Consider the following 144,179-nt stretch of genomic DNA (forward strand, 5'->3'; position numbering starts at 1 on the left):
AGGCAGGCGTCTATAAACGTCCGGCGGAAGGTCGGCGAGGCCCGTCGTTAAAGATCGAGAGCGCGCCGATCGGCTATAAATATCCGGCCGTCGAGCTCCGGCGTTAAAGATCGAGGGAGCCGGCGTCTATAAACTTCTGAGCGGAAGGTCGACGAGCCCGTCGTTAAAGATCGAGACGGCGATCGGCTATAAATATCCGGTCGAGCTCGGCGTTAAAGATCGAGGCAGGCGGTGTCTATAAGCGTCGGCGGAAGGTCGGCGAGCCCGTCGTTAAAGATCGAGGCCCCGATCGGCTATAAATATCCGCGTCGAGCTCGGCGTTAAAGATCGAGGCGAGCGGCGTCATAAACGTCCGGCGGAAGGTCAGAGCCCGTCGTTAAATATCGACAGCGCGATCGTCTATAAATATCCGGTCGAGCTCGGCGTTAAAGATCGAGGCAGGCGGCGATATAAACATCCGGCGGAAGGTCACGAGCCCGTCGTTAAATATCGACGTAGCGCCGATCGGCTATAAATATCTGTGCCGTCGAGCTCGACGTTAAAGATCGAGAGGCGAGGCGGCGTCTATAAACGTCCGGCCGGACGACGAGCCCCGTCGTTAAGATCGAGAGCCGCGCCGATCGATAAATATCCGCGCCGTCGAGCTCCGGCGTTAAAGATCGAGGGCCGCGTCTATAAACGTCCGGGCGGAAGGTCGACGAGCCCGTCATTAAAGATCGAGAGCAGCGTCGCATATCCGAGCGACCGCCGAGCTCCGATGTTAAAGATCGAGAGCGAGCCGGCGTCTATAAACTTCCGGGCGGAAGGTCGACGAGCCCGTCGTTAAAGATCGAGAGCCGCGCCGATCGGCTATAAATATCCGCGCCGTCGAGCTCCGGCGTTAAAGATCGAGGGCCGGCCGGCGTCTATAAACGTCCGGCGGAAGGTCGACGAGGCCCGTCGTTAAAGATCGAGAGCCGCGATCGGCTATAAATATCCGCGCCATCGAGCTCCGACGTTAAAGATCGAGAGACGAGCCGGCGTCTATAAACTCGGCGGAAGGTTGACGAGCCCGTCGTTAAAGATCGAGAGCCGCGCCGATAAATATCCGGCGTCGAGCTCCGGCGTTAAAGATCGAGGCAGAGCGGTGTCTATAAACGTCCGGCGGAAGGTCGGCGGGCCCGTCGTTAAGATCGAGCCGCGATCGGCTATAAATATCACGCCGTCGAGCTCCGGCGTTAAAGATCGAGGGCCGCGCCGATCGGCTCCGAGCGGAAGGTCGACGAGCCCGTCGTTAAAGATCGAGAGCCGGATCGGCTATAAATATCCGGCCGTCGAGCTCGGCGTTAAAGAGACGAGGCGGCATCTATAAACTTCCGGGCGGAAGGTCGACGAGCCCGTCTTTAAAGATCGAGAGCCGCCGATCGGCTATAAATATCAGCGCCGAGATCGCTCGCAAGTAAGATCGAGAAGGCCGATCGGCCGCGCCGTCGAGCCCCGTCGTTAAAGATCGAGAGCCGCGCCGATCGGCTATAAATATCCGCGCCGTCGAGCTCCGACGTTAAAGATCGAGAGACGAGCCGGCGTCTATAAACGTCCGAGCGGAAGGTCGACGAGCCCCGTCGTTAAAGATCGAGAGCCGCGCCGATCGGCTATAAATATCCGCGCCGTCGAGCTCCGACGTTAAAGATCGAGAGATGAGCCGACTTCATCTGACATTTTGTCAGAACTGACTGGATATCCTAGGACATGTAGATTGTACATTTTCTTTGATATATATAATTTACCCTTCATCAAAAAAAAAAAAAAAAGAGAGATGAGCCGGCTTCTATAAACGTCCGAGCGGAAGGTCGACGAGCCCCGTCGTTAAAGATCGAGAGCTGCGCCGAACGGCTATAAATATCCGCGCCGTCGAGCTCCGACGTTAAAGATCAAGAGACGAGCCGGCGTCTATAAACTTCCGAGCGGAAGGTCGACGAGCCCCGTCGTTAAAGATCGAGAGCCGCGCCGATCGGCTATAAATATCCGCGCCGTCGAGCTCCGATCAAGAGACGAGCGGGCGTCTATAAACGTCCGGGCGGAAGGTCGACGAGCCCGTCGTTAAAGATCGAGAGCGCGATTGGCTATAAATATCCGCGCCGTCGAGCTCAGGCGTTAAAGATCGATGGGCAGGCGGCGTCTATAAGCGTCCGGCGGAAGGTCGACGAGCTCCGTCGTTAAAGATCGAGAGCCGCGCCGATCGGCTATAAATATCCGCGCCGTCGAGCTCCGACGTTAAAGATCGAGAGACGAGCCGGCGTCTATAAACTTCCGAGCGGAAGGTCGACGAGCCCCGTCGTTAAAGATCGAGAGCCGCGCCGATCGGCTATAAATATCCGCGCCGTCGAGCTCCGACGTTAAAGATCGAGAGACGAGCCAGCGTCCGAGCGGAAGGTCGACGAGCCCGTCGTTAAAGATCGAGCCGCGCCGATCGGCTATAAATATCCGCGCCGTAGCGCCGACGTTAAAGATCGAGAGCGAGCCATCGTCTATAAACTTCGGCGGAAGGTCGGAGGCCCGTCGTTAAGATCGAAGCCGCCCGATCGGCTATAAATATCCGCGTCGAGCTCAGGCGTTAAAGATCGAGACGAGCGGCGTCTATAAACGTCCGGCGGAAGGTCGACGAGCCCGTCGTTAAGATCGAGAGCTGCGCCGATCGGCTATAAATATCCGCGCCATCGAGCTCCGACGTTAAAGATCGAGAGCGGCAGGCGTCTATAAATGTCCGAGCGGAAGGTCGGAGCCCGTCGTTAAAGATCGAGAGCCGCGCCGATCGGCTATAAATATCCGCGCCGTCGAGCTCCGATGTTAAAGATCAAGAGATGAGCCGGCGTCTATAAACGTCCGAGCGGAAGGTCGACGAGCCCCGTCATTAATGATCGAGAGCCGCGCCGATCGACTATAAATATCCGCGCCGTCGAGCTCCGACGTTAAAGATCGAGGGCCGCGCCGATGGAACGTCCGAGCGGAAGGTCGACGAGCCCCGTCGTTAAAGATCGAGAGCCGCGCCGATCGGCTATAAATATCCGCGCCGTCGAGCTCCGACGTTAAAGATCGAGAGACGAGCCGGCGTCTATAAACGTCCGAGCGGAAGGTCGACGAGCCCCGTCGTTAAAGATCGAGAGCCGCGCCGATCGGCTATAAATATCCGCGCCGACGAGCTCTGTAGTTAAAGATCGAGTGCCGAACCCGCGACTGTGAACTTGGACGGAACTAAGGACGCCAAATAACGAGCGTTCGCAAGTACTAAATTAATTAAGTCCGATCGGCCATCGGTTTGCCAATACTTCGCATTCACTGAATGCATACAGTACAGCCAATCGCTAAACGATTTTGAGGAAAACGAGCCAATCGATTAACCTGATCGGTCGTCTAGTGAGAAACACGTGGAGCCTAATTGATTCTACGAATGAGCATCAAACAGAATAAAAAGGGGCAATGAAGGGAAAACAAAAATACAATTAAAGGAACACAATTATGCCGAACGACACGTACAAAAGTTTTACATTCGCAAAGCGGATGAAATACAGAAAGTACTTAGAAGAGCTCGCCTCACTCCGGGTCCCCAAAATTAAAAAAGGCGTCCGGGATATCATCTATCATGGCAGCCAGGTCGGAAGCGGGAATGTGCATCCCCGCGGGAAGGTGGCCACCCTTCTTCAAGTATGCCATGGTGACCTCGACCGCCTCGGCGAAAGTTGAGGAAACGTTGCCGCCGAATTTTGCGCCGAACCGTTCCGAGCGGAGGTATTCTTGGCGTGCTACTGCTAGGCGACTCGACTCTCCCTCCTTATATTGTCTGAGCGCCGCCCGGCAGGCAATCAGTGAATCTTGAAGAACTTTCTGGTCCATCTCCGCTTTGGTGCGTTCAGCAGAGCGCTCATCCCATTCGGCAGCCAGTTGGGACTCCAGCTTTTTAGATTGCTGATCTAGGGCTCGGACTTCAACTTTCATCTTATCCAGATCAGCAATCGCCCGCCTCTTCCGGCTACTGGCACGCTTCACGTCCCCGTCGCGCTTCTTCACCAAGTCTTCGAGTCGAGCCACCTCTGTAGCCAGGTCGGCGGCCTTCTTCTGTTCGGCCTCGAGGGCTTGTTTCTCCCGCTCGGCTGATGGACCTCCCGACACTTGGAGTTTTCCCAGGAGATCCTCTAGCTCGGCTAGCCGATGGCTAGTGGCGATTTGCTCAGCCCAACGCTATAAAGGAAATAATAAAATCAGGAGCCAAACGGTAGCATGGCACGGGAAGAAAAATGAACGTACCTGAGTGGCCTGCTGCATGTTGTTATCGCCGAACTGCTTGGGCGTCATGAGGGCCACCTGAATCTGGGCGTCCTCGAAGAGCTTGGTGAGCGGACCCGTCAGGGTTATTTCATGAACGGGGCTTGATGGCCGATCGGCAGACAGTAAATATTCCTCCGATGGGAATCAGAGGGTAGTCTTGATGGTCGGGTGGCCGGCCGGCACTTCCTCAGCCTCAGTCGCCTGGCCCGAGGACTCCCCAATGGTTGAAGTTTCGCCCAACCGTCGTAAGCGACGACGAGTCCGTGGAGGGGAGCCAGAGGGCTGTGCGGTGGGCGAGATCACTGAGGTCCCGATCTGCGACGGCTGGGGCAGAGGAAACAGGATCCGCCTCAACCTCCGTTGAAGAGGATGGAGTAACTTCTGTTTCAGGGGCGGACTGCGTCCCCCCCTCTCCTGTAGCTGCCGGGCGGCTGGGGATTAGACCCCGCTCGGCGAGTTCTTTTTTGGTGGCCGCCTCAATCTCCACGGCCTTCAATTTCAGATGGTCGGTAGCCTTAGAGCGCCACATGACTTCAACTGCAGCAGAAGAAATTAAAATCAGTTAGACAAAAAAGGTGAGAAAAGTAAAGAGTCCTTACCCATGCGGTAGGGGAGGTTGGCCCGAACGGGAGATAATCCAAAAATGTACAACACCCCCTTGAGAAGCAACTGGTCGATTTTGTACCGTTGACCAGACAACCAGTTCACCGCATGAAGGTAGGCTGGACTGCTTCTGAATTTGCCGAGCTCTGGCTGGGTCGGCACAGCGGTCTGCCATTTGGTTCTAAAGGCTGGCCGCCCGGGAAGTCGTATATAGAAGAAGAACTCCTTCAAGTGCTTGTTGGAGGTCGGCATATTATCAAAAAATTTGAAGCCTATTCTACTTTGGAAAATAAAAGTGCCCAACTCGGATTGTTTGGTGTAGAAGAAATAGTGGAATATCTTGGGGTCGAGTGGGATACTGTGCAGCTTAAAAAGGACGACCACCCCGCTCAGCAGCCTAAAGGAATTCGGCACAAGTTGGCCGAGCGGGATGCGGAAATAATTACAAACCTCTAAAATAAAGGGATGAGTAGGAAATCTAAGGCTGCCCTGGAATTGGTCTAGAAAAAAACAAACGGTGCCGATCGGAGGGTCATGGGGCCGGTCGGTCGGGTCGGCTATAACTATTTCATGGTCATCAGGAATCCCGTACGTCCGAACAAGGCGCCGAGCGCCCTCTTCATCCAATCGACTCTCCATGGTCAGATACCAAGGGCCATGAACATCAACAGCGGGTTCGGAGGAGCTTGCCATCTCGGAGAAGCAAAAAGATAGCAAGAAACCGAAGGAATGGGAACAAAAGAGGCAAAACGAGTTGGGAAGACCTTGTAAACGAAGGGAGAAGACTCACTGAGAAGGAAACGGGCGGAAAGGATCACCGGTGGGATGGTAGCCGCCGAAAAACAGGAACTGGATCGTCGGAGGTCGCAGCAGAAGAAGAGGCAGAAGGACAACGCACAAGCAAGCATGCGGCGAAGGAAGGCGACGAAGGCTTTATACGGCCGAGGCCGGTCGGCCTCCGCCGTCGGATGCAGGTCACGAGAGACGAGGTCATCATCTAACCGTCCATTTCAAAGTAATCGACGTCCCATCGTACGGATCATCACCGCCACGCAAGAAGAGCCACCAGGCGCAATTAAGGCGCCCATACCGCGCATGCTTCGGCTTAATGAAGAGGATTTACGTGATTTTTGAGAAGATTTAGACAAGCAAACATCCACGTTGAGCGACAAGACAACCAAAACGAAGAGCCGAGCGGCTGAATTTGGCATAAGGGCCGAACGGCTCAAGGGATATTATAAGCGACGGTAAGGCGGTGACCGCCCGCTCGGACACATAGTCCAGTCAGTCGGACTCACTGCCTCCTTCGACTAGACTTGAAGGGAAGGCAAGTGATCCGGCGGTAAGAATGGGGGATCCACTTCCTGAAGGGTCTCAGCTTGAGGACAGATGGAGGGCTGACTAAGCGGTTAATGGCCGCGCCGAGCAGCTGAGTAGGTCCGAGCGGAACCAAAGATAACCCAGTCATGGGCTGGGGTTTCCGACGCCAAGGCGGGAGAACCGAATGGCCGAGCGGGGCGTCTGCCCGGCTGGGACCGAAGGTCCGAGCGGGTGGTCCGTTCGGCCAGGATAAGGGCGAGGGTACGAAGGTTAGCCGAGCGGCCTATTCGTTCGGCTCAGGATAGGGGATGTCAGCAAATGCATGTCTGATGAGTACGCCGTACACAAGAGTGCACGATGGAGGATCTCGCCGTCACATCATGAAGAGATTGATATAGTAGCGGTATGGCCTTATGGACGTCTTTCTGACAGACCCATACCTGGGCATGGTCCTTCTGACAGACCCATACCTGGGCATGGTCGAAAGCAGGTGATTGCTTTGATTGGCGCGCCCAGGCTCCTTCAAGAGGTCTATATAAGGTCTCCATTTCTTCACCGGAGGTACGCGAGTCTTCATCCTGAGGCCACCTTTTTGTTATTCCTCGCCTGACTTGAGCGTCGGAGGGTCATCGCCAGGACACCCCTCCCGGCTCGGTTTTGCTGCAGGTTCGCCGGAGTACTCGAGGATCCAGCAGGGAGCGCCACGTGCCCAGTGTCCGTTGACTCCTGGTTCGGACAGGATCAATATCTTTGGCATCTAAGGCTTGGTCATATTAACTTGAGTAGGATTCAGAGGCTTATAGCCGATGGACTTTTGAGTTCATTAGAGTTGGAAAATTTTCCAACTTGTGAATCTTGCTTGGAAGGTAAAATGACCAAGAGGTCGTTTAAGGCCAAGGGGTATAGAGCCAAAGAAGTGTTAGAGTTGGTTCATTCTGATTTGTGTGGTCCTATGTCTGTCCAGGCAAGAGGTAGTTTTGAATATTTTGTCTATTTTATAGATGATTATTCAAGATATGGATACATTTACCTAATGCGCCGCAAGTCCGAGTGCTTTGATAAGTTCAAAGAATACAAGGCTGATGTGGAGAAACGATTAGGTAAAAGTATCAAGACACTACGATCTGATCGTGGTGGCGAATACCTCTTAGGAGAGTTTAGGAATTACTTATCAGATGCCGGGATTCAATCCCAATTGTCTGCACCTGGAACACCCCAACAGAATGGTGTAGCAGAACGAAGGAATAGGACTCTTATGTAGACCTGACCACGGTTCGGAACCGACGGTTCGACGGTTCAGAACCGACGGTTCGACGGTTCGGAACCGCCGGTTCGACGATTCCAGGCAGGTCGACCCTTAACCTTAACCGCCCAAGACGGTTACGGTTCACGGTTCAGAACCGCCGGTTCACGGTTCGGTTCACGGTTCGTCACGGTTCGTCACGGTTCAAGATTAATATGTTAAAAAAATTAAAAATTAAAAATTAAACATTAAACATTAAACATTAAACATTAAACATTAGAAATTAAAATTTATTAAACAAAGGGCTTGCACTTATTTAAGTTGCCTACGTATCCCTTTAGGGGAATCAAAGCCCACGTAGTTCTTTTACATTTTTTATCCTTTTACATTTTCATTCACTTCCATTTCCTGTTCCTGTCGTATTTGTTCCTTCAGTATCAAAATCTTCAACTTCGTCATCTGAAAGTTACATTCCTTGGATTCTTTTCTCCGCTCTGGTCCAATCATCCAGTAATGCTTGGGCTTCCAAGGAGTCGGGAGACAAAGTTGATCGTCGTTCATCTAATATGTTGCTGTCGGCACTGAACGCTCCACAGCAACAGTTGACACTGGACAAGCTAAAATTTCTTTTGCGATCACGGAGAGAACGGGAAAGCTTTGAGCCTTCTGTGACCACCACTTTAAGATATCGAAGTTTTCGCTATCTGCTTCATTAAAATCAAAAGAAGTCGTAAAATAATTCTCAAGTTCCTGTGTGGAATTTGAGGATCCTCGTGGACGTTTTGCCCGTTCTTTTAATAAGAGTTGTGCTTTTGTAAGTTTTAAATTACTACTAGTAGTTTGTTGAATTTCAGAAATATTAATTTGTGTTCCATATTTTGCATAATATTGATTATAAATATCATATAAATAAATTCTAACATTATATATAATATTAACTAGATCAGGAGAAGAAGAATCTTTAATTAGAATTAAAGCGTCATAATATAAAGTTAACATTTCTTGTAAAACTTCTAATTTAAATCTAGGATCTAAAGCAAATGCAATTAAATAAATTTCAAGAATTAAATAAAAATATTTTTCCCATTTAGTTTTCATAGCTAAGATGCAAGGAGATAAAGATTCATTATTAATATTTCATTTAAAACTAATACTATATTAGAAAAATTTTCTAAAACTAATTGAGCAGTGGGATAATAAACACCGGAAAGTTGTTCGGTTGCATCATTAAATACTTTTAAAATTTCACAAATACTACTACAAATATTCCATCGTTGTGAAAATAAATATATATTAGTATTAGTGTTTTGTGCAAAAAATGAACATAATAATTCTTTATATTGAAATGAATCTTGTAATAATTGGTATGTTGAATTCCAACGTGTTGGTACATCACGTGAAAATTTTTTAGGTCTCATTCCATTAATTTTACAAAACCTACCCCATTGTTTCATTATAGATGGATGAGACCATAAATAAGAAATTGCAATTCTAATTGGTTTAATATAACTTTCTAAAATTTTTAAACCATCTTGAACACATAAATTTAAAACATGGCATACACAACGAATATGAAAAAATAAACCTCCAATAATAGGTTGTCAAACAAATTTTAGATCATCTATACAAGCGGTATTAGAACTAGCATTATCTAATGATATTGAAAATATTTTATGAGTTAAACCATATTCTTCTAAAATTAGACATAATAATTGTGCGATATTATGAGCATTATGTGATTCATCAAAAACTCTATAAGCTAATAATCTTTTTTGGAGGTTCCAAGAGTTATCGATCCAATGGCAAGTCACACCCATATACAAATGTGTTTGCCAATGATCACTCCAAATATCGGAACATAAAGAAACTTTATTATCTAATTTACTAAATTCATCAATTAAATTCTTTTTTCCTTGTTTTACTAATTTTTTAATTGTACGAGTAAGTGTAGTCCTAGGAACACGTTTAGCACATGGATTAAGAGATTCTTTACAAAAATCTTCAAATGTGCATTTAGATCCAAAACTAAAAAAAAGATGTTCTACGGAAACAAATTTAGCTAATGATTCTATTAATTTATTATCCGAATATAAAAAAAAACAGGAATCAGTACTACCGCTAGTTGAAGAAAATCTTGATAATTGTGTTTGAGAACGGTCGAGTCCATATTCCGTCCATAGCCGCCGCCGGCTTGGAATTTGTAGGAAGCATTGCAGTGCTTACATTTTGCACACATTTCTCCTGACGGAAGAGTGACCTTCTCAAAATGTTTAGTAAAAATAGAAGACTTTAGAGGAGGAAGTTCCCGAACCTTAGAAGTAATTGCATCGGTACTTCCTTGTGTTTCGGGTGTCGGATTCGGAAGATGCTCGATCTCATCATCGGTAGATTGAATGTTGGGGTCCTCCTCCCGCGGATTCATTATTTGCTTTCCCTTCCGAGCTCGAGATGATGCACCTCCGCGGCCTCCTTCCATTGTAATTGAAAATTGAAAATGAAAGCATGTAGAGATTAGAGAATACGAAAATGAGATTAAGAGTAGAGAAGATGTGTGTGAAAAATGATGAAATGAGCTCTCTATTTATAGAGTTTTGATGGTAACGGACACTAAATCATAGCCATTGATCAAAAAACGGTCAAATGATCCTAACCGTTGAAAAAAAATACCTAAAAAACCCTCCCAACGGCTACGAACCGCCGGTTAACCGGCGGTTCAAGCCGTTTAAAAAAAAAAAAAAAATTACAGCTGAACCGCCGGTTCAACCCGCCGGTTTTTACATCTAATGAACCGGAACCGGCCCGGCAACTTGCCGGGCCGGTTCCGATTCGGCCCGGCGAACCGGGTCAACGGGCAATCGGCCCGTTGACCCGGTTACGGGCCCGGGCCGGGTCCGGGCCAGACCCGGCCCGGGGTCGGGTCTACTCTTATGGAGATGGTTAGATCGATGATGAGTTATTCAGAATTACCAAATTCATTTTGGGGATATGCTCTGGAAACAGCAGTATACGTTCTGAACTTAGTACCTTCTAAATCAGTTTCTTCTACTCCCATAGAATTGTGGAATGAGCGAAAGCCCAGTCTAAGACATATTCGGATTTGGGGTAGTCCAGCACATGTGCTGAAACCAGATGCTGATAAGTTAGAATCCCGTACAGAAGTTCGCGTGTTTGTAGGATATCCCAAAGGAACGAAAGGTGGTTTATTTTATAGTCCTAAAGACCAGAAGGTCATTGTTAGCACCAATGCCCAGTTTTTAGAAGAAGACTATATAATGGATCACAAGCCCAGTAGTAAAGTTGTTTTAGAAGAACTAAGAGAGGACACGTCTACTTTAGTACCAACAGTACAAGATGAAGTACCACAAGAGACTGCAACACGTGATACACAACCACAGACAGTGTCTCGTCGTAGTGGGAGGGTTGTAAGGCAGCCTGAGAGATTCATATTTTTGGGAGAGTCTTCGGATTTGATCCCGGGTAAACATGAACCTGATCCCCGAACATATGACGAAGCACTCCAAGATATAGATGCAGCATCTTGGCAAAAGGCGATGAATTCTGAAATAGAGTCTATGTACTCTAATAAAGTCTGGGAGCTTGTAGAACCACCTGATGGTGTAAAAGTCGTTGGATGCAAGTGGATCTACAAAAGGAAAAGAGGGATAGACGGGAAGGTAGAAACCTTCAAAGCTAGGCTTGTAGTGAAAGGGTACACTCAGAAAGAGGGAATCGATTATGAGGAGACCTTTTCACCGGTGGTCATGCTTAAGTCTATCCGGATACTCTTATCCATTGCTGCTCATATGGATTATGAGATTTGGCAAATGGATGTCAAGACAGCTTTCCTTAATGGAAGTCTTGAAGAGAACATCCATATGAAGCAACCAGAAGGGTTCATTGAAAAAGGCAAAGAGCATCTAGTGTGCAAGCTCAATCGGTCCATTTATGGACTAAAGCAAGCTTCAAGATCTTGGAACATCCGGTTTAATGAAGTAATCCAGTCATATGGATTTATTCAAAGTCTGGATGAGTCTTGTGTATATAAGAAGTGTAACGGAAACGTGGTGGTATTTCTTGTACTATACGTAGATGATATTTTGTTAATTGACAACAATGTCAAGGTATTATCAGACGTAAGGGTATGGTTGTCCAAACAATTTGATATGAAGGACTTAGGAGAGTGTGCACACATTCTTGGGATCAAAGTAATAAGGGATCGCAAGAAAACAATGTTGTGTCTGTCCCAAGCTTCATATACAGATACAATCCTTGCTCGTTTTAGCATGCAAGATTCCAAGAAAGGTTTCTTACCTTTTAGGCATGGAATAGCTCTATCTAAAGAGATGTCTCCAAAGACATCAAAGGAGATAGAAGACATGAAAGCAGTTCCTTATGCTTCGGCTGTAGGAAGCCTTATGTATGCAATGCTATGTACGAGACCTGATATTTATTTTGCCGTGGGCATGGTCAGCAGATATCAGAGTAACCCTGGACAAGGACATTGGACTGCGGTAAAGCATATATTAAAGTACCTGAGAAGGACTAGAGATTATATGCTAGTTTACCAAGCAGACGATTTACTCCCTGTGGGTTACACGGATTCAGATTTCCAATCAGATAGGGACAATAGTAAGTCTACATCAGGCTATGTGTTTACTTTAGGAGGTGGAGCCATTTCATGGAGGAGTGTTAAGCAGAAATGCGTATCGGACTCAACCATGGAAGCTGAGTATGTAGCAGCCTCTGAGGCAGCTAAAGAAGCAGTATGACTCAGGAACTTTCTAATGGACTTAGATGTGATTCCTGGTTTGCCCAAAATCATCACAATTTATTGTGATAATAGCGGTGCAGTTGCAAACTCGAAGGAACCACGAGCTCATAAGGCAAGTAAACATATAGAGCGCAAGTACCACCTGATACGAGATATCGTGAAGCGAGGAGAAGTTGTCATCGCCAAGATTGCATCAGCGGATAACCTGGCAGATCCTTTCACTAAGGCCCTTCCGGCGAAAGCTTTCGATCGGCAAGTGGAGGGAATGGGAATCAGATGTATGGTAGAAGATATAGCAGCTTAGTCATTAGTATAAGTGGGAGATTGTTGGAGTGTATACTGAAAGCCTAAGCTTTGTAAACATTCATTATGAATAAAGAATCACATTTGGTCAGATTATCTACATTTGTTTGTAGTTGTTCATTTAATTTATATTATAGATAACATAGTATGTGGTGTCACATGCAGAAGATGATGTTATCAGTACCTTATAAATTATAAACAGTAGCTCACGACCAAAATGGAAAGGAACAAACCATTAGAAGGTCGTAGTGTAATTAGGTATTAGTTTATCTTGACTATATAATTACACTAGTACACTTAGAGTGTATTGAGTAGGACCATTTGAGGTCGTTTCTTTTATACTGACTTTATAAAGGAACAAAGACCTCGGTTATTATGGAAGTGTGTGCTCTTAATCCTAATATAATAACAAGCACATATATTTGATATTTATTTCTTTAATCTATCAATGGGTGAGATTTAGTTCGATGAATCAATAAGCCCGATAAGTTGGGAAATGGTATCACTTATAGTGTGTGTTGTTGATTATAGAAGGAAACTATGTCCTAGAGATACTAGGTTGATAATGTCCTCAAGAGGAGCTCATAAGGATTGTCATGTTAAACCCTGCAGGTGGACTTAGTCCGACATGATGATAAGGTTGAGTGGTACTACTCTTGGACTAAGATATTAATTAAATGAGTTGTCAGTAACTCACTTAATTAGTGGACATTCGATATCTTAAACATAGGGAGACTAACACACTCATAATAAGAAGGAGCCCAAAAATGTAATTTGGGATTGGTGCGGTAGTTCAATAATAGTTCTCTAGTGGAATGAATTATTATTGATAAAATTAAGTTGTGTGTTCGGGGCGAACACGGGATGCTTAATTTTATCGGGAGACCAAAACCAATTCCTCCTCTCGGTCCCTATCGTAGCCTCTTATTTATAGAGTACTATACCCACCTTCTATACCCACCAATAGGGGGCCGGCCAAGCTAGCTTGGGAACCAAGCTAGGGTCGGCCTAGGTATAAGATTGGGTGGCCGGCCCTAGCTTGAACCCAAGCTAGTGGGGTCGGCCAAAATAAATTAAAAAAGAATTTTAATTTTAATTTTTATTATGTGGAAGAAATAATTTATTAAAGAGAATTAAATTAAATTATCTCTCTTGTAAAATTTACAAAAGATTAAAGGAAGAGATTAGATATCTTTCCTTATTTGTAGATTGGTGAGATATTTTATTTTCTCTTTAAAAATTATTCACATATTGTAAAATTAAAATTATGAAAATTTCTTTTTATTAACCATGAAGAGATTTTTGAAGAGAAATTTTAATTTTAAAATTTCCGGAAACAAATTAGGAAGTTTTAATTGTTGATTGAAACTTGTCCAATTTGTTCTTCATTGATGTGGCCGGCCAATATAGATTTAATTGGGAAATTTTATTTTATTTTTCTCAATTAAATCATGTCAAGGAAATTGAGGAAATTTTATTATAATTAAATTTCCTAATTTACCTAGGCCAAGGAATATAAAAGAAGGGGTGAGGGTGCCTTCATGAGATACAACCTCTATTATTTTCTCTCCCTCTTTTGTTCCTTGGTGTGGCCGGCCATCCTCTCCCTCTCTTCCTCTTGTGGTGGCCGAATCTCCCTTTTCCATTGGAGCTCTTGTGGTGGCCGGATACTACTCGGAGAAGAAGAAGAAGAAGGAGAGAAAGCTAGCATCTCTTGGAGCTTGGTTAGTGTTTTAATTTTCTTCCTTGGTGAAGCTTTTTCTTTGTGGCCGAACCTAGCAAGGAGGAGAAGGTGGTTGGTGGTTTCTCATCTCGGAAGATCATTGCCCACACAACGTCCGAGGTTAGAAGAGGAATACGGTAGAAGATCAAGAGGTTATTTTTCTACAAGATATAACTAGTAATTTTTCTTTCCGCATCATACTAGTTATTTATGGAAATAATACCAAATACAAGAGGCTTACGTTCTAGAATTTCGAATATGTTTTTCGATGTTGTGTTCTTTTGTTTTTTCTTTTCCTTGTGATTTGATTGTTCTTTTCGGTTAACCTAAAGTTATTTTAGGAAATTAAATATTAGATTTCTATAAAAGGTTTTGTCTAGTCGGTGGTGGTTGCTCCCATATCCAAGAAGGCCATGTGCCTCGCCACGTCAGTACTGGGAACCAATTATGGAAATTAATATTTAATGGAATTAATAACTTAAGGCGATTTGGGTCGAACGTGTTAAGTTCCGCAGGAGACCCAAGTCAAAACCTAAAAGAATGAATAGATTAAGTTTTGGATCAAACGTGCTAAGTTCCGCAGGCGATCCAAAATTTAATTTAAAAGAACACATGGTAGCTAGGAAAAGGTTCAGACCTTTGTACAAATTTTTGTACAGTGGAACCTCTAGGTTTTCCGAGTAGCAACCAACATGTAAAGCATATATTAAAGTACTTGAGAAGGACTAGAGATTATATGCTAGTCTACCAAGCAGACGATTTGCTCCCTGTGGGTAACACGGATTCGGATTTCCAATCAGATAGGGATAATAGTAAGACTACGTCAGGCTGTGTTTACTCTAGGAGGTGGAGTCATTGCATGGAGGAGTGTTAAGCAGAAATGCGTCTCGGACTCGACCATGGAAGCTGAGTATGTGGCAGCCTCTGAGGCAGCCAAAGAAGCTGTATGGCTCAAGAACTTTCTAATGGATTTAGATGTGATTCCTGGTTTGCCCAATATCATCACAATTTATTGTGATAATAGCGGTGCAGTTGCAAACTCGAAGGAACCACGAGCTCATAAGGCAAGTAAACATATAGAGCGCAAGTACCACCTGATACGAGACATCGTCAAGCGAGGAGAAGTTGTCGTCGCCAAGATTGCATCAGAAGATAACCTAGCAGATCCTTTCACAAAGCCCCTTCCGGCGAAAGCTTTTGATCGACATGTGGAAGGGATGGGAATCAGATGTAAGGCAACAGATATGGCAGCTTAGTCTTTTAGTATAAGTGGGAGATTGTTAGAGTGTATACTAAAAGCCTAGCTTTTGTAAACATTTATTTGTTGAAATAAAAGAATCACATTGGTCAATATCTGCATTTATTTATTAAATGTAATTGTTCAATTAATTTATATAGTAGACAACATGGAGTGTGGTGTCACACTCAGAAGATCATGTTGTCGGTTCTCTATAAATTATAAACAGTTGCTCGCAACTAAGATAGAAAGGAACAAACTATCAGTATAGTCGTAGTGTAATTAAGTATTAGTTTATCTTAACTAATAAATTACACTGATATACTTTAAGTGTATTGAGTAAGATCATTTAGGTAAGTTCTTTTTGTACTGACTTAGTAAAAGAACTAAACCTTAGTTATTATGAAAGTGTGTACTCTTAATCCTAATATAATAACAAGCACATATATTTAATATTTATTTCTTTGATTTATCAAAGGGTGAGGTTTAGCTCGATAAATTAATATGCCCGATAAGTTGGGAAATGATATTACTTATAGTGTGTGTTGTTGATTATAGAAGGAATCTGTGTCGTAGTTATCTAGGTTGAGAATGTCCCCAAGAGGAACTCATAAGGATTGTCATGTTAAACCCTGCAGGTGGACCTAGTCCGACATGACAATAAAGTTGAGTGGTACTACTCTTGGAGCTAGATATTAATTAAGTGAGTTGTCAGTAATTTACTTAATTAGTGGACACTCGTAATCTTAAACACAGGGAGACTAATACACTCATGATAAGAAGGAGCCCATAATGTAATTTGGGATTGGTGCGGTAGTGCGGTAATAACTCTTTAGTGGAATGAGTTGTTATCGATGTACTTGAGTTGTGTGTTTGGGGCGAACACGGGATACTCAAGCTCATCGGAAGGCCAAAACCAATTTCTCCTCTAGGTCCCTGTCGTAGCGTCATTATAGCCTCAAGTCCATCTAAATGTAAGGCTCTTCTTGGTGTCCAAGAAAGGGGTCGGACCATTGCTTGGTGACCAAGCAATGGCCGGCCACATCCTCTTATAGGGGTCGACCCTATAGCTTGGTGACCAAGCTTATAGGGGCCGACCACAATAATTCAAAAGGGGAGGTTTGTTTTGAATTTTTAAAATATTCTCTTTGTAGAAAACTATAAGTTTTAAAAGAGAGATTTTAATTTTTAAAACTTTCCTTATTTGAATTAGGCCACATGTTTAAATAGAGAGTTTAAAAGATTTTAAAACTTTTTTTTTTTAACCATCCTCATGGTTTAAGAAAAAAGGAAAAGAAGTTTTAAAATTTAAATTTTCTATCACAATGTTAAAAAAAGGAAATTTTATAAGAAAGTTTTTAAATTTAAAACATGGTTTTAATTTTTAGAAACTTTCCTTTTTTTAACTCCTACTTTAGGAAAGAGAGCTTGTAAAATTTTATAAGAATTTTTCTTGTAAAATTTTATTAAAAATATAATTCCTTTTTCTCTTAATGAGGTGGCCGGCCACCTTGCTTGGTGCCCAAGCAAGGGGTTGGCCAAATACAAATCCTAAACCAAATAGGATTGATCACAACTATTGATTTGGTGATTAATTCAATCAAGAGGAAAGAAAAGGAAAATAAAAAGGGAAAAGGAAAATTATAAAAATCTTTCCTTATTTGCCTTGGGCAAGTAATATAAAAGAAGGGGTAAGGGGGCTTCATGAGACACAACTCTTATTCTTGTGCTTGGAGATCTCTTGGTGGCCGGCCCTCTCCCTTCTCTTCTCTCCCTTTGCTCTCTTTTCTATTGAGGTGGTGGTGGCCGAATATTGCAAGGAGGAGAAGTTATCTTTTGGGTGGTGTTCATCTTGGAGGATCGTCGCCCACACGATGTCCAAGGCGAGGCGAGGAATACGGCAGAAGATCTCGAGGTCATTAGCATACAAAGAGAAGGTATAATTAACAATTATTTTCTGCATCATGCTAATTTTTCTCTTTGTAAGAATTCTAAATACAAGAGGCAATTAGATCTAGTTTTTCGAAATAGTTTTTCGAGTTTATGTTTTCTTCTTTTTCGAACTTGTGTTTCGATTGTTCCTTTTGGTTAACCTAGAGTTATTTAAGGAAATAAATATTAGCTTTCCTTAAAAGGCTTTGCCTAGGCGGTGGTGGTTGCTCCCATATCCAAGAAGGCCATGTGCCTCGCCATGCAGTCCTGGAAGCCAATTTTAGAAATTAATATTTATGGAATTAATAATTTAGGTAGATTTGAATCAATAGTGTTAAGTTCTGCTACGATTCAAATCTAAACCATTAAGAACAGATAAGTTAAATTTAGAATCAATGATATTAAGTTCCATCTGCGATTCCTAATTTAACTTTTAAAGAACACAATAGGTTATTTAAGGAAAGGTTTGACACTTGTACAAAAAAGTTTTTTATAGTAGAACCGGTACGTTTTCCTAGGACTAACCAACAACAACTACATTTAACATAAATATAGATATTTGACCAATGTGATTCTTATTTCAAAATAAATGTTCATACAAAAAATTAGGCTTTTAGTATATATCCTAACAACATGATCTATTTAATAATCCCTTATATTTTATTGTGCTAACTCTATTTTGCAAGGTATAGTTTGTTACTTGGACTAACACTTTTTATAGGGGTGAAAATACAAAAGTACTATTGGCTGAACAGTGTCTAAGGCGCCTCTGAACTCTGGGGAGGTGACTCAGAGTGGCGCGAAGGCGCCCTGGATCTAGCAAAAGTGCCCTCGCACGGATTAACTTTGAGGATAAAGTTCTTGCGGCGGGGAGGTGTCTTGGAGTTGCACAGAGGTGCCTCAAAGCTCATGTAAGGTGCCCTTGAGTGGATAGAAGTTGCAGTTTGTGTGACTTATCACGGCTGAAGCTTAAGGGATAATTTTTTCTACTGAAGGCACCTTAGACAAGGCTGGAGGTGCCCTTAACTCTCTATAAAAGAGTTGTTCGACCAACATTGAATACACAACTCATTTCCGAGCTACTACGACTCTTCTGCTTCTTCAAACTATTAGTACCTCAGGATAGTTTTGATGTAGTCAACTAAGTTTAGTTAGATCCTATTGTGTTTGATCCTCGTGTCTAAGTGTGTAGCTAGCGAGAATGATGACACGGGAAGGGAGTCGACGGGCTCAGTGCATCCGAAGGACAAGATGCTGCGAAAAAGTACACTGGCGAACGAAAAGGATGTGTGTGATGGTTTAAGGGACAAGAAGTTGGGGAGGAAGACTGCTCGAGAAGAAGGTCAGAGTTGGGTTTGGGTAAGCTCAACTCCAGTTAGCCACAGAATTATCTATGCGAAGAACTACGCGAAGAGATCAGTGTTGAGCTGAGTTGCCTGATGGAAGGCACCTTCCATGGCTGGAAGGTGCCTTTGATGAATAGTATGTGTTAGTATCCCAAGATAGTTTTGATGTGATTAACCAAGTCAAGTTAGGTCCTATTGGTATTTAACCTATGTGTCTAAGTGTGCAGGAACTTAGGAGCACAGGAAGTCGATCGAAAGACGCAGCTAGCGAGAAGGACGACATGGAAGAGAGTCGATGGGCTTGGTGCGTCTGAGGGACTAGGTACTATAGAAGAGTACGCGGGCGAACGAGAAGGAGACGCATGACATTTCTGAGGGACAAGAAGTCGGAGCGGAAGATTGCTCGAAGGTCAGAAGTTGGGTTCGGGTGAGTCTTATTCCAGATGGCCAAAATCACTCATGCAAGCGGAATCGGAGTGGAAGACCCGGACCAAGGCGAGCAGAACCGGAGCGGAAGACCGAGACCAAAGGTCAACAGGATGTTGAGTTTCTTGGTCCGAGCATTCGGACTAGGACTTTTATCCAAACTTGACGTGTTGCAAGCCGTCGTGACGGGGATAAAATTTTATCCCCCTCCAGGCGTCTGGAACCCTTCCAAGCACCCCGAACAGGGCTATAAATATAGCCTTGATCCTAGTAGTCTAGAACAACTTGTATATGAGTTTTTTAAGTGTTCTATAACTTTGTGCGCTTCCAATGCTTGTAAGAGGCTTCTCTATCTATGACGAAAGGAGAATTTGAGTAGTGCTTCAGAGTCTTGGATTAACAACCTTTACAGTTGTAACCAAGTAAAAAATCGGTAATCTCTTTCTTTTTGGTTTATCAATTTTTTTTATACAAGTATATAATTATTTCAAAAGATCAAGAAAGGTTTGTTTGTTATTATTGTGTAGGCAATTTACCCCCTCTTGTCGGCCATACTGATCCTAACAATTGGTATCAGAGCCAAGCCCGCTTCAGAAGGACTAACCGTCATTCGAAGCAAAAGAAATTGTCGGATCTAGCATCTACCCGTCGAAATTGGAGGGAGACTTCGCAACTTGGAAGAAGCGCATGGAGGTATTTTTCAAAACTGATTTCAAAATTCTCTTAAGTATAAAATACGGTTTTGTAGCACCTACGGATCAGACAGAGCCGAGAAAGAAGAATACACATGGATGAAGAAAGAGCAAGCCGACTTCGTGGCTAATGGAAAAGCAGAGTTCCATCTACTCAGCGTTCTTCCACCCCAGGAGGTAAGCCGGATCGGAAGCTACAACTTTGCCAAAGATCTCTAGGAGAAATTCCTGGAGCTTCACGAAGGTACCTCGGAATCCAAACTTGGTAAGCGAGATATCCTCTGAAGCCAATTGACGAACCTCCAGATGAAAAAGGGAGAGAAGGTAGCCCAACTCCATGCAAGAATCAAAGACCCGATCACCCAGCTCAACAACCTCAGAGAAAAGGTAACAAATCGTGACTCCTTAAGGTACGCACTTAACTCCTTTTCGAGAACTCAAGAATGGTCAGCCTTAGTAGATACTTACTACATCTCTAAGGACCTTGAGGCATGTACTCTTGAAAGCCTATTTTCAACTTTCGAACTTCACGAGTCTCGCTGTATATATTCTCAAGAAATAGAAAAATAAAATAACATTGATCTAAAAGCCAAGAGGGATGAATCATACGTCTGCAAGTCCTTAGACGATAATGAAACAACATACATGGTAAGGAAATTCAAGAAAATTTTTAAAACTAATAAGTTTAATCAAATGCAGGCAAAGAAAAGAAGAGCAAGGAAGGTAAGATGCTATCACATCAATAAAGAGGGGCACATTAAAGATGACTACCTAAAGCTGAAGAAGGAAAACAAAAAGGGACCAATCGCAACAAAGCACAAAACCCTGAAAACAACGTGAGACGAGTCATCATCAGAGTCAGATCTGGAGGAGTACACTAGAGTTGCATTGATGGCAAACCACCAGGACGAGAGCATAGATGAAGGGGGAGACTCCTCAGAGGAAAGTAGAAGTGAGGAGGAAGAAACAAACTTCAAAACAGATCTGATAAGTGAGGTATGTTTACTACCCTTTAACCGGTTATATTTAAGTATTAAATCCATGACGAGATCCCTATATAAACCTAAAATGAAAAGTATTAATTTGAAAAAGGAAGTTTTGGAATTAAGAACAATCCTAGCAAAAACATGTCCCCTAGAAATATATGATAAATTAAAAGATGAAAATAAAAAATTAAAGAACCAAATTGAAAAATCAAGAAACTTTGCATATGATAATCAAAATACTTGGAAAAATTATAGAAACCTAAATTGGTATCTTAAATATCATAAGGGCTAAATTAGAAAAATATCACAAAAATACGTTCCTAGAATGTTTTTGATAAATTCGGTAGGAAAGAATTTGTTTTGAGTTACAAAATCATGCTTAAATTAAAATTATATTTTGATGTATGACCTGTTAGACCTAGGGCTTTCAGAAAGAAAATTAAATATTTAAATTCTTTAAGAGGCTTTGTTTAGAAGTGGTTGATGCTCCAATAACCAAGAAAACCTAGTGTCTCGCCACGACTTGAAAGTCAATTACTGAATTGAATATTTAATTTACTTACTATGAAGCATTTAACTAATGCTTTACATTGTTTATCAAAATTTATGTTAAAAAATTTTCTATGAATTAGTTATTAAAATACAAGTTTGTTTTGTGTGATTTTTTTTTTTTCTAAAATTCAAATTTTTACCCTTATTAAATCTTTTTAACATTTAAAGTTTTTATTAAAACTTGTTAATAAAACTAGAGTTTTTGAAGCTTAACCTTTCATTTTTTTCCCTTAGACTCTATATTTACCTTTCCAAAGTCATTTTACAAGTACTTCATTTTTTTAATGTGATCAAAAGAGAGAGTAGTGAAGATTAAGTCTAGGGAGAGGGTAGTTAATACATATTTTTATTTTTTTTACTTGCAATATTTTTTTTAAAAAAAATATAATTGTTATTTTTTAGGTTTACCCTAACTTCACTTGGGTTTACTCACATCAAAAAGGGGGAGATTATTAATATCCCAAGGTAGTTTTAATGTGATCAACCAAGTCAGGTTGAGTTCTATTGGTATTTAACTCCTGTGTTTAAGTATGCAGGAACTTAGGAGTATAGGAAGTCGAGCGAAAGGCGTAGCTAGTAAGAAGGACGACACGGAAGAGAGCCGACGGGCTCGATGCGTCTGAGGGACGAGGTGCTACGGAAGAGTATACAGGCGGATGAGAAGTAGGCACGCGGCGTTTCTGAGGGACCAGAAGTCGGAGCGGAAGATTGCTCGAAGGTCCGAAGTTGGGTTCCGGTGAGCCTTATTCCGGATGGCTGAAATCACCCAAGCGAGCGAAACGAGAGTGAAAGACCCGGACCAAGGCAAGCGGAACCGAAGTGGAAGACTGGGAGCACAATCAACAGGATGTTGACTTTCTTGGTCCAGGCGCTTGGATCAGGACTTTATCCAAACTTGACGTGGCACGAGTCGTCGCGATGGGGATAAAATTTTATCCCCTTTTAGGCGCTTAGAACCCTTCTAGGCACCCCGAACATGACTATAAATATAGCCCTAATCCTAGTAGTCTAGAACAACTTGTATGTAAGTTTTTTTTAAGTGTTCTATGATTTTGTGTGCTTTCAACGCTTGTAAGAGGCTTCTTCGCCTATGACGAAAGGAGAATTTGAGTAGTGCTTTAGAGTCTTGGATTAACAACCTTACCAGTTGTAACCAAGTAAAAACTCGGTAGCCTCTTTCTTTTCAGTTTATCAATTCTTTTTATACAAGTATATTATTATTTCAGAAGATCGAGAAAGGTTTGTTTATTATTATTGTGTAGGCAATTCACCCCTCTTGTCACCCACACCGATCCTAACAGTATGAAGGTGCCTTCCGATAGTCGTTAGCCGCGGATAGAGTTTTATCCACAATGGATAAAATTTATCCGATGGAAGGCTTTTTCGACCTCGTTGGAGGTACCTTCAAACTACGGATATAGTTTTTCAGGGGCTATAAAATGACCCCTGTACCTTGGAAATAATCAACAACTCCTGTATTCATTTCCTAACTTATTTCTGAGCATTCAAAGAGTGTAAGAGACTTCTCCACCTTCAATGAAGGAGACTTTTTTAGTGCTTTCATTTACCTTGGATTAACAACTACCTAAGTTGTAACCAAGTAATTTCTTAGTCTCTTTTATTTTTAGTTGTTCAATTTCTTTTATTATAATTGTGCTACTAATCCAAGTTGGAAGATCGGGAAAGGTTAATTTTTGTTATATATGCAATTCACCCCCTCTTGCCGACACCGCTACGTCAACAAGTGGTATTAGAGTTCAACCACTTTAGAAGGATTAACCGCCGATTAAAGTAGAAAGATGATGGCCGGACCGAGCATTTATCCACCGAAGTTTGAGGGAGACTTCTCGCAATGGAAACGTCGGATGAAAGTAATTTTTAAAACGAATTTTGAAATTCTCTTAATTATGACATATGGTTTTATAGCCCTCACGGACTAATAAGGAGCTGAGAAAGAGGAGTATTCATAGACAAAGAAACAACAAGCGGACTTCATAGCTAACGGGCGAGCCGAATTCCATCTGCTGAGCGTGGTACCTCGGCAGGAAGTCAGCAAAATCAGCGCCTACAAATCAGCAAAAGATCTTTGGGAGAAATTCCTGGAGCTACACGAAAGAATGCCCGAAGCAAAGCTCATGAGACGAGACCTGCTCCGGAACCAAATCAGCAACCTTCGGATGGTAGAAGGCGAATCAGTTGCTAATCTATATGGAAGAATCAAGGAGTTAATCATCGGACTAACAAACCTCCGAAAAATGATAACTAATCGAGATGCGCAAAGGTATGCTTTAAATGTGTTCCCAAGTACACCAGAATGAACATCTATAGTAGACTCCTACTATATCTCCAAAGATCTCGAGGTAAGTACATTAGAAATTTTTTTTACACTTTCGCATTACACGACTCTTAGTGTGTAAGACAAAGAAAAGGACCAAGTCAAAACCTAGCACTGCAAGCCCAGAAGGGCATACCAGATTCAGGCTTCAGAGCATCCATCAACGCAGATGAAGCAGTATTATTGGTAAGAAAATTTAATAGATTTATTAAATCTAATAAATTCAAGTCGCAAACGAAAAAGAACTTTTGGAGGAAAAAAGAAAATTTGATGCTACAATTGCCAAGAAGAAGGGCACATTAAAGACGACTACTCCAAACTAAAAAAGGAGAAAGAGAAGGGGAAAAAACCAACAAGATCAAAGCTCAAGAATTTAAAGGCAACATGAGATGAATCTTCGTCCTCTGAGTCCGAGATTGAGGTCTGCACTAGACTAGCCCTACCAGCTGACCACCAAGAAGAAGTTGAAAGCAATTCAGAGATGAACATTAATGAAGGGGAGGATCTTCAGAAAAAAAAAAACTGCAATGAAGGGGGAGCATCAGAACATGAGATAAGTAAGGTATGTGTCTTACCTCCTGAAAAGTCATTTCAATTTATTAAGTTACTCTCTAAGTATTTAGTAAAACTAAAAAGAGAAAATGATAAGATAAAACTAACCTTAGCTAATTCATGCCCCATAATAATGTATGATAATCTAAGAATAGAAAATGATAAATTGGAAACACAAATAGAAAAACTAGAAAATGACTATGTATGTTTGAATAGTTGTCAAAAATCAAAATTTAGAAATTATGGTAGAACCAACTGATACATTAGAAATCACCAGGGACAGATAAGAAAAATCTCTAGAAATTATGTACCACTAAATTTTTTAATAAATCTAGTAGGTAGGAGCCTATATAGGGTTCTAAAATCTTTTTTAGATTAAATTTCATTTTAGAAATTATCTCAATTAGAAAAATATATATTTATTTTTTTTCATATTTCGAATTAAAATTTTTTCTATTTGATGATTTAATCTACAAACAGAAAATTTTTTTATAAAAAATTTTGACTATTGAGTAATTTTTTCATATAAAATTATTAACGAAAACATACTTTGAAATTAATGTTATTTTACAGATTGAAAATTCTATTTTGCTGTGATAAAATATAATATTATCTGCTAAAAGAAAAATATTTGAATTTTTTTTACTGTTTAAGTTATTTTGTATGAATTTATTAACGAAAATGGTATATTAAAAATTAACAATAATTTTAGATTTATTTATGAAAAAGGTTTCTCTTCTGTGATGAAATATGATATTTTCTATCCTTACCATTTTTTTTTATAAAATTTTATGAATATTATCAAAATTATTACGAATTACTTTGCGAAGATCATATTTTTAAATTAAAAAATCAAAGTAAATAGAAATTTAAAAACTTAGAAAACTAGTATGACAATTATTTTTGAAAAATATCAACTTATTGAAAATTCTTGTTATATACCCCTAGAAATAGGTTTATATTATTTTTTTTTATGTGATCAAAGGGGGGAAATAAGTATAAGCTAAGGGGGAGTAAGGACATTCTTTTGTTGTTTACTAAGTTTGCAATTTTTTTAACTCGCTTAATTCCTAGAATTTTTATCCTTGTATTTATTTTTTCAATTAACTTGTTTAATTCATTGGTTTACTATATTATTACATTTTTAACCCTAACTTGAACTTGGGTTGATGCACATCAAAAAGGAGGAGATTGTTAGTACCCGAGGTAGTTTTGATGTAGTCAGCTAAGTTCAGTTAGGTCCTGTTGTGTTTTATCCTTATTTTTAAGTGTGCAGGAGTTTAGGCACACAAGAAGTTGAGCAGAATACGTAGCTAGCAAGAAGGATGACACGGGAAGAGAGTCAACAGGATTGGTGCATCCGAAGGATTAGATGCTGCGAAAAAGTACGCCGGCGGATGAGAAGAACACACGCGGTGGTCCAACGGATGAGAAGCTGGTGAGGAAGGCTGCTTGAAGAGATGGTCAGGGTTGGGTTTGGGTGAGCTTAACTCCAGTTCGCCGAAGAATCAGTGTTGAGCTGAGTTGTCCTGTGGAAAGCGCCTTCCATGGCTGGAAGGCGCCTTCGATGAACAGTATGAAGACGCCTTCCAGCATTTAAAGGTGTCTTCCGATAGTCGTTAGTTGCAGATAGAGTTTTATTAACAACGAATAAAACTTATCTGATAGAAAGCGCTTTGGACCTCATTGGAGGCGTTTTCAAGCTGCGGATAGAGTTTTCCAGGGGCTATAAAAAGACCCCTGGACCTAGGAAATAATCAACAACTCCTGTATTCATTTCCTAGCTTATTTCTTAGTGTTCAAAGAGTATAAGAGGCTTCTCCGCCTTCAACAAAGGAGACTTTTTTAGTGCTTTCATTTACATTGGATTAACAACCACCTAGGTTGTAACCAAGTAATTTCTTAGTCTCTTTTATTTTTATTTGTTCAATTTCTTTTATTGTAATTGTGCTACTAATCCAAGTTGGAAGATCAGAAAAGTTTAATTTTTGTTATATAGGCAATTCACCCCCCCCTCTTGCCAGCACCGCTATGTTAACACAAACACATCGTACTATTGCTGCGTTATTGCTCTAAGACATCTATCCACTACCGGCAGACCTGTTGGAATGTATACTAAAAGCCAAGCTTTTTGTATACACATTTATTTAGAAATAAGAATCGCATTGGTCGAATGTTTACATTTATATGCTAAGTGTAGTTGTTCAATTAATTTATATTGTAGATAACATGATGTGTGGTGTCATACACAGAAAATTATGTTATCAGTTCCTTATAAATTATAAATAGTAGCTCACGACTAAGATGGATGGGAACAAACTATTAGAATAGTTGTAGTGTAATTTGGTATTAGTTTATCTTAACTATAAAATTATACTAGTACACTCTGAGTGTATTGAGCAGGACCATTTGAGGTAGTTTCTTTTTATACTGACTATATAAAAGAACAATACCTCTATTATTATGGAAGTGTGCACTCTTAATCATGATATAATAACAAGCACATATACTTAATATTTATTTCTTTAATTTATCAAAGGGTATGATTTACCTCGTTAAATTAATAGGCACGATAAGTTGGGAAATGATATTATTTATATGGTGTATCGTTGATTATAGAATGAAACTGTATCCTAGTAATTTAGGTTGATGATGTCCCCTTGAGAAGCTCATAAGGATTGTCATGTAAACCCTGCAGGTGGACCTAGTTTGGCATGACAATGAAGTTGAGTGGTATTACTCTTGGAGCTAGATATTAATTGAGTGAGTTGTCAATAACTCATTTAATTAGTGGACATTCTATATCTTAAACACAGGGAGACTAACACACTCATGATAAGAAGGAGCCCATATAGTAATATGGGATTGGTGTGGTAGTGCAATAATAACTCTTTAGTGGAATGAGATATTATTGATGAACTTGAGTTGAGTGTTCGGGGTGAACACGGGAAGCTCAAGCTCATCAGGAGACCAAAACTAATTCCTCCTCTCGGTCCTTATTGTAGCCTCTTATTTATAAAGTCTTATATCCACCAAACCTAACTTCTTACCCGCCTTAAGGTAGCCGGCCAAGCCAAGCTTGGAAGCCCAAGCTAGGGCTGGCCAAACCAAGGTTAGATGGGTCCAAGTTGTGGCCATCCCTAGATTGGAGCCCAAGCAATGGTGGCCAGCCACATTCACATTGAAAGAGAGTTTTAAAATTATAAATCTTTCCTTTTATAGCTTTCTACAAAGGATTAGGAGAAAGGTTTGATATCTTTCCTTATTTGTAGTTAAAAGGAAGATTTTCATTTTTTAATAAATTTTAAATCCTTCCTTATGTGGAAGTCATAGTTTTAAAATTATAAATCTTTCCTTTTATAGCTTTCTATGAAGGATTAAGAGAAATGTTTGATATCTTTCCTTATTTGTAGTTTAAAGGAAGATTTTAATTTTTATAAAACTTTCCTTTTGTAACCATCCACATATTTTAAAAGAGAGATTTTAATTTATAAAATTTTCCTTTTATAACCAACCACGAAGGAATTTAAAGAAAGAAATGTTTTAATTAAAATTTCTTACCGGAAACAATTAAGGAAGTTTTAATTTTTAAAACTTTCCTTGTTTGGAGGACAAGGTAGGGGTCGACCATTAAAGGTTCATAAGAAAGTTTTTAATTAAATTTTCCTTCTTAGACATTGGCAAGGAATATAAGGAAGTTTTAATTATGTTTAAAACTTTCCTTATTTGCTAAGACCAAGGAATATAAAAGAGAGGGTAGAGGTGCCTCATGAGACAACACATCTATTATTCCTCTCATCTCTTCCTTGGTGGTGGTCGGCCCTCTTCTTCCTCCTATTCTTCTTCCTTGGTCGTCGGCGGCATCTCATCTCAAGGAGTTCAAGGTGGTCGGATCTTGTTAGAGGAAGAAGGAGAGATAGGAGACATTGTTTCTAAGCATTCCTTGGAGCTTGGTTGGTGGTCGAAGTTCTTCATCTCTAGGAGATTGTTGGTAGTTGAAACTTGGTAGGAAGAAGAAGGTTTTGGTGGATGCTCCCATAACCAAGAAGGCCCAGTGCTTCGTCATGTTTAACCTGGAAGCCGATCTTGGAAATAAATATTTAATCAAATTTGTAACATGGGTGGATTTGGATTAATAATGTTAAGCATCGTTTGCGATCCAAGTCTAAACCTCTAAGAATAGATAAGTTGAATTTGGAATCAATAATGTTAAGTTCTGTTTGCGATTCCAAATTTAATTTCTAAAGAACACAATAGGTTATTAGGGAAGGTTCGAGACTTGTACAAAATTTTTGTACAGGGGAACCAGTACGATATTCCAAGTAGCAACCAACAAAATCGACATCAACACACGAGCTCTAAACTTCAACAATCCAGTGTTGCTAAATTTTAATTAGTCATTTACATTGTTATTATTCAAAAGACGGCGTAGGTTGTTACACTGTTCTTTATTTTTGTACTCGATTCACTCTTTTGGCAATTTTAGAAGAGTTTTTTAGTCGATTGTCCATCAATATAATTTGAGGGATCGTTGGTCTTGGAGTAAAAGTCAATAAAGACTCCGAACCAAGTAAACCACTTGTGTTTATTTTTTTTTTTTTGTGCATTCATTATTACTTCTAATTTCGCCGCACATTCACCTTCTTTTTAGTTTAAAAAAAGACAAATATTTTTAAAATACACGTGATTCAACCCTTCCCCCCACCCAAATGCCTCAATCCTACAACTAATCCAAGGTAGAAGTAAAGTACTAACAAGAATCTCTTTCTTCGACAAGGTTGGAGGCGAAGAAGACTCATACAACAGTTTATAGTTCATAAAATAGTAAAACGGACTTGGAAATTGAATACCAGTGTTGTGTCTGAGTTAGAGGACATCCCCTCTTTTTATAGTGCTTAGAACATTTTTTATTGTTGGTTGATGTGGTACTTGAGGCACCTCAGTTGAGCTCGAGGCGTCTCCAGATCAACAAAACTTATCTGATCATACATGATCTGTCCAATGGCTCTGAATGCATGGAGCCGCCTCTGTTCCATCTGAGGCGCCTCCAATGAGTAGCCATTACTTTGGTTGAGTTTTGCGTGGAGGTGCCTCAGTTCAACTGAGGTGTCTCTAGTGAGTAGCCATTACTTTGGTTGAGTTTTGCTCAGAGGTGCCTCAGTTCAACTGAGGCGCCTCCTCGCCTTTTCAGCTGAGGTGCCTCTACACCTTTCTGCGGCAGAGGCAAACCATATCACCTGAGGCGCCTCCAGTTCACCGAGGTGCCTTGGGTCTTCAAGGCATAACCCTTCATTCCAAGGTTAACCTTCGAGTTGAACTTTTCTGGCTTTTGCTCCTGTGGATGATACTTTCGACTGTCTGGAGTTGAGTTCACCCGAACCCAACTCCGATCTTCTCTTTGAGCAGACTTCCTCTCTAGCTTCTTGTCCCTCGGACTGCTTTGCGCATCTTTCTCGCTCCACCGGTATATTCTTCTGCAGCTTCTCGTCCTTCGGATACATCAAGTCCATCGACTCGTTTCCTGTGCTATCCTTCTCATCAGCTGTGTTTTTCACTCGACTTCTTGTGTTTCTAAGCTCTTGCACACTTAGACATAAGACATCAAAAGCAGATAGGACCCAACTTAGTTGATTACGTTAAAATCAATCCGAGGTACTTTCTAGATGTGTGTTATTCTTCACAGAGTTAACTACATCACAAGGAGAAAGCTTTGACATCATTGCTCTACGATGCGGGGTAGGTTTCTACCACATCAACAAGCATTTGGATCGATAGCTACGACATTTTGAAAAGTAAAAATGTTTCTTGAATATAAGTTAGAGAAAAACCTCTCTTAAGTTTCCAATGAATTCCCAAACAAGACTCCCAAACAATAATTTATGAGGCCTATGTGAGTCACGCCCTCCTGCAGCTTCGTCATGAGTTATAGTTGCGAATTGCAGTCATGAGCTCGTAGCTGCAAGATTGTAGATCATGACCGTGAATTCTAGCCTAGAAAAGAATTGTGGTCGCAATGACCCCGGTCGACCGGATAGTCTAGTTGTGTTATCGTAAATCAATCACGTTTTGGCCGTGATTCATGGCTTGGTTGCCAATCGCGGCCACGAGCTCTTGCCTAGCCCTGAATCACAACCACAATTTTGCTACAAGATTGCTCCTCTACAATCTGACCTCTTTTTTCCTCCTCCTTTCTGTTTAGGTCTTAGGGGGTGTATTCAATGGTAAATTTTTTAATTACTTTGAATGATTTTTATGGATTTTAAAAATCTAGGTGTATTCAATCTAGACTTTTATAAACTTTATAGAAATCTAATGAGATTAAAATTAGATTTTTATAGAGTTTTAAAATGTCATGCGGTATTCAAACCTGACTTTTTAAAACTCTTTGAAAATCATTTGGTACCCAAAGTTTCAATAGATTTTCATGGATTCTTTTAGAATTTCTTGGATATAAATTTTAACCAATAAGAGCTCTCCAAAACACTTGATACAACTTTAAAAATAAAATAAAAAGTCTTCTCCCCACTCTTGAGATTTCTATCAACTTTAATTTTTTACGAATAAGTCATTTATCTTCCTACTCCTCAATTTTGATTATTTCTTTGATCTAAAAGGTCGTGTCCTTGTTCAACCTGTCGGCGGCTTGCATCAACATCTCAACATGCATTTCATGTAAAGCTGAGAGTCCTCTGAAACATCATTCTTCAACGTTATAATAGCAAAATAATGGATCGAAACTGTCGAAACGGAACGGTAGCCGCTTGCAGCCTTTTCTTCGATGGTAGCTCACGGCGGCAAGCTACAGGCGAAGAATTTTCTCTGGTTGCTCGTGATGGGAAACAATGAGGAGTGTCATCAGTTGAAGCTTGCGGTGCGTCGGAAAGGAGGAAAATAAATAGAAAAATTGTTTGAGACGGTTGGTGATGCTTCCGTTGGCTACTTGTGAGCAAGTCGAAGTCAAAGTCGATTTGGATGGTAGCGCTGTGCTTACAGGAAAGAGAAACTTTAAACATTAGGTTTTAATATAAAATAGACCCTAAAAATCAAATTAATTCTCAACTTAATTAATAGATAATTTAATAAAGTCTAATGAAATTAGACCCTAAAAATAATCTATAAAATTTATTTAAATATTAAAAATTCCTAAATAAATTTTATATATTTATATTTATTTATTTTAATAATATTGTTACTAATCAAATAATAATAATATTATTAATTTTATTACTAATCAAATTTATTAATTCAACACTTTATTTAAAATTTGACTAAATTAAAGGGTTGACCAACATTTCATTATAATTTAGATCAAATTTGTAAATAAAAATATTTAAAATTATTATAATATTATTAGATTTAAAATTATATTCTTAATTTTTTAAAAAAAATATAAATTGAGACATTATCTTTTTTTTTTTGTTTTTAGCAAAAACAAGATAAAAGTATAAAAAGTTGAAGAAAAAAAAATTATGGACAAGTATGCTATTTATTCTTTTATAAAAAAATAAATTTAATTAGATATTTTAGGTTTTGTTCGAAAATAAATATCGTATGAGACCATGACCACATACGTTTTTCCAAGATTGAATACACCCCCTTAAATCTACAAGTTTTCATAAAATTTATAGATGTTTGTAAAAGTCTTATAAAAAAAGTATATAGAACTCCATCAAATTATTTTCATAACTATATGAAATTCTATAAAAGTCAATAAAAATCTATCAACTCCATAAAAATCAATCAATAAAAATCACTCAATCTCTTGATTGAATACACCCTTCTTAATTTCTTTCCCTTTTCCGTCCATTCCTTGCGAAAATCAGATCCTAAGAAGTTGATGCCTGCACTCTGAATATCTTCATCTATTCTAATTTATTTTTTATTTAATTTTTGTAATTATATATTTAACAAGTAACTACTAAAAGAATACACAAGCCATTAAAGGATCCGATATGATTATTTATGTTATTATTTATCACCATACCGAGTACACTTAGCCAGTTGCACTTAAACATCTATGTGTATAAACACAATCCATCATCTAATCATCTTTCACCTGCATTAATCATTCCTTACAGTAGCTAAACAAGTAATAATCATGCACAACCATAACCTTGATCATATATTATGATCGAGGAGAATGAGATTCATATAATTAGTTACGGATGATCTAATGACTATGTCAGTATAGCCCGTACGATCTAATGCACGCGACCCTTGTTGGGGTAGGAGACTCGCGGCAGCCTCCCTTAACATTGAGGGGGATATTTGCAAGGCGGCGGCGTTGGTGGGCTATGCACTGGAGGCCGCACTACACAATTATAGCCGGGAGGTATGCAAGTCACCCTTCCTCGGTAAAACCTAGTCACTGGGTATGCGATCGGCGGTGGCAACACAGACGACTTGGATGGGGTTGGAACAAAGAAGAGGAAGAGTACTAGCAACCAAAAAAGCAGCCGCGGAAAGCAGCCAGAGTTTAGATAAAAGTAGTAGTGTATCTTCATTTGGAGAGGATTTTGATTTGGTTGTGATGCGAATTGGATTGAAGAAGAGGGTGGACACATATAGAGAGATCTATGTAGAAAGTGGGGTCAGAACTTGTGGACTAAGTGTGCCCCTTCTTTCTAGTTCTAATAAGGGAGTGCTTTTACTTTTCAAAATTATCCTAGCGCTTCTCGTTCACATGCTATTGATTAGAAAAAGAGTCACAGCAGACATTTGGATGGCAAGAACATTTTGTAAGGTTAGAAAAAGAATACTCAATTCAATCACTAACTTTGACTTAAGTGAAAATGACTTAAGTCTGCAAAAGACTTGACTTCATCCCAAAGTGTTCCTCACGGCATGAGACGTGGGACACTCTCCGTCTTAAATTTTCCATATCGACTAATTTTCATAATTGAATTTTGAACTCTAGATTAATTATTTGAAGATTTAACCATTGCACAATATCTCTAGAGCTCAAAAAAAAAAAAAAAAATTATTTTAGAATAATAAAATAAAATCTTACGATCAATATGAAAATATATCATCCATTGTATCATAGTTTATCAACCATTATGATATGATGTGATCATCTCCAATCAAACCTAACTCAAAGTGGGTTACAAATTAGATGAATTAACTCATTAAAAATTTTAAAATAAAATAATATAAAAATCTCTATAATTCATTAAATTTGATTATTTCATAAATAAATATTTCTAGAGAAATTCTATGTAAAATTTTTAATTTTTGATTTCACACTTAGAATAATTGCATTGGAGTATTATTCAAGTGTTATAACATTCTATGAACATTAAAATCAATGTAAGAATAGTTATAATATATATGAGATTCACACAAATATTGAACGCGTTCAATGAATTAAACGTGTTCAATGTATATTTTACCATTTTTAATTTCTGTGTGGCCCATCACAAACATTCAAGTTTGTGACCCACCATAAATTTTATATATATTCTATTAAAAAAATTTTAAAAAATCATTTAAATAGTAATCAATGGATTATTTTTTAATATTTTTTTAACTAATAGTTTTAAGAAAAAATTCTTAGTTTTTAATTTTTCAACGCAATGAATATTAATCAATACAACGGATCATTTTAATTTTTCAACAACTATTTCAAAATTCAACGGATAGTTTTTTTAAAAAATATAAAATTTCATCTATAAATACTCATCACCTTATTTCAATCTTTAACACCTAAATTCCTCTAAAATTCTTCTCTTATTTTCCTCCGAAATGGATGAAAATAACCGAGAAGTATTGTATTTTAAGTTTATACAAGTGTAATTTTTTATATGTTGTACTACTTCATTTCAAATTTATAATAATATTTTAATTTTAAATAAAATTGTTAATATTATTATTTATTTTACGTTTAAATAAATATATTTTATTTTTACGTAAATAATATATTTAAAATAATATTATTAATTATTTTAAATAATAATTATTTAAATTATGTAAATACAATTAAAATTGTAAAAAAAATAAAGATGAATGGACAGCGGACCCCACAAATAATGAAGGTTAATGTTAAAACGAATTTGAGAGAATGAATATGTTATTATAATATGTATGTGACATGTGGATCTCATACTTTTTTGATGAGATGGTGGGTATTATAATACCCATCAATGTGAATGCCTTTATACATATTAGTCAAAATAATTGATATAAAAAATTCACAACTTTTAATCCTGACGATCTATTTCGATTTCTGAAGTTTTTATTTTAATTTTAAATTTTGAGGAAAAAAAGTTCCTTCTCAGCTGGGCCATCTTAGTTCACTCCGTCCTGGACCTACATTTCGTGTGCATTATATAATTTAAGTTCATTATTAAATTAATTGATAAAATTTTAACTCAGCCTATTTAAATTATTTGGAGCATGTCAATCCAATTCGATGCCCAATCTAAATTGGGCTCTAGGGATAAGTTGTCTTTCCATTTCAATTGCTCGTCATTCGAAGATTAGGTTGGGTGCCATTAGCCCAACCCGACCCAATGCTCATCGACTAAAGCATGGACCGACCCATCCAAGCAGACCAGCCACGTCACACCCTTCTGCAATTTCAGCTCCTGTTCGAACGCTTATATAAACTGACTCGTAGCGTCTCTCATTCCTTTATTCACTTAAAAAAATTCTATCAACTTTTTTTGGAACTTCTTTTCCCCGTAAAGATATTGAATGAAACGAGCTATTATTGGTATTACTGTAATTTCTACCATTTATGCGCAAATGCCCATCAAAAGTAAGTAAATACACGCGAAACATATAAAATACAGTTAATCCTGCTATGAAACAAACTATTTTTGCAAAAAATGGTGAATACAACCAACTCTCATTAAGAATATCATCTTTGGACCAAAAACAAGCAAGAGGTGGAATACCACAAATAGAAAGTGTATCTAATAAAAAAAAGTAGTTCTTGTAATTGGAACATATCTTTTTAAACCGCCCATCATAATCATAATAAAGCTTTAGAATAGGCCTGAGTAAGCAAACGGAATAAAGCAGCTCGATAAGAACCTAGAACTAGAGCTAACATAATATAACCCAATTGAGACATTGTAGAATAAGCTAAACTTCTTTTTATATCTGTTTGAGCAAGAGCCAAGGTAGCTGCTAATAGTACTGTTATTACATCTATTAAAGAAGTAATATTCATTATGTAAGGTATGGATATGATGTAGGAAATGGGAAAGTGGGAAACGTGAAAACATGGCCCACGTTTCCCACTACTCATAATGGAAAAATCCATTATGCCCTTGAGTTATTTTCCTATATAAAGGGGAGCGTCCAAGGATCATTTAAGAAAGAAAGAAAAAAAAACAACGAAGAAGAAAACGAAAGCAACGAGAGCTAGAGAAGGACATCTGAGGCGGTGAGATTTGGTTCGTGGAATCGTGGAGGGCTTTCCGATCCTGTGATTACTCTTCCGACAGCGAGTTTCGCCATTGCCGATTGCAGATCTACGGGAGATCGTTGTAAGTTTTTACTGCTTTAATTTGTCGTCTTTCATGCATTTAGAATAATCAATATTGGTATCAGAGCTGTGTTATTTCTAAATGCTTAAGACGAATTATGAAATTGCTGTACGAATGTTTTCTTGCTTTGCCATTTCTTGTGGTTGTTTTGCACGACTAATGTGTCGTAGCAAACAAGCGTCGGCGACTACATAACGGCAGAGAGATCGGCGACAGAGTCGCTGGTAAGAGTCACCGCCGACATTAGCATTGCTGCTCGACAACGCTGTGCTAAATTTGTAAAATCACGGCGCTGCAGGGATTTGCCGACGACAGCAGTCCGTGGTCGTCGATGGCATCCTGGCTGACCGACTATGTGTTGGTGGCTAGGACGGGCAGAGCCACCGTCGACGATCTTATCGGGCCTATAGATGACTGGTTTTTTGGTGCCGGAAAGGACCGGCTGTTGGTTGCTACTCGGAAAACCTAATGGTTCCACTGTACAAAAATTTTGTACAAAGGTCTGAACCTTTTTCTAGCTACCATGTGTTCTTTTAAATTAAACTTGGATCGCCTGCGGAACTTAACACGTTTGATCCAAAGTTTAATCTATTTGTTTTTTTAGGTTTTGACTTGAATCTCCTGCGGAACTTAACACGTTCATTAATTTCATTAAATATTAACGTTAGTTTCCAGTACTAACGTGGCGAGGCACATGACCTTCTTGGATATGGGAACAACCACCACCGACTAGACAAAGCTTTTTAAGGAAAGTTAATATTTAATTTCCTTAAATAACTTTAGGTCAACCGAAAAGAACAATCAAATCACAAGGAAAAGAAAAAAAACAAAAGAACACAACATCGAAAACAAATTCGAAATACTAGAATCGCATGCCTATTGTATTTGGTATTATTTCCAAAAATAACTAGTATGATGCGGAAAGGAAAAATACTAGTTATACCTTTTAGAAAGACCTCTTGATCTTCTATCGTATTCCTCTTCTAATCCCGGACGTTGTGTGGGCAACGATCTTCCGAGACGAGAACCACGAAACACCTTCTTCTTCCTTGCAAGTTCCGGCCATCAAAACTTCTCCTAGGATGAAGAGGTTCGACCACCACCACCATGCTCCAAGGGATGTTAGAAACAAAGCTTTCTTTCTCTCCTTCTTCTTCTTCTTCTCTAAACTTGATCCGGCCACCATATGAGTCTCCACAAGAAGGATGAGGTTCGGCCATCAAAGAGAAGAGAGGAGGAGAAGATGGTCGGCCACACCAAAGAAGAAAAAGAGGGAGAAAATAGAATAGAGTTTTTCGCTATGAAGCTTTCTCTACCCCTCTTTTATAATCCTTGGTCTTGCCAAATAAGGAAAATTTAATAAAAACTTCCTTAATTCTTTTGCCATTGAAAAGGAAAATTTATTTAATTAAAAATAATTTTTCTTTTCAATTTACAATGGCCGCCCACACCATAAAATTTCCAAGCAAATAAAATTTTAAACACAAATTAAAACTTCCTTATTTGCTTCCGGAAATTTATAAAAAATTTCTCCAATAATTTTTCCCTTCATGATTGGTTAATAAAAAGGAAATTTTATAAATTAAAATCTTTCTTTTAACATGTGGATAAAAAGAAAGTTATCTCTAAAAATTAAAATCTCTTTTAATCTACAAATAATGAAAGATATTAAATCTTTTCTTAATCTTTTGTAGAAACTAATAAAAGAGAATTTTTAATTTTTAAACTTTCTTTTAAATAATAAACATGATTAATAGGAAAGTTTTTACCAAAATTAAAATCAACCTTTTAATCTACAAATAAGGAAAGAGTTTTAGCTCTTCTCTTAATCTTTTGTAGAATCTTATAAAAGGAAATATTTAAATTTTTAAACTCTCTTTTAAATCATGTTATCCACATAAGAAAAAAATTTTAAAATTAAAATTCCTTTTTATTTTAATAGGGTCGGCCACCTAAGCTTGAGTTCAAGCTAGGACCGGCCACATGAATTCACCCATGAACCAAACCATGGTCGGCCCTAGCTTGGTCTCCAAGCTAGCTTGGCCGGCCCTTATAGGATGGGTAAGAAGGTGGGTATGTGGTGGCTATAAATCTCTATATACAAGAAGCTACGATAGGGACCGAGAGGAGGAATTTGTTTTGGTCTCCAGATGAAATTAAGCATCCCGTGTTCGCCCCGAACACACAATTTAACTTCATCAATAATAATTCATTCCACTAAAGAATTATTATTGAACTACCGCACTAATCCCAAATTACATTTTTTGGGCTCCTTCTTATTATGAGTGTGTTAGTCTCCCTGTGTTTAAGATAACAAATGTCCACTAATTAAGTAAGTTAATGACAACTCACTTAATTAATATCTAGCTCAAAGAGTAGTACCACTCAACCTTATCGTCATGTCGGACTAAGTCTATCTGCAGGGTTTAACATGACAATCATTATGAGCTTCTCTTGAGGACATTCTCAACCTAGATTACTAGGACACAGTTTCCTTCTATAATCAACAACACATACTATAAGTGATATTATTTCCCAACTTATCAGGCTTATTGATTTATCGAACTAAATCTCACCCATTGATAAATTAAAGAAATAAATATCAAATATATGTGCTTGTTATTATATTAGGATTAAGAGCACACACTTCCATAATAACTAAGGTCTTTGTTCTTTTATAAAGTCAGTATAAAAGAAACGACCTCTAATGGTCCTACTCAATACACTCTAAGTGTACTAGTGTAATTATATAGTTAAGATAAATTAATACCTAATTACACTACGACCTTCTAATGGTCTGTTTCTTTCCATCTTGGTCGTGAGCTACTATTTATAACTTATAAGGTACTGATAACATGATCTTCTGTGTGTGACACCACACACCATGTTATCTACAATATAAATTAATTGAACAACTACATTTATCATAAATGTAGACATTTGACCAATATAATTCTTATTTCTAGATAAATGTTTATACCAAAAGTTAAGCTTTTAGTATACATTCTAACACCGGCCACCACCGGCTGAGGCTGGCAAGGCCAACGACTGAATTTGTCGTGGTTGTTCGGCGTGCGGCGTGCGGCGTGCGGCGTGCAACGCGTAGTGTGCGCAGCGTAGGCATCATGCGCGGCGAAGAAAATGGTTGAAGACGTAACAACAGTGCTTCGTGGGTTTACGTGCTTCATGTTTTTTTTTGGATAAAGTTTCATTTAAAAAACAAAATTTTTGATTTGGAATATGCACTGAAGATAACCCATGCATGCTTACTGTAAAATTTGAAAATTTCAAATTGATGCTTGCCCGTATAAATTTTCCAAATACATGCTTACCTGTATATTTTTTTTAATGCATGCGGTAATTGCATGTGATAAACATTGTAATATGTATACGGTAATTAATTGAATATAGGGTTCAATGAATTTTCCATTTATGATAAATAATTGGTCCAATTAGACCTAATTTAGATTAAATCATTAGTTAATTTAATCAAATCAATTTGATATAAACCTGAATCAATTTGGGTTAATTAATTGGGCATGGACCAAATATGATCAAATGACCAGATTTGTTCTATTGGGTCAGATTTGATCAAAATGATTAGATTTGTTCTAAATAGTCTGACTTAAACCAATGGACATTGGTTTGATCAAACGGACCTGAGTTTGATCAATAAACTCTAAAATTGGTAGAAATGGACTTAGATCAAACAGTAACAGAACATAGGTACAAAAATTTCTGTCCAATTAAATTAGTTCTAATTAAGGACAATGGACCAAGTTTAGGATCTGGATTCCTATTCAATCTATCCGATGGGTCAGTCGACTGAGACTCTTGAAAATCGAGAAGATTTATTTTTCTTGATTTATTATGTTGGTATTATGCCTATATAAATTGAAATAAGTTGGTTTTGTACTGGTTAGTATGTTTTGTACTGACTTATTTAATTTCAATTTTTCAAATGGCTAGTCACGATTTATGACAACATAAGCTTTGGGAGGAGATTAAGGAGCTTGATTTCGACCCGGTTCTAGGACTCGGATGGCTTATTGGTCTGCTCGATCGGTTGTTTTGGAAACTCGAACGAGAAGAGTTTCCAATCCAAGACACACACAGAAGATGGGCTCTGGTCTATTCACTGCCGAAAAATCTCAGACAGATAGCATTCCAACTATGAGATCATTATGATGGGAACATCTCGTATTTAGAGATGTGCAAACAATTACTTCATTTTTATTAGGGTTCTGAAGATCAAGAGGAGGATCCAAATGAATCTGAGGAGGATTCAAAAGATTCTGAAGATCCAGATGAATCTAAGGAGGATTCAGAAGATCCTGAACAATCAGTACAGGATATGGAAGAGTGTGTGGAGGATCCAATAGAGAATCCTGAAGCTGTCCTGCCTGAGATTATCCTAAATGAGTCCAAGCTAAAAGGGATAATATTGGCCAATGCATTAGTGTCTGTCCTAGTGGGGGTGGTAGTAGCCTATCTAGTTTACAAGAGTTCTATTATTGTTATTGTCGTTATGTATGAACAATATTTAGTCCATTTTCATTCATGTCAGTTAGTTATATATTAACATTATGTAGCATAATTTTATGTTAATGATATATTCATTTATTTATGTTGTTTACTTGACATAATGCATGATTAGTTCATGATGTATTAAATGATTAGTTCATTTAATTAAAGAATTCATGATATTAAAAATGATCAGTTCATTTGTTGGGATGTATGTAATAGAAATGACTAATATTAATTTGATTGGTCATACGAATGATGAGTGAAAATATAGTTGTCACTTAATTTTGTAAATCAACTCAAAGTAATATTGAGTCAATCATAAATTGCATGCATATGATTTACACTGAATATTAAATGATGTATTTATTTATGATAGATTATGACAACCAAAAACATAATAGCTGAACTCAACAAAGGTGAAAAACTAAATGGGGATAACTATAAGATCTGGCACCTCAGGATACAGTATGTACTTGAGGAACAAGAAGTTCTAGAGATTGTAAATTAGGTTATGGAAGAACCTGTAGATGGTCCTACTGCACAACACAGATGAGATCTTGATGTCTATAAGGCATGGAAGAAAAAGGACTCCACTGTAAAGGGCATATTGATTAGTTCAATGGTAGACGACCTAACTTTTGAGTATGAGTCATATCTTACGGCTCATGCAGTCTGGGCAACCCTTAAAGAAAAATACAGTGGAGTAAGTCTAAGCAAGCTTCGACAGTTGACAATCAAGTTTGACAGCTACAAAAAGCGTCTGAATGTATCAATGGTTCAACACCTCAGGGAGATGTCAAATATGATTCGGAAGTTTAAAACTACTGATCATGAGTTGACTAATGAACAACAGGTTCAAGTAGTTATTCGTTCACTTCCAAATTCTTGGGAGACCATGAAGCAAACCCTAACTCACAGTGAGAGTATCAAAACTTTCATTGACGTTTCACGCCATGTAGAATTGGAGGCGGAGAGAGTTGAATCCGCAAGGATTTTTGGACAAGCCTATGTGGCTATAGGTTCCAGATCATCTGGATCCAAGAAAAAGAAGTGGTTCAAGAAAGGGAAGGGAAAGAAGAGGGAAGCTGCTGCTGTGGGACAGGGATCAATTAACAAGATAGTAAAGAAGACTGGAAAGAAACCTAAAAATAAGTTGACTTGTTTTAACTGCGGCAAGAAGGGTCACTTCACTCGGGAGTGCACTGAGCCGAAAAAGGTAAATTCAAGTGTGTCTTCTTTTCAAGAGCATTTTGTTGCTAGTTCAGTATTGTTAACTGATTCTTATCCTTTGTGGATTATAGATTCGGAAGCAACCAACCATGTAGCTCGGGAACGAGTTACATTTGTTGAGTACCGTCGGGTACCAGCTAGCAACAAGTGGATCTATGTGGGAAACAATGCAAGAGTTGAAGTCAAAGGAGTCGGCACTTGCAAACTCAACCTCTGTAGTGGTAGAATTTTGTTTCTACATGATATACTATATGCTCCTGAAATTCGACGGAATCTTGTTTCCGTTACATGTATTCTTGATTTGGGGTATTGTATTAATTTTTTCAATCGATCTGTTAAACTTAAGATTGACTCAGTGTCAATCAGACATGATTTTTTAACAAATGGTTTTATGGTTCTTGATGTAGAACCAGATGTCAATTATGTTATTGATGGTTGTTTTTCAAACATTATTCTAACTAGTGATGCAGATATATCTAATGAGGTTTGACAAGCTAGATTAGGACACATAGGACAAGAACGTATGAATCGATTGGCTAGAGAGAGTCTATTGAGCACTCGGGCTAAGATTCAATTGTCTATATGTGAGCATTGTCTTGCTAGAAAAGTAACTAGGAAATCATTTGGTAAGGCTATTAGATCTGAATCAACATTGCAGTTAATTCATTCGGATATTTATGGTCCAATGAATGTGAAGGCTAGACATGGAGCTTCCTATTTCATTACATTTATTGATGATTTCTCTAGGTTCGGTCATATGTATTTAATTTCTCACAAATCTGAAGCATTAGATTGCTTCATTCGTTATATGAACGAAGTTAAGAATCAAACGGAACGTAAAGTTAAGACTTTACGCACTGAACGTGGAGGGGAGCATTTGTTTGATATGTTCAAGACAATATGTAATGATAGAGGGATTATTAGACAGCAGACAATCCCTGGAACTCCACAGCAAAATGAGGTAGCTGAAAGAAGAAATATGACTCTTCTTGAAATGCTTAGGTCTATGATGACGCAAGCTAATTTGCCAATCTCTTATTGGGGAGATGCATTATTAACTGCAGCCTATATACTTAACAAAGTGCCTTCAAAGTTAGTTCCATCTACCCCATATAAACGTTGGACAAGAAGAAAACCATATTTGAGTAATCTGAGACCCTGGGGTCAGCTGCTTATGTTCATGATAGTTCTCACAAGTATGGAAAACTAGGGTCGAGAGGTAAGAAATGTATCTTTATAAGATATCATGAGACCTCCAAAGGTTATGTTTTCATAAGTGAGCAACTAGATGGAACCATCTCCGAAATAGATTCGAGAGATGCGACTTTTCTCGAAACAGAGTTCCCAATCAGAGGTGATGTTTGTTGGTTGCTACTCGGAAAACCTAGAGGTTCCACTGTACAAAAATTTTATACAAAGGTCTGAACCTTTTCCTAGCTACCATGTGTTCTTTTAAATTAAATTTTGGATCGCCTGCGAAACTTAACAAGTTTGATCCAAAACTTAATCTATTTGTTCTTTTAGGTTTTGACTTGGATCTCCTGTGGAACTTTACACGTTTGATCCAAATCACCTAAGTTATTAATTCCATTAAATATTAATTTCCATAATTGGTTCCCAGTACTGACGTGGCGAGGCACATGACCTTCTTGGATATGGGAACAACCACCACCGACTAGATAAAATCTTTTAAGGAAAGCTAATATTTAATTTCCTAAAATAACTTTAGGTTAACCGAAAAGAACAATCAAATCACAAGGAAAAGAAAAAACAAAAGAACACAACATCGAAAAACATATTCGAAATACTAGAATCGTAAGCCTCTTGTATTTGGTATTTATTTCCAAAAATAACTAGTATGATGCGGAAAGGAAAAATTACTAGTTATACCTTTTAGAAAGACCACTTGATCTTCTACCGTATTCCTCTTCTAACATTGGACGTTGTGTGGGCAACGATCTTCCAAGATGAGAAAACACCTAAGCACCTTCTTCTCCTCCTTACTAGGCTCGGCCAAAAACAAAAGCTTCACCAAGGATGAAGAATAACACCAACCAAGCTCCAAGGGATGCAAGCTTTCTCTCCTTCTTCTTCTTCTTCTCCAAGTAGTATCCGGCCACCACAAAAGCTCCAAGCAAGAGATAGGTTTCGGCCACCACAAAGAGGAAGAGAGGGAGGGAGGATGGCCGACCACAACACCAAGGAAAAAAGGAAGAAAACTATATAAGTTGTAACCCATGAAGGCACCCCCACCCCTTCTTTTATATTCCTTGGCTTTGGTAAATAAGGAAATTTATTTATAATAAAATTTCCTTAACTTTCCTTGACAAAAATTAATTAAGAAAAATTAAATAAAATTTCTTAATCAATTAATCATGGCCGGCCACCTCAAATAGATAAATTAGGAGAGTTTCAATCAACAAAATAAAACTTCCTAATTTGTTTCCGGAAATTTTTAAAATAAAATTTCCCTTTAAAATCCCTTCATGGTTAATAAAAAGAAATTTCTATAATTTTAATTTTTCAACATGTGAATAATTTTCAAAGAGAAAAAATAAAATATCTTTCCAATCTACAAATAAGGAAAGAGATCTAATCTCTTTCTTTAATCTTTTGTAGATCCTTTTAAGAGAGATATTTTAATTTTAATTCTCTTTAATAAATTATATCTTCCACATAATAAAAATTAAAAATTAAAATTCTTTTTAATTTAATGGGGGTCGGCCACCTAAGCTTGGGTTCAAGCTAGGGCCGACCACCCATGAATCAAGGCTTGGCCGGCCCTAGCTTGAACCACAAGCTAGCTTGGCCGACCCCCTTATCATGGGTATGAAGGTGGATATAGGTGGGTATAGTACTCTATAAATAAGAGGCTACGATAGGAACCGAGAGGAGAAATTGATTTTGATCTCCCGATAAAATTAAGCATCCCGTGTTCGCCCCGAACACACAACTTAATTTTATCAATAATAATTCATTCCACTAGAGAACTATTATTGAACTACCGCACCAATCCCAAATTACATTTTTGGGCTCCTTCTTATTATGAGTGTGTTAGTCTCCCTGTGTTTAAGATGTCAAATGTCCACTAATTAAGTGAGTTACTGACAACTCATTTAATTAATATCTTAATCCAAGAATAGTACCACTCAACCTTATCGTCATGTCGGACTAAGTCCACCTGCAGGGTTTAACATGACAATCTTTATGAGCTCATCTTGGGGACATTATCAACCTAAATTACTAGGACACAGTTTCCTTCTATAATCAACAACACACACTATAAGTGATATCATTTCCCAACTTATCGGGCTTATTGATTCATCGAACTAAATCTCACCCATTGATAAATTAAAGAAATAAATATCAAATATATGTGCTTGTTATTATATTAGGATTAAGAGCACACACTTCCATAATAACTGAGGTCTTCGTTCCTTTATAAAGTCAGTATAAAAGAAAACAACCTCTGATGGTCCTACTCAATACACTCTAAGTCTACTAGTGTAATTATATAGTAAAGATAAACTAATACATAATTACACTACGACCTTCCAATGGCTTGTTCCTTTCCATTTTGGTCGTGAGCTACTGTTTATAATTTATAAGGTACTGATAACATCATCTTCCGTATGTGACACCACATACTATGTTATCTACAATATAAATTAATTGAACAACTACAATAAATGTAGATGATTTGACCAAATGTGATTCTTTATTCAAAATAAATGTATACAAAAACTTAGGCTTTCAGTATACACTCTAACAATCTCCCACTTATACTAATGACTAAGCTGCCATATCTTCTGTCATACATCTGATTCCCATTCCCTCCACATGTCGATCGAAAGCTTTTGCCGGAAAGGCCTTAGTGAAAGGATCTGCCAGGTTATCTGCTGATGCAATCTTGGCGATGACAACTTCTCCTCGCTTCACGATATCTCGTATCAGGTGGTACTTGCGCTCTATATGTTTACTTGCCTTATGGGCTCGTGGTTCCTTCGAGTTTGCAACTGCACCACTATTATCACAATAAATTGTGATGATTTTGGGCAAACCAGGAATCACATCTAAGTCCATTAGAAAGTTCCTGATTCATACTGCTTCTTTAGCTGCCTCAGAGGCTGCTACATACTCCGCTTTCATGGTTGAGTCCGAAACGTATTTCTGCTTAACACTCCTCCATGTTATGACTCCACCTCCTAAAGTAAACATATAGCCTGATGTAGACTTACTGTTGTCCATATCTGATTGGAAATCTGAATCCGTGTAACCCACAGGGAGCAAATCATCTGCTTGGTAAACTAGCATATAATCTCTAGTCCTTCTCAGGTACTTTAATATATGCTTTACCGCAGTCCAATGTCCTTATCCAGGGTTACTCTGATATCTGCTAACCATGCCCACGATAAAACAGATATCAGGTCTCGTACATAGCATTGCATACATTAGGCTTCCTACAGCCGAAGCATAAGGAACTGCTTTCATGTCCTCTATCTCCTTTGATGTCTTCGGAGACATCTCTTTAGATAGAGCTACTCCATGCCTAAAAGGTAAGAAAACTTTCTTGGAATCCTACGTGCTAAAACGAGCAAGGATTGTATCTATATATGAAGCTTGAAACAAACACAACATTCTTTTCTTGCGATCCCTTATAACTTTGATCCCAAGAATGTGTGCACAATCTCCTAAGTCCTTCATATCAAATTGTTTGGACAACCATACCCTTACGTCCGATAATACTTTGACATTGTTGCCAATTAACAAAATATCATCTACATATAGTACAAGAAATACCACCACATTTCCGTTACACTTCTTGTATACACAAGACTCATCCGGACACTGAATAAATCCATATGACTGGATTACTTCATTAAATCGGATGTTCCAAGACCTTGAAGCTTGCTTCAGTCCATAAATGGACCGATTAAGCTTGCACACTAGATGCTCTTTGCCTTTTTCAATGAACCCTTCTGGTTGCTTCATATGGATGTTCTCTTCAAGACTTCCATTAAGGAAAGCTGTCTTGATATCCATTTTCCAAATCTCATAATCCATATGAGCAGCAATGGATAAGAGTATCCGGATAGACTTAAGCATGACTACTGGTGAAAAGTGTTGGTTGCTACTAGGAAAACCTAGAGGTTCACTGTACAAAAATTTTGTACAAAGGTCTGAACCTTTTCCTAGCTACCATGTGTTCTTTTAAATTAAATTTTGGATCGCCTGCGGAACTTAACACGTTTGATCCAAAACTTAATCTATTTGTTATTTTAGGTTTTGACTTGGATCTTCTGCGGAACTTAACATGTTCGACCCAAGTCACCTTAAGTTATTAATTCCATTAAATATTAATTTCCATAATTGGTTCCCAGTACTGACGTGGCGAGGCACATGACCTTCTTGGATATGGGAGCAACCACCACCGACTAGACAAAACCTCTTATGGAAAGCTAATATTTAATTTCCTAAAATAACTTTAGGTTAACCGAAAAGAACAATCAAATCACAAGGAAAAATAAAACAAAAGAACACAACATCGAAAAACATATTCGAAATACTAGAATCGTAAGCCTCTTGTATTTGGTATTATTTCCATAAATAACTAGTATGATGCGGAAAGAAAAATTACTAGTTATACCTTTTAGAAAAACCTCTTGATCTTCTACCGTATTCCTCTTCTAACCTCGGACGTTGTGTGGGCAATGATCTTCCGAGATGAGAAACCACCAACCACCTTCTTCTCCTCCTAGCTAGGTTCAGCCAACAATAAGGAAGCTTCACCAAGGAAGAAGATCAAAACACCAACCAAGCTCCAAGAGATGCTAGCTTTCTCTCCTTCTTCTTCTTCTTCTCCAAGTAGTATCCGGCCACCACAAGAACTTCAAGAGGGATGAAGTATTCGGCCACCACAAGAGGAAGAGAGGGAGAGAATGATGGCCGGCCACAACACCAAGGAAAAGAGGGAGAGAAAATAATAGAGGTTGTCTCATGAAGGCACTCTCACCCCTTCTTTTATATTCCTTAGCCTTGGCAATTTAGGAAATTTATTTATAATAAAATTTCCTTAATTTTCCTTGACAACAATTAATTAAGAAAAATTAAATAAATTTTCCTAATTAATTGTATGTGGTCGGCCACCTCATGTAAAGCAAATAGGATAATTTTAATCAACAATTAAAACTTCCTTATTTGTCTTTGGAAATTTTTAAAAAATAAAATTTCCTTTTAAAATCTCTTCATGGTTGATAAAAAGAAATTTTCATAATTTTAATTTTACAACATGTGAATAATTTATAAAGAGAAAATAAAATATCTCACCAATCTACAAATAAGGAAAGAGATCTAATCTCTTTCTTTAATCTTTTGTAGATCTTTTACAAGAGAGATATTTTAATTTTAATTCTCTTTAATAAATTATACCTTCCACATAATAAAAATTAAAATTAAAATTCTTTTTTAAATAAATATGGTCGGCCCCTCTAGCTTGGGTTCAAGCTAGGGCCGGCCACCCCAATTCATGCTTAGGCCGGCCCTAGCTTGGTTCCCAAGCTAGCTTGGCCGGTCCCCTTTAGGTGGGTATAGAAAGTGGGTATAGGTGGGTATAATACTCTATAAATAAGAGGCTACGATAAGGACCGAGAGGAGGAATTGGTTTTGGTCTCCCGAAAAAATTAAGCATCCCGTGTTCGCCTCGAACACACAACTTAATTTTATCAATAATAATTCATTCCACTAGAGAACTATTATTGAACTACCGCACCAATCCCAAATTACATTTTTGGCCTCCTTCTTATTATGAGTGTGTTAGTTTCCCTGTGTTTAAGATATCGAATGTCCACTAATTAAGTGAGTTACTGACAACTCATTTAATTAATATCTTAGTCCAAGAGTAGTACCACTCAACCTTATCATCATGTCGGACTAAGTCCACCTACAGGGTTTAACATGACAATCCTTATGAGCTCCTCTTGAGGACATTATCAACCTAGTATCTCTAGGACACAGTTTCCTTCTATAATCAACAACACACACTATAAGTGATACCATTTCCCAATTTATCGGGCTTATTGATTCATCGAACTAAATCTCACCTATTGATAAATTAAAGAAATAAATATCAAATATATGTGCTTGTTGTTATATTAGGATTAAAAGCACACACTTCCATAATAATTGAGGTCTTTGTTCCTTTATAAAGTCAGTATAAAAGAAACGACCTCAAATGGTCCTACTCAATACACTCTAAGTGTACTAGTGTAATTATACAGTCAAGATAAACAGATACCTAATTACACTACGACCTTCTAATGATTTGTTCCTTTTCATTTTGGTCGTGAGCTACTGTTTATAATTTATAAGGTACTGATAACATTATCTTCTGCATGTGACACCACATGCTATGTTATCTACAATATAAATTAATTAAACAACTACAAACAAATGTAGATAATTTGACCAAATGTGATTCTTTATTCAAAACAAATGTTTACAAAAGCTTAGGCTTTCAGTATACACTCCAACAAAAAGGTCTCCTCATAATCGATTCCCTCTTTCTGAGTGTACCCTTTCGCAACAAGCCTAGCTTTGAAGGTTTCTACCTTCCCGTCTGTCCCTCTTTTCCTCTTGTAGATCCACTTGCATCCAACGGCTTTTACACCATCAGGTGGTTCTACGAGCTCCCAGACCTTATTAGAGTACATAGACTCTATTTCAGAATTCATTGCCTTTTGGCAAGATGCTGCATCTATATCTTGGAGTGCTTCGTCATATGTTCGGAGATCAGGTTCATGTTTACCTGGGATTAAGTCCGAAGACTCTCCCAAAAACATGAATCTATCAGGCTGCCTAACAACCCTCCCACTACGACGAGGCACAGTCTGTGGTTGTGTATCATGTGTGACACGTGTTGCAGTCTCTTGTGATACTTCATCTTGTACTTTTGGTACTAAGGTAGACGTATCCTCTCTAAGTTCTTCTAAAATAACTTTGCTACTGGGCTTGTGATCCATTATATAGTCTTCTTCTAAAAACTGGGCATTGGTGCTAACAATGACCTTCTGGTCTTTAGGACTATAAAATAAACCACCTTTCGTTCCTTTGGGATACCCCACAAACACGCGAACTTCTGTACGAGATTCTAACTTATCAGCATCTGGTTTCAGCACATGTGCTGGACTACCCCAAATCCGAATATGTCTTAGACTGGGCTTTCGCCCATTCCATAATTCTGTGGGAGTAGAAGAAACTGATTTAGAAGGTACTAAGTTCAGAATGTACACTGCTGTTTCCAGAGCATATCCCCAAAACGAATTTGGCAATTCTGAATAACTCATCATCGATCTAACCATCTCCATAAGAGTCCTATTCCTTCGTTCTGCCACACCATTCTGTTGGGGTGTACCAGTGCGATTGGGATTAAATCTCAGCCTCTGATAAGTAATTCCTAAACTCTCCTAAGAGGTATTCGCCACCACGATCAGACCGTAGTGTCTTGATACTTTTACCTAGTCGTTTCTCCACATCAGCCTTGTATTCTTTGAACTTATCAAAGCACTCGGACTTGCGGCGCATTAGGTAAATGTATTCGTATCTTGAATAATCATCTATGAAAGAGACAAAATATTCAAAACTACCTCTTGCCTGGACAGACATAGGACCACACAAATCAGAATGAACCAATTCTAACACTTCTTTAGCTCTATACCCCTTGGCCTTGAAAGGCCTTTTGGTCATTTTACCTTCCAAGCAAGATTCACAAGTTGGAAAATTTTCCAACTCTAATGAACTCAAAAGTCCATCGGCTATAAGCCTCTGAATCCTACTTAAGTTAATATGACCAAGCCTAAGATGCCAAAGATATGCTTGGTTCATTTTCGAAGGTTCTTTTCTCTTATTAGAGTTAGAAGATGAGTTATAAATTTCCATGTTTTGCTTTATGGGAGAAATTGGATTTAAAGTATACAAATTGTCTACTAATGCACCAGAACAAATAATCACTTTATTTCTCTTAATAATTACATCATTACTAAAAGAAACTGAATATCCATCCAAAAACAGTTTAGAAACTGAAATTAAATTCTTTCTAAAACTGGGTACATAAAGACAATTTCTTAAAACCAAATTTCTATTTCTATTAAAAGATAAGTAGATGTCTCCCACTACAACAGCCGCCACCTTAGTAGCATTGCCCATGTAGACGGTAATCTCTCCTTCAGTTAGTCGTCGGGTTTCCTGGAACCCTGCAAGGAATTGCAGACATGATCAGTGGCTCCCGTATCTACATACCAGGTGCTGGTAGATAACACCGCTAAACATGTTTCAACAACTAGAGCATGAGATATACCTTTGTTGTTCTGATTCCTACGAGGACAGTCCGCCTTCCAATGCACTTGCCCTTCGGCTTCTTTATTCCAGCTTTAGGTCCTGTACTCTGAGATTTATTCACTTTCTTTGCTGAACCAACTTGTTTCTTCTTCTTCTTTCGTTTCGGTTTAGAAGTAGAACCATTTTCAGCATAGTGAATATGAGAATTGTGACGAAACAAACCTTCTGCTACCTGAAGTTTTGTCAGTAGTTCCGCCAATGAATATACCCTTTTGTTCATATTGTAATTCAGGCGGAATTGCTCAAAACTTCTAGGTAGTGTTTGGAGGATCATATCGATCTGGGTTTCCCCATCAATTTCTTCTCCAAGGATCTGTATCTCGTTCAGATAAGTCATCATCTTTAGGATATGATCCCTCACAGGAGTACCCTCTTGCATGGTGGCTGTCATTATCTTTCTCATGGCTTCTTGCCTAGAAGCCCGATCCTGATGACCAAAGAGTTCCTTGAGATTGTTCATAATATCATAGGCTGTTGGTAAATCTTGATGCTGATGTTGCAATACATTTGACATTGAAGCCAAAATGTAACACCACGCCATCTCATCTGCTTTTACCCATTTCCTATGATATTCAATCTCCTCTTGGGTAGATTCACCAGTGACTGCATCAGGACAAGGCTCAGTCAGTACAAACTTATAACTTTCAGCAGTAAGAACAATGTCCAGGTTCCTTTTCCAATCTATGTAATTAGGACCAGTAAGTATATTCTGTTGTAGTATGATGGGCAGTGGGCTGAAAGTCATCCTAAGAATCACAAATAACTTTTGGTCAGAACTCTAAATTTAGAATAATATTGATTCCTCTAACAATACTATTTTAAATTAACCAACACCTCAAAACACCGCGAATATTGTATACCACGATAGTGTGGACGTATACAAATTCAGCATTTGTAAAAGGAGGGTTTTAACCCATTAATTTTATTATCTTGTCAACCTAACTTTTTGACAAATAAAATTAATAGTTGGTATCCTTTGGTCACACAAATAATAGCAGTGACTCCGATGGGGAGGATACTTATTAGATGTGCATAAGTGTATACCATTACTTGACACTAAGTCCATTAATAAGATTGTGCCCCTTCCAATGGGGAAGATCACACGCTCTTAATTAATTTCCTATAGTCATCCTCAATGGAAGTTTGTTCTAGTGATCCACAAACAAGCTCATCCGATATGGAGAAAGGCACTCAGAGCCAACGCGCAAGCTTGTTTGCATCACTTACAAACCAGTAATGGAGACCGTGGAATTTATTTAAAATCCCTCTCCCACTTAGTTATTTATAAATGAGGAATTTTAACTATGCTAGCCTACTAAAGCTGTATACTAACATACACACACAGCACAATATAAAAGCAATAAATAGAAAATCTAATTTTCAACTATTATGGCTTTTATCTATGGTTATCCTCCGTGTGTTGTCATCCCAAGCTGCTGCCATATTTGGCCACCGCCACTGGGTCTAGATGTCGCATCCATCTTGATCCTTGTTCCGCTGCGCCTTTGGTCCTCAAAAAAAGGTTCCATGCCTTGCAAGATTCGATCCGCGACTTAAATAGAATTTTACATTTTTCCGATCCTATATTCCTCGAATGAATGTACATGTAAACTAGATCGAACATAAATAAAAATTTACATCCATCGATACTATATTCCATAAAAGGAATGTACATGTAACTAGATCAAAAAAATAAAATCCTAATAAAAACTAAATACAGCTCCTGCTGTATTTTATAATACAATCATGCACACACATATAATTTCCCTTGACATGTCCAAGGGTCCAATCACACACATAAAGAAAACTATAAGCCATAATAGTTGGATCCTGCATCCACAAAGTTAGCACATCCTACTATTAACCTGCCTAAATTATGTATGACATGTGCATAATTAAACTAATACCAAATACACAGAGGCAAAACCCTAGCTCTGATACCAATTGTTGGTTGTTACTCGAAAAACCTAGAGGTTCCACTGTACAAAAATTTTGTACAAAGGTCTGAACCTTTTCCTAGCTACCATGTGTTCTTTTAAATTAAATTTTGGATCGCCTGCGGAACTTAACACGTTTGATCCAAAACTTAATCTATTTGTTATTTTAGGTTTTGACTTGGATCTCCTGCGGAACTTTACACGTTTAATCCAAATCACTTAAGTTATTAATTCCATTAAATATTAATTTCCATAATTGGTTCCCAGTACTGACGTGGCGAGGCACATGACCTTCTTGGATATGGGAATAACCACCACCGACTAGACAAAATCTTTTAAGGAAAGCTAATATTTAATTTCCTAAAATAACTTTAGGTTAACCGAAAAGAACAATCAAATCACAAGGAAAAGAAAAAACAAAAGAACACAACATCGAAAAACATATTCGAAATACTAGAATCGTAAGCCTCTTGTATTTGGTATTTATTTCCAAAAATAACTAGTATGATGCAGAAAGGAAAAATTACTAGTTATACCTTTTAGAAAGACCTCTTGATCTTCTACCGTATTCCTCTTCTAACCTTGGACGTTGTGTGGGCAACGATCTTCCAAGATGAGAAAACACCTAAGCACCTTCTTCTCCTCCTTGCTAGGCTCGGCCAAAAACAAAAGCTTCACCAAGGATGAAGAATAACACCAACCAAGCTCCAAGGGATGCAAGCTTTCTCTCCTTCTTCTTCTTCTTCTCCAAGTAGTATCCGGCCACCACAAAAGCTCCAAGCAAGAGATAGGTTTCGGCCACCACAAAGAGGAAGAGAGGGAGGGAGGATGGCCGGCCACAACACCAAGGAAAAGAGGGAGAAAACTATAGAAGTTGTAACCCATGAAGGCACCCCCCACCCCTTCTTTTATATTCCTTGATTTTGGCAAATAAGGAAATTTATTTATAATAAAATTTTCTTAACTTTCCTTGACAACAATTAATTAAGAAAAATTAAATAAAATTTCTTAATCAATTAATCATGGCCGGCCACCTCAAATAGATAAATTAGGAGAGTTTCAATCAACAAAATAAAACTTCCTAATTTGTTTCCGGAAATTTTTAAAATAAAATTTCCCTTTAAAATCCCTTCATGGTTGATAAAAAGAAATTTCTATAATTTTAATTTTTCAACATGTGAATAATTTTCAAAGAGAAAAAATAAAATATCTTTCCAATCTACAAATAAGGAAAGAAATCTAATCTCTTTCTTTAATCTTTTGTAGATCCTTTTAAGAGAGATATTTTAATTTTAATTCTCTTTAATAAATTATATCTTCCACATAATAAAAATTAAAAATTAAAATTCTTTTTAATTTAATGGGGGTCGGCCACCTAAGCTTGGGTTCAAGCTAGGGCCGGCCACCCATGAATCAAGGCTTGGCCGGCCCTAGCTTGAACCACAAGCTAGCTTGGCCGGCCCCCTTATCATGGGTATGAAGGTGGGTATAGGTGGGTATAGTACTCTATAAATAAGAGGCTACGATAGGGACCGAGAGGAGGAATTGGTTTTGGTCCTCCGATAAAATTAAGCATATCGTGTTCGCCCCGAACACACAACTTAATTTTATCAATAATAATTCATTCCACTAGAGAACTATTATTGAACTACCACACCAATCCCAAATTACATTTTTGGGCTCCTTCTTATTATGAGTGTGTTAGTCTCCCTGTGTTTAAGATGTCAAATGTCCACTAATTAAGTGAGTTACTAACAACTCATTTAATTAATATCTTAGTCCAAGAATAGTACCACTCAACCTTATCGTCATGTCGGACTAAGTCCACCTGCAGGGTTTAACATGACAATCTTTATGAGCTCATCTTGGGGACATTATCAACCTAAATTACTAGAACACAGTTTCCTTCTATAATCAACAACACACACTATAAGTGATATCATTTCCCAACTTATCGGGCTTATTGATTCATCGAACTAAATCTCACCCATTGATAAATTAAAGAAATAAATATCAAATATATGTGCTTGTTATTATATTAGGATTAAGAGCACACACTTCCATAATAACTGAGGTCTTCGTTCCTTTATAAAGTCAGTATAAAAGAAAACAACCTCTAATGGTCCTACTCAATACACTCTAAGTCTACTAGTGTAATTATATAGTAAAGATAAACTAATACTTAATTACACTACGACCTTCCAATGGCTTGTTCCTTTCCATTTTGGTCATGAGCTACTGTTTATAATTTATAAGGTACTGATAACATCATCTTCCGTATGTGACACCACATACTATGTTATCTACAATATAAATTAATTGAACAACTACAACAAATGTAGATGATTTGACCAAATGTGATTTTTTATTCAAAATAAATGTTTACAAAAGTTTAGGCTTTCAGTATACACTCTAACAATGTTGATAAAAATGTTCCTCTATTTGAGGAGGATGAGATATTATCAACAAGTGAAGTGTCAAAAGGGACACCTGAGTCTAGTCAACCGAGTGGGAGTAATATGTCGAGTCATGAGTTGACTTCTTAACAGCCCAACTTACGAAGAAGCGTTCGTAAGGTTAAGCCTAAGAAGAGGTTTGATATTGAGAATGAGGCATTGGTAACACTTCCAATTGACAATGACGAACCACAATCCATTGAGGAAGCATTGGGATGTAGAGTTAGAGAAAAATGGAAAGCTGCAATGGTTGAAGAGATAGAGTCCATGATTTAGAATCATGTTTGGGACTTAGTCGATCTTCCTCCAGGCCGAAGGGCTATTGGGAATAAGTGGATTCTCAAAATAAAGAGCAAAGCAGATGGATCGATTAACAGATACAAAGCTCGTTTAGTTACAAAAGGATATACCCAAATGGAGGGTATTGACTTTGAAGAGACATTTTCTTCCGTAGTGAAATTTATATCAATACGAGTTATTTTGGCCTTTGTGGCACATTATGACTTGGAATTACATCAAATGGATGTAAAATCCACTTTCCTTAATGGTGATCTTGACGAAGAAATCTATATGGTTCAACCAGGATGTTTCATTGCTGAAGGCCTAGAGCAGAAAATATGTAGATTTAGAAAGTCTATATATGGGCTAAAGCAAGCGTCAAGACAATGGAACATAAGATTTAACGAAGTCGTTTTATCTTATAGTTTTGAGATGATCAATGAGGATCATTGTGTTTTCCTGAAAAGGGAAAAAGGAAAGTATGTCATTTTATCATTATATGTTGTTGATATGCTAATAGCTGGAAATGACATAAGATATGTGAATGAAGTCAAGAAGTGGTTGTCATCACAATTTGATACAACAGATATGGGAGAAGTTGAATACATCATAGGAGTGAAGATCATAAGAGATCGTCCTAAAAGACTTTTGGATCTGTCACAAGAGTCTTATATAAATAAGATGTTACATCATTTCAGCATGTCTAATTGTAACATAGAACATACACCTATTGTGAAAGGTATTGTGTTGAGCAAGAGTATATGTCCTAAAACTCCAGAGGAAATAGTTGAGATGAATAAAAAACCATATGCTAGTGCTATTGGTAGTTTGATGTACATTATGTTGTGTATACGTCCCGATATCAGATATGTTGTGGGCTTGGTCAGTCGCTTCCAGTCAAACCCAGGACCTAGACACTGGAAGGCGGTAAAAAGGATATTCAGATATCTGAAGGCGACAATAGATTATTGTCTCTATTTTCAAGGATCAGATATGAATCTGAAAGGTTATTCAGATGCAGATTGGGTTGGGGATCTGGATGATAGAAAATCCACATCAGGTTATGCATTCTTGCTGAATGGTGGCGCCATCTCTTGGAACAACAAGAAATAAGCTTGTGTAACTTTGTCGACTATGGAAGCTGAATATGTGGCATGTTCAGCGGCTGTACAACAACGGCGACGGATCTCGATCGGTGGATTTCGCCGGCTGTCGGGAGGGAACTAAGGGCATCGGCGTTGGATCAGGCCAGCATCGATTGTTTGGAGGAGGTAACAACCATTGTTCCTTCCCGATCTCTGTCCCTGTTCGTCGGCAAGAACAAGTCGTTGCCCTAACTTCGATCTTGGAGGTAAGGGTTTGGTTTTGGTTGTGAATTCGAACCTTGATCCTTTCTAGTGTTGATTCAGGTGGTTCTTTCTGGGAAGCAGAGACTGGTATTTTGGTCCCGGCCACCACAGCTCTGTTGGATTGATCTCTTCTTCATATCAGTGGTCGTCTCCGGTGATTGAAGGGTGCAGAGGTAATGAGGTCGATCTGTTGTTGTTGTTAACAGGTTGTTTTGATGACTTCTTGTTATTCTTTCTTCTTGATCCGGCTAGTGAAGATGCACTATGTAATGTTCTGTTTGTAGGGGATTGAGGTACGGTTTAGTTCTTGTTCCTTACCCTTGTGCGATCATTAGTTGCAGTAGATGTTACCTAATGAATCCTGTGTGTTTTGAGCTGGATCCACGGCAGAGTCAATAAGAATTTGTTTGTTCTGGTGTTGGAGGTTAAGGGTATGATGTGTTACTAGTTAACAAGGATAAGAGTTGTTATATTGGGTAATTGAATGTTGTAAATAAAGATTAACCTGAATCTGAAATGGTTTCAGTGACATTTAGGTTTCATGTTAGGTGATTATGGAAGATTGTAACCTTGAAGATCTAATGGGAATTTAGATATTGGATGGTTTAGGTTAGAATATAAATTTAATATGGTTATGTTAAAAGAAGGGAGCCGTACCTATGGTTAGCGTTTCTTTTGTATGTTCATTTCCTCCAGGTTTTTGTAATTTAATTTCCACCCTCTAGGTTTTTTTTTAATTCAGTTTTCGATGCCTAATTCCACCCTACTTCTTTCTGACATACATTTACACATTGTTTCAGAGGATGCGATGTGCTTATTTTAGATACTGGATTGGGAAGTGCAGAGAATCAAGCAAGGGTCAAGGAGTTGCTTCATGTGGAGGAATCAAAACTAGAGGAGAATGAGGGTAAGTGTTTTTACTCATAATATTATTTTAGTTTCTGTTCAGATCAGTTGGCACTCGATTCTGTGCTTTAGGAAATACCACTCCAGCAGTGAGATGGGTTCGAGATGATAAATATGATTGCATCCGATTAAAGCATTGCAAGGTGAGCTATATTCACTGTGTATCCCCCCTTCAGAGTACATATGTATCTGTATAGTAATTAATTTCAATATAGGCACATCAAATTACCTTAATTGTTTCTGGACATAGACTTAATCCTTTGGATTACTTTATTTTAATTGGTAGAGTATTTGCCACTACCTTTCTATTATTCATTCTTTTGCTTTGCAGGTTGTGAAAAAATTGATTGGCATCGGAAAGGAGACTATTTCACTACTGTCGTTCCTAGTGATATCCTAATTATGAATTTTAGTTGTACTTATTTTTAGTCATTCCTAGTGCCTATTTTATATCTCAGTTTTGTTTCTTTCTTTTTTCTAATACACACTGACAAATTGGAAATATATAAAAATCATGACATTATACCTAGTTACCTAGCCTTTGAGGCTGGAATCAGGATGAAACCTAAAGTGCCCTGAAAAGTTTAGGCATACCAAATTCTCTCAGTTTAATGACAGAGGTCAGTTGTGTTGCAAACTTTGTTGTTTTCCTTGTTTTTCATTTACCGCGTCTAGATTAAGAAACTATGGCTTTCTAACTCAAATAAAAATTGCAATTCCTGCCTATCTTAGACCTAACATTAACTTATTAATTGAACAGGTGTTTTAGATTGTAAATTTCATCCGAGGCAGCCATGGCTATTCACAGCTGGAGCAGATTCTGTCATTAAACTGTATTGCCACTAATGATAGATTCTCCAGGAAACTTTGAAGAATCTCCTCGAGTCAAGATACGTGAGTACTTGCGATCCTACATGACTACGGTAGCAAGTTCATGTTCTTTGCTTGATAATTTATTCTTTTTTGACCAATTCATTTCCGCAAACCCCTTACCTGTAAGCACCAACTAGTATCCTTATTGTCAAGAATTAATTTTATCAACGACTTATAAGTTTGGTATGCATATTTCTTATGATGTTGAACCTTGACTTTGAGACACATGATGGCTTTGTTTTATTTTTTTTGTTGAATTTTCTATCCTGTAAGTTTCAACTCCACTAGTATCATGTTTCCATAGATGATGCTGTCTTAGATGTTGGAGTCGTGACTCATTCTTTATACTGATGTTTCTGTGTGGAATTTTCCCAGTTGTCCTGTTCATTGTTTGATGTTTCTGTGTGTGTTGTAGCTGAATTTGGTTGTAGCTTCTGCAAGCTTTCTTCACTTTCTTCCCTCCACTATCTGTTAACAAGTTTGATCTTTACAATTCAGTTATAAGAACAAACAATATGACCAAAGGTTGATAACTTTGCTTCATCCTTTTTACATTTCAGTATGTGGATGAAAGCAAATATGTACTGATGTACCTAAATGGATTTACAAAAATATCTTTGAAATGTTTTGTCATACAGATATGACATCTAGTATAATTTTTTCCAACTTGATTGTTGCATTATCATATAATGAGATTAGGTGCACAGCTTGCAGTCAGTTTATTGTTTTTGCTAAAGATCATTGCTAGTAGGCCGACAAAAGACAGGTCTAAAATGAAGCCTAAGAAAACATGCTTAAGATGATATTTTAAGATTTTCTAAACATTGGATCGTTGCGGAAGGTTGTGATTGGCACGACAAGTGTTCTAAAATGAAGCCAAAGAAAATGGGGGAGAAAATAAGGTTCGGCTTGAGGAATTTATGCAATAAAGCAGTTTTATATTTGATTCCTTCTTTAATTATATTGCGTGTGTTCCTAAGCTGCAACCTATTAATAATTTTAGTTTTATAATGTTCTTTGCCACTACCTTTCTATTATTCATTCTTTTGCTTTGCAGGTTGTGACAAAAATTGATTGGCATCGGAAAGGAGACTATTTCACTACTGTCGTTCCTAGTGATATCCTAATTATGAATTTTAGTTGTACTTATTTTTAGTCATTCCTAGTGCCTATTTTATATCTCAGTTTTGTTTCTTTCTTTTTTCTAATACACACTGACAAATTGGAAATATATAAAAATCATGACATTATACCTAGTTACCTAGCCTTTGAGGCTGGAATCAAGATGAAACCTAAAGTGCCCTGAAAAGTTTAGGCATACCAAATTCTCTCAGTTTAATGACAGAGGTCAGTTGTGTTGCAAACTTTGTTGTTTTCCTTGTTTTTCATTTACCGCGTCTAGATTAAGAAACTATGGCTTTCTAACTCAAATAAAAATTGCAATTCCTGCCTATCTTAGACCTAACATTAACTTATTAATTGAACAAGTGTTTTAGATTGTAAATTTCATCCGAGGCAGCCATGGCTATTCACAGCTGGAGCAGATTCTGTCATTAAACTGTATTGCCACTAACGATAGATTCTCCAGGAAACTTTGAAGAATCTCCTCGAGTCAAGATACGTGAGTACTTGCTGATCCTACATGAATACGGTAGCAAGTTCATGTTCTTTGCTTGATAATTTATTCTTTTTTGACCAATTCATTTCCGCAAACCCCTTACCTGTAAGCACCAACTAGTATCCTTATTGTCAAGAATTAATTTTATCAACGACTTATAAGTTTGGTATGCATATTTCTTATGATGTTGAACCTTGACTTTGAGACACATGATGGCTTTGTTTTATTTTTTTTGTTGAATTTTCTATCCTGTAAGTTTCAACTCCACTAGTATCATGTTTCCATAGATGATGCTGTCTTAGATGTTGGAGTCGTGACTCATTCTTTATACTGATGTTTCTGTGTGGAATTTTCCCAGTTGTCCTGTTCATTGTTTGATGTTTCTGTGTGTGTTGTAGCTGAATTTGGTTGTAGCTTCTGCAAGCTTTCTTCACTTTCTTCCCTCCACTATCTGTTAACAAGTTTGATCTTTACAATTCAGTTATAAGAACAAACAATATGACCAAAGGTTGACAGCTTTGCTTCATCCTTTTTACATTTCAGTATGTGGATGAAAGCAAATATGTACTGATGTACCTAAATGGATTTACAAAAATATCTTTGAAATGTTTTGTCATACAGATATGACATCTAGTATAATTTTTTCCAACTTGATTGTTGCATTATCATATAATGAGATTAGGTGCACAGCTTGCAGTCAGTTTATTGTTTTTGCTAAAGATCATTGCTAGTAGGCCGACAAAAGACAGGTCTAAAATGAAGCCTAAGAAAACATGCTTAAGATGATATTTTAAGATTTTCTAAACATTGGATCGTTGCGGAAGGTTGTGATTGGCACGGCAAGTGTTCTAAAATGAAGCCAAAGAAAATGGGGGAGAAAATAAGGTTCGGCTTGAGGAATTTATGCAATAAAGCAGTTTTATATTTGATTCCTTCTTTAATTATATTGCGTGTGTTCCTAAGCTGCAACCTATTAATAATTTTAGTTTTATAATGTTCTTTGCCACTACCTTTCTATTATTCATTCTTTTGCTTTGCAGGTTGTGACAAAAATTGATTGGCATCGGAAAGGAGACTATTTCACTACTGTCGTTCCTAGTGATATCCTAATTATGAATTTTAGTTGTACTTATTTTTAGTCATTCCTAGTGCCTATTTTATTCCTAGTCACCTTATTTCAATGACAAGAACAAGGGTTCTCATGGCCAATATGTGTCTATTAATGGGATTTTCAATGTCTTGCTTACCACGCTAATCCTACTTCTGATTGGATTTGCAGCTTCAAGATATCAAACTCTACACCTTCTATATGGAGCTAGATTTGCAAAAGCCATATCCAACTCGAGGAAGTGACTTATTGACATGGGAGGTAGGTGTACCTCTTTAGTTCCGCTTTTAACCAAATATCCCTATAAAGATTCATTTGTGTGCTCTTAACATATCTATTCCTACAACGTTGTTATCTAGGATTAGCATTTATTTTGTTAAATGTGATTTATGCACCTATAATTATTCTAGTGAAGTTAGCATTCTATTAAACTAGATTATGACCTTTGCAGAGAACTTATTGGTAACCAAGGACTTTGTGAAGATAGCAAATTTTGGCCTTGCTCGTGAAGTTCATTCGAAGCCACCATTCACAGAATAGGTTTCAACACGCTGGTAAGCATGTTTATGACAAGCACTTGTGATCTTATATTTTTTATTTGATACATGTACACATTTGTTTTAGTTATTTGACATATGGTGGATTTATGTGTTTTTACAGTTTACAAATCTCAAGTACTCCAGAGTTGAAATTGATGAAGTGCAGTTCGAGTGGGCTGAATGCATGCTAGATTACATTTGAAGTGCGGTTCTACCTTGATGTGTTAAAAGAATGTTCTACCTTGATTTTGATATCTATTAGCTAGCTTTTGATGTAAAAAGAATGTTTGGGTATTTTATGGATATTGTTGTAAGAAGATTATTTATATAATTTGTGAATATTTGTGGATATTATTGAATGAAGAATATTTGTACAATTTGTGAATATTTGTGTATTTTTTTTTGTTATTATCAGTTTTAAAATCAAATCTGTGCTGTTAAAAAATATACATATTACATCGGTTTTCCACCGATGTAAAACCGGTGTTATAAAGTAATATTACATCGGTCATTTACCGCTGCCAAAACTGGTGTTATTAACATACAATATTACATCGGTTTTACACCGTTGATGAAACGGTGTCGTTAAGTGATACTACACCGGTTAATAACCGATTCGAAAACCAGTGTCGTTAAGTGATACTACACCGGTTTTAACCCGATGTCTAAAATGACAGACTTTTAACATCGGCTTCATAGACATCGGTCGAAAATCAAATAGACACCGGTGGAAAACCGATGTCTATGAAGGTTTTTGTTGTAGTGAAGTCTCAAACATTTTCATATTTGGGGATGTCCAGCTGAGGCTAGACCGTATAGGTCACATGAAAAGAAACTGGACTCCAGAACCATAAGTAGCTACTTTATTGGATATTATGAGCGATCACGGAGCTATAAGTTTTATGATCCCAAAGTAAAGACCATCTTTGAGACGGGAATCACAACGTTCTTTGAGGATATTGAGTTTGGGGGGAAGAATAAAGTAACTGACCATGTCTTTGAGGAGGAATGCATTCCTACTACTCATTAAGAGGAAATGGTTTATATTCCTATGATTGCTTCTAATAATGATCAGGATCTTATTCCTGTAAGTGATCAGGATGCAATACCAGAACAATAAGACATTGTTAATCAACTTTTAGAAGAACAAACTCAACAACCTCAAGAACCAGTGTATGTAGAACAAGTGCCTTTACGAAGGTCCACTAGAGAAAGGAGGAGTGCTATTTCGGATGATTACATAGTACTACTTCAGGAAAATGATGGTATGGCGGATGATGATCCGATCAACTTTCGTCAAGCCATGCAAGATTCAAATTCTCAAAAGTGGATTGAGGCAATGAAAGGTGTGAAACCCATTGGTTGTAAGTGGATTTTTAAAACCAAATGGAATTCAAATGATAATGTGGAAAGGTATAAAACACGTCTTGTAGCTAAAGGCTATACTCAGAAATATGGGATTGACTTTAAAGAGACCTTTTCTCCAGTTTCAACGAAGGACTCTTTAAGGACAATCATGGCACTTGTTGTATACTTCGATATGGAACTCCATCAGATGGATGTCAAGACAACTTTTCTCAATGGAGACATTGAGGAAACAATCTATAAGGGCAACCAGAATACTTTGTATTAGGATATTCGAAGAGTATGGTTTGCAAACTTAAGAAGTCTATCTATGGGTTAAAACAAGCATCTCGTCAATGCTACTACAAATTTCATCAAATAATCATTTCATTTGGTTTTGAGGTGAATGTGGTAGATGATTGTGTGTATCATAAGTTCAGTGGGAGTAAGCATATCTTCCTGGTTCTATATGTTGATGACATTTTGCTTGCTAAAAACGATATAGGTATGTTAAACGATACCAAGAGATTTCTATCTAGATATTTTGAAATGAAAGATTTTGGTAACGCATCTTTTGTATTAGGAATCCAAATACATCGAGATCGTTCTCGAGGTATTATTAGATTATCGCAAAAAAACTATATCGATAAGGTGCTTAAAAGATTTGGCATGCGATTGTAAACCAGGTAACACTCCGGTCATTAAAGGAGACAAGTTTAGTCTTAAACAATGCCCTAAAGGAAGCCTCGAGACTCAAGAAATGCAAAAGATTCCCTATGTTTCAGCTGTAGGAAGTCTTATGTATGCTCAAGTATGTACGCGTCCAGATATTGCGTACATTGTTGGAGTGTTGGGCAGATATTTAAGCAACCCAGGAATGAATCATTAGAAAGCAGCAAAGAGGGTAATGAGATATTTAAAGAGAACTAGTGATTGCATGCTCACATATAAGAGGTCAGATACTCTTGAGATCATGGGATATTCTGACTCTGATTTTGCGGGATGCCAAGATAGCATGAGATCCACTTCAGGTTATGTTTTTCTGTTGGCCGGCGGAGCTATCTCTTGGAGAAGTGTCAAATAGGCATTGACAGCTTCTTCCACCATGGCAGCAGAGTTTATAGCATGTTATGAGGCATCTAATCATGGAATATGGCTGAAAAATTTTGTCACTAGGCTGCATATTTTGGGAAAGGTTGAAAGACCACTGAAGTTATTTTGTGACAATCGATCAGCTGTATTCTATTCTAACAACAATAGGAGCTCGACAAAATCGAAGCACATCGATATCAAGTTCCTTGTTGTGAAGGAAAGAGTACAAAGTGGGCAGATTTTGATAGAACACATAGGCACAAACTCTATGATAGCAGATCCTTTTACAAAGGGTTTATCACCCAATGTCTTCTATCAGCATATCACTCATATGGGTGTTATTCAGTTTGGTGAAATCTAGATCTAGTGGGAGTTTGTACTATATATGTTTTCTATATATGTTTGGTTATGTTGATGAAACATATGTATTTGGAGATTATCTGATCAGATATAAACTTCAATGTTTATTTCATTACACTTTGTATAACTTAAGTTAAAGTTTTGATCTCACTTTGGTTAAAGAGGACCAGTTGAAAATTGACATAAATAGATCACCTTGCATGTAATTTTCATGCCACATATTCATGATTGATCTATGTCATTTGATTATATGGATGTACGCGACCATTGATGATTTAGTTGTGATAGATACAACGAACACTACATTGATCCTATGTATATATAATTAATGGACGAGATTGTTAAAGAAACCCTACAGCTATGATGACAAAAGTTATGAGCTCATTAAGGTTAACATTTATAAGTTTACACATATGGTCCAGTGGGAGATTATTAGAATTTTGGGACCATAATTGTAATTATAAATGTCTAATGTCATCAATTAAATAAGTCATAAAAATTATGTGATCAATTTTATGATTAAGGAATATGACTTAAGGATTTAATTGTTATGAATAAATTAATGTTGATATCATGTGTAATTTCTAATTTATTGAGGGGTCAAATTAGAAATAGGTAAATTTATGTTTCTATAAATAAGGGTTATGGTCCTAGTTTGCATATGATGTTTTTTTTTTTGTTTCCTCATCAACAAAACTCTCTGGATACTAAGGAAGATCTGCAAATTGAAGATCTTGCTCAAAATTGACTGCATACTATGGATTCTGGTACACTTCCGTAATTTTTGTCTATCCAGTTTATAATTTCTTAAGAATTGAATAGAATACATAAATTTTATGTTGAGATTTCTCAACTTATTTTTCCGTCATGGGTGGGCTATGCACTGGAGGCCGCACTGCACAATTATAGCTGGGACGTATGCAAGTCACCCTTTCCGACGGCAACCCTTGAGGCACTGGGTATGCGATCGGCCATGACAACAAATGCGACTTGGATGTGATTGGAACGAAGAAGAGGAAGAGTACTAGCAATCAGAAAAGTAGCCGCGGAAAGCAGCCAGAGTTTAGATAAAAGTAGTAGTGTATCTTCATTGGGAGAGGATTTTGGTTTGGTTGGGATGTGAACTGAATTGAAGAAGAGTGTGGACGCATATAGAGAGATCGATGTAGAGAGTGGGGTCGTAACTTGTGGACAAAGTGCGCCCCTTCTTTCTAATTCTAATAAGGGAGTGCTTTTACTTTTCAAAATTATCCTGCCCTTCTCGTTCACATGCTATCGATTAGAAAAAGAGTCACAACAGACATTTGGATCGCAAGAATATTTTGAAAGGTTAGAAAAAGAATACTCAATTCAATCACTAACTTTGACTTAAAGTGAAAATGACTTAAGTCTGCAAAAGACTTGACTTCATTAAATTCGATTATTTCATAAATAAATATTTCTAGAAAAATTTCTAAGTTTAATACTTGATTTCACATTTATACATATTAGCTAAAATAATTGATATAAAAAATTCACAATTTTTTAGTATTGACGGTCTATTTCGATTTATGAAGTTTTATTTTAATTTTAAATTTTGGGGGAAAAAATTCCTTTCTCAACTCATGGGTCATTTTAGGGAATATTTGATTGAAGGGAATGGAAGTGAAGAATGGAAATGAGATTGAAAGTTAGTGTTTGATTTGAAATATTGATGATGGATCCTACGGATTCAAACCCTAAATATAGGATTAAGCCATTACCAAGTAAAATGGGGAGAATGGAAATCGTAAGTCCCACGGATTCAAAACTCCTCATTCCTATTCTTAACTTAAATGAATCTCATTCATATTTCTATTCTCTTCCACAAATCAAACACCCCCTTAGTTCATTCCGTCCTAGACCTACATCCCGTGCGGATTATATAATTAAAGTTCACTATTAAATCAATTGATAAAATTTTAAGTCAGTTCATTTAAATTGGACTGAATTATTTGGAGCATGTCAATCCGTTCCGATGGCCCAATCTAAATTGGGCTCTACGGATCATCGGTTTCTTTCCATTTCAATTGCTCGTCATTCGAAGATTGGGTTGGGTGCCATTAGCCCAACCCAACCCAACCCAACGCTCATCGACTAAAGCATGGACCGGCCCATCCAAGTAGACCAGCCACGTCACGCCCTTCTGCAATTTCAGCTCCAGTTCGAACGCTTATATAAACCGACCCACAGCGTCTCTCATTCCTTTATTCGCTGATCGCGAGGGCGGAGCGATCTTCCCCTCCTTCTCCCTCCTGCCGCAGATTCCTCCTTCTCGACCCTTTGCTTTCCGATCGGAATCCTAAATACTCGCTCTCCGGCCTCTCAATCGCCCGCTGACGCCGTCATCGCCGCGGACGCTGCAACTGTTGCCCTAATTTTCGCCGCTCACCTCGATCTACTTACCAATGGCGGTGATCACTATGCTCGCCAAGTATAAGACGACTGTCAAGGAGCCCGGGATTCCCGGGGTGCTCAAGATGGTGATTCCCCCGGCTTTATTCAACTTTTTTTTTTGTCAGAAGCTACTTTTAGGTTAGAATAGCGTGGATATTCATTCGGTTGCAGTAGATAATTCACTTTTTAGCCAAATGTTTCTAGGCATGATGGTTCTTCATTTCGGCCTACTTCTTGTGTAATTAGTTAGTAGCTGTCCTATATGTTTGCGGCAAATCCAAACAATTGCAGTTTACCACATAGCATCCATCTTTCATTCTCTGGAGAAAGATTATGAGCCAGCGGAAGCTTATGAACTTTCCTTCATTGCCAAATAACTAATGTTAAACCTGCTGTTGTTGGTCAATCTCTTTCCCTATATGTAGTAGATAGTGGTTCTGATTTTACTTCTGATGATCTTAATGAAGATTATTTAGTGTCGGAATGTCTCATGTTATCTCTGATGGTAATGATCAATATCATTCCATGTCTTTTAGATGGAAGATGTATTTTCTTTTACTCCAAATGATCCGAGGTCAGCAAAGAAGCTTAAAGTAGATTTTAGAAACATTAAAGGTAAGGTAGCTTTTCTCATTTTTGCACCCCTCTAGATTTGCTTGCCCTACAATTTTCATGAAAGAAAGTTGTTTTTGATTTTTTGGTTTTTGTCTTGCATCATGTGTTGTCATGTGATTTATAGGTCATAAATTCAGTAAAGATGGTTCAAAGCAGGCATTGTTGAACCTTACGCAAGATCCAGAAAAGGTGTTTTATGATTCATATTTATACCTAATCTAAACATTTCCTGATAATTTTAGTATACAGGAAAAGAGCTAGTGTTTGCTATCAAAATAATGTGCTGCTATATCAATTTCCATATTCTCCTTGTATCCTCACTATTTCAGGGTGGAGGCTACATTTTTGAGTTCAATAATTTTGCGGATCGCAATGTTTGTCGAGATTTTGTAGGTAAAATCTAGTTTCTTTGACTTATTCTTTGGCTTGGAAAAAATTGTATAAGTTTTATTAAATAAAAATTGTCTTATATACAAAATAATGTATTTAATTGTGTATTTGTTTTGTCTTTAAAGATTGTAAAATTGGTTTATTATCTTATGTTATTAATTCAGAGAAAGTATTCATTTTTTTTGGATTTTGTATCAAATCTCTAGTTGATATACAACTATAGTTTTTGTGGATGTAAACTTTCTTCCTGCACCATTTCTATCGACCAATGTATAGTATCACATGAGAATACGTGTTCCGTATGGGTTCTCACTCTTAAAGATCCCACTTGCTGCACATGAACCATAACAAATGTCAGCACAATTATCTATACATACAACAACAACAACCAAGCCATAAAAAAAAGCTAACTCCAAACATTGCATGAACTGTACATGTCACATGCATTTTACAAATAAGTAACTCCAATGCCACTTATATCATCCCTATAGGAAGGCACATGTCCTTGCAAACCATGGACATCAATCCACTAATCCTAGCAACTAGACAATTTGCATTCGTCGAAATGCCACATGAACATTGTAGCGAGCACCAGAAATGCCTATATTGAATATTGCAATGGAGTTTAAATGGCATGTTTAAAGATCATAAAAGTAAGCTGCAGCTGCAGGTTCTGTCAGATGGAAATTGTCTCTGGGATGAATGAATTGTCAGTGGTTAAAATATTACCTATGGAGTTGAGTCAGGAAAATATCCATGTAGCCTACTCCAAATAGTTTGATTAAATGTGTTTCTTTTTTAGGACATGAGGTTCTATATGTGCTACCTCAACAACCATGAAAATGCAGTGTGTTGATAAGTTTAATATTTGAACATTTCTGTTGGCTTGTAAAATAACTGGTTACCCCTTAACAGGGAAAGTTTTAGGGAAGTTTCAGACTTTGACAACGGAACAAACTGACCAGCCATCATCTGGGAAAGTTACTGCATCTGAGAAAGCTACTGCATCAATCGAACAACTTAGCACTAAAGAGATGGAGCACAGAATGAAGTTGTTGCGAGAAGATAGGTAATATTTATGTTTTGGTCTAACTATTCAATCTTTCCAGTCTCTTTTTCTCAATCTTCTTATGGAGGTAGAAAGTATTTGGTTCTCATGATTTTTTTTTCATTGACCATTAGATTAAAGTATTCTTCTAAGTCTTATATCCTCAAATGTTATCTCAATTTGTCATTGGTTGCTTTCAAACAATCTGCTAGGTTAGAAAATATTTATTTTTACTAATGTAGTTGATTTATGTTCATCTGCCTCTCTTTGATGTTATTGAAGTGTGAATATGCTGAATTTTATGGCTGTTTCTCACTCCTGTTGCTGTTGGTATTAAATTTTACATTAAATGTGTTGACTCACTAGTCCTTGTACTTATGCTAATTAAAATCTGGAACAATGAAAATGCTCTGCTGGTGTTGGAACCTATCTATTCTATTTTCCTATATAGATATATATGTATATATGTTGCAATACCTGATCTACACATGCTAACTTGTGCATTCTGCAGTGAATTGCAAAAATTGCACAAAGAACTTGTCTTTGGCAATGTGCTGACAGAATCTGAATTTTGGGCCACGAGGAAGGTGGGTAAACTATTTTAAACTATTGGGAATCCATTAGTTAAATATTTTGTCTTGCTTCAGATGATATTGAAATGTTCTCTTGGCCTTATCTGATGCAGGCTCTACTTGATGATGATTCTGATAGAACATTAAAGCAGCGGACAGGCTTCAAAAGTGCAATGCTTGCAGATGTAAGACCATCAACTGATGGCCAGGTAGTATAAGACTCTCTTTGAGTCATTAATTTTTTTTGTATTTTCTTTTAGTTTCAATGACCTCCTTTACTGCTTTCAAGCCATGGATGCCCCAGCCATTTGGGATTGGCTACATGGATCTTGTCCTTCCACGAGCTTCTGTTAAAAAATTGTTTTTCTTCTTTAATTATTCATTGTAAAAGATTCTATTGATTTACTTTAATTCCTCTTTTGTTGATATTCTTGGCAGACCAATAAAGTTACATTCAGTCTGACGCCGGAGATAATTCATCAGGTAAATACATTTTTTAATGGAATTATTTAATAGATGGAAAAAGGTGGTAGAGATTTGTTTTTAGCTGTTTATGTTTATGAGAGGAACTTCTATTTATTGTTGACTGGATAGGGAATAAGGTAATAGATTGAGTGGATGGGCAACTAAGTAGTATGTTTAGTGTAAAGAAGATGGTTAGTCTTCTTTTATTGCTACCATGCTTTTCGGACTAATGGACTCAGACTTCTTTTTATTTCACAGATTTTTTCTGAAAAACCTGCTGTTCATCGGGCATTTTTGAATTTTGTTCCAGTCAAGGTACCATGATATTTTGTTGTCAGACCTTTATACCCTTCAGAGACTCTTTTTGTTTGTCAGATCTCCTTTCATGGCTTTAAATATCTCAAGCATGGATAATGTTGTGCTTTTCCCTTTGATACTATAGCAGTGCATGTTAACTCATTTCTTTGGGAGTTCTAGATGACAGAAAAGGATTTTTGGACAAAATATTGTAGAGCTGAGTATCTCCACAGGACAAAAAATTCTGTGGCTGCAGCAGCAGAGGCAGCTGAAGATGAAGAACTTGCTGTTTTTTTGAAGCATGATGACATACTGGCAAATGAAGCCCGGCGAAAGGTACTACTTACTGGGCTGATTTAGACATCAGCCTACTACATTTCTCTCAGATAATTTTGTAACTGCATAGGTTGTTAAGATTTGCGAACTATGGATGCTGCAGTTTTGTGAGTAACAGTCTATTGTAATGCAGATCAGACGGGTTGATCCAACCGTAGACATGGTAGCTGATTTTAGTGATGACTACATTCATCTTTCTGTACGTATGAGATACTTGCCTTTTCTCCTTCTGTAGAATTTCTTGTTGGGTTGATTTCCATGTTGGTTCCATCGGGTTAAAACTAGCAGCCAATGATAAACTGGAAAGTTTGCATTAATGTGATGATTGGGAGCAAGTCTGCTGACTAACGAGCATGATGAGCCAGTTTGCATACCCAATTCCACTTTCTATTGGTTTTGGATTACCTGCCCTAGTTATTTTTTTCGCATGATCAGGAATTTCCTTTCTGTTATAGTAATTGAAATTTAGATGTTTACTAGAATTTTTTTTCCCAATTGTTTTCTTTGTTATTCTTGTTATTTGGTTGAGTTAATTGTTTCCTGGATCTTAATTACACTTGATAGTAAATAATAATAATTAGTGTCCTTGAATAATTTTGCACTCATTACAAGTATATTGAATCACTTTATTTGCCAAACTGTAGTTTGCTTTTTGTTAATTTACAGGTTCATGGAATTCTTCGAGATGGCAACAAGGAGACTATTGACAGCGAGAATGATTTTGCTAAGAGGACTCTTGCACATGATGTTAACCGTCATGCAACGGTTGTTCTTGAAGGGAGGGCATTAGGTGAGACAAACTATTCATATAATTTAAACATAATCCTAGTTATCTCATGTATGGTTGGCAAACTCAGCCTAACCCAACATGGATCGACAGAGTCAGCTCAGAATAGGCAGAAACCAATCCAATTTTGGCCAAAAAATTGGGCAATGCTATTGATCTTTGGATGTATGCAAGAATCCGGGAAAGAAAAATAAAATTGGGAATCCAATTGATTTTGGGAAAATTCAGATATAATTATGAATATTGAAGGAGCCAACTCTTTTCTCCAAATGGGCTTTTTATCGTTGCAAACACTGGGAGAAAAAGAAAAATAAAGTCATCTTGGATTCAAATACCTCATAACTGTGTGTTTGTAGAAAGAAGAGGAACAGGCCTTTGCTCAGAAGGAAAAAGAATTGGTGCCTTGAAGTTGAGGGATGTTAAATCCGAAAGAAGATGAGGAATGGAGTGTCCCTGCACCAAGTTTGTTTATTAATTGGAAATTTGCACAGTTTCTAATATACGAAACAATTTAATGTGTTTAATTGGTTTTATGGCAAATGAGGAAGAGAAAGCATCATTCTAACAATATCAATTAGTTATATTCTGGATTCTTAATTATCACCTTGTATTTTATTCATACAATTTTAGTTTGTTATATTAATTGATTAATTAATGTAATTCATTTTACTAATCCTTTACAAGACATTTATAATTGTCAAATGTAATTAATTATGTGTAAGTATGTTAATTGAATCTGAATTTTCAGCATGTTAGTGTTTTTAGTTAAGATATTGTTTGATATTTCTTTTTTTTCTTTATTAATTATATAACACTATAACTTATAATTAAAGAATGTACTAAATCTAATTACTAAAAATATTATCAATAATAAGATTTTTGTGTTATTAACATATGAATAATCAGATTAGGTGTGGGGAAAATGTGATTATTGAGGCAGATGGATTGAAGGTGGATGGGAATGTCATAGTTAGAGGGAGAGGGTGATAAGAATGTGTCAAAGTGAAAAACATTGGCTATAACTCTGGGATTTTTGCAATCTTTCTTACCTCCAAGGAGGTCTAGGGTAGTCAACATCAACTCTAGTCTAGCTGTGATTCCACAGGGTAATATGGTTGATATTCAATATTTCCTGTTAGTTTTTCCTCCCTAAGTGCAGTATTAAGCCAACGAGGTCCGCTCTGATACAATCTTCACCATCACTTTTGCTTTGTGGATATAGATATTGAGTTAGGAGACACACGGGCTGTAGCTGAAGCACTTGCAAGGTCTAAAGAGGGTTAGCACCACATTCTTCATTATTAATATGTCCCCTCCATATGTTTATCAACTTTACATAATTTTATGTTTGTTTATGATTGCTTCAAGCAGCCTCATCTGTTGACACATCCGATGAGAATGCTAATCTAGACAGGCAGGAAAGGGTAGTTCGAATGACTGAGATTGAAGATCTTCAGGCTTCCCATAGCCTTCCATATGCATCACTTTGCATCAAGGTGTATTTTTCTTGTGTGAATCATGAAATCTTTGTTATGATAACACGAGCGGATAATAATGCTTGTTGTTTCAGGATCCACGAGAGTATTTTGATTTTCAACAAGTAAATGCACTAAAGGCTTTAGGTGGCACTGGTTCTAGAACAATAGATTACAGCATAAATTCTGAGGATGCATATTATTATCTACTGCAACAGATCTCTGAGGTGAAGTTGCAAGGTGTACATAATCCAGTTGTTCAATCTGACACTGCTCTTAAGGTAGATTTCTTCAAACTGAGAGCTAACTTTTCTCCTAACTATTTGGTTCTATTTCTGGATTATTTCTCTATATCTTATCATGCATATCTACTTTTTTCATTCATTTTATTTTTTCAGATTGCTTTGCTAGCATGTCCTCCAAGTGCGTTGAATTTTTTAATTCGTTACATGTGTTTTGCTTGAGAACTGGGAGCAAATTTAAGGTGTTATATTGGCAAAGTTTCTGGGAGCCTTGGTGCAACGGTAAAGTTGTTGCCGTGTGACCTAGAGGTCACGGTTTGAGTCTCAAAAATAACTTCTTGCAAAGAAGAGTAAGGTTGTGTACAATAGAGATCCTTTTCCGGACCTCGTATTGGCGGGAGCTTCGTTTTCTATATTGGCAAAGTTTCTCTATTTCCTTTTACTCATGTCCTTTTTCCTTCCTAAGCTTTGGCAATTATCAAATATTGCTTGTCGCAATATCATTCCTGATCAATTTCCTTTTGCTTCCTTTTGTTTCAATTCTCTCCATTTTTTATTGGTCCTTATACTTGCATCCTTTCCTGTTCCTCTTGTAGATCTGGTGATGATACTAATATAACCTCTTGCAAGGGTTGGATCTTCCCTAACCATAAACAGAAATTCAATAATATTATGTTTGATGTTGACCTTTGTTTTAGAGAAATGCTTTAGTCTGTATCATTTAAATTTACTTGTTCATAAATTATGACTATTGTATGGAGCAGGAAAACCTAACTCACTCACTGGTATGAGCTAGGTTCTTACTGGGCTTACACAGCAGATTTCGAGTACCAGATATAATCTTGGAAAGAATCCACAGGAGAGCGTCCTTGATAGATTTCCTAAAAGGACCAAGGATGAAATTATGCTTGTGAGTTTCCCTTGGAACTTTAAGCTTGCATGAAGATTTGAGCAGCTGTTGCATTCAAATTTCCTATTTGCTTGATCATGCATTGTGTTAGTTCTCCAATTATGTAGGATATTGCATATACTTCTGTGCTGCAAATTTTGCAATTCAAAGGTTTTATGCTCTTGTCATTTAGAGAAGAATTCTTACACCTTGCTTTTTTTTTTTCAGCATTGGATGTCAATTCAGGAGTTACTTCGACACTTTTGGTCATCTTATCCAATCACAACTGCCTACCTATATAATAAAGTAATATCTCATTTCCTGGTACTTTTTTTTTATCACCTACCAGTTTTGTTACCGTGTTTAATTAATCGGAGTTCTAGGCTCGTTGCTCAACATTTGAAACCAAGAATTTTGTTTTTTCAAAAATAGTAAGGCCAAGAACTCTATGATACATATATACATAATGTGCATTGATGGTTGAATATTATAAGATAATTTCAACAATTTTGCATGAAATTTTAAGGTGATGTATGGATTGTGAATCAATACAAGACTTAGATGATGAAGATTAACACGAACAATATAGGCAGCCAAATATGTGGTGTAAGAATGCCTTTTTTTGTATATATTTAACATAGTACAACCCTACATTATATATACAAAGTTTTTTTTCCATTTGTATCCACAATCCTAGCCATTATTAGTAGACACACCATAAGGAATAAAATATCAATCAAATATTCTTATATTAATTGAATATATTATTTCCTTTTCTACACTCCCATTCAAGTTGGAGCAAAAATATCTATCATGTTCAACTTGCAAATGAAATCTTCGAACTTGGGTCTAAAATGACTCTTTGTTAAGGCATTGACAATCTGTTGTTAAGATGTAACAAAGGACATACAAATTATTCCTCCTTCGAGCTTTTCTTTGATGAAATGCTTGTCAACTTCTATATGCTTTGTACGATCATGTTGTACTGGATTATTCACAATGCTAATTGCTATTTATTAATTTAACTTCAACTCTTCAAGAACTAGCTTTGCCATAGTAACTCACATACACCATTTGCCATAGCTCTGAGCTTAGCTTCTGCACTACTATGAGCCACAACAGATTGTTTTTTACTTCTCCATGACACAAGATTACCCCATAGAAAAGTACAATACCCTGAATTAGACCTCCTGTCAGAAATAGAACCTGCCCAATCTGCATCTATATATGCCTCTATGCTCTATGCTCTATGCTCTATGCTTCTGTGGTTGTTCTTTCGGAACCAATAAACCTTTTCCTGGAGAGCTCTTTAAATATCTCAAAATCTTGTAGACAACATCCATGTGTTCCTCGTGCGGTGAATGCATAAATTGACTAATCACATTGACAGCAAAAGTAATATCAGGTCTTGTATGAGAAAGGTATATAAGTTTACCTACAAGACATTGATATCTTTCTTTCTCGACGTTGGCTCCTTTAAATATTTCATTTAGCTTTTGATTTGGGTCCATGGGTATCACTGGGCTGCATCCACTCATTCTTGTTTCCTTTAGTAGGTCTAGAACATATTTTCTTTGGGATACATAAATTCCCTTTCTTGATCTAACAACTTCCATCCCTAGGAAATATCTCAAGAGTCCCAAATCTTTTTTCTCAAATTTCAAGGCAAGGCAACCTTTCAAATGGGTTATTTAATCTTCATCATTTCCTGTGAAAATTATGTCATCAAGATACACAATCAAGATTGCCATCTTACCTTCTCTAGTATGCTTCACAAACATTGTATGGTCGGATTGCCCTTGAATATAACCTTGTTTCTTTATAGATTTCGAGAATTTTTCAAATTAAATTCGTGGTGACTCTTTTTAATCCATAAAAAGACTTCTTTAATCTGCAAATATTTCCCCCCACATTGTTTTTCAAAGCTTGGAGGTGAATCCATGAACACTTCCTCCAATTCTCCATTCAGGAATGCATTTTTTTACATCCATCTGATATAGGGGCCAATCAAGATTTGCAAGCAAGGAAAGTAGTATTCTGACGGTATTCAATTTTGTGACTGGCGTAAAGTTTTCCGGGTAGTCAATTCCATATGTTTGTGTAAAACCTTTAGCTACAAGTCTTGCTTTAAAACATTCTAACAATCCATCTGAATTAAGTTTCATAGTAAATATCCATTTGCATCCCACTGTACGTTTTCCCTCTGGTAAGGGCCTTATTTTCCATGTTCCACTTTTGTTAAGTGCATTCATCTCCTTAAAGATAGCTTTCTTCCATTCTGGAACATTTAGAGCCTCCTCTATAGTCTTAGGAACATCCACACTTTGTAATTGAGAGATAAAACGTGAATACGATGTAGATAAATTTTTATAAGACACGTGATTTGAGAGTGGGTGTTGAGTGCAAGTTCTAACACCTTTTCTAAGTACAATAGGAAGTTCTAATGACATAGAGGAGTCGAGTACGATACCTAGATTTAGATTCAAATGAGTCTAGACATCACTCCTTTTGTAAACTTGCCCAAACGACTTATCATCATCAACTCATGCTCAAGTATCAAGATTCTGCTCTGACACTACCCGAGGCGTATCAATTTTGGTACTAATTTCAGAATTTGAATTTCCTTCTACATTCTTTGATTCTAAATCAAACAACGAGTCTTCCAACTTACTCTCCCCTAAAGAGGAGTGCTGAAAAAAATTTTAGATTCAAAGAATATAACATCCATAGACACAACTTACTCTCCCCTGAAGAGGAGTGCTGAAAAAAATTTTAGATTCAAAGAATATAACATCCATAGACACAAAAAGGTTTTGGAATGGGGTTCAAAACATTTATACCCCTTCTGGGTAGGGAAATATCCTAGAAACACATATTTGACAGCACGAGGGTCTAGTTTATCATGGTTATGATGATGCACATGGACAAAGGCTACACAACCAAACACTTTGAGAGGTAAATCAGAATATAAGTGAGACATGGGAAAATAATTTTTAAAAATAGTTAAGGGTGATTCAAAGTTCAACACTCTTGAAGGTATTCTATTAATCAAATATGTAGCACTGAGAATAGCCGCCGCCTGAACATGAGTGACCTAACTACTTCTAGGAGGTGTTTATTCTTCTTTTCTATTATCCGTTTATTCTTCTTTTCTATTATCCCATTCTGTGTGGTGTTGAGTGCAACTACTGTGATAAATTATACCTTGTTGTTGAAAAAATTGACCTAGAATTTTATTAAAATATTCTGTCCTGTTATCACTTCTGAACACTTGAATTTTCTCAGGAAATTGTGTTTCAATCATCATGAATTTTTTTTTAAAAAATTTGTCCAGTTTCTGATTTATCAACAAGTAAATACACCCAAGTGTGATCATCAATAAAAGTGATAAACCATTGTTTTTTTGAAAGAGTTGCTGTTTTGAATGGTCCCCACACATCATTAAGGGCAAAAGGTTTCGATGATTGATATAGATGAATAGGAAAAGTTGCATGATGATGCTTTGCCAACTGACAAATATCACATTGAAAATCAGAAAGGTTTGTATTGTCAAATAACTTCGGAAACAAATGTTTCAAATAATAAAAATTCAGGTGTCCTAATCTACGATGCCACATAATTATATCATCGCTACTGGAATTAGAGTTTGATATGACGTTGGATTGCTGGGCTTGTCTACATAAGTGACTTCTTTCCTCAAAGTAATAAAGGCCTCCACGCTCTTTAGCACTGCCAATCGTTCTCCCCGAGTCAAAATTCTGAAGCACACAAGAATTTGAGGAAAACTTAACTATACACTTTAAATCACGAGTTAATTTGCTATAGAAATCAAATTACAAGAAAGATTTGGAACATGTAAAATATTTTGGAGAGTCAAGGTTTGGGAGATGACAATAGACCCTTTTCCAGCAATAGCAGATAAAGAACCATCGGCTATTTTAATTTTTTGATTTCCAGCACTAGGGATATAGGAATGGAACAATCTGGAGGATCCCATCATGTGATCAGTGGCACCTGAATCTACTATCCAAGGACATATAGATATGGTTGAAGCATTGAAAACAACAGATTGCAAGTAAGTACCTTTCTATGCCAGTGAACAAGATGGAGTAGATTGTGAAAAAGGTATGGATTGAAAAAGCTTACAGTTGTTCTATTTGTTCCATACTGAAAGAGGTTGTCCCTGAGGATTTTTCAGCTATGTTTTATTCTTCCTGTCCAGATTGATAAGCCCTTCAGCCTCCACTTTCTTTTTATTTGAAAGATTTTGGTTTCCAGTTAGGTGGCTTGCCATGTAAGTCCCAACATGTTTTTGCCGTATGCCAGGGCTTTTTACAGTGTTCACACAATTTCTGCCTTTCTTGGCTGTCGGTTTAGCGGTGCAGTAAAATTTTTTTGCTTAACAGGGCTGAGTTTCCTGGAATAGGTGGTGCCTTCTCACTCAGCATGATTTTCCTCCTGCCTTCTTCCCTCCTTACTTCAGCGAACATTTCACTTAATGATGGCAAAGGATTTCTGCCCAGAATTGTTCCCCCAACTTCATTCAATTCGCGATTAAGCCCCGCTAAAAACACATAAACTTGGTCACTTTTCATACGCTTGTGATACTTCAAGCTATCATTTTTGCACTCCCATTTATTATCATAGCACAAGCCCAGCTCTTACCACAGCCCTTTCATTTCATTATAGTACTCTATGACAGTTTTTTCTCCTTGTCTAGACTGCCTGAGTCTAGTCTTTAAATCAAATATCTGGGATGAGTTCTCTAAATCGGAGTAAGTCTCACAAACAGCCTCCCATACCTCTTTTGCAGTGGGTAGGAATAAATATGTCCTTCCAATTGAAGGTTCCATTGGGTTGACGAGCCACGCGATTACCATGGAGTTCTCATATTTCCAGCCTTTTCACTTTGGATCGTCTTGTTTGGCTCTGCGATTTCTCTTGTCAGGTAACCCAAACGTCCTTTTCCGTCGATAACAAGCTTGATTGACCGAACCCACTCCAAGTAATTTTTACCATTCAATTTGTGGATGGTCGATTGAATTGAGGAGCTTTCGAATCCAGCAATATTTGTAGGAAATATGTTTGGTGTTAGAGCACCTTTCGCACCATCACTCTTGCCTGAAGACATTGTACTTTGTTCCTCGAACTTCGATTTGGATATGCTCGTCTCCTTGTTCCCGTTTAATTTTTAGTGGGTTTGCAGAAGCCTAGGCTCTGATACCATGAAGAATAACACGAACAATATAGGCAGCCAAATATATGGTGTAAGAATACCTTTTTTTTTTGTATATATTTAACATGGTACAACCCTACACTATATATACAAAGTTTATTTCCATTTGTATCCACAATCCTAGCCATAATTAATAGACACACCATAAGGAATAAAATATCAATCAAATATTCTTATATTAATTGAATATATTATTTCCTTTTCTACAGATGATCTTTGTATAATGGTAGCTCAGTTGTGTTGTACTAATTCATGCACTCGATGGTTTCTATTATTTTTGCTGCTCCAAACTAAGAACATCTCTCGCTGTTCTTTTATGAAGATTTATTTGATATAGTTAGCTATTATTGTCTTTCTTAATCAAGGCAGCTACAAACTTCCAATCATCTCATGTTTAATTTTTCTGTATAAGTTGTCTTCTTTTGGCGGCTCTGATTGTTTAAGCAGCTGCATTTTAGGTATTCCCTTGAGCATGATAATTCTATGGAGAAAATCTTGTTACCAAATTCACATGGAACACCTACTTGCTCACGGCTTCTTTGTATATTATAATTCTGTTTCATATGTTTATTTCCATTACTTTTAAAGTTTAGGATCCATCTTATTTACCTCCTTGTTGATCCTATTCAAAAATTACAAATTCTTCACTATCTGAAACAATATTTGAATCAGGTTCTTAGGCTAAAGAGTGCTATGGCTGATATCTATCAGAAGCTCAAGGTATAATGTCCTTTTTCATCTATTAATACATCTTTTAAATAGGAGTTTGTATGGGTAGGTTCTCTATATTCATGCGTATAGGAAGAGAAATACAGATTAACTGAAAATGTTTACTTTTTTCTGCACGACTTTGCTAAAATCTCAATTTACTTGTTTCTTTGAGATCTGCGGTGAGGGTTAGAAGAAAAGAATTCTGCATAATTTATACTCAATTTTAGCAAACTATGTTAGCAAAATTGAGGCAACTTTCAGAGGCCCTTTTTTTTGGCCAATCTTTTAACATTTGGGAGGAATTTTCATCTGAGATTTTAGATCTTTGATATCATCTTTGAATTTTGGGATATTGATTTTATTTCCTTTTTCTTTTTTATATGGTATCTTAAAGCTATCTGCACTTAATATTTCATTTCTCTGCATTTCCAGGCCATAAAGGACGTGCAGTCAGATTTCCGGCATCAAATCTCTCTTCTTATTCAGCCCATGCTTCAGGTACATCAGTCCATAGCTGCCTAGTCTCATACAGTAGCTGGATCTTAATAAACAAAAGTATATGCTTTTTAGAATTGCTCTTGATCTTAGAATTAACTTTCATATATTTTTAAAGATTAGGAATATTTTGACAATAAGTTAATGGCAAACTCTCTTTATTCCAAGTAATTCAGTTTAGAAAAGAAAAACAAACAATTCTAATTATTAGGAATATTTCCCATTTTCATTGCTTCATGATTGCTATAAGGTTAAGGGGATTACTGAGAACATTTGTATAACTGTTTGGCTGCAATATCATCAATCCCAGCTTCCATAGTCAATTTGTTTGTTCATTTTTTTCTTACATTAGCACCAAAAATGTCTTATTCAATTTAGAATGAATATGAGCATAGTAACTCAAGTAGTTTGTAGAAACTTTCATCAAGAGCGACAAGTAAATCTTTTTCTTAAAAAGAATTAGATATAAAATTACACTGGCCTAAAATAGCATATTCGCAGAAAAAAAAAAGAAGATAAAAACCATATCACATGCCTAAGCATCAAGAGAGATTTTAGGTTCTGATTATTTCATTTCTGCATTTTTTAATTTTTTCTGGAAAACATCCTTTCTCTTTCGTTTTTTTATTATTTTTTTTTCACAAATTGGCTAGAAAAAGTATATATGCAAATGAAATTATGTGGGAAATCTCCTAGTCCACATTTTTTGGACCAGGGGATGAACCACATGGAATTGTGGTCGGATCGTGACGGCGATCCAATCACAATTGATTGTGATCCCTCCTTGGGTTCACCGTTTCCCTAGGTTATAGTTTGGGTCGAGACAGGTGGCCGGAGGCCACCTCCACTTGGCGATCAACAACCTGGTCACTTGCCCACTACCGGCGGCTTTCGGGCGGTCTCCGGTCACCTGTCCCGACCCAAACTATAACCTGGGGGACGTTGAATTCAGGGAGGGATCGTAATCAATTGTGGCTGGATTGCCACCACGATCCGATCGTAATTCCATGTGATCCATCCCTTGCTCCACAAAAATATGGACCAGGAGATCTGGTCTCAAATTATGTAGGCTTGCACTCTGCTAAATCTCTCGATCATTTGGTCATTGTAACCAGTTTGACAAAGATAATAACCAGTATTCATTTCCAGATTACATGTTTGATGTTACCTTAGAGCCTTTCCTCATTCAAGATCGATGCTGTTAATTTTATCCCATCTCTCTGCCTAATCAGCTTATCGTTTCAGTTTCAAATATCAGTGTTTACACCCTTATCCTCGCTTTCCATCATTCTAGGCTCTGGATGCCGCGTTTGCTCATTACGATGCAGAAGAACATAAGCATTCAGCAAAAAATGGAGCCAAACCGAATGGTTTTGTTCAGTAACAATGTTTTTTTATTTTCATCTGTACATTTAATTAAATTTTGATATAAACATATTCTTGGAGCAACTTTAAACCGAAGAGAGGAGAGAAGACTTCACATCGACAGTTATGCTTCAAATGTTTATGGCACTTCCTGCATCCACGGTAATCCGGTGAATTTTTGAATCTGTTGGATCACTTGCCGCTTGATTGGTTTTCGGCCATCATATTCTTTCTAGTTCCACATTGTGCATGCTGCTACATGTAACCCATGTATCAAGATTATGACAAGGAAACAGTTGTGACTCTTAATATGCTGACAGTTTGTCGCCTTTCCCCATGTATTCTTAGTTCATCGATCCTTCCCTAACTACCACCCACTTTAACTGAACCAATCATGACCAACTCATCTGGGCTCTACTTGCTCCATTGAACTATTCTAGTCTACAACTCTGCACATTGAGACTTGGGGTAAGGAAAATGGTTATGTTCTTGGTGCTAAGACAAGATAACATGGAAAACCATGAGCCTATGGTTGAAGTTGATGAGTATGATCCCATTTCTCAATGCCAGTATGAATGAGAAATGTGAGTGCTGGTTGCATGGTGGCCATATACATTCATCATGTAATCGGCTGAGACCCTCCATGATTTGCGTGGGCTGTTCTACTGTCTTTGCTATTAGAGGTGGTCATATATGATATAACCCATATATCATTAGTGGGACCATTTAACAACCACAGCATCCACGTCGTTGAGGAACAAAGCCTCATCAAGCCATGCGATTTGATTTTTTTCGAATCTCAAAGCAATGCGCCCTAGTCGGCAGCCGTCCGAAGAAAAAATGGGAGATATTGAGTAGCTGACTAGCAGACTAGCTGGTAGTGCGGTGGATGGGAGTGGCCCTTTCGGTAACAGCCTGTCCTTGTGAAGGAAATATTCACTTCGCCCCTATAATTTTATTCAAAATCTGCTTTCGTTGTTTCTTATGGTCTCAAGTTTGTTGCATTTTGCTTTATTTAATTGGTCTGCCACATTTGTTGGATTTTTACGTACTTTATAAATGCTAACTCAACTTGAGAAATCAAACCTTGAACATATTTATGAGTTGAACTTAAATGTCATAAGTTGGGTTAGAATAACATATTTAAATACGATCCGTTTTAATAGTATTCTAGCATCCCAATGGTAATCAAACTTTAATTAGTAGTAATGCCCATTTAACTCATCTACTTAGGGTTTGTTTATCGAATAAAAATTAGGAGTAAAAGATAGGTAAACAAAACCTCTTATGTTCAAAAGAATACCTATTGACTATATAGAAAAAATCATTCGATTTGAGGAGACAAATTTAAAGAATAATTTTCTTTTCACCACTCCTTTCTATTTTTAAATATTTTCTTTTTAAATTTATGATTTGTACATAGAAATCAAACTTGAAGGGAGCGTTGGCGTGATTTGAAGGTATGGATTCGAATCACAAAAATTTATTCTTAAATTCTCACCAATGATAGGAAAAGGTGAAATTTATCATCCAGCGATTTCACACGATGGATCTCATGATATATGAGAATTTAAATTCACCAATGATAGAAAAAAGTGAAATTTGTCATCCAACGGTCTCACACGATGGATCCCATGATGGGTGAGAATTTTTTTAAATTCTCACCAAAAGAAAAAAAATGATTAATCAGGTTAGGTAACATCGAGCCTGGGTGATCGACCCAGTCCCACAAAAGTTTTCCACCTAGCCCGGTCCTACGAAAATTTCCCACCGACCACCAGGGTAAATCAGGAAGTGCTCGTAGTGGGCAGTTCAAGAGTCCAGCATCCTTTAGTTGCGTGTTCCATTTGGAAAATTTTTTTTATAAATTTATTATAACTAAAACTCGAATCGTGAATATTCGAATGACAATTTGAATATCCTATCATTACACCATAACTCCGGAGGCTCTCACCAAAAGATGAAAGCGGAGATGAAATGAAATGAAATAATTTCAAGAACTCGGGGAGTGAATATTAAAATTCATTAAATACCGAGTAATGAAGTGGGAATTTTGTTAATTCTCGGAGGGGTCAAGTATAATTTTCTCCAGTTGGAGAGGTGGGCGTCTCACCTGCCATATTTCCGCCGACGCCAGCATCAATGGCGACGAGGCCGATGACAAGGATTTGAGACCAATCGAGAAGGGAGAGTGTGGGGAGCGAGGAGGGGGGAGGGAGTTTGATTCCTTCTGGTGGATCGCCCTCTCTCTCCGCTTCCGTTGCTTGCTTCGATTTCTCAGCGGTTCGATCGCTTGGGCGTGGAGGAAGCGTGGAGGAATTCCAGGTAAAGAAAAGATTTTATTTTCCCCTTTATCTCTTACGTTTTCTTCTATTCTTGATTGATTCAAGGATTACGTTTATTATTTGGTTTCTTCCTGTTTCGGATCCAGAAGGCAGGCATCGCGGCGTTGGAGGTGGAATTGGGGGTTTCTTGCCACCCACATTGATTTGGCGGCGCATTGGGTTTCGTTTGGGGATCTTCATCAGGTTCTTGATGGCGGTGGGGAGCAGCTTCGATCATTGGCAGAAGGATGTGTTCTTTTCCGCCGCGGAGGAGGTCCAGGAATCTGCCGATGCGTATGCCCTTATCTTGATTTTGGAGTTTCATGTTGATTGATTCGTGAACAACAGTGAACCGATGGATTTCTGATGGCAAAGGAAACTCTTTTGTTTTGCGATTGCAATTTGTTGATGAATGTTGCATTTGGTGGTCATCGTTGTTCGTTGCAGATTGGAGTCTCTGTACAGAATTTGGATGCGATATCTCAAAGATGGATTTCCTTCTGGAGCAGAAGATGAGTTGCGCAGGGAACTTCATATTGCTCTTGGCACCGCAAAGTGGCAGGTAGTTCTTTCTGCCCAGCATTAAATATTTGCTTTTGTTCAAAAATTGAATTGCGAAAAGTAGGGTTGTAAACGTGCCAAGTTTTGTGGTGTTTAGACTTGTTTGATAAGGTAATAGAGTCAAGTCAAGCCCAACCTAAAATGAACCAAGCTATTGAAATGGTCGTTCAAGTTTAGCTTGATTTCTTTTTTATAAGCTTGAGTTTGATTCAAGCTTGGCTTAAGTTTGGCTTGTTTATATGTTATCGAGCTCTCAATTTGAGCTTGTTTGATTGATTAAAACTTTTATATTTTTAAATTTGTTTGGTTGACTATTGAGTTTGATAATACAAGTTTGTTTGTTGATTTTGAAAGTTTTATTTATTTATTTATTTACCAATGTTGATAAGAGTTCACAAACTTTGTTCGCGAACATTTGTTCAGGAACAATGTACAATCTCTATTTATGAGCATTCATGAGTTGAGCATATACGTGTTCAAACTTGTTCATCAAATTATTCACACTTATTCATTTAATTGATGCGTGTATTGAACGAACATAAACTAACTCTTACCAAGCTGAACAACAAACTTACTTATGAACATTTGATTCGTTTACCGCCCTAGCGAAAAGTAGTGGTAGTTTTTGTTGACACTAAATCTTGATGTTGCATTTGCAGCTAGAGGAGTTTGAGAAGGCTGTCAGATTGAGTCATGAAAACTATCCATCCGAGGCACAAACAATAACCAGACATGAACATTTCATGGGGGCGATTGGGAACCAAATTTCTCATATAGAGAAGGCTGTTAGAGATGAAGGGAAACAACCTCTGCGATGGATACAGTTAAATGCTGAAGAGCAAGATGATTTTGCTCTTTTCCTCTCTGAGGTGCCTCTGAATCTGCAAGATTCATCGCAAGGAAATTCTTGGTCTGAATGTGCGAAGGGCTCAAAGGACACAGTTGTTGCTAGTAATGGTTCAAGGCATGCAATGGAAGTGGCAATGAGGGAACCTCACAAAAGTGTGGAGCAGTTAAGGGGACTGGGGAGGACATCAAGTTCGGTGGATGAGAGTTCTTGGAAGATTGAAGTATCTGATGACATAGAAGCAGATAGTCGTCAATCAGTCGAACCAATACCAGAGATGCGAATCAATCCATCTATTCTCAGTCGTCTTTGGAAAAGTGTTGAATCCTCGAGGCTTAGGTTGTTCAGGAATAGCTCCAAGAAATTAAAATCCGAAGAGCAGCTTCAATTCAGACATGGGTTCTTAAATTACATGGACATGACGAGGATTGCTTGTCTAGCTCAGGTTAGATTCTATCATTGGACATGTAAATTCAGTTTGCTGAATGTATCTAAAAAACACGAAACCATTTCAATTCTGCTATGCCAATTACTTGCTTTGGTTTGCATTGAAGGTGCCATTTTTAGTATGAACAAGTGCATTCTTAGCTTTTCTTGTTTGAAGATGTTTAATGATAGTTTTCATTTGCGGGCATTGTGATTATTGTATAATTATCATGCCTTGTGTGTTTGAGCAGCGAATTAGCAGGTTAACCGAAAGAAGTAGGGGTTGTTTTAAAGCTACTAGTTCTCAGCAACTTGCAGCGAGGATAGAAGTCGTCCAAAGACAAATACCGGGAAGTCAATACCAAATGCAGTTCGGTCCATCACTAAGGCTCGCTTTCTTGCTACTGCTAAGTATAATATTGATCGGTGAGTTGTTCTTCAAAATAGCTAGAACTGTTAATGCCTATGCCATACGATGACGACAACATCAATGAGCTATTAGCCATGTTCTTGCTGATCGTTGCTTGTATTCCTACATCGCTGTCATCTATCGTCCCTAATGATTTGATCTCTATGCGAGGTTTATCTCCAAATTTGCTTCTTAGTGAGTTGGTCTTCATGATCACGATAACTGTTAATGCCTCCTACGCTATATGATGAGATTGAGAAGCTATTAGTCATATTCTTACTGATCCTTGCTTGCATTCATGTCTTTGTTCCAACTATTTGATGTCAGGCTACATGAATCTTGAACCCTATGCCAGGCTTTGTTTGGTGTCGGCTACATCGATCCAAATTTTTCTTCTGATGGAACTCGCTATAAATTTTTACAAGCTTACTAAACAATGCTTCATTTGCTTGCAGTGCCGTTTGTTTTGTACTCTACATGAAGGCTCCGAAATTTATGCTGGAAGAAGGTACTTTACCTGATCAAGCTAAATTCTTGCCAAGTCAAGCACTCGTGAAAATGCATCGAAAGTTCAATCCCTATCGCGTTTACTATCCTGTCGTAGACCCATTTAGTGACAGCTCTCTGTATCGAGACATATCAGCATTCACATAAGCATGTTCCATTCATTTTGTATCGATATCAAATGGCAAAGAATTAGTTAAACCCTTGAATTTTTAGTCTCCGCGAAACTATAGTTACAATTTTATCCTTGCTTGTTCGATATTGTCCCGACAACTAACAACTTGCCTGATTTACTGAACAGGGTACTGCTGCAAATTGATACGAACAAGTGATAGGAGTTTGCATCTCGACGCACAACAGTCTATTGTTATATTCTTTGTATTTAATCCAATTTGTTAAAACTTCATCAGCAGTGTATCAAAGTAAATGCATTGTGAATTTGAAATTAGGGTTCAAAATGTTGATGTTTCATTGTTGCAAATCAAAACTGAATTGAACTCACTATGTCACCTCATTTTCAAACTGAAATCAAATATTTATAAAATATTTTTTTTAAAATAGATGGATTTGAAGGTAATACATAAATATAACAAAATGATATAACAAGTAATCCATATGCGTTCACTTAGCTCCAACTGAAACCTAACCTAACAACTCAAAAATGGGATGAACACATCTTTTGTGCATATAAGAATCTGGCTAGAATTCGTTAAACCTATCGAGGAGTCATCGCTTTTTTGGCCTTGCGATCGTAAGGTGTATTTATATCTTTCTAACTTGTGTATATTTTGCAAAAAGTGCCCTACATCTGATTTGCTTACCACTATACTAACAATTATAAAGGTCACCCAACCTGCCCTGAGGCAATGGTTGAGTGATAAGGTATCTTCTTCAATTTTTTAAGCATATATGGATCGAATCCTAGGGTTCGGTAAATTAATGAATAAATTTGTCTTAATAGGCGGTTGATCTAAGAACGCTGAGTTGATTAGCCATCCTCACTTTTTTTGTTTATTTTTTTAAACTCCTCGATTATGTCAATAAACTTTTCTATTTAGAGTTTAAGAGTTGGGTTTTGATCTGCTGTGTGGCGGCGTCCACGACTGAAGGCACGAGCTCACATGTGTTGACTGCCATGTGGACCCTGTGCCCTCAGCCGCGGATGCTACCGCGCATCAAAACATTACTCTCTCTCTATATATATATATATATAGGTCATTGTTATGATGGATGCTCCCTGTGCACTAAGAGTGCACGAGTGCATGATATATAGTGTTTTGATATGCTAGGTGACGTGTGTGGTCACCTCTCATGTAAGGAAGCTCCTTCTATCATTGGAGGCCTCTCCATGCGTGAGAGGTGCCCATGCGTGTTGCTCATGCACATCGCCGAGTATATATATATATATATTTTAAGAATATATTTTATATTTAAAAAATATTAAAATTATATTGACACATTATAATACTTACTGCTCGATCTAAAATTAAAATCTAAATAAGATTTAAGATTTTAAACCATACATCCAACTTCTAAAAATCGATCTAAAATATATTATTATTTCTTCATACTTTGTCGGCTACATTAATGAGGGGTGCCACATCGACACATCCCTCATAAGTTGAAAGATTTTGTTTCCAGTTAGGTGGCTTGCCATGGTAAGCCAACATGTTTTTGCCGTATGCCAGGCTTTTACAGTGTTCACACAATTTCTGCCTTTCTTGGCTGTCGGTTTAGCGGTGCAGTAAAATTTTTTGCTTAACAGGGCTGAGTTTCCTGGAATAGGTGGTGCCTTCTCACTCAGCATGATTTTCCTCCTGCCTTCTTCCTCCTTACTTCAGCGAACATTTCACTTAATGATGGCAAAGGATTTCTGCCCAGAATTGTTCCCCAACTTCATTCAATTCGCGATTAAGCCCCGCTAAAAACACATAAACTTGGTCACTTTTCATACGCTTGTGATACTTCAAGCTATCATTTTTGCACTCCCATTTATTATCATAGCACAAGCCCAGCTCTTACCACAGCCCTTTCATTTCATTATAGTACTCTATGACAGTTTTTTCTCCTTGTCTAGACTGCCTGAGTCTAGTCTTTAAATCAAATATCTGGGATGAGTTCTCTAAATCGGAGTAAGTCTCACAAACAGCCTCCCATACCTCTTTTGCAGTGGGTAGGAATAAATATGTCCTTCAATTGAAGGTTCCATTGGGTTGACGAGCCACGCGATTACCATGGAGTTCTCATATTTCCAGCCTTTCACTTTGGATCGTCTTGTTTGGCTCTACGATTTCTCTTGTCAGGTAACCCAAACGTCCTTTTCCGTCGATAACAAGCTTGATTGACCGAACCCACTCCAAGTAATTTTTACCATTCAATTTGTGGATGGTCGATTGAATTGAGGAGCTTTCGAATCCAGCAATATTTGTAGGAATATGTTTGGTGTTAGAGCACCTTTCGCACCATCACTCATGCCTGAAGATATTGTACTTTGGTCCTCGAACTTCGATTTGGATATGCTCGTCTCCTTTTTCCCGTTTAATTTTTAGTGGGTTTGCAGAAGCCTTGGCTCTGATACCATGAAGGTTAACACGAACAATATAGGCAGCCAAATATTTGGTGTAAGAATACCTTTTTTTTTTGTATATATTTAACATAGTACAACCCTACACTATATATACAAAGTTTATTTCCATTTGTATTCACAATCCTAGCCATAATTAGTAGACACACCATAAGGAATAAAATATCAATCAAATATTCTTATATTAATTGAATATATTATTTCCTTTTCTACAGATGATCTTTGTATAATGGTAGCTCAGTTCAGTTGTACTAATTCATGCACTCGATGGTTTCTATTGTTTTTGCTGCTCCAAACTAAGAATAGTAATCATCATCTCTCGCTGTTCTTTTATGAAGATTTATTTGATATAGTTAGCTACTATTGTCTTTCTTAATCAAGCCAGCTACAAACTTCCAATCATCTCATGTTTAATTTTTCTGTATAAGTTGTCTTCTTTTGGCGGCTCTGATTGTTTAAGAAGCTGCATTTTAGGTATTCCCTTGAGCATGATAATTCTATGGAGAAAATCTAGTTACCAAATTCACATGGAACACCTACTTGCTCACGGCTTCTCTGTATATTATAATTCTGTTTCGTATGTTTATTTCCATTACTTTTAAAGTTTAGGATCTATCTTATTTACCTCCTTGTTGATCCTATTCAAAAATTACAAATTCTTCACTATCTGAAACAATATTTGAATCAGGTTCTTAGGCTAAAGAGTGCTATGGCTGATATCTATCAGAAGCTCAAGGTATAATGTCCTTTTTCATCTATTAATACATCTTTTAAATAGGAGTTTGTATGGGTAGGTTCTCTATATTCATGCGTATAGGAAGAGAAATACAGATTAACTGAAAATGTTTACTTTTTTCTGCACGACTTTGCTAAAATCTCAATTTACTTGTTTCTTTGAGATCTGCGGTGAGGGTTAGAAGAAAAGAATTCTGCATAATTTATACTCAATTTTAGCAAACTATGTTAGCAAAATTGAGGCAACTTTCAGAGGCCCTTTTTTTTGGCCAATCTTTTAACATTTGGGAGGAATTTTCATCTGAGATTTTAGATCTTTGATATCATCTTTGAATTTTGGGATATTGATTTTATTTCCTTTTTCTTTTTTTATATGGTATCTTAAAGCTATCTGCACTTAATATTTCCTTTCTCTGCATTTCCAGGCCATAAAGGACGTGCAGTCAGATTTCCGGCATCAAATCTCTCTTCTTATTCAGCCCATGCTTCAGGTACATCATACCTTCATAGTTGCTTAGTCTCATGCAGTAGCTGGATCTTAATAAACAAAAGTACATGTTTTTTAGAATTGCTCTTGATCTTAGAATTAACTTTCATATATTTTTAAAGATAAGTAATTCAGTTTAGAAAAGAAAAACAAACACTTCTAATTATTAGGAATGTTTCCCATTTTCATTGCTTCATGATTGCTATAAGGTTAAGGGGATTACTGAGAACATTTGTTTAACTGTTTAGCTGCAATATCATCAATCCCAGCTTCCATAGTCATTTGTTTGTTCATTTTTTTCTTACATTAGCACCAAAAATGTCTTATTCAATTTAGAATGAATATGAGCATAGTAACTCAAGTAGTTGGTAGAAACTTTCATCAAGAGCAACAATTAAATCTTTTTCTTAAAAAGAATTAGATATAAAATTACACTGGTCTAAAATAGCATATTCGCAGAAAAAAAAGGAAGATAAAAACCATATCACATGCCTAAGCATCAAGAGAGATTTTAGGTTCTGATTATTTCATTTCTGCATTTTTAATTTTTTCCTGTAAAACATCCTTTCTCTTTCCTTTTATTATTATTATTTTTTTTTCACAAATTGGCTAGAAAAAGTATATGCAAATGAAATTATGTGGGAGGAGATATCCTGGTCCACAAAAATATGGATCAAGGATGGACCACATCGAATTGCGGCCGGATCGTGACGGCGATCTGGCCACAATTGATTGTGATCCCTCCTTGGGTTCATTGTTCCTCTAGGTTATAGTTTGGGTTGGGACGGGTGGTCAGAGGGCACCCCCGCTTGATGACTAGCAACCTGGTCACTTGTCCACCACCAACGGCCTTCGGGCGGCCTCCGGCCACCCGTTCTGACCCAAATTATAATATGGGGAGAGGGACGTTGAACCTGGGGAGGGATCGCAATCAATTGCGGCCGGATTACCATTAGGATCCGACCGTAATTCAATGTGGTTCATCCCTTGGTCCATGAAAATGTGGACTAGGCGATCTGGTCTCAAATTATGTAGGCTTGCACTCTGCTAAATCTGGATCATTTGGTCATTGTAACCAGTTTGACAAAGATAATAACCAGTATTCATTTCCAGATTACATGTTTGATGTTACCTTAGAGCCTTTCCTCATTCAAGATCGATGCTGTTAATTTTATCCCATCTCTCTGCCTAATCAGCTTATCGTTTCAGTTTCAAATATCAGTGTTTACACCCTTATCCTCGCTTTCCATCATTCTAGGCTCTGGATGCCGCGTTTGCTCATTACGATGCAGAAGAACATAAGCATTCAGCAAAAATGGAGCCAAACCGAATGGTTTTGTTCAGTAACAATGTTTTTTTTTTCATCTGTACATTTAATTAAATTTTGATATAAACATATTCTTGGAGCAACTTTAAACCGAAGAGAGGAGAGAAGACTTCACATCGACAGTTATGCTTCAAATGTTTATGGCACTTCCTGCATCCACGGTAATCCGGTGAATTTTTGAATCTGTTGGATCACTTGCCGCTTGATTGGTTTTCGGCCATCATATTCTTTCTAGTTCCACATTGTGCATGCTGCTACATGTAACCCATGTATCAAGATTATGACAAGGAAACAGTTGTGACTCTTAATATGCTGACAGTTTGTCGCCTTTCCCCATGTATTCTTAGTTCATCGATCCTTCCCTAACTACCCACTTTAACTGAACCAATCATGACCAACTCATCTGGGCTCTACTTGCTCCATTGAACTATTCTAGTCTACAACTCTGCACATTGAGACTTGGGGTAAGAAAAATGGTGAACCAATCATCAAGCTCGGAGGCTCCTGTCGATTACTCGGTGCTAAGACAAGATAACATAGACAGCCATGAGCCTATAGTTGAAGATGATGAGTATGTATGTTGTCATTTCTCAATGCCAGTATGAATGAGAAATATGTGAGTGCTGGGTAAGTTGCAAGGTGGCCATATACATTCATCGTGTAATTGGCTAAGCCCCTCCATGATTTGCGTGGGCTGTTCTACTGTCTTTGCTATTAGAGGTGGTCATATATGATATAACCCATATATCATTAGTGGGACCATTTAACAACCACACCATCCGCGTCGTTGAGGAAAAAAGCCTCAACAAGCCATGCGATTTGATTTTTTTCGGATCTCAAAGCAATGCGCCTTAGTCGGCAGCCGTCCGAGGAACAAATGGGAGATGTTGTGGAGCAGCTGACTAGCTGACTAGCTGACTTAGCTGGTAGTGCGGTGGATGGGAGTGGCCCTTTCGGTAACAGCCTGTCCTTGTGAAGGAAATATTCACTTCGCCCCTATAATTTTATTCAAAATCTCCTTCCCTTGTTTCCTATGGTCTCAAATTTGTTGCATTTTGCTCTTTATTTAATTGGTCTGCCACATTTGTTGGATTTTTACGTACTTTATAAATGCTAACTCAACTTGAGAAATCAAACCTTGAACATATTTATGAGTTGAACTTAAATGTCATAAGTTGGGTTAGAATAACATATTTAAATACGATCCGTTTTAATAGTATTCTAGCATCCCAATGGTAATCAAACTTTAATTAGTAGTAATGCCCATTTAACTCATCTACTTAGGGTTTGTTTATCGAATAAAAATTAGGAGTAAAAGATAGGTAAACAAAACCTCTTATGTTCAAAAGAATACCTATTGACTATATAGAAAAAATCATTCGATTTGAGGAGACAAATTTAAAGAATAATTTTCTTTTCACCACTCCTTTCTATTTTTAAATATTTTCTTTTTAAATTTATGATTTGTACATAGAAATCAAACTTGAAGGGAGCGTTGGCGTGATTTGAAGGTATGGATTCGAATCACAAAAATTTATTCTTAAATTCTCACCAATGATAGGAAAAGGTGAAATTTATCATCCAGCGATTTCACACGATGGATCTCATGATATATGAGAATTTAAATTCACCAATGATAGAAAAAAGTGAAATTTGTCATCCAACGGTCTCACACGATGGATCCCATGATGGGTGAGAATTTTTTAAATTACCAAAAGACAGTTAAACAAAACTTCTTATGTTCAAAAGATAAATTTAAGCTTTCATCCTTTGTTACTTGTCAACTAAAATAAGACCCCCCCAAAAAAATACCTATTGACTATAGAAAAAATCATACGATTTGAGGAGACAAATTTAAAGAATTATTTTCTTTTCACCACTCCCTTCTATTTTTAAATATTTTCTTTTTTAATTTATGATTTGTACATAGAAATCAAACTTGAAGGGAGCCTCGGCATGTGATTTGGAGGTATGGATTCGAATCACAAAAATTTATTCTTAAATTCTCGCCAATGATAAGAAAAGGTGAAATTCATCATCTAGCGATGGGTCTCATGACATGTGAGAATTTTTAAAATTCTCATCAAAAGAAGATGAAAGAGGAGATGAAATGAAATAATTTCAAGAACTCGGGGGGTGAATATTAAAATTCATTAAATTCCGAGTAATGAAGTGGGAATTTTGTTAATTCTCGGAGGGGTCAAGTATAATTTTCTCCAGTTGGAGAGGTGGGCGTCTCACCTGCCATATTTCCGCCGACGCCAACATCAATGGCGACGAGGCCGATGACAAGGATTTGAGACCAATCGAGAAGGGAGAGTGTGGGGAGCGAGGAGGGGGGAGGGAGTTTGATTCCTTCTGGTGGACTGGATCGCCCTCTCTCTCCGCTTCCGTTGCTTGCTTCGATTCCTCAGCGGTTCGATCGCTTGGGCGTGGAGGAAGCGTGGAGGAATTCCAGGTAAAGAAAAGATTTTATTTTCCCCTTTATCTCTTACGTTTTCTTCTATTCTTGATTGATTCAAGGATTACGTTTATTATTTGGTTTCTTCCTGTTTCGGATCCAGAAGGCAGGCATCGCGGCGTTGGAGGTGGAATTGGGGGTTTCTTGCCACCCACATTGATTTGGCGGCGCATTGGGTTTCGTTTGGGGATCTTCATCAGGTTCTTGATGGCGGTGGGGAGCAGCTTCGATCATTGGCAGAAGGATGTGTTCTTTTCCGCCGCGGAGGAGGTCCAGGAATCTGCCGATGCGTATGCCCTTATCTTGATTTTGGAGTTTCATGTTGATTGATTCGTGAACAACAGTGAACCGATGGATTTCTGATGGCAAAGGAAACTCTTTTGTTTTGCGATTGCAATTTGTTGATGAATGTTGCATTTGGTGGTCATCGTTGTTCGTTGCAGATTGGAGTCTCTGTACAGAATTTGGATGCGATATCTCAAAGATGGATTTCCTTCTGGAGCAGAAGATGAGTTGCGCAGGGAACTTCATATTGCTCTTGGCACCGCAAAGTGGCAGGTAGTTCTTTCTGCCCAGCATTAAATATTTGCTTTTGTTCAAAAATTGAATTGCGAAAAGTAGGGTTGTAAACGTGCCAAGTTTTGTGGTGTTTAGACTTGTTTGATAAGGTAATAGAGTCAAGTCAAGCCCAACCTAAAATGAACCAAGCTATTGAAATGGTCGTTCAAGTTTAGCTTGATTTCTTTTTTATAAGCTTGAGTTTGATTCAAGCTTAGCTTAAGTTTGGCTTGTTTATATGTTATCGAGCTCTCAATTTGAGCTTGTTTGATTGATTAAAACTTTTATATTTTTAAATTTGTTTGGTTGACTATTGAGTTTGATAATACAAGTTTGTTTGTTGATTTTGAAAGTTTTATTTATTTATTTATTTACCAATGTTGATAAGAGTTCACAAACTTTGTTCGCGAACATTTGTTCAGGAACCATGTACAATCTCTATTTATGAGCATTCATGAGTTGAGCATATCGTGTTCAAACTTGTTCATCAAATTATTCACACTTATTCATTTAATTGATGCGTGTATTGAACGAACATAAACTAACTCTTACCAAGCTGAACAACAAACTTACTTATGAACATTTGATTCGTTTACCGCCCTAGCGAAAAGTAGTGGTAGTTTTTGTTGACACTAAATCTTGATGTTGCATTTGCAGCTAGAGGAGTTTGAGAAGGCTGTCAGATTGAGTCATGAAAACTATCCATCCGAGGCACAAACAATAACCAGACATGAACATTTCATGGGGGCGATTGGGAACCAAATTTCTCATATAGAGAAGGCTGTTAGAGATGAAGGGAAACAACCTCTGCGATGGATACAGTTAAATGCTGAAGAGCAAGATGATTTTGCTCTTTTCCTCTCTGAGGTGCCTCTGAATCTGCAAGATTCATCGCAAGGAAATTCTTGGTCTGAATGTGCGAAGGGCTCAAAGGACACAGTTGTTGCTAGTAATGGTTCAAGGCATGCAATGGAAGTGGCAATGAGGGAACCTCACAAAAGTGTGGAGCAGTTAAGGGGACTGGGGAGGACATCAAGTTCGGTGGATGAGAGTTCTTGGAAGATTGAAGTATCTGATGACATAGAAGCAGATAGTCGTCAATCAGTCGAACCAATACCAGAGATGCGAATCAATCCATCTATTCTCAGTCGTCTTTGGAAAAGTGTTGAATCCTCGAGGCTTAGGTTGTTCAGGAATAGCTCCAAGAAATTAAAATCCGAAGAGCAGCTTCAATTCAGACATGGGTTCTTAAATTACATGGACATGACGAGGATTGCTTGTCTAGCTCAGGTTAGATTCTATCATTGGACATGTAAATTCAGTTTGCTGAATGTATCTAAAAAACACGAAACCATTTCAATTCTGCTATGCCAATTACTTGCTTTGGTTTGCATTGAAGGTGCCATTTTAGTATGAACAAGTGCATTCTTAGCTTTTCTTGTTTGAAGATGTTTAATGATAGTTTTCATTTGCGGGCATTGTGATTATTGTATAATTATCATGCCTTGTGTGTTTGAGCAGCGAATTAGCAGGTTAACCGAAAGAAGTAGGGGTTGTTTTAAAGCTACTAGTTCTCAGCAACTTGCAGCGAGGATAGAAGTCGTCCAAAGACAAATACCGGGAAGTCAATACCAAATGCAGTTCGGTCCATCACTAAGGCTCGCTTTCTTGCTACTGCTAAGTATAATATTGATCGGTGAGTTGTTCTTCAAAATAGCTAGAACTGTTAATGCCTATGCCATACGATGACGACAACATCAATGAGCTATTAGCCATGTTCTTGCTGATCGTTGCTTGTATTCCTACATCGCTGTCATCTATCGTCCCTAATGATTTGATCTCTATGCGAGGTTTATCTCCAAATTTGCTTCTTAGTGAGTTGGTCTTCATGATCACGATAACTGTTAATGCCTCCTACGCTATATGATGAGATTGAGAAGCTATTAGTCATATTCTTACTGATCCTTGCTTGCATTCATGTCTTTGTTCCAACTATTTGATGTCAGGCTACATGAATCTTGAACCCTATGCCAGGCTTTGTTTGGTGTCGGCTACATCGATCCAAATTTTTCTTCTGATGGAACTCGCTATAAATTTTTACAAGCTTACTAAACAATGCTTCATTTGCTTGCAGTGCCGTTTGTTTTGTACTCTACATGAAGGCTCCGAAATTTATGCTGGAAGAAGGTACTTTACCTGATCAAGCTAAATTCTTGCCAAGTCAAGCACTCGTGAAAATGCATCGAAAGTTCAATCCCTATCGCGTTTACTATCCTGTCGTAGACCCATTTAGTGACAGCTCTCTGTATCGAGACATATCAGCATTCACATAAGCATGTTCCATTCATTTTGTATCGATATCAAATGGCAAAGAATTAGTTAAACCCTTGAATTTTTAGTCCGCGAAACTATAGTTACAATTTTATCCTTGCTTGTTCGATATTGTCCCGACAACTAACAACTTGCCTGATTTACTGAACAGGGTACTGCTGCAAATTGATACGAACAAGTGATAGGAGTTTGCATCTCGACGCACAACAGTCTATTGTTATATTCTTTGTATTTAATCCAATTTGTTAAAACTTCATCAGCAGTGTATCAAAGTAAATGCATTGTGAATTTGAAATTAGGGTTCAAAATGTTGATGTTTCATTGTTGCAAATCAAAACTGAATTGAACTCACTATGTCACCTCATTTTCAAACTGAAATCAAATATTTATAAAATATTTTTTTTTTACGAATATGAGGAAATGGTAGAACAAATAGATGGATTTGAAGGTAATACATAAATATAACAAAATGATATAACAAGTAATCCATATGCGTTCACTTAGCTCCAACTGAAACCTAACCTAACAACTCAAAAATGGGATGAACACATCTTTTGTGCATATAAGAATCTGGCTAGAATTCGTTAAACCTATCGAGGAGTCATCGCTTTTTTGGCCTTGCGATCGTAAGGTGTATTTATATCTTTCTAACTTGTGTATATTTTGCAAAAAGTGCCCTACATCTGATTTGCTTACCACTATACTAACAATTATAAAGGTCACCCAACCTGCCCTGAGGCAATGGTTGAGTGATAAGGTATCTTCTTCAATTTTTTAAGCATATATGGATCGAATCCTAGGGTTCGGTAAATTAATGAATAAATTTGTCTTAATAGGCGGTTGATCTAAGAACGCTGAGTTGATTAGCCATCCTCACTTTTTTTGTTTATTTTTTTAAACTCCTCGATTATGTCAATAAACTTTTCTATTTAGAGTTTAAGAGTTGGGTTTTGATCTGCTGTGTGGCGGCGTCCACGACTGAAGGCACGAGCTCACATGTGTTGACTGCCATGTGGACCCTGTGCCCTCAGCCGCGGATGCTACCGCGCATCAAAACATTACTCTCTCTCTATATATATATATATATAGGTCATTGTTATGATGGATGCTCCCTGTGCACTAAGAGTGCACGAGTGCATGATATATAGTGTTTTGATATGCTAGGTGACGTGTGTGGTCACCTCTCATGTAAGGAAGCTCCTTCTATCATTGGAGGCCTCTCCATGCGTGAGAGGTGCCCATGCGTGTTGCTCATGCACATCGCCGAGTATATATATATATATATTTTAAGAATATATTTTATATTTAAAAAATATTAAAATTATATTGACACATTATAATACTTACCGTTCGATCTAAAATTAAAATCTAAATAAGATTTAAGATTTTAAACCATACATCCAACTTCTAAAAAATCGATCTAAAATATATTATTATTTCTTCATACTTTGTCGGCTACATTAATGAGGGGTGCCACATCGACACATCCTCATCACATCGGTCTCATTCTCGTTCTCGTCTTCCAAGTGAAGCATAGCTATAAGTGAACAAGCTCTCGTAGTGCCTTTCAAACTCATTGCCTGGTGCCTACGATAAGGGGCATCTTGATTAGGGATTCAAACGCCCCCAGGGCGTAGCGCGGACGATGGACGCATGGTATCTCTGCATAAACCTCCCTCCATATCCGTGGAGCCGATACTAAGGAGGCCGCTAAGATAGCGGATCTATCTTTTTTGATTAGGGATTCAAACACCGAGAATGGTAAAACTTGCGGCACTAGTAGAAAGGAACACTCTATTATCGTTTTGCCGCGCTGAATACTTCCTGTAAACCACTATTTCAGTTTATTTAGATTTTCGATCGTTTTAGGAAATTTTAGTGTGCATTACATCAGTGTTGTTTTTCAATTTATTCTGTGAACAAACTACAAACCGGGCATACATCAACCCGTACTGCTTTTGAATTATTCACTTGCATCAAATTCCATGGTTTTACTATTTTATAAACAAATATAAGGGACATAATATAAAATATTGTAACAGAACTCAGAGAGATATTTTCAAAAGAAGAAACTCCTTTTTAGAATAATAATAATAAATAAATAAATAAATACATAAATAACTAATCTCGCTAGTGATTCAAACAACATGAATGCCCTTTTTAATTTATGCTTGAAATATTTTAGTTTAGTCAGGTAGAAATACCTTTTTTAATATACCCATGAAAATTAAAACAACAATAAAAAAGAGGACATATTAAATGGATACATCACAAGTACCTCATCCGAGCTAATATATAGACCGGACAAGCATCGCACTCAGATTCGCCCTTGATTAAGAGATTGCTTGCTATATATAAGACACCATTCTTATATGTGCTGGCAGATTGGTTTGCGTAGGGTAATGAAACAGTAGTAAAGGCATATGACTTTCTAATCCTAAAAAAATTGTGGAGTATTAGTATGAAAGACATACCTACAATATAGTCATGCGGTCACAATTTGAATGCCGACGCACAAGAAACTCCCCACCAGAGACAAACACAAGTACATCGAGGATAAAAGATGTACATTTTGTGGACATGTGGTGAAAGACGACCATCTATTTGAGAATGTTCAAAGTCATCCATCAGCATTATAGAGTGACTAGATCTTTGACTAAGACTAAACACCTAGCTAAGTCCTCCATGATGCATCATGTGTGGATGGCTAGGAATCGCAATAGGTTTGGAGAATATTTACAAAGTGTGCAGTGCATATCTATAGATCTTAAGTATCTATTTACTATCTATTTACTGTATTTTGACATTTGATATATACATTTACTTATTCAAAAGAAAAAGGAAAAAATATTAATTCACCCAAAGGTAATTTTAATTTAAATCAAAATGACAAATTAAGGTGTCCTTTATGCCTTAGAATGACTAGTATAAGTACATGGGTAATAGCCTCATATAATTAAGACATTCCCTTAAGCTTCTTGCTATACTAAATAATGAAAATATGTAAATTAGCAAGACGAGCTATATATAAATGCATACACGAATATGATAATAATTATTTTAAAAAAACTATCGATCGCGCTAAAAGAATACCACAATCCAAGCAGCAAATTAATTTGGGAGGAGAAATCTTTTACTTTTGGAGAAGAGAAGCTATTGATGGAGGAGCTCTCTCTCTCTCTCTCTCACCATACATCTCTTAGGTATCTCCCTTCCATTTGCAAACTCTTGATGAAGCTTTCTGTTTTGGAGCTATCCATACCTCCCTGCAACGGCATTATCGATAGGTAATGTGGTTATCTGAAAACACTCCTATAATTAAAAACCTGTATAAACTAGATCAGACCCTGCTAATGAAGAGTCCGAGGTTTGCGACGCCCTATTCGAATAAAAAATAAGAAATCTAAGCCCCTCGTAGCTCATTGTATAGAGATATCTTCCTTTTGTATGATGAAACAAACAACTTGATGGATTGAGAATTTCCAATTTCACACTCTGACAACTCAATCTCATAATATCATTGTTGTTTGTGTTTTCGAGTATTGATATCATCTAGTTCAATTTTGACAAAGATTCACCTAGTTGTGGTGAAACTGTCAATATTACATTTTCAACAGTTTATCCTTATATTTGAGTGTATTTATATCATCTTAGTAAATTTAAATTGAAAATGTATTTTCACATACCTAGCCTATGATTCAGAATCCTTGTGTCATGCATGGTTGATTCCAATTCATTAAGGTAATTTAATCAATGTCGGCGTGTAATTAAGTTCACGGCTTGTTGGCGTACCTGCTCTTGAGCAATAGTATGAAGAACTCTGTGAACATCTCTAGCCATGCCCTTAGCATCTCCACACACGTATACATATCCGCCTTGGGAGATGATATTCCAAAGTTCCGTTGCCTGGGGCAAATTTAAGAGGTCAAGTATTAGGATAAGAGATTAGTCGACTAAATAGAACATGAGATGGATGTCAGAAGTTTTATCTAACTTTCTCAGTCATTTTATGTTGCACATATTGTTTAGTTGGACCCTCACGGGAGAAGGCTACAATCAACTCAGAAAGGGCGCCTGTTTTGACAAAATTGTTCAACTCATCCTCGTAAATGAAGTCCTGCATAATTAACAGCATCAATTGAGATGAGGACAGGAAGACAAGTCTTATAAAATTGTATTAATAAGTTGCATTATAGTTAACGAGACCATTTTGCGGTTTCTGCATCCAAAGAAGAGAATAGAATGACCAAGTTCCACCCCATCATTTTTCAATGCCAACCTTTCCTGTACATTGCAAGCATTCATGAAGTTAGAACTGGCGCCGCTTAAGAATGAATGAATCTGTTCCAAATGGCAGACAAGAGTTTTTTTTTTTTGCACAAAAAGTGAAGCTGAATAGAACAGTGGAAACCTGTAAGAAGCCCCTGAAAGGTGCCAACCCTGTGCCAGGTCCAATCATGATGATAGGTACTAAAGGATCAACAGGTAGTTTAAAGTTTGATTGCCTCACAAAAATAGGAGCCCAGCTGCATTCTTGGTTCTCTTCCAGTGGAATGGAATCCTGTCAAATAGAGAGTTCCATTTATAACACCAAAATAAGGAAGAAAACAAACTTAATAGTTTTAGTCTGGAAAACTGCCTAGAATGACTGATTCAGCCGATTCAACATTATAAAAAAAAAATGCAATAGTAATCTTATACAGGAGCAAGGACTCAATTTAGTTTCTTAAAAGAAAACAAAACCTATGCACTGATCAGGGATGAAAATGACAGAAGAAAAAATCTAAAAGTAAAAGAAGATTGCTATAGTTGAGTTAACAAAATGCATGTTGGTTCCTTGAAACAATCCAAATCATTTCAATAATATTCAATTTGATCTGTTTTACTGAGAAGGTCAAAGGTATGAGTCTGTATAAGCTTATAATCCTAATATAGTTTATTTTAGTTTAGTGTAGCTTTTGTTTCCTCATTAGTAGTTGTTAGTCTGGCACTTGGTTGCACATAGAAACGAAATTTACTAGAAATTTTATTTCATTATCCATTCCACTAGAGTATTATGTTATATATATTATTAATATTGCCTCACTTCAATTGCTCAATCATGGTAGGCAAGCACAAAAGGGTTAATGCACTAAGAAAGTACCTTCATCCAGGTGGAACAAACACCTTTATGAATCCTTCCAGTTGGTGTCTTTTCATAAACTAATGCACAAGTCACATGGATTCTACTTGATGCCATCCTGAACAGCAAACAATTGACAGTTAAGTCTTATATATGTTGAAGAAATGAAACAATGATATATGGTTACGAAATTGAGTATCACCTCGGAGAAGAGGAAATAGAGTAATATCTTGGCTGCAAACGTGGGGCTACTGCAGCAAAGAAGACTCCTAGAGGAGGCTTTGCAGAGGGAAATTCAGCCATGACTTCAAGAAGACTCCTCTGATTAGCGACAATCCATTGAGAATATTCATCCTGCACGAATGCAATTGTGCTTGAGTAAGAATTCCATGCAAACAAATATACAACAAAAAAGATAGTCATGGCCCAGAAAAATGCTAACCTTTCCAGCAGGAGAAGCCAAAAATTTAAGTCGCTCAGCATCACTAGGATCTGATGCGTGTGCAGCAAGGGCAAGTAACGCACTCTGCGAGATTAACACAAAAGACTTTATAGGGATTTATAAACAAGAAAAAACATAATGGCTGATATGAAATGAGAAGCCACCTTTTTAGGTGAATTTAGAAGATCAGAGTATCGAGTAAGAGCGGTTTTAAGAGTGCATGGAGATGGGAAAGGAGGTGACAAAGAGCCTCCAAGTGGCGTGCCATCCTCCTTGTCAGCATGAATAGAGAAATATGTGTCAGGCGAATAACCTAACAAATTTGCAGCCTCCATAACAATCTCAGAAAAGTTGTCCGCAAATACACCAACATGGTCTCCTGTTCCGTACCTGATAATAGAATGAATCCAAAATGGTTAGGAAAATTCCAAATTTATTAACCTTAAACAAGCAGGAGATTACTTCAAAAATTTAGCTACTTGTTAACAAGAGGCGAGCAAAAAAGGAAAAGCAATCCAGTGCAAGAATGCAGAACATATCAACTTTTACAATATCACAATGATCCATAATGATTAACATACAAATTGAAAAACTTAATCTTAAGAAGTATGAATGTGAAGATGAAAATAAAATGAGAGGACGTAACCACACAATCACTAAAATGGGCTTAATATTATGTGTAATAAACAATGAAAAAAAAAAGAATCTGAATTTCATTCAACATGACTGATTGCTAGACTATCCATGCAAAATTTCCTTAAAGAAAACACAAGTATTTGTGATTAAATGAGTGTCAAGAGGGTAGATGTGTCCACAAAATTATTACTCACGGAAGGCTGTCCCATGGTAATTCAACAAGCAGTTCACAAATTTAAAAAAAAGTTCCATGCAATAAGTAAAGTTCAAGAAGGATAAGTTTCACTACTATCGAGCCCCGGGACCAACAGAGTTTAGATGTCTGGTAGAAGTGTTGTATGCAAAATCAAGAACATCATTCTAAAATTTATAATTACAATAGTATCAGATATACATGGCCTTTGATTAGGCTAACAGCTGTTCTTTAATAATGACATGTATCAGATTCAGAATTATGTGATGGAACTTTAGAATTAGCTAGCATTTACACATTAGTGGCCTCAACACATTTTGCATGCATTACAGATTTCCTTCCATAATATATTTTATTATTTACTCAAAACCAAATTCCTTGATGGGGGAGCATTGCTAGAAGAAATTTAAAATGATTGTCATTGTAAAGATAAAAAAGAAATCATGATTTCAGAATGATATAATTTATACACATACGTAAGGCCAGTGCCATCTATGTCAAACTCCAAATGGATGCAGGACCGGTCTGAAGCTGAAGTATGAAGCTCTCGTCTCACAGCCACATTGGCCCTTGAAGATACACAAGTTGTGTTAGATATGCTTTTCATGTACTGGAAAATCCTAACCAGTACTGTTTTTAAATTGTCTTTGTAAAGAGCATCTCTACCTGCATGGATGTTGTATGTCATGAATAGCATGGCCATTTGCAAAACTCAAACTTTTGTCCAGATATGGAACTTCTTCAGGCTTGACAAATACAACCCGGTATTCAGGAATGGCAGCTGTATAAGGAGTAGATGCACCTGTCTCATTTTCATCCTGAAGCAACTTATCCAACTCCGGCCAAAGAAGCTCCCTCCTGAAAGTACAGTTGATATTTCATATTCCACAAAGGAGTAATGAGATAGTGATGGGCAAAAGAGAAAAAAGAACAGAAAACTGAAAAATAACTGTAGCCGACATTGGAATTTGGATGGCATGTATAAAAGTTTGCCGATACTACATACCATGCAGAGAAGTCATCCTCAATACACTGATCATCATCTCCCAACCCCACTTGGACAATGTGCTTGGCGCCTATGCAGAGGAAAAAAATATAGAAGAATATCCAAGTAAGAATGATGCTTAAATTCATTAAACACATCTACAAACTTGCACATGACTACTACATTACAGTTGTATTTATGAAACTCACAGATAACATGACTACTCAACTGTTTCTTAGTAACTCCTCATACCATGTTGACTTTACAAGTTTTTAGAGTAACAATTAGTCTACAAAACAAGTTAAATTCTCTAGAAAAATGAAATGCATGAACTTTGAGCTTGCAACTGAAGATATGATTTAAAATCAGCTTAAGGAGCATATGTGACTTAGTCAAATCACAAACTAAATAAATCGAGTATATACCTTGCTCATGAAGCAGTTCATCGACCACCACAGCAACCTTTGCAAGGACACAATACACAAATATATCAGCCAAGCAATTCCCACAAAAAGAATACTGACAATTTCATCATGCCAAACCTTATTAAAATGTTCATATTGCCGATTGCCCAAACCAAACACACCAAATTGAAGCTTTTCCAACCAGATTCCTCTCTCTTTCCCCTATAAAAACTAATAATCAGCAATCGATCAAGGCAAAAGGATTATTGGTAGAATAGATTAACTAAATGTGCATGCTTCCAGAACCTCTGTAAACCATTTGTAGAACCGGGCAGCATTATCAGTAGGCTCACCATCTCCATACCTAAAGAAAACAAAGGGATCAGCTCGAACTTTGAGGAAGCTGATTGTTTATACAAACAAAAAATTCCTGGCTTTCAACTTACGTAGCCAAGAAGAACAAAGCCAAGCTCTCCTTTTTCAGGTTCTCCTCGTACTCATCATCCTCAGTAGCATATTCGTCCTATAATTGAGGAAACTAACTACAGATCAGTCAATTAATCAGTAGTATTTCCAATTATCTGAAACAGAAGGAAGATGATCTTACGATATCCACGACTTTAAATATGGCATTAGGGTACCGTGCCTTTGCCTCCTCAGCCAGCGCCTAGAAGGGGGAAAAATCTAAAGTCATGGGAGAAAAATTCAAAAAATGAACTAATCGGATAAAAACCCTAACCTTCGCGAACCCCTCAGCCGTCCCGGTCTGCGTCCCGAAGAAGACGGTGACCTTCTTCTTCCCTTGGTCCTCCTCCTCCGCATCCATCTGGGTCTTCACCACCAGCGGCTTCGGCGGCTCGGCGGGCTTCCTCCCGCTCGATCGCCAGACGAAGAATATCGCCACGCAACCGACGAGCACGGCGACGACGGTGCTGAGGACGGCGATCAGCAGCCGGTTCTCCGCGAAGGCATCCCCGGCTCCGGAAGCGAGCCCATCTCCTCCGGAAAAGGAGGCGACGACGGCCGACAAGAGATCGAGCGGCGACGCCTTCTCGGAACCCGTCTGCATCTTGTCGGATCGAGCGGTGAAACGGAAGCACAGATCCCCGATCTCTGTCCCTCTCCGCTTCGATTTGGGAGAACGAAGGAGGTCGAGATTGGGTCGGCGATAAGGGAGGGAGGAAGGAAGGAGGAGAAGATAGAGGAGGAGACGGTGAGTCGCCCGAAGACGGCTCTCTCTCTCTCTTCTCTCTGGCTCCCGTTAGTCAACTATTTACGGCATAGCCAAAGCGGTCAACTATGAACAGCGTACAGCGGTGGTCGTTTTCGTGACGGAGAAATTTTTGTCGGGTTGACACTCGAAGTTTGCACAACGCCCCCTGTACTTCCAGAATTTAATCTAATTCCTCTTTTCACACAATTGGTTAAAATAAAATAAAATAAAATAAAATTTCACTATTTAAAGTTTAAAGTGAATTTATAGAAAATATTATAATAAATTGATAAATAATAATAACTAGTGTAATCTTGCACACGCTATAATAATATATAAATTATCTGAATCTTTAAAAATTCGAATTATTTAGATTTTCTAATGTCACCCTTATAAATCAAGAATTAATTATTTGGGTAAGATTCGTCAGACCCATACAATAGTGACGCTAGAGTAACGGGCTTCCCTATGAAAAAAATTATTTTAATTTGATATTATACTTGTCTTAGTAAAAAAAACATAGTGTTATCAATTCTAAGATATGGGACTAAAGAAAACTATATTTTTTTTATATAAAACAACCAAATAAAATTAATGATGAGAAAAATTCATAATAATACGCTGTAGCTGAGTGTCGAACTATAGATCACTGATTGTTTCGCTTGTGGAATTACTAATAAACTTTGGAATTTTTTTAGTGTAAATAGAAAAAAGGGTATTAACGTAAATGTATTTTAGGCTTCATCAAAATTAATTAATAAAAGGGGAGATTTTTAATAAAATAGTAAGATAGTAAGATAATATAATATTTCAATATAATAATATTAATATATAATAATTTTAATTACAGAACAACTGTTATACGTTATAACATTAAATTATAATTACTATAACAATCAAAAAGTAAAAGCTTACACAATTTGTACAAAATTAATAAATTTTGTATCAATTCTTAACTAATTTAAAATATTCATTAAATGTTTAATTTTTCTTTGGCAAAAAATTACTATGCTAGGATTAATATCATCTGATTTATCCTTATTTATCCTTTTTAGAGAATGTAAAATCAAGAAGGATGACTTCCAATTTTATTCCAAGTCTCAAAACTGAACAATTCGTACACTCATTTCCAATTTTTAATATTATTATATTAAAATATTTTTTAAATTCTAAATTGATAAAAAGTTAATAAAAATGTTTTTTTATATATAGTAATTTTAAATACAGAATAATTGTTACACATTTTAACATTAAATTATAATTATAACAGCAAAAAAGTAAAAACATTCTCAAGACCAAACAAAATCCTCACCCCTTAAATGTAAGAACAATTTTTGTATACATAATAACGTTATTATTATTTTATATATATAATAATTTTTTCATCTCTTTTTTATGATTACGACATTACAAATATATTTTTTTTATTTCCATTGATATGGTACTAAAAGGACATTCCTTTGTTGGGCAAGTGTGAAACTATGGTTTCCATTTATATTTCTCTAGTTGGGAGGTGACACACGTAAAGACTAGATTGTTCCCCTCTATCGCCCATGTGCATATGGGTAGAGACAGAGCCATGTGAAGGTTATATCTGTATTAGAAATTATTAGGAATTTATTGTAATAATAATGATTATATTATATGATATATCCTTTGTTAAAATTAATTTAAAATTTTTTTCTTAATTATTAACTGTACTTTATATATAAATTAATTAATTAATTAAATGATCAAAGATAAAATCAAGATACTAATTTAATTAAAATCCACGAGGACTATATATCATATCTACATTAGAAATTATTAGGAATTTATTGTAATAATAATGATTAAAATATATGATATATATATCCTTTATTAAAACTAGTGTGATCGTGCGTGTGTAATATAATAATATATAAATTATTTAGGTCTTTGAAAATCCGAATTGTTTAGATTTTCTAGTGTCAAGTTAGAAAATCCCAACAATAAACTATTGTAAAATAACCTAAGAAAATTACTAATAAACCTTGGAATTATTTTTAGTGTGAATAGAAAAAAGGACAGTAACGTAAATTCATTTTAGGCTTCACCAAAATTAATTAGTAAAGGGGGAAGATTTTTAATAAAATAGTAAGATTAATTTTAAAATTTTTTCTTAACTATTAACGGTACTTTATATATATATAAATAAATTAATTAATTAAATGATCAAACACAAAATCAAGATACTAATTTAATTAAAATCCACATGAGGGCTATATCTCATATCTACATTAGAAATTATTAGGAATTTATTGTAATAATAATCATTAAAGTATATGATATATCCTTTATTAAAATTAATTTTAAAAATTTTTCTTAACTATTAACGGTACTTTATATATAAATTAATTAATTAATTAATTAATTAAATCATCGAACACAAAATCAAGATACTAATTTAATTAAAATTCACGTGAGGGCTATATCTCATATCTATATTAGAAATTATTAGGAATTTATTGTAATAATAATGATTAAATTATATGATATATCCTTTGTTAAAATTAATTTAAAAAATTTCTCTTAACTATTAATTGTACTTTATATATAAATTAATTAATTAAATGATCGAACACAAAATCAAAATACTAGTTTAATTAAAATCGAATTTATCCCAGTGTAAGATGTCTAGCTGTCACTTTAGCATCCACAGTTCAATTCTTAGCTCAACATATTTGTAGAAATTATTTATTCCAAATGGGATACACAATTAAAAGATGTTGGGTTTCTGGACAGCTCGTCGTTAGCCCTTCTCGATTTATCATGACAGTCAGTAGAAAATTTTTGTGGGGTCAGACCAATCGCCTCAGATTCGACGTTACTTGACCTAGTCAAACAAAATACATCGGGTAGGTACGAAAATAAGGAACATGTTGGTCGAAATCAAAATTGATTTGGATTTGATTTGATAAAGTTCCCACTGAATCAAATTTAATTTGATTAAATTGATACGATCGATTTAAAATAAATTAGTAAATTTTTAAGCAAACATATTCTACTTTCATTTCTTTTTTGTTTTATTCTTTTCTATCTACACAGCCTCACTCTTACTATCTCACACGCAAGTCTCCACGCGCTAATTTCTTCTTCTGATCCTCCATCCTTCACAGGACGGATGTATGGGCTATCAAGAGCCATAGACCAACCTTTTTATTATTATCTATATAATTATATTAGGCACTAACCTAACACGAAGTGAAGGTGCTGAATTAAAATTGGATTGACATGGAACAAAATCCATTGGGTAAGTGCATATATAAGAAGTATGTTATTCTAGATCTAGATTAATTTGGACTTAATTTGGTAAAGTTATGGTTGAACCTATTTTAATTTAGTTAAACTAATTTAACCAATTTAAAATGAATTAGGAAATTTCTAAGAAAATTTATTCTCTCCTTGTTGTTTTTATATTATCTTCCTCGTATGCAGCCTCGTTTCCACTGTCTCACGTGTAAGCCTCCACTCGCGGCCACGACAACTCCCTCCGTAGCTAGGCCCTCTCTCCTAGAGGAATAGTCGTCGACATGGCCACCCTCGACTGCCACGATGTAGTAGACGTGTCCTCCACACTAGCACTTACGAGTTATGTCTACGTCAGAGCCGAACAACTATGGATGGAGGTCCTATGCGAGACACTTAAGCATGGTCTCACGCCACTCTCGCTAACCAACTATCTCTACCACACCATTGATGACACACTCTCTAACACTACATAAGTGGTTAAACCTTTCACCGTGACCTTTAAACAATGTCTACGAATTAGATATCATTATTCATAAATTAATTTAATAATTTCATAAATAATGAAAAAAATATTCAATAAAAATTTAAAATAGGTGAAATATAGGAAAAAGAGAAATGGTAATGTACATGTGCTCGTACAAAGTGAACTCTGGCCTCTTGATAGACTCAGCCAATACGAGATTAGCCCAGCTCATCTCTCATTATTGGATCCGTCCCTGCATATGGGCATAGTACTTATAGTCCCTGGGACTATGATGTTGTGGTAGGATCTTTAGATTGTCACATAGGTATCCGTAGTTTAATTCCAGTTATAATGTTTTTGTAGAAATTCTTCTAGGCTGTCCACCATGTGCACTTTTCGATTTACCCTGATAGCCAGTAGAAAAATTTTGTAGAACCGAACCACTTATCTTAGAACTAGTCAATAAGATTAATTGGATTTATCATATATGCACATTGTTTAGGGAGGATGATATCGCAAAATTCACAAGAAGAGAGAGATATTTTCATAGATTTAAAGTTGATTGATGCGGTGATGAGGAGGAGTCCCACCTCGTGGAAGATAACTACCACGGTGGAGGTCAAAGTCAAGGTGGTCAACACGCAAATATCCTCGACTGATCGGGATACCATGCCCCGACCAGAGGGAGAAGGTTCCAGCCTAATCTCGCATTCGACACGAGGGAAGAGTCAAATGACTGACGCTTAATGGGGATGATGTGCATAAGCTGAACCAAGCGGCTTCCCTGCTCGGCGAGGCAGCAGAGCTAGCATTGGCAGAGTTCAAACTTTGGTTGAGCGACTACCCCGCTCGACCGGGCAGCAAGGCTCGACATTGACAGAGCATAATTCGATCGAGCGAACGTGACACAAGCACAGTAGAATTGCGGTCGAGCGGGCACATGCACAGGAGTAGCGAGGTTCTGGCCAACCGGACAGGACATCAGAGCGGCAGAATTCTGGCCGAGTGGCCAACCTGCTCAGCCTAGCAGCACACTACCTCTGATATCCATCGATATCCTTTTGGGAGTTGATGTCGTCGACACCGGGCATGGATAGCCAGAAGATCGTACGGCGGAAGATTCCAGGACTTCAAATGTTGAAAACATTTCTTCTAAGGTAACAAAATCTAAATCTTTAGAAATATAGTAAACATCTACTAATGATGCCCACTTAGTAGATCTAGGAAATGCATTAAGCGCATACCTTAGCGAATCTCAGTTGCTTACATTTTCTCCAAGATTTGTGAGTTCGGTGATTAGTTCCTTCATTCTTGAGTGAAGATGCGCAATGATTTCTTCTGCTTCCAGTTTTATGTTGCTTAACTGATTCCTTAGCAGATCCTGTCTCACGAATTTAGCTTCGGACGTCCCTTCGTGTAGCTCAAGGAACTTTTCCCAAAATTCCTTTGCTGAGTTGTAGATGTCGATCCGGTTGACTTCTTGTGGCAGTAAGACACTAAACAAATGGAACTCTGCTTTATCGTTTGTCACGAAGTCGGCATGCTCTTTCCTTAAAAGGTTTTGTCTAGAAAGTGGTTATTGCTCCAATAACCAAAAAGGTCTAATGTCTCGCCATAATCTGGAAGTCAATTAATAAAAAAAATATTTAATTGACTATTTGATAAAATATTTAATTATAATTAAATAATACTTTAAATAGTTACTCAAATTTTTTTCGGTGTTTTTAACTTAGAATTTTTTTTTAAAAGACTTAAAGTTTTTTTTTAGAAGTATCAACTTTACTTTACCAAAATTATTTCTACAAAATTAGTTTTTACAAACTTAGGAAATTATTTATATTTTTTTGTGATATCAAAAATATTTTTTTTACTTAGAAATTTTTTTCTAAAATTATTATAATTTTTTTAAGTGTTATTAAAATTATTTTTCAAAATTTTCAAAAACTTTGTAAGTTTTTCAAAATGTAGAAAATCATTTTCTTTTAACTAAAAACTTTCCTATTTTTTGAAAAAGTTATCTTTAGATTTTTTTTGGTACTCCATTTTTTATGCGGTCAAAGGGGAAGAAGGGAAGATTAAGTCTAGGGGAAGAAGGGAAGATTAAGACTAGGAGGAGGTAGATTAAACATTTTTCAATTTTTGCACTTTAACTGTAAATTTATCGCTTTTACTTTATGTTAGTTTACCTTAACTTAACTTGGGTTACTCACATCAAAAAGAGAGAGATTGTTGGTACCCCAAGATAGTTTTGATATAATTAAACAAGTTAAGTTGGGTTATGTTGTGTTTAATCCTGTGTTTAAGTGTGCAGAACTTAAGAGCACAGGATATCGAGCAAAAGACGCAGTTAACGAGAAGAACGGTACGGGAGAAAGCCGATGGGCTCGGTGTGTTTAAGGGACGAGGTGCTGCGAAAGAGTATGCGGGCGGACGAGAAGCCGGAGCAAAAGCTTGCTCGAGGAGAAGGTAGGAAGTTGGGTTCGAGTAAGCCATATTCCGGATGACCAAAATCACCTAAGCGAGCGGAGCCGGAGCGGAAGACCCAGACCGAACCAAGTGGAGCCGAAGCTAGAGGCCCGGAGAAAAAGTCAACAAAATGTTGACTTTCCCATTTGGGGCACCCGGAACCATTCCGGGCGCCTGGAGGAGTCCGGGCGCCTAGAACCCTTCTGCGCGTCCGGAATCCAAGTTTTATCACTTTCGACGTGGTCTTTGACCGTTGCGTCGAGGATAAGGTTTTATCCCATTTCAGGCACCTAGAACGCTTCCAGGTGCCCCCGAACATGGCTATATAAACAGCCATGCTCCCAGAAGCTCAGAACAACATGAAATACAAAAGAACAACACTTGTGCTTGACTTTGTTAGAGTTTAGTTTTGCTTTGTGAGCCTTGAATGTTGTAAGAGGCTTCTTCGCTCAGAAGAGATTTTTTTTAGTACATTTTTTCGCCTTAGATTAATAACATCCCTAGTTGTAACCAAGTAATTTGCTGTGCCTCTTTCTTTTCAATTTATTTCTTATTTTGTTTATGCAAGTGTTTTACTTTAAGTTATAAATCCAAGAAAGATTGTTTTTGCTCAATTTGTGCAGTAGCTATTCACCACCCCCCCTCTAGCCGGCCTCCGAGGTTCTTAACACAATGATGCATTCCCATATCTGACTGGTATCTGCTCGTAACACTCAGGGCATACGATACATCAGGCCTTGTACATAACATAACATATGTGATAGATCCTATTGCGGATGCATAAGGTATCTTATCCATGCAAATCCTCTCATCTTTTGTGTGTGGACACAAAGACTTTGAAAGATGAATTTCATGCCTCATAGGTATGAAACCTTTCTTGGATTCAGACATGCTAAACCGTTTTAGCACTCTGTCTATATATGTTGACTATGAAAAACCAAGCAACCTTTTCGATCATTCTTTATAGATCTTCATCCCTAGGATGTAAGTTGCTCCTCCCATGTCATTCATGGAAAATGTCGTCGACAATCAAACTTTCATTGACTGTAGAACTGGCACATCGTTTCCTATAAGTAATATGTTATCAACATATAATATTAAGACTACGACTTCAGTTCCACTAAGCTTTTGATACACCCAAGGTTCATCTAGATTATGTGAGAAATCAAATTCTTTGATCTCCTCATCAAAATGAATATTTCAATTCCTGGATGCTTGCTTTAGTCCATAAATTGACCGTTGAAATTTGTATACTTTATTCTTGTTAACAGATGTGAAACCTTCAGGTTGTATCATATACACGTGCTCGAGCAAGTTTCCATTAAGGAAAGTTGTTTTCACATACATTTGTTATATTTCATAATCATGATGAGATAATATGGCAGGAGTATCCGGATAGATTTAAGTATGGCTAAAGATAAGAAAGTTTCGTTATAGTCAATGTCTTACCTTTGACGATAGTCTTTAGCCACCAACCTTATCTTATAGGTAATTACATTGTCATCCATGTCAGTTTTCTTCTTGAAAATCCACTTACACCCTATAGGCGTAATGCCTTCAGGTGAGTCCACCAAATTTCAAACTTAGTTTTCCTACATGGAATTTATTTCTGAATTCATGACTGTAAGTCACTTGTCCTTCTCAGAACTATTCAAAGCTTCTTCCTAATCAATAGGTTCCTCATCCTCAATGAGTAACACGTCATTCAATTCTCTTACAAGAGATCCATATCTCTCAAGAATATTACGTGTTCTTTCTAATCTACGAAAAGGTTGTGTCATAATCGGTTGCGGTTCTTGATTAGGCATCTCATTAGTGTCTATTGGAGTCTCTTGAACTTCATCAAGTTCAATTATACTCCCACATGCTTTCTGTAAGAGAAACTCCTTCTCTAAAAATGTAGCATGCCTTGAAATAAACACCTTTTGTTCCAAGGGGTGATAAAATTGATAACCCTTAGTTTCTTTAGGATATCCAATAAATAAATATTTATCAGACTTAGTATCCAACTTGTCTGATACAATCCTCTTCACATAAACAGAACATCCCTATATTTTCAAATAAGATATGAAGGGTTTCTTACTAGTCCATACCTCATATGAAGTAGTTGAGATTGTTTTCGTTGGGACTCTTTTTAGCAAGTAAATAGCATCATGAGTGCATAATCCAAAAGGTTTTGGGAAAATTTGCACGATCCATCATTGACTTAACCATGTATAACGAGGTTCGGTTATGTCTTTTAGATACACCATTATGTTGTGGCGTATAAGACGAAGTCCATTAAAAATTATATCATTATCCCTTAGATAATCTTGAAACTCTTGGCTTAAATACTCATCACCTCGATTGGATCAAAGTATCTTAATATTTTTACCAAGTTATTTCTATAATTTACTTCTGAATTCTCTAAACTTTTCAAAGGTTTTAGACTTGTGTTTCATTATATACACATATCTATAAAGAGAGTGATCATCAATGAAAGTAATGAAGTAGTTATAACCTCCTAGTGCATAAGTTGACATTGGTCCACACATACCCGTATATATGAGCCCAAGTAACTTATCAACCCATTCACCCTTTCCAAAAAAATGTAACTTTGTCATCTTGTCTTTTAAACATGAATCACATGTATTAAATGTATCTAATTCAAATGATTCAAGAACTATAATTTTTTACAATTCGAACATGCATTTCTTGTTTATATAGCCAAGGTGGCAATGCCACGAGTAAGAAATTAATTGATTATCTATTCGAGTGCGTTCATTGCTCATCTCAATATTGAATATGTCACCTGATATAGTCAACGCGTAGATGTCATTGCATAAAGTTCTAGTGCAATAAAGAACATCATTTAAAGTTATATAACAACAATTGTTACTAAAAGTTAAATGTAAACATTGTCTATTTAAACAAGAAATAAAAACAATGTTTTTTATTAATACAGGAACAAAATAACAATTATTCAGTTCTAAGACAAGTCCACTAGGAAGTTTTAATAAGTATGTTCCAATGGCGACTGTAACAACCTTTGCTCCATTCTCAACTAGCAGACTTGATTCTCCCTTAATGAGTTTTCTGCTATTCCTTAGTCTCTGTATGCCATTATATATATATGTGAGTTACACCCAATATTTAATGTCCAAGTGTTTGAGAAAATAGCATGACAATTAATAATGAAAATACCTGAAGAAGATGGGGCATCAGATACCTTATTTTTGGACTCAAGATAAATCTTGCAATATCTTCGCCAGTGTCTCATCTTGCTACAATGATGGCATGAGCCCTTTTATGTTGGTTCTACTATCTTAGCCTTTTTATTCTTTCTCTTAGCCTGATGTTTTGGCTTCCTCTTGAACCTTTCTTAGAGGAGTTTACTAATATCACAGTTTTCTGTTCACCTTTAACAAAAGATTACACAGTCTTGAGGATATTAATCATCTCGGGGATGATCAATTTCAAATTGTTCATCTGATAATTTATCACAAATTGTGAATGACTTTTCGGCAAACTATGTATAATTAAGTCAACACTTAACTCATGATGCATCACGAAATCGAGTGATGCTAAATGCTCTATGTAGTCATTTATCTTTAGTACAAATTGTGCTGCAGGCGAACCCTCCTGCATCTTTGAGCAAAACAGAATCTTAGAAACCTCGAACCTTTCGGATCTACCTTACTCATCAAATAGCTCACGAAGATGATAGACAATATTATAAGCATCCAAATGCTCATGCTGTTTTTATATTTCAGGAGTCATGACGACTAGCATGATACAACTTCTAAGTATAGAATCATCCTTACATATCTGATGCACCAACAACTGGTCCACAATTGCATCGGTATCAAGACTTGTGGGAAGAGGTTTATCAAGGTCATAAGCTAGCTTCTCAGCTTTGAGAACAATTCTCAAACTTTGAAACCAGTCCAAGAAGTTCGACCCAATCAGTTTGTTCGAGTCCAAAATTAAACGTAGATTAATAGAAGTCATAATTAAATGATTAACCTAAAAATATAAAATGAAAATGTATGAGAGACATAATTTTATTTATGTAAATAATTTACATGTAATAAAAGTCCACTTATTTATCAAATTTAAATACTTTTATTTTAAATTCGAGATGGTAAGTTTTCCCAAGTGAGTTGATATCCACCATAGATAAAAACAACATTAACTTTGGCTAACAAGTCATTCTTAACTATAACAATATATAACAAGTTTACCGATTGCATATCGTTTATATACAACTATCACATTATGCTAGCAACTAATTGATTTTTACATAAACATCGGGTTGTTAACACATTAATCAGTATACATCAAATACATATCACCCAACTCCACCTCTATTCATATTAATCATGATTTTAATATAATAAATAAACGTTTTAAGCTTCAACTTAACCTCTTAATCATAAGATTGCATATATATATATATATATATATATATATATATATATATATATATATATATATATATATATATATATATATATATATATATATATATATATATGATTTAAACATATTTAATTTTAAATATTTATCCTGATTCCAAGGCAATCACAATGTCAACCTAATGAATAGCATTTGGCTCTTTTCAATGTTATTCAATATTTTTTTATAAAATAGAATATGGCATCATTATTTTTTTTATTAAAAACATGAATATAATTTGTCAAAAATACGCATATAGATAGAAAAAAAATACATATCATATTATGAAATACTCTTCCATCTGTATCAAAAGTATTTTACAAGTAAATTCTAAGAAAAAAAAAGAATATTATAATCATATTCAGACTTTATAGCCGTTAAGTCAAAAAGAACTAATTAGCCGTTAATTACTAATTAAAAAATAAATACATTTTTAAAGTATGATATGAACATGACATATTCTCAATAAATTAATTATTTAAAGATCGATTTCCCCATTCATTTTTTAGCCTTTTTTATTTTTAATATGAGCATGATATATTCTCAGTAGTTATAATATTTTAAAAAATATTATAAATTTTAAAACCTCTAATTGCCGAATTATTTATTGAAATAAATTACACGTAACAAACTAAACTTCAACTATGAAGACTGAAGAATGAGCTGATCTTTTGCTAAAGTCTGTAAAAAGACAAACTATGAGGAGTAAAATGAAATTCTCAACCAAATATCGTTCCTCCGTTGATCAATGATTTCGATCTATTAGAAGTATCATGATCATCCCATAAGAAGGACATCACAGTAGAGGCTTATGTGTAAAAATAGACAATTTCTTTGGCACAACAAAGCAAATGGAGGAATCAACAGCCCAAGGTATCGCGTGTGAGAATGACTCCGAACGCATGGACCTTGGGGATCGAATGCCAAGTTAGGGTTCCTCGAATTAGGATCTGCGCCTCGGGTAACCGCAAGGAAAGAAGACTGAATAAAATGTAGGCAATTATCACAAATAACAACTAAATGCATGTGCCATCATTCAGTAGAGATGATTCCGGTGCCAATTCATCGGATTGATTTCTCAAATGTCGCTTCCTTTCGTTGAGTCCCAACGCCGCATGAATGGCCGGCACTAATAACCTTAAGAAAACTGTTCTATCAAGCAAACCCGAAGGCCACTGACGATATTGCATACTCAATATGCAGTGCCCCCTCGAGGAGAATGCTTTAACAAGCAAATCTAATATGCAGATCTTACAGAATTGTCTAAAAATAGCATATCGCAAACAAACATTCTATGAAGAAAAGAGAGATATTCGACATGTAGATGAGTATAAGAAACTAGACTGATATGTTAACTGGAAAATATACTTTATGCTATTTATGCTTATTTTCAGGAAGTATAAGACTACTAGGCATGGCAACCAATTTGGAAACAAGCAAATATCATCCAGAAAATACACACGAGACGCTAATTATACGCTACCTGCGGCGACTGTGGTTTCCTCTATATGATGCTTCATTATTTGTTTCACCAATCTCGGCATTTCTATTAAAATCTTCTGGCGTATGACTAGACGATAGAGGTTGATCGTCTATATGAACATCAGAGCTTGATCTAGGATGAATTCTCCTCTCGTTTCTTGATTGTGGTTGGTGCCTAGGGGACATGAAGCCGTCAGATATATGATAAGAAGAGGTCTGCCAATTGCACTCATCCCCTGAAAAATCATCAAATTCATCATCACTTTCATCGTCATAATCCATGACACAGTTGCCAAAAAGCATTCTGTACACTTCCGAACGGATAGCGCTCATGATATCTGTAGTTTCCAAGGACCGTTGAAAACTCTCCCAATCTCGTTGTCTTTCTGGGTCAACTTCAGATGGTCGAGAATTCGGGTGTTCTCGTTTAGCATGTTGTTGTAGTTCCAAATAGTTGCTAGCATACCCACAATGCTTCTCTTCGCAGCATCTTTTCTTCATGTTGAGGTATGCCCGAGCATTAACAACCACACTAAATCCCGTAACATCTCCTCGGCAGAATGGGCAAGTGAGGACATCGAAATTCAAAGGGATTACTTGAAAGTTTTGTGGCGATGCCTCTGATGTAATTGAATTAACCATTGTGGTGGCGGAGACACCATTTGCATGCTTATACCGGTCGAGACAGTTTGAGAGAGAGTTATCTGTGTCACACATGAATGCCCTGCACCCTTTATCATACGAACTACACTTAAGAAGCACTGCATTGTGTGGAGTGTCCAAACAGATAGGGCAGACAATATTCTCAAAATCAGTGTCAAAGTGTCCGCCGTCTAAGGACAGAGATGTGGAGATTTCATAAACCATAACTTTCCTATATGTGAAGAAGCTGATCCTGGCAGGATAACAGATAAATATAGTTAAAAAGATTGATTATAATTTTGTGATTCAAGAATATATATGTATATATATTAAATCTAAACACTACTCCCACAGTAGATTCAGGCTCTAGTGACAAGATATGTTCTTCTCAGTCAGCATTTGGATTGATCAACAACTAGTCCCCATGAAATATAACTTCTTTATCTATGTAAATTCTACTTTTATAGTGTAACAGATGATTCTTCTTTAGTTTCCTTCTGTTAGTCTAACAAGGCAAGGCATTTGTTAGAATTGACCATTTCGCTGTCTGCCAAAAAAAGGCATCTTTTCTCAAAAAATTAGTCTTGTGGAGAAATTCATGTTAACAACCTAATTAGAAGCATCAGTAAGATAAACCAAACAAAAAGAAATGTAAAAACACTTTGCTCCTTAAACCTCACTGGCAGCTCAGACTAATAAGAAATCAATACCTACAAAAAGAATAAGTTGCATAAAGATGAAGTACGAAGGGCCATGCCGAAAGTAAACAAGCCAAACATGAATGATCTCAACTCCTGAAATAGTCACCCTAAACTGCCAAAAAAAAGGTATCTTTTCTTAAAAAATTAGTCTCGTGAAGCAATTCAATTTTAACAGCCTAATTAGCAGCATCTGTCTGATAAACCAAACAAAAAGAAATGTAAAAACAATTTGCTCCTTAAATCTCAATAGCTGATATTTAGTTAAGGAACAAGGTAAAAGTGCCCAGACAAATGAAAAATCAAGGATTCCTATGAGAAGAATCAAGATGCAAAAAGATGAAGTAAGAAGGACCATGATGAAAGTAAGCGAGCCAGACATGAATGATCTCAGCTCCTGAAAAAATCACCCTAAACTGCCAAAAAAAGATATCTTTTCTCAAAAAATTAGTCTCACGAAGCAGTTCATGTTAACAGCCGAATTAGCAGATTATTAGTTAAGATACTTCAATATCATATTATTAGTTAAGAAATAAGGTTAACAACGAAACAAAAAAATAATGTAAAAACACTCAAACCTCAATGGCAGATTATTAGTTAAGAAACAAGGCAAAAGTGCCACGAGAAATCAATGATTCATACAAGAAGCATCAAGTTACAGAAAGATGAAGTAGAAAAAGGCAATGCTGAAAATAATAACCCTAAACTAGCCAAAAAAAGAGAGTATCTTTTCAAAAAAAATTTTAAAAAAAAAATAGTCTTGTGAAGCAATTCATGTTAACAGCCTAATTAGCAGCATCAGTCTGACAAACCAAAAAAAAAAAAAAAAATGTAAAAACACTTTGCTCAAACCTCAATGGCGGATTATTAATTAAGAAACAAGGTAAAAGCGCCCAGATGAACGAGAAATCAATGACTCCTGAAATAATCACCCTAAACGGGCAAAAAAGTATCTTTATTCAAAAAATTAGTCTTGTGAAGCAATGCATGCTAACAGCCTAACTAGCAGCATCAATCTGATACACCAAACAAAAAAGAATGTAAAACACTTGGCTCCTTAAATCTCAATGGAAGTAAACAAGCCGAACATAAATGACTCACCCTAATCGCCTCTAATGAATCATGACGAGTTCATAGTGAGGAGACGGAACGAGATCATCGGACAAGGAAAATGAAGAACAAAGAGATCAAATAGAACAAGGAAAAAGAGGCTAACCGCAATCCGTGGAAGAGCGGAGCGATCCCTCAAACCCTAAGCTGCTTCGCGCAGGACGAAGAGAACGCAGAGGATTTGAGCGAGCTAGCGAAGGCGGCGAGATGGTGAGGTCTTAAGTAGTGCGCGAGGCGAATTTGGGCTTGGCCCAACTAGTGAAATACTAAACTGATCCATAGTCATTTGGGCTTGGCCCGATCAGGTGAAATAGTAAACGGGTCAGGTGAACATGTTTACTAAGGGAGATGGAAGTGATAGATTACATGAGATGAGAGTTATTGATCCATCCGCTAACGAGTAGAAAGACATTGTCATTCTTCCCAACTCATTCAATCTCAACAATCCTTGAATGACCGTATACGAGCTTGCCGCCGGCCATGAGCTTGCCATCTGCTCGCGAGTTCCTTGCTATCCGCAAAGATGCCGATCGCCGCATGTCGGACATTGGCCGTGAGTCCAGCCATGAGCTGAGCATTTTCTTTCCAATCTTGACAAAGTAGGAGGTTTGATGCATTACTCCAAGTCATAGTTTGTAAAATCATGATCTGACTAGTACAATATAAAAGTACCAAATTGATTCGGGATCGTTTGGAAACAGGATCAGTAGAATTGTATAGAACCGGTAAAGTTGATACAATCCTAATGACTCTACACATTTTTTTTTTGTTAAAATTAGTTCGTTGGTCTTTAAATCGGATCATTTTGTGATCATTTTTTTTGACCCAGAGATATCAGACCCTAAAAATCCAACCTTACCAATCTGATCTGACCCGATCGTGACTAGGGAGGAGCTAATCTAGGCATGCAATTAAAGAAAAATATAAAAAAATATTATCATTAAACGAGCTCATTTGAAAAAAGTCATTAGAGAAAATCAAAAAAAGTATACAATAAATTTCCAAGGAGTCTTCTGATGATAAAAAATGAATACGTTCGTCCTTAGTGTCCCCGTCAATCTATTTCAGGGCCAACACGGAGGAGAAGAGTTATAGATAGGTATAATCACATTTCCAAGGAGTCTCCTAGAACTCGAGGAGTATGTTTCTTTAAGAGCTATGGTAGGACCGTCTCAAGATTCCTTGAGACCCTAATCAAAAAAATTAAAAAAACAAATTTTTTTAATATATTTTTAATTTTCTTTAACATTTTTCATTTAGATTTGGGACCGAAAATAATAATTTTAAAAAAAAATTAATTAGTTATTAAAAAAAATAATTTTTATATAAAATTTAGTTTTCTGACGGGTATTTTGATAATAATTTTATTTTTTATTAATAAAATTATTAAATTATTTAATCTTTTTTGTTAGAATGTCAAATAGACTTTATTAATTTTAATTTTAAAAAATTTATTTTTACAAATGCATTTTACTTTGTATTTTATGATAAAAAAATCTCTAATTCATATTATTATCGAGAAATAAAAAGAAAGAGCGAGGAAGAAATATTATCGGCAAAGGAAGAGAAGGACGTTCTCTGCGAGTATCATCGGTGAGGAAGGAGAAACATTGAGGAAAAAGAAAAGGGCACAATGCACTGATGAGAGAACTATTAGGATTTTTAAGAAATATTGAGTATAAAAGAATTCATTAGGTTTTATAAGAATAGTATTAATAATTGCAAAATAAAATGGGAATAGGAGTAATAATAAAAAAAAATGTCAATTTAAAAATGAATTATATTTAATACAGAATAAATCTCATATAAAATTATGGTAGAGAATTAATGAGGAAATAAAGATAAGTACAAGGTATAAATAGGAAGTGAATCATGATAATGAATTAACTACAAGGTGTCATTAATGAATTACCAAGACATTTATAATTAATTAATATTAATGATGCTAATTTATTTTTTTTTCAATATCCTTAATGACCTATGCACAATCACATTAACAAATATATATGATATTTGAATTTTATTTGAAACTTAAAAATATAAATCATTTTAACTCGAGCTCCGTTCGAAATAAAATTTGAGTTCAATTCAACTTATTCGAACCTCGATTCAAGCATAATCAAATTATTATTTGAAATGTCTTAAATTTAAATTTGGTTCAATTATTCAACCTTAATTTGAGTATATTTTAATTAAAATTATATTAAAAAAATTCAAAGTTTGATTCGAATTCATCTCATAAGTGATTTATGAATAATTGAATAAAATATTATACGTTCAAATCAATAATTTCGAATACAAATCAGCTCACAAATATATTCAATTCATTTGCACCCTAATTGCCTATACTAAACTAAGATCCTAGCTCTGCCCTTGTCATAACTAATCCGATTCTACCGTCCTGAACACAAATCAGATTATGATCCTACGAACTTTGCTCCAAGGAAAAAATCCAATTCTACCAATCCTGATCACAAATCGGATTACGATCCTACGAACTTTGCTCCAAGGAAAAATCAAATACAGAAGTTCCAAATCTGTTCACCACTAGATTCGACAAGAAGAATCAAATGTATCTATTGAATTATTGAGAATATCTATGTTTAAAAGAGAGAGAGAAAAAAATCGACAAGAATGTTCGTTATCTACAAAATGTTGAGAATTTTCAATGAGCAATGGAAACTTGAAGTCTGCTTCTTCTATGGGGAAGTAAACTACAAGCGGTTTTGTGTTCATGAGGTAGGAGAAACTGAGGCTTTGCAGATGGGACACCAGTTTTTCAACCGAAGCCATTGGTCGATACATTGAACATGGTAGAAATGCTCGCACCCCAATGTGCCCAACTCGTCGTCAACCATCCATTCTTCCTGAAAAAAGAGGAAACACGCGAAAATGTTTCAAACTTGCAAGGGTTCGTTTAGCATGTCAACTCACACCGAAGAAACTATTACAAAACATGAAGATTCAAAAGATATTATTGGAAACACCTTCATCCTAGAGACTCAAAACTCAAAGTCAGACTATGCCGGTACAAAGGTCTAAACGGTGCTTTTTACCGAGATTGTAAAGACCTTAGGAATTGTTGCCAAGGTTTTGAATCTTGGCCTCGGCCTTCTGTTTTCCTCGAAAAAAATAGCAGAAATTCGTTGCAAATTTTAATCAACAGGGTTTTACCTGGCAGATAGTGCATTTGGCATTGCTTTCACTGAGAGAAGACAATCCGGGTATCGAAGAAATAGGCACATATTTGCTCCTCTTCAAGCATTTCGATAAAGCTTCCTCTGTGAGGGCCGTGCTTACCGTGCCTATTTTCTCTCCCAGTGCTAATAACTCCTGTAAAGAGATAAAAGTTACTGAAAAATGCTAATTTGTGAATCCTAACAAACATCCAGCCGATAACAACCCTAATTTTTTTCGTTGTTGAGAAGAAAGAATAGTAGGTGTGTCAAACCATATGATATGTTTAACTTCCACTAATCCTGTGCCAATAAACCGTCATACTCATTGTAGATGAGATGTTAAAAAATGAAATGTTGATGAACCAGACTATCATACTTCACTATGCAACTCATACATTTCGACTAATATAGTGACAGAAAACAAATGCAGATACAGCAAACCATACGAATAACATTTTCTGATACGACTTTGCCAACCCCCTACCTACTCTTCATTATCCATAAATCATCAAATCAGCATTATCTTAAATTTTCTATTCACAAAGAAGTAAAGCAAACATCTTCTGTAACTCGGAGGCGGAACAAACCTCATATGTCATGTTATCGATGTCCATCCTCATGTCTCTGTATTGGTCATGGATCAGGCTATCCAAAAACAAATGATTTCCAAGGAATGATAATTGCTGCAACAATAATAAATGGAGTCAGTTTCGGTTTTTATTCGCACAAGTTCTCCAAAATGCCCCATTTGATGTCTCATGCTTCTTTGGCTTTATGAAGTGGAAATAGTTATTAACATTAAACTATTTAAGGAGAAACAATTAAGAAAAATAACCTCGTATGTCAAACCTTCATCTTGTTCACTCTCAAGTTCCAACAGCACCTGCATTCCATCAAACAAAATATGGATTTTCAAAAATATGGATCTTCACTTTGGCATTCAGACAACAAGAAATGGACACAAAAGAACTAAAGAAACACTAATTTTGAACATATCTTAGTTCAAATAAATAAAAAATCTGCCGGCAGTCTAAAGGTTTGTTTTCCTCTTTTCAATGCGATTTATATTTATCCACCCACCCTAAGGTAATTAAGTCATATAGGCTAAGATTATAATGAATAACCAGTACCTCAGCAATACTTTCAGTGTTTAAGCGTGGATAGCCATCTCTTAATGATCTTGATGATCTTTGGCCAGTTCGTAATTCGCTTAGAGGATCTGTTAGCATAGGCCCAGACCGATCTACTAGCCCTAAGGGTCTTGTTCTAATACTAGGATTAGGTGCATGCCTTGTTCTAACTGAAGCAACACTCAAACTGGCAGACTTATTTCTGGAACCTCTTGAATTTTGATGAGAAGTTAAATTTTCTCGAAGAGTTACACTCAGACTTGAAGAACCCGTGCTTGATGAACCTGAATTTGCTCCCTTAGAGGATAAGGTAATGCTTTTGCCTCTGGACCCACCACTTCTAACGAATCTCCTTGAAACATTTTCGATTCTGCCAATTGCAGAAGTAGCAGAGTTGAGATTTGACATGAGAAGGTCAGATGCATCTGCTTGTCCAAGATTATTCATGCCATGCTCCTTGGACCTCGATGACATGTCCGGTAAAGTTTGTGAAGGGCTCATGGTGATGCCTCTAGATTTGCTTGAATTTTCTCCAAGTCTATATCTGGGATGTCTAGATAGTTCCTTAATTGATCTGGAGCTCAATTTCATACTGCAGGATCCCACTCCTACAGTTGCATTTTCTGAACACCGACGAATCTTAGCAGATTCAACTAATGGTTTTAAAACGAGACAGGGTGATTTTTCTTTCTTCCCTAATCTTCTGTTGGAATCTGAACATTTTGCATCCAAAGATCTACTACTTTCTGCAACATCCTCATTAGATCTTTGCTCCAATCTAGGTTCTTTAAAACCAATTGAAGACAATGATTTGAATGAGCTAGAGCGAAGGGATTTTTTTTCTTGTTCTGCTACATGCTTCTTCGAATGGAGACTAGCACAGCATCCTAACCGGCTACAATAGCGGATGCTTCTATCATGGCACTTCTGTTCTCTATAAGTAATGCTGCATCCACCTTTGCTAATGATTATCCCACAAGCAGTCTTTCTACCCCTAGAATCCTCCATCATGTGGCATGAATAACCCGATCGAGAAAGATTGGAAAGTAAATTTGAGTTCTTTAAGGAGAATAACCTACAAAACACACAAACGATTTTAGTCGGCCTGTGTTTCCAAGTTCTAATTGAAACAAACATAGAAATACTAAATAACAATGGAGAAAAAGAAATTGAAACTAAAAGAAAAAGAGGAACTTGAGGCACAAAGTAAGGCACTTAGAGGACATATGAAACCATAGATCATTGGCATAGGCTATTCTTGTTTTTTGTCAGAACTTTAGATAGAGAGACTCGTTTCAAAAGTATTCAACTGATGCATCTCTTAGAGAAGCAAGGCATGTGTTTTGTGGTTCGAAATTTACTTTAGAAAGTAAATAATCTGATTCACATGAAGGATCAATCAGTTATCTACCATTTCCTGTATCATACTACCATTCATAATAAAGCAGAAATCCAAATATTAAATGTAACTGAAACTGCATATATAAAAAATTCTAGAAGTTAAAGAAATCAAACATAAAAGCAACATCAAGAAAATTACAGCATCGACTTTTGTCATATTCTTACAAATTGTAATTTCTACATCAAATCCTCAAAAAAAAAAAAAAAAAATGCAACTTCATGAAAAAGGATAAGAATTGATTTCGATAGTTCTAATATCTGAAAGTAATAAATCAAGACGGTGGTAAAATTTCTTCCTCGATGAACATAGATTACCAAAAATTACTGCTATGCAAGTAAAAACATGGCAAATAGAAATCGCTCAAGAGATGAGACAGCATCTGTAAAGGTAAGAATCACAACAGAAATAAAAGGAAACAGTTGTATCAGGGATACTCCAATCCAAATTCAAGTCAGTTGCAGAAAATCGAAAAAGTATATAAGAAAAGAGATTCATCGGAATCCCAGTTTATTTATGCAAATAGAAAGGAGAAACAACAAAACCCACAAATTTCAGACGAGAAAACGCCGAAAGGTGGAAGCTTTGGAACGATGACTCGACCCTCTTTCGATCGTGCGATCGAAAGAAGAGGCGGAGAGAGGGAAGGAGAGAAGCTGACCTAGTTTCGCTTCTTGAAGTTTGGAGGAGAGAAGATGGTGGTGCGGTCGCTCCACATATAGTTTTGAGAGACGGCGGGGAAGAGAAGTCGAAGGTGGTGGCGGTGGTGGTCAGAGAAATGGACGCCTCGGCTTTCCAGATATCCGCCGTCGGATCGAGCCCTGGGGCCGCAAGAGTCGCATCGGACGGCCGGCGTATTCGTCGTTGGATAAAGGCGGTCCCGTGGACCGGTAACGAAGACGAACCGGACCAACATTCTCTATCGGACCAAGTTCATTTGCAAACTTTCAATTTAGTCCAAATTATTTTTATTTTTTAAAACGACTCCACTTATTGTTTCAGGAATTATGTCCACAGCCCCGAGGGCTCAGCTCCAACGGTGTCCATTAGGGATGACAATTTCATCCGAACCTGATGGAGGATCCGACATCCGTCCCGAATGGAAGAGGGTATGGAGGGACTATCAATACCTGATACCTGACCCGAATAACCGATTAAATAATATATATACATATATTAAAGAAAATTTTCTTTTTCCAAAATTAACTTTCTATTTTTGTTGATATTAGGAGGAGACTATATAAATGTTTACTTTATTTTTTAAATTATATATATATATATATATATATATATATATATATATATATATATATATATATATATATATATATATATTGTTAATTTTAATATATTTTATTTTTGTTGAATGATAATAGTTGGATAGAAAAAAGAAAAATTATAATTATAGAAGATATCCGATCATTTAATGGGTATGAGTATATTCATTGGAGATCCTATATCCGATGAGTATGGGGACGGAAGATATAAAATTCAACTTGAACCCGACCCATTGTCATTCCTAGTGTCCATTGCCCCGATTCGATGTTCTTTTTTTCGTCCAAGAACAATTGAACTTACGGTCGTCCAATCTAATTTTCTATTAAATTAACGTCAAACATGGTCCAACTGATAAGTAACACTATGAAAATTCTCATTATATCTTAACCGTTGGAGATAGGATCTTCTATCCCATTTTTTTTAGATGAGATCCTCTGTCCCGAAAATATTGTGTCCCTATGTCTCAGCGTCGATCGGACGAACTAAATCACATCTCAAAGATGCAGTATATATCATGAAAATATCATAACCATCCGATTGGCGTTGGAATATGGAGACATAATATTTTCAAGACAGAGGATCTCATCTCAATTTTTTCATGTCCCAATGTCTCATTAACTGATTGAACGGATTATATCAAATCATGCCAAACCTAAGGATACATTAGTTAAGATGATCCACCTAATTATGAATGGGACACAAAAACATAAAAAAAAAATAAAACAGAGGATCCCTTCTCATCCATGAGAGCTTAGTATTATTTTTTTTTCTAAGCATGGTTTTTTTTCCTGATTTTGTTAACCTTACATCAATCAAGTAAATTTAGATTACAATTTATATAAATTCAGAATTTGATTTTCAAAATATTTACCTAGATGTTGATGCTTTATAATGAAGATACTTTAATTTATTTTTAATCCAGGAGACGACGATATTTTTTTATTTTTTAAATTGGCGTTAAATGTTCCACTTAAACCAATAAAAATCCATAAAAAATATGAGTAAAAGGAAATAAATCCAGTAATCAACGGCTTTCTATATGGGAGGATTATTTATCATTGTCTCAACTCAAATCTTGTCCATTAGTATAAATTTAACATACCAATTCAATTATACTCTTGGGCGTGTAAGAGATGATATTATTACGATAAATCAGATAACTTTAATCTTTGAATGACCGTATCCATCCTCTAAAATTTTTTATTGATTGTCAGAATAAATTAGAAAGTGCTTATGGTAGATTGTTCAAAAGTCCAATGGCTGCACATCACATTTAGAAGAAAAATCTCCAAAAATATACTGTAATTGAGGATCAAATCACGGATGCATAGATAATAATTTGATGTCTTTCCGTTGTATCATAGTCCCGAGGGAGAAAATGATGAATCAAGTAATATAAAATCTAGATGACTAGTTCGGTCCTAAGAAAATTTCTCACTAGTATCTAGGGTAAATCAAAAAACTATTGTGATAGGCGGTCCAAAAATCTAATATCTCTTAATTACACATTCTACTCTATTTAGAGAAAAAAAATTCTATAAATATACAATGACTAGAAATTAAAGCGTAGTATAATGTGATATTCTTCTATTGTAGTATAATAGGAGGCGACATTATTACTTAGATATAAGCTGGTCCTCATCAAATGATTAAAGCGTAAACTTATTCAATAAGGGAATGATATTAATATATTATTGCACATTTAAGGCATGTAATTAATTACCCATCACGCAAAATTAATCCACATTACTTCAATTAAAAACCATCAACTCACACCTTTATTTTATTTTATTTTAAAGAGATCTAATTGATTAAATGGTAGCCCACTACTTTTCCTTTGTCCAACTCAACACAAGTCTTTCATGGTGGGCAACCCCCTTCCTTTAATTTTAGTTTAGGGCAATATATTAAGGGTCCTATTAAACTTTATATGCTGGCCGGCCCTGTGCTATATTTTTTTTGTTATTTTATTTCAAAAGATAAGACATCTTCATGACATGTGTAAGCCTTTGCTTAAGCAAAATTATATATATATATATATATATATATATATATATATATTATGATATGTGAAGAATAAGATTTAAATTTAAATTTATTTGTGTATACGTTATTCAAAACTTATTTACGTAATTGACTTTATTAAGATTAAACTAACATAAGTAAATTGAACACTAAAGTGTTAAACAAGCCGAATTAAATTTTAAAATTTAGACTTATTTGATAAGATAATTATCGAATCAAACTTAAAATAAACTCAAATTGTTAAATGATTGCTAAGCTTGATTTATTTTTTTTTTATGAATTTAAATTTGTTTAAGCTTAGCTTAAGTTGGGATCATTTAAATATTATCTAGTACTCAATTCAATTGTAAGAATTTTTTATATTTTAAATTTATTTGTTCAATTTAAAAATTTCTTATTTTTATTTAGCAAATTAATAATAGTTTTATTGATGAAAATGATTTAAAAATTTTATTTATAAATATTATTCACAAATATTTAAATTCAATTACATAAAATAGGTGGGTGGAAATGATAAATCAAATGAGATTAAAATTCAAGTTAAAAGACATTTTTTGAACTCCTTAATTATTGGCCCAATCTTTAGCAATAGTTCTATTCTTGCTTTCTATCATATGATTCCATTGTGCCGTTAAAAGAATCTACAACATGACAAGAACAACTCCATGAGCTACCTACAAACGCACAGAGAACAAGTGATACAGGACAAAATGAACACTAGGACATTAAATGCTTGCAACAAAGTCCAAGAAATTGATAGTGCAACGAAGCTGCTATTAATAGGACATTAAAATTATTGAATTAAATCAAATTCATAATATTTTATTTAATTATTTATGAGTCAAATTCTAACCCAACTCTATTAATGTTTATAAATATAATTTATGTAAATATGCGAACTTAAATTTAAATAATTTTGAGGAATAATTCAATTCTTCTCAAATCAAAGTTCAAACGATCAGAACCGAACACGAACTCAAATTTCATTTCGAACGAAGCTCGAACCATGATCAAAGTTCAAATATCGACGCAATCAAGTTCGTTTGGACCCACTCGGATCAGATTCTAAATGGGCCTCTTGGAAATTTGAAATAGATAAATTTTAAGGATGCCACTCGCATTCATGTGCAACTAAATCATCAGATCCAACGACTTCAACTGAGAATCCCTTTAAGAAGGGATGAAGGAAACCGGCCTTATGGCCTCGATAATGTAGTTTGCCTTTCAGTTTCGGGAGAGAAATTTTCGATCTATTTGCTATGTACATTTTAACCTATGCATGTTGGATGCTAACTACGATCGGGCTTAGGGTTCTTGGTTCGTTCGACCGAATCCGATATTGAGCCTGAGTTAACTAATCACGACGATGGCATCTATTCGATCGCAAGAAGATCGACGGTCTCCAACCGTATGGCTTCCGATGTTTAGGTGCGGGTGAGACCTCCAATTCCGATCGCAACATCTCCCACATCACTTGCACGTCTTGGTACCCGCACATTCGAACATCGTCGTGCAACTTTAGGATTCCATCGCCTACAAATTGTTTTTCAATAAAATAAATTAGGGAATAGTAATAAATAGTCATTAACTATGATTTCATTTTATATTTTGGTTTAGATATTATTTTTAAACTAAAGAACATAAAAATTAAATAAATAAAAAAGTGAATCTTTCCGAATTTAAAATTTTAAAAATATTTTTAGTAATAAACCTCATCTATTCGGTCATAAAATTTAGTATAATTTAAAAAATAAAAACTAAACACTTTAAAATGCTGATTTCTTTTCCGATCATAATAAACCCAAAAAAAATCCCAGAAAATAATTGGCCGTGTTCATATATTATTGCTGTAAATTGAGTATTCCATTTTAACGAGAAAAAAAAAGTGTTCCATGGATGCAAGGGGAAAAAAATGCTGAAATCCGGATTCAATCGAAGTAAAAAAAAAAAGTATGCGGCGAAAATAAGTGGCATCTTCAAGTTGAATGAGATTTGCACGAAGAACAAGAAGCGGAAACAGCAGATCATAATAAACCCCCCAAAAATTCTCATTCCCAGAAAATAATTGTCCGTGTTCATATATTGTAGCCGTAAATTGAGTATTCCATTTTAAACAAAAAAAAAGTGTTCAATGGATGGAAGAAAAAAAATGTTGAAATCCGGATTCAGTCGAAGTAAAAAATAAATAAATAAATAAATAATACTCGGCGAAAATAAGTGGAATCTTCAAGTTGAATGAGATCTGCACGAAGAACGAGAAGCGGAAACAGCAGATCGGATGGCGATAGTTGAAGGGATGAGAGATCTGACCTGACTTCCGGGCCTTGACCCTCGCGGCGACGGCAACCCACGCGCGCTTCACCGGGAACACAACCTTCTTGTTCCACCAAGCCATCTTCTCTTCCTCCTCCTCCTCCTCCGCCAGGCCCCAGCGATGTCCCTCCGGCGTCGCCCTTCTCCCTCTTTCTCTCCGCCCCCCTTCGAATTGAATCGCCCTCCGTGTGAAATGTGCTGCCCTCTCTCTCTTCCCCTTCTCCATCTCCTTTAAAAGCCAGTGATATTGTTACCCCCGAGATGTGGCGGTCAAACGTCACGTTTTTATTTTTATTATTTTATTTTGAAAGCCAATTTTTAATTTTTAATTATTTTTCAGTAATTAGTATTTCGAAAGCAATTGGATATTATATATATAAATATAAATAAATAAAGAGAAAAGAGTATATTGTAAAAAATTAAGACGTGGAAATAGTAGCCGAAAGAAGCAAACAAATAAGTAATAAAATCGAAAATGTCACTTTACCCCCTAAAATTTAACAAATTGATTTTAGATAAATTTATACCATTAAACAAATGGGACTATGGTAGTAAATTTTTCCCATTCAATTTTTCAGCAATAAATTGAGAAAATAAATCCTTATGCCTTATTGAGTTCTTTATTGAGAAAAAGTCTTATAGTTCATTATATTTATTTTCCTTTTCGGAATATTTAAATAGTCAATTTTTTTAATAAAAACTAATTGAAGTTGTGACAATTTCAAAATTTCAGTGGTCAAATGAAAATTTTCCATTTATTTTCAATGTCGGCCAACGACATCGTTTTCAACGTGTGCCGCCAGCGTCCGTCGTCACTAGATGACTGACACGTGGCGGTAGATTCTTAATGGCGCCGACGTGGACTCATAACACCCAGACACGTAGGTCATTGAGAGGCGGGCCCAACGTTCAAAATCCCCACCGACGCACCGGTCCCACATGCGTTAAAAGTAGAGCTAATTTAAATAAAAAAATATTTATTTATTTGCCTTTTTAAGAAAATCAGAAATTAAATTTCCATATTATTTCTAGGAAAAAAAAACATTAAAAGGGCACTCTAAATTAAGTGAACATCAGTTAAGGGTCTCTTTGTTTTCAAAAAAATACGAAAAAAAAAAAAATTCAAATGGACACCCTCATAATTTTAGCTCAAAATTTCCCTTTGACCTAGTGTTATTGTAAAAATTATTGAGTAGTTTTTATAATACGTAGAAGTTACCTCATAATTCTTATAATGTGTAAATCTATAGAATAATTGCTATAACATAAGCTAAATGAGTTTATGATTTAGGTCAAGAATTTTATACTGTGTAGAAACTATTTAATGGTTATTACAACATGTAAAAATTATTCAATAGCTATTAAACATATAGAAATTACTTATAGTTACTACAAGATATTTAAGATTTAAGACTTATACCGTGTAAAAATTATTATAATATGCAGAAACTATTCAGTAATTACTATAACATCTTTAGTTTAAATTTAGAATTTAGTATTTATGATTTATGACATTTGAATAGTATTATATTCAAATATTATTTTATCCATTTGATTAAAATTATTTAAATTTTATCAAAATAAATTTAAAATGATTGTAAAAGTTATTTTGATAAAATAGTATTTAAATATCTTAAATCCTAAACTCATATTAAAGACATTGCACTAGTAATTTGATAATTTTATATGTTGAGCAGTTATTTGACAATTTCTACAAAGTATACCCTAAATACATTGTAAAATAACTACTAGATAATTTCTACATATTGTAACAGTTATCCTTATTATTTTTACATATTATAGAAATTATCCAATAGGTATTATATATTGTAATAGTTATCCGATAGTTTGTATAATAATGTTGGATAAGGAATAATTTATTATTTTTTCTTTTGATAAAAGCAAGAGAGGGTACCTATTAGTAGATGATTTATAAAATCCAAGAACCCTTTTAATTTTGTCTTTATTTCTTTCCACTTTAAAAATTAATTTAAGGTGAAAATGACGCTATTAATTGAGTTAGTTTTGATAATTGCAAAAGAAGACAAAAGTTTGGTGAATTGAAGTGAACTTTATATTTTTCGTCCTTTTTTTTAATATTTTAATTTTGGGAGGACTGAATGAGCACTACCGACGCACTCGCAATCAGTGGGAAAAGTGGATTCAGTCTCAACAAGCATCTGTGGGCTGAAATTGACATGCCTCTTCTTTTAATTAATTATTTTTTATTTAGAACATTATAATTTATTTTTCATGTGAGTGTATTTTCTATCTAAAATTTTTTATAAAGAAAATACTCCTCAACAAGTCAAAGCGTCATAATTATCTTAATATAATTAAATTTACTCTAATATTAATCAAATATACTTTAATATTAGTCAAAATTATTTTAATTTAGATCAAGATTGCTTTAGTATTAATAAAATTTACCCTAATATTAATTAAAAATATTTAAATTAAATTATAAGTATTTTACTATTGGTCAAATTACTTTTAATTAAAAACTACTTCAGTTGTAAAAAAAATAGGATAGCCGATAATCTCAGGCTGCAAGCGGAGCTGGTTCTGTCAAACTTTCGATAGTCCGAGTTGCGGAGTTGATGTGGTGCGTAATAGAATCGGGAGTTGATCACCGAGTCAGGAAGGGAATTCGCTGAGTAAGATATCGAGGCTTGTGCTCAATGTAGTTTTCTTGATACAAATTCGCCCCACCTCCGGCTGTGCTTCAAGGTTCTCTCGGGTCGTCTACTTCCCAAGATACAACAATAAAATTGTTAGATTGTAAAGACGCTAGAGGGGGAAATAACGTTCATCGCTCTTTTCGAAAGTTAAGAATATGCAGCGAAAATAAAGCTAAGGAGAGAGAAGGGAGAAAGAAAAAGACAAGCGCTAACACAAGTAGTTTTTTACTTGATTCGAAACTTTCGACAACTCTTACTCCAAGGTCTGCACTCGTTAAGTGCTTTTATTGTGTAATCCACTAATAGTTCGAAATGTTACAAAATTAAAGTATAAGAACTATAAGAAAAGGTTACCAACAATAGAGAAAATAAGTAGAGCTTGATTGACGGCTGTTGGAGGAGCATTACAGCGTCGTAGGAGATTTTTTGAGTAACACACATGAACAAAAGTTGTAGCAAAAGTTGTCTAAAATCTGTTGGTGCAATCGACCTTTAGGGGTTTGATGTTTGACAATGCACCTTAGTCTGGTCAGTTTGACAAAAGGTTGATTTAAACAAGACTTGATGTTTGGAAGAGAAAAACCTAATCAGGACTAAAGGACTAGCAAGAGTAAGTTCTAACCGAAGGATAGACAGGTGAGAAGTCTACTAAATGACTAATCCTAACCGGAGGTTAGGCAAGAGGAAGTTCTTGTGAGTGAAGTCAGACCCTAGTGAGTGAAGCTAGGTAGTGGAAATCCTGGTGAGTGAAACCGGGCCCTAGTGAGTGAAGTTAGGTGGTTGAAGTCCTGGTGAGTGAAGCTAGGCAATGGAAGTCCTGGTGAGTGAAGTCAGATCCTAATGAGTGAAGTTAATTAGGTGGTGGAAGTCCTGGTGAGTGAAGCCAGACAATAAAAGTTCTGGTGAGTAAAACTGGGTAATCCCTAAAGGAAGGTAACCCTAGGTAATATGTAATCGACTGGTTGACCGAACCAGCGAATTATTAATAATGTTAACACTATTTTATTTTTACTATTTTATATCTATTGTGGTAACTCAGTATTGTAGGCAAGTTTTAGTAGATCAGCTTGGTCAGATACTAAACTGTTAGCATTTCGAGCCGCAAAAATCGCTTTTTGCGTTGCGAAAACCCCGAAGCTAACCACGGATCCGTGCGAAAATATATAAAAATAATCTTGTACATGTTTGTCTACAGGTTGTAGCGATGCCCTTAGATCTACATGAAAAGAGTGTTACCCTTGTAGCGATGCCCTTCGCTTATCCCGTTCGTCCAAAGGTTGTCGGATCTCGTAGAGTGTCAAGTGAACACTCCTCTATACGTATCCACACGGACAAAAAGGTGGAGAGAACAACTTAGAGTGTGCTAGCACCCTTGAGAAGTCTCGGCAATGGAGGATGAGAGGGAGAGAAAAACCAGAGAGGAAGAAGAAGAAGTGAATGAGCACACAATTGCTTAACCCATCCTCATCAAGTGGCCGACCACTTATTACATCATTTTAAACCTCCATGTAATACCAAGAGTCATGGCTCTTGGTCTTCCTCATGAGATGGCACATACAATGATGTAGCCTTGATGATGTGGAATATCATCATTGGCCGACCCTATGCCAAGTCACAATGAAGTGACATTTGGTCAAGTCAAACTTGACCATTCATCTTCCCTCTCAAGTCTAGGGGTGTCAAAAATGAACCTGACCTGACGACCCAACTCGAGTCGACCCGAAAAAAATCAGGTTCGGGTTGGGCATTTTCGGGTTCGGGTTGGAGGGTAAAAAAATTTCGGGTTGGGTCGGGTTGGGTTCGGGTTGACCCGGGTTGACTTAAATATAGGGTTTTGTGGGTTTTTTTGGGGTTAAATCAAATTTTATTTTAAAATTTTAGATGTTTTTATGTATATTAATATCATGTTTGTATGATAATGATGGAGTATTGAGATAAAAGTGAAGAATTATAGGGAAATAATCCAAAAAAGTTGTTTTTAATCGGATTTTCAGGTTATATGGTTCGGGTTGATCGGGTTGGTCGGGTTCAGGTTCGGGTTGAGGTGTTTTGGGTTGAACTCGGGTTCGGGTCGGGTTCGGGTTGGGTTAAAAAAAAAAAAACTCAACCCGACCCAACCCGACCCGACCCAACCCACCTGAATTGACACCCCTACTCAAGTCAAGTCAAACTTGACCTTTTTATCTCCCATGGTTGATCAAATCTAACTTTTGACTCAAATCAATTTAATTTAATGAATCTCTATTCATTGGTTTAAATTGACTCAATGAATCACAATCTAAACTAGACTCATTCGACACATGAATCAAATTGAGTCCAACTCAATTAGTCTAATTTGGATTACTCTTAATTCAACTTGGTTCATCACATGAACATAATCCTCTTGATCCATCATATGAACCTAATCTCCATCTAATTTCCCTTTGTGTGTGACCCTATAGGTTCTTGTAACGTCGACAATGCTCCTAAACCCATTTAGAAATATAAGTAATGAGCGGTATCTAGTAACACATCATTACTACCAAAGTCACAAGAATGTTGAGATCCAACATCACCATTGTGACTATTAATTGTGACTCTCACAATATATGACAATGTCATTCTATCCTAGACATCTAGATTGATCAATTGAGGCATAGACCGTGTCATTCTCTAATCAATCTATGTCTTGAACTCCAAGTAGACTCACTATAATCAAATGAGCTCAATATCTCATATTGACTCATTTGGGCATGAACATGCACTTAGCGGTCTCACTCTATCAAGAATCATGATGTCACTCCCATCATATAGGAGGGATAGATCCCATCTACATCATTCACATCTCTCCGCATAATTTGTTACATACCTAGTAATCACCTTTATAGTCCACCCATTTACGAGTGACGTTTAACGAAGCTAAAGTATGCAACTCCTTATGTAGAGAACCATGGTGACTTCAGGTCCAAGAACTGATAGTCATACTAATAGTCACATGAGAAAGTATATGATACTCATATAATAATCCATAATACTTTCTCATAACGGGTCATTCAGTATACATTCTCCAATGCATACTCATGTGTCGACTTGATATCTAATATCCATGATTTGTGAGATCAAGTCATCGAGTTGACCTACATGCTAGTCTCAGCGCATTAACATTGCCTCTGAATGTTAATACTTGACTAGGAATGATTAAGAGTAGTGTTCTCTATATCATCTCACTATCAATTCAACCAATCGATTGATATAGATAAGAACTTTCTACTCAAGGACACTATTATATTTAATTATTTGACACCAATACAAGTAAGTATAATAACCATAAGAAATGCCTTTATAAATATAGGAATATGATACATCGAGTCCATACAACAATCATCACATGATTGACTCTAGGGCTCTCACTAACAATCTCCCACTAGCACTAGTGTCAATCAGTGTAGGCTCTAAGGCCCAATGACCTAGTGTGACCATCATGTTTTCTCTGTGCCAAAGCCTTGGTCAAGGGATCAGCAACGTTCGCCTCTGTGGGTACTCTGAAAATTTTCACATCTCCTCTATCGATGATCTCTCGAATAAGATGAAAACACCGTAGTATGTGTTTGGTCCGCTGGTGTGAGCGAGGTTCCTTAGCCTGCGCAATTGCTCCATTGTTGTCATAATAGAGCTCTATAGGATCGACTATGCTAGGAACAACCCCAAGCTCAATAATGAACTTGCGGATTCAAACTGCCTCCTTTGCTGCTCTGATGCAGCAATATACTCGGCCTCTGTTGTAAAATCAGCAACTGTGTCCTGCTTCGAACTCTTCCAGCACACAGCACCACCATTCAAGCAAAACATGAACCCAGACTACGATCTATAATCATCCTGGTCTGTTTGGAAACTGGCATCACTCTCACCCTTTACAGCTAGCTCGTCATCACCTCCATATATCAAGAAATATTCTTTAGTCCTTCTCAAGTACTTAAGAATATTTTTGACCGCTATCCAGTGACGTTCACCTGGATCTGACTGGTATCTACTCGTCATGCTCAAAGCATACGAAACATCAGGACGAGTACATAGCATAACATACATGATAGATCCTATGGATGAAGCATAAGGGATCTTATCCATGCGGTCTCTCTCCTCTCTAGAAGAGGGACTTTGAGTCTTCGAAAGACTCACACCATGTGACATCGGCAGAAATAGTTTCTTGGAATTCTGCATGGCAAACCGTAGTAATACCGTGTCAATATATGTACTTTGACTTAGGCCAAGCAATTTCTTAGATCTATCTCTATAGATCTTTATGCCTAGAATACAGGGTGCTTCCCCTAAGTCCTTCATTGAGAAACAATTCCCCAGCCAAGTCTTTACAGACTGCAGCAAAGGGATGCCATTTCCATTGAGTAGTATGTCATCCACATACAATACAAGGAAGACAACTGTGTTCCCAACAACCTTCTTGTAGATATAGGGTTCATCTTCATTCTTGATGAAACCAAACTGTTTGATCGCATCATCGAATCAAAGATTCCAGCTCTGAGAAGCTTGCTTTAGTCCATAAATGGACTTATGCAGCTTGCATACTCTGCCAGTATGCAGTGGATCTACAAAACCCTCAGGTTGTGTCATGTACACATCCTCGAGCAAGTTTCTATTCAGAAACGCGGTTTTGACATCCATCTGCCAGATCTCATAATCGTGGTATGCTGCAATAGCAAGCATGATCCGAATGGACTTAAACATCGCTACTAGAGAAAAAGTTTCATCATAGTCAATACCATGAATTTGCTTGAAACCTTTAAATACCAAACGACCCTTATAGGTAATAAGTCCATCCATGTCAGTCTTGTTGGTTGCTACTCGGAAAACCTATAGGTTCCACTGTACAAAAATTTTGTACAAAGGTCTGAACCTTTTCCTAGCTACCATGTGTTCTTTTAAATTAAATTTTGGATCGCCTGCGGAACTTAACACGTTCGACCCAAGTCTCCTTAAGTTATTAATTCCATTAAATATTAATTTCCATAAAAGGTTCCCAGTACTGACGTGGCGAGGCACATGGCCTTCTTGGATATGGGAGCAACCACCACCGACTAGACAAAACCTTTAATAGAAAGCTAATATTTAATTTCCTAAAATAACTTTAGGTTAACCAAAGAGAACAATCAAATCACAAGGAAAAGAAAGAAACAAAAGAACACAACTTCGAAAAAACATATTCGAAATACTAGAACGTAAGCCTCTTGTATTTGGTATTATTTCCATAAATAACTAGCATGATGCGAAATAGAAATTACTAGTTATACCTTGTAGAAAAACCTCTTGATCTTCTACCGTATTCCTCTTCTAACCTCGGACGTTGTGTCGGCACCGATCTTCCAAGATGAGAACCCCCCCACCCCCTTCTTCTCCTCCAAGCAAGGTCCCGCCACAAAAGAAAAGCTTTACCAAGGAGAAAACCAAAATACTAACCAAGCTCCAAGAGATGCTAGCTTTCTCCTTCTTCTTCTTCTTCTCCGAGTAGTATCCGCCACCACAAGAACTCCAAGGAGAGGGAGAGGTTCGGCCACCACAAGAGGAAGAGAAGGAGATGATGGCTGGCCACACCAAGGAACAAAAGAGGGAGAGGAATAATAGATGTTGTATCTTGTGAAGGCACCTCAACCCTTCTTTTATATTCCTTGGCCTAGGTAAATTAGGAAATTTAATTACAATAAATTTTCCTTAATTTCCTTGACATGATTTAATTGAGAAAAATAAAATAATATTTCCCCAATTAAACAATGATGGCCGGCCAAAACAATAGGAAGCAAATTGGACAAGTTTCAATCAACAATTAAAACTTTCCTTATTTGTTTCCGGAAATTTTAAAAAATAAAATTTCTCTTTAAAATCTCTTCATGGTTAATAAAAGGAAATATCTATAATTTTAATTTTATTAACATGTGAATAATTTTAAAGAGAAAATAAAACATCTCTCCAATCTACAAATAAGGAAAGAGATCTAATCTCTTTCTTTAATCTTTTGTAAATCTTTTACAAGAGAGATATTTTAATTTTAATTTTCTTTTAAATTAAATCTTGCACATAATAATAAACATTAAAATTAAATTTTCTTTTTAATTAATTATGGCCGGCCCTACTAGCTTGGGTTCAAGCTAGGGCCACTAAACCCAAGCTTAGGCCGGCCCTAGCTTGGTTCCCAAGCTAGCTTGGCCGGCCCCTTTAGGTGGGTATAGAAGGTGGGTATATGTGGGTATAGTACTCTATAAATAAGAGGCTACGATAGGGACCGAGAGGAGGAATTGGTTTTGGTCTCCGATAAAATTAAGCATCCCGTGCCCGAACACACAACCTAATTTTATCAATGATAATTCATTCCACTAGAGAACTATCATTGAACTACCGCACCAATCCCAAATTACATTTTGGGCTCCTTCTTATTATGAGTGTGTTAGTCTCCTGTGTTTAAGATATCGAATGTCCACTAATTAAGTGAGTTATCGACAACTCATTTAATTAATATCTAAGTCCAAGAGTAGTACCACTCAACCTTATTATCATGTCGGACTAAGTCCACCTGCAGGGTTTAACATGACAATCTTTATGAGCTCCTCTTGAGGACATTATCAACCTAGTATCACTAGGACATAGTTTCCTTCTATAATCAACAACACACACTATGAGTGATACCATTTCCCAATTTATCGGGTTTATTGATTCATCGAACTAAATCTCACCCATTGATAAATTAAAGAAATAAATATCAAACATATGTGCTTGTTATTATATTAGGATTAAGAGCACACACTTCCATAATAACTGAGGTCTTTGTTCCTTTATAAAGTCAGTATAAAAGGAACGACCTCAAATGGTCCTACTCAATACACTCTGAGTGTACTAGTGTAATTATATAGTCAAGATAAACTAATACCTAATTACACTACGACCTTCTAATGGTTTGTTCCTTTCCATTCTGGTCGTGAGCTACTGTTTATAATTTATAAGGTACTGATAACATCATCTTCTGCATGTGACACTACATACTATGTTATCTACAATATAAATTAAATGAACAACTACAAACAAATGTAGATAATTAGACCAAATGTGATTCTTTATTCATAATGAATGTTTACAAAGCTTAGCCTTTCAGTATACACTCCAACAAGTCTTTCACTTAAAGACCCACTTACACCCAATGGGTTTGACGCCTTCAAGTCGATCAACCAAAGTCTATACTTGGTTGGTGTACATGGATTCCATCTCGGATCTCATGGCCTCTAGCTATTTCTCAGAATCTGGTCTCATCATAGCTTCCTGATAGGAGGTAGGCTAATTCTCAATGAGCATAATGTCGTTATGGTCATACAAGAGAAAAGAGTATCTCTTAGGCTGATGACGTACCTTGTCAGACCTGCGAAGAGGTAGGTCTACTTGAACTGGTTGTTGTTCCTCAACTCCTTGTGCAACAACATTTTGTGGTTCCAGTTCAACTTCCATCAAGGCTTCAGTGCTATGGTCCATATCTTGAACTTCTTCAAGATCGAACGTACTCCCACTAGTTTTTCTAGAAACAAAGTCTCTTTCTAGAAATAACCTAGTCTTAGCCACAAACACCTTGTGGTGATTGGGAATGTAGAAGTAATATCCCTTTGTTTCCTTGGGATATCCTATAAAATAACACTTATCGGATTTAGATCCCAGTTTGTCCGAGACTTGACGTCGAACGTAAGCCTCACAACCCCAAATCCTCATAAAAGACATCTGGGCATCTCTCTCAGTCCATATCTTATATGGTGTCTTTATCACAGCTTTGGATGGAACACGGTTAAGTGTGAAGGCTGCTGTGTCTAGAGCATATCCCCAAAAAAGATATAGGAAGATCTGTGTGACTCATCATAGATCACATCATATCTAATAGGGTACGATTCCTCCTTTCGGATACACCATTCCATTGTGGTGTTTCAGGAGGAATGAGTTGGGATAAAATCACACTCAGCTAGATAGTCACGAAACTCATTGCTAAGGTATTCACTATTGGTTAATCCTAGGAAAATCGTACCGATTTCACTGTACAAAAATTTTGTACAAGTGTCGAACCTTTCCTTAAATAACCTATTGTGTTCTTTAGAGGTTAAATTAGGAATTGCAGACGGAACTTAACATCATTGATTCCAAATTTAACTTATCTGTTCTTAATGATTTAGATTTGAATCGTAAGCGGAACTTAACACTATTGATTCAAATCCACCTACATTATAAATTCCATTAAATATTAATTTCTAAAATTGACGTCCAGGTTAAACATGACGAGGCACAAGGCCTTCTTGAATATAGGAGCAACCACCACTTCCTAGACAAAGCCTTTTAAGGAAAGCTAATATTTAATTTCCTTATATAACTCTAGGTTTAACCAAAAAGAACAATCGAATCACAAATTCGAAAAACAAAGAAAAACACAAACACGAATTACTAATTCGAAAAACTAGATTTAATGCCTCTTGTGTTTGGAATTCATACAAAGAAAAATAACTAGCATGATGCGGAAAACAATTGCTAATTATACCTTTTCTTTGCAAGCTAATGACCTCGAGATCTTCTGTCGTATTCCTCGCCTCGCCTTTGACGTCGTGTGGGCGACGATCTTCCAAGATGAACACCACCCAAAACTTTCTTCTCCTTCTTCTAATATTCGGCCACCACCAACAAATAGCAAAAGAGATCAAAGGGAAAGGGAGAAGGGAGAGGGCCGACCACACCAAGAGGATCACCAAGCAAGAGAATAAGAATTGTATCTCATGAGGCCTCCTCACCCCTTCTTTTATATTACTTACTCAAGGCAAATAAGGGAAGATTTTTTTACAAAAATTAAAATCTTCCTCTTGTTTTTCCTTTTCTCTTTTTATTTTTC

General features: G+C 36.7%; 7 protein-coding genes and 3 long non-coding RNA genes across 13 annotated transcripts; 6 read left to right on the forward strand and 4 right to left on the reverse strand.

Moving 5' to 3' along the window:
- Positions 1–57,114: 57,114 nt before the first annotated feature.
- LOC122032660 lies at positions 57,115–57,870 on the forward strand. The gene is made up of 2 exons (XR_006126185.1): positions 57,115–57,162; positions 57,790–57,870. It is a non-coding gene; the product is annotated as an uncharacterized LOC122032660 (long non-coding RNA).
- A 2,525-nt stretch (positions 57,871–60,395) lies between these two features.
- LOC122032343 lies at positions 60,396–62,212 on the forward strand. Its single transcript, XR_006126049.1, has 3 exons — positions 60,396–61,755; positions 61,946–62,048; positions 62,155–62,212. It is a non-coding gene; the product is annotated as an uncharacterized LOC122032343 (long non-coding RNA).
- Positions 62,213–67,037: 4,825 nt separating this feature from the next.
- On the forward strand, positions 67,038–82,482 carry LOC122031799 (general transcription and DNA repair factor IIH subunit TFB1-1-like). 2 transcript variants are annotated; one of them, XR_006125868.1, is made up of 20 exons: positions 67,038–67,330; positions 67,781–67,859; positions 67,984–68,048; positions 68,189–68,252; positions 69,165–69,318; positions 69,809–69,884; positions 69,983–70,078; positions 70,308–70,352; positions 70,593–70,649; positions 70,812–70,967; positions 71,101–71,166; positions 71,634–71,757; positions 72,977–73,033; positions 73,126–73,250; positions 73,325–73,510; positions 74,236–74,381; positions 74,589–74,666; positions 80,269–80,316; positions 80,740–80,805; positions 82,097–82,482. XR_006125868.1 is itself a non-coding variant. In XM_042590949.1 (20 exons), exons 1-20 carry the CDS (start codon positions 67,256–67,258, stop codon positions 82,184–82,186), a joined length of 1,821 nt encoding a protein of 606 aa, XP_042446883.1. In that variant the 5' UTR covers positions 67,038–67,255; the 3' UTR covers positions 82,187–82,482. The 2 variants fall into 2 exon arrangements, 1 of the variants encoding a protein (XP_042446883.1); XM_042590949.1 differs by having other exon boundaries at positions 74,268–74,381.
- Positions 82,483–84,227: 1,745 nt separating this feature from the next.
- On the forward strand, positions 84,228–87,725 carry LOC122031800. Of its 2 annotated transcripts, none has more exons than XM_042590951.1 (7): positions 84,228–84,492; positions 84,599–84,785; positions 84,939–85,053; positions 85,712–86,344; positions 86,577–86,751; positions 87,190–87,242; positions 87,540–87,725. In XM_042590951.1, exons 2-6 carry the CDS (start codon positions 84,703–84,705, stop codon positions 87,213–87,215), a joined length of 1,032 nt encoding a protein of 343 aa, XP_042446885.1. In that variant the 5' UTR covers positions 84,228–84,492; positions 84,599–84,702; the 3' UTR covers positions 87,216–87,242; positions 87,540–87,725. The 2 variants fall into 2 exon arrangements, with proteins under 2 accessions (XP_042446885.1, XP_042446884.1); XM_042590950.1 differs by having other exon boundaries at positions 84,242–84,492; positions 84,602–84,785.
- A 1,890-nt stretch (positions 87,726–89,615) lies between these two features.
- Positions 89,616–92,685, forward strand: LOC122031801. The gene is made up of 3 exons (XR_006125869.1): positions 89,616–90,558; positions 90,983–91,048; positions 92,303–92,685. It is a non-coding gene; the product is annotated as an uncharacterized LOC122031801 (long non-coding RNA).
- Positions 92,686–94,573: 1,888 nt separating this feature from the next.
- Positions 94,574–98,058, forward strand: LOC122032403. 2 transcript variants are annotated; one of them, XM_042591693.1, is made up of 7 exons: positions 94,574–94,829; positions 94,936–95,122; positions 95,276–95,390; positions 96,048–96,680; positions 96,912–97,086; positions 97,525–97,577; positions 97,873–98,058. In XM_042591693.1, the coding sequence occupies exons 2-6, from the start codon at positions 95,040–95,042 to the stop codon at positions 97,548–97,550; spliced, it is 1,032 nt and encodes a 343-aa protein (XP_042447627.1). In that variant the 5' UTR covers positions 94,574–94,829; positions 94,936–95,039; the 3' UTR covers positions 97,551–97,577; positions 97,873–98,058. The 2 variants fall into 2 exon arrangements, with proteins under 2 accessions (XP_042447627.1, XP_042447628.1); XM_042591694.1 differs by having other exon boundaries at positions 94,939–95,122.
- Positions 98,059–100,608: 2,550 nt separating this feature from the next.
- On the reverse strand, positions 100,609–106,770 carry LOC122031667 (NADPH--cytochrome P450 reductase 3-like). Its single transcript, XM_042590756.1, has 18 exons — positions 106,243–106,770; positions 106,111–106,170; positions 105,950–106,026; positions 105,810–105,867; positions 105,642–105,725; positions 105,525–105,561; positions 105,121–105,190; positions 104,781–104,972; positions 104,591–104,683; positions 103,450–103,675; positions 103,286–103,369; positions 103,046–103,197; positions 102,865–102,961; positions 102,133–102,282; positions 101,928–102,005; positions 101,716–101,838; positions 101,514–101,627; positions 100,609–100,987 (listed from the first exon to the last, which is right to left on the reverse strand). The coding sequence occupies exons 1-18, from the start codon at positions 106,570–106,572 to the stop codon at positions 100,907–100,909; spliced, it is 2,106 nt and encodes a 701-aa protein (XP_042446690.1). The 5' UTR covers positions 106,573–106,770; the 3' UTR covers positions 100,609–100,906.
- An 11,933-nt stretch (positions 106,771–118,703) lies between these two features.
- On the reverse strand, positions 118,704–120,204 carry LOC122032900. Its single transcript, XM_042592214.1, has 2 exons — positions 120,187–120,204; positions 118,704–119,729 (listed from the first exon to the last, which is right to left on the reverse strand). The coding sequence occupies exon 2, from the start codon at positions 119,699–119,701 to the stop codon at positions 118,832–118,834; it is 870 nt and encodes a 289-aa protein (XP_042448148.1). The 5' UTR covers positions 119,702–119,729; positions 120,187–120,204; the 3' UTR covers positions 118,704–118,831.
- A 3,632-nt stretch (positions 120,205–123,836) lies between these two features.
- On the reverse strand, positions 123,837–127,802 carry LOC122032671 (probable E3 ubiquitin-protein ligase RHG1A). Its single transcript, XM_042591988.1, has 6 exons — positions 127,654–127,802; positions 125,594–126,668; positions 125,299–125,346; positions 125,051–125,146; positions 124,459–124,617; positions 123,837–124,151 (listed from the first exon to the last, which is right to left on the reverse strand). The coding sequence occupies exons 2-6, from the start codon at positions 126,602–126,604 to the stop codon at positions 124,017–124,019; spliced, it is 1,449 nt and encodes a 482-aa protein (XP_042447922.1). The 5' UTR covers positions 126,605–126,668; positions 127,654–127,802; the 3' UTR covers positions 123,837–124,016.
- A 3,619-nt stretch (positions 127,803–131,421) lies between these two features.
- Positions 131,422–132,834, reverse strand: LOC122031201. The gene is made up of 2 exons (XM_042590347.1): positions 132,606–132,834; positions 131,422–131,828 (listed from the first exon to the last, which is right to left on the reverse strand). Exons 1-2 carry the CDS (start codon positions 132,832–132,834, stop codon positions 131,650–131,652), a joined length of 408 nt encoding a protein of 135 aa, XP_042446281.1. The 3' UTR covers positions 131,422–131,649.
- Between the last annotated feature and the right edge of the window lie 11,345 nt (positions 132,835–144,179).

Source organism: Zingiber officinale, chromosome 11A (assembly GCF_018446385.1).
Source record: "Zingiber officinale cultivar Zhangliang chromosome 11A, Zo_v1.1, whole genome shotgun sequence".
Taxonomy (NCBI): Eukaryota; Viridiplantae; Streptophyta; class Magnoliopsida; order Zingiberales; family Zingiberaceae; genus Zingiber; species Zingiber officinale.

What these genes read in the sequence shown, in the direction of transcription:
- LOC122031667 (XM_042590756.1), bottom strand. Translation starts at nt 106,572, where the DNA reads ATGCAGACGGGTTCCGAGAAGGCGTCGCCGCTCGATCTCTTGTCGGCC. An exon ending in ATAGATGGCACTGGCCTTAC is followed by an intron (nt 103,676 to 104,590) that starts GTATGTGTATAA and finishes TTCTATTATCAG; the next exon opens with GTACGGAACAGGAGACCATG. An exon ending in TTTGTTCCACCTGGATGAAG is followed by an intron (nt 102,283 to 102,864) that starts GTACTTTCTTAG and finishes TCTATTTGACAG; the next exon opens with GATTCCATTCCACTGGAAGA.
- LOC122031201 (XM_042590347.1), bottom strand. Translation starts at nt 132,834, where the DNA reads ATGGAGAAGGGGAAGAGAGAGAGGGCAGCACATTTCACACGGAGGGCG. An exon ending in GGTCAAGGCCCGGAAGTCAG is followed by an intron (nt 131,829 to 132,605) that starts GTCAGATCTCTC and finishes AACAATTTGTAG; the next exon opens with GCGATGGAATCCTAAAGTTG.
- LOC122031800 (XM_042590951.1), top strand. Translation starts at nt 84,703, where the DNA reads ATGGCGGTGGGGAGCAGCTTCGATCATTGGCAGAAGGATGTGTTCTTT. An exon ending in TTGGCACCGCAAAGTGGCAG is followed by an intron (nt 85,054 to 85,711) that starts GTAGTTCTTTCT and finishes TTGCATTTGCAG; the next exon opens with CTAGAGGAGTTTGAGAAGGC. An exon ending in GCTAAGTATAATATTGATCG is followed by an intron (nt 86,752 to 87,189) that starts GTGAGTTGTTCT and finishes ATTTGCTTGCAG; the next exon opens with TGCCGTTTGTTTTGTACTCT.
- LOC122032671 (XM_042591988.1), bottom strand. Translation starts at nt 126,604, where the DNA reads ATGATGGAGGATTCTAGGGGTAGAAAGACTGCTTGTGGGATAATCATT. An exon ending in ACACTGAAAGTATTGCTGAG is followed by an intron (nt 125,347 to 125,593) that starts GTACTGGTTATT and finishes GATGGAATGCAG; the next exon opens with GTGCTGTTGGAACTTGAGAG. An exon ending in TCGATAACATGACATATGAG is followed by an intron (nt 124,618 to 125,050) that starts GTTTGTTCCGCC and finishes ATCTCTTTACAG; the next exon opens with GAGTTATTAGCACTGGGAGA.
- LOC122031799 (XM_042590949.1), top strand. Translation starts at nt 67,256, where the DNA reads ATGGCGGTGATCACTATGCTCGCCAAGTATAAGACGACTGTCAAGGAG. An exon ending in AATCTGACACTGCTCTTAAG is followed by an intron (nt 73,511 to 74,267) that starts GTAGATTTCTTC and finishes GGTATGAGCTAG; the next exon opens with GTTCTTACTGGGCTTACACA. An exon ending in CCAAGGATGAAATTATGCTT is followed by an intron (nt 74,382 to 74,588) that starts GTGAGTTTCCCT and finishes TTTTTTTTTCAG; the next exon opens with CATTGGATGTCAATTCAGGA.
- LOC122032403 (XM_042591693.1), top strand. Translation starts at nt 95,040, where the DNA reads ATGGCGGTGGGGAGCAGCTTCGATCATTGGCAGAAGGATGTGTTCTTT. An exon ending in TTGGCACCGCAAAGTGGCAG is followed by an intron (nt 95,391 to 96,047) that starts GTAGTTCTTTCT and finishes TTGCATTTGCAG; the next exon opens with CTAGAGGAGTTTGAGAAGGC. An exon ending in GCTAAGTATAATATTGATCG is followed by an intron (nt 97,087 to 97,524) that starts GTGAGTTGTTCT and finishes ATTTGCTTGCAG; the next exon opens with TGCCGTTTGTTTTGTACTCT.
- LOC122032900 (XM_042592214.1), bottom strand. Translation starts at nt 119,701, where the DNA reads ATGGTTTATGAAATCTCCACATCTCTGTCCTTAGACGGCGGACACTTT.